At 34.9% G+C, this 144,179-nt stretch overlaps 1 protein-coding gene across 2 annotated transcripts; it reads left to right on the plus strand.

Moving 5' to 3' along the window:
* The first annotated feature begins 34,725 nt into the window (after window positions 1-34,725).
* On the plus strand, window positions 34,726-99,951 carry LOC149528777 (uncharacterized). 2 transcript variants are annotated; one of them, XM_089810252.1, is made up of 8 exons: window positions 34,741-35,210; window positions 51,430-51,543; window positions 51,766-51,907; window positions 97,842-97,916; window positions 98,027-98,150; window positions 98,959-99,061; window positions 99,168-99,304; window positions 99,566-99,951. In XM_089810252.1, exons 4-8 carry the CDS (start codon window positions 97,867-97,869, stop codon window positions 99,632-99,634), a joined length of 483 nt encoding a protein of 160 aa, XP_089666378.1. In that variant the 5' UTR covers window positions 34,741-35,210; window positions 51,430-51,543; window positions 51,766-51,907; window positions 97,842-97,866; the 3' UTR covers window positions 99,635-99,951. The 2 variants fall into 2 exon arrangements, with proteins under 2 accessions (XP_089666377.1, XP_089666378.1); XM_089810251.1 differs by lacking the exon at window positions 99,566-99,951 and having other exon boundaries at window positions 34,726-35,210; window positions 99,168-99,495.
* Window positions 99,952-144,179: the final 44,228 nt, after the last annotated feature.

Here is a 144,179-nt window from a genome sequence, read left to right on the forward strand (position 1 = left end):
CTCTTGAATAGTAGACACTTTGATTGCATAGATAGGAAGAAGGGTTTTGAGTACCTTGCTTATCACTTTTACATCTTCAATTGTCCCTCCAGAGGCTTTGATTACACTGACACTAGCTTTGATTGTCTTAACATATTTTGCAATGTTTTCATCCTCTCTCATCTTCATCTGATCAAACTAACCTATTGAGCTTTCTTCTTTGGCTCTTTTCACATTACCATCACCTCCATAGATATCCTTTAGTTTGGTCCACATGTCATTAGTAGTAGCACATCCTTTAACCTCATCCAATTCAACATAGTTAAGAGTTGATGCACTGATAAACATCATCATATTATGATTTTTCTTTTCTACAATCTCCTTCATAGTCAATGTTTCAGTAGGAGCCTTGTAAGCATTTTACAAATATTTCAAACCTGAATCATTGATGGTTGCCAAGTGCAAATTCATAAGTTTTTTTCCATGCCTCAAAGTTATCTCTATTCATCTTGGGAATCTCTCTTCTATAAGACATCCTGATCTTTAGATTAGGTCCTTGAAACCTTTTTTGCAATCACCAAAAACTCTGATACCAATTGTTGGAAATATAAGAGGAGTAACTGAGAGGGGAGGGGTGAATCAATTACCACTAAAATAAATCTCAGATCCCTTAGATGTTAGCACAAAACATAAACACTACTGAAAAATATTGTTTCTCGGTAAACACGCAAGCACTCAGTTAATATTGATAATATGATGTAACTCGATAACCACTGAAATAACAACTGTAACTCAGCAAATGCTTAACATGCAATCTTTAAGATATTATCTATGATTAACCTTAACTAACTTAGTTACATACACATGAAAGAAATAAAATGAACACAAGTGACATTAAGATTTAACGTGGAAACCTAATTTGGAAAAACCCACTAATTGCAACTAGTTACTGATTTTCACTCTTTTAAAGGTTAGGAGCCAACCCAGTTAAAGGTTACAAAACACACTGTTAGGTGTGACCCTATTAGAATATTTAATCACCTTGTTAGGAGTGGCCTTGTTAGACGTCTTTAGACATTTCAATCTCAAAATGCCACCTTGTTAGAGGATTTACAAATAGTTGTCAAGCCAACTATGTTAAGAGATTTAGATCACTGCTACAATGGTTAGAAACTAAAAATGAGATGACCTAATTTTTGATGCAACTAAATTATTGATTACATATCTCAATTCTAGATCAAATACTTGATTGAATGTATCTTTGCAGCTCCTCAAGGATATTTTGTTTATCCTTCTAATTTGCTTCCTCTTAGCATCTTTTATTCTTCTATACACTTGCTCATATTTAATCCTCAACTTGACCTTATACTTATATCATATCCATTGTCAAGTCAGCTTGAATACAACTTAGAATAATTAATATTCATCTCCTTAATTGGCTAGAACCAACAAACAAATCCATTGAACTTAATATGCCAAAACAAGAAAATCCTTTGTTAGTTGACCCTACTCGATAGACACTACTATAGAAATTATTTTTCATGTGTTAACCAAGTGAGCTCAATTAAGATTTACATCTTCACAACCTTTCTTTGGTAACTGAGTGAGCTCAGTTAACACTCAACTTTTGTGAACTTTTCTTTGATGCCTAAGTGAACTCGATATTCACTACCTTCTAAACTTGGCGAACACTGGAATGCTCAACAAACACTAGAAATTATCTTCATTTCCCAAGTGAGCTCAACATACATTGTCTGGTAAAGATATGACATTTTGTGTAACATCAAAGATAATACACAATTAACCAATTATTTTCAACAATCGTAACCCTCTACAAGTTGTAGGTCAAATCCTCATATCTGTTACCTACAACCAAATCAACTTAGGGTTTTACATGATCTAATCTCCACAAGGACAAACCTCAAGCTCTAATACCACCTAACATAGGGAGACCAAGGAAATTAGGGCCAAAGGCACACCTAGATACCAAAGCCACCTGCAAGAGTAAACACAGTGGAAACACAACACAAAGAACATCAACCAAAAGAGATAGAAGAGCCAAAACACTTTATTGATTCATCAAATTACCAAATACATGCTCAATTGTAAGGCCTTTCAGATTACGGCCAACGTTACAACTCAAACTTTTGATCTTCAATGTTGATCTTTGCATACTAACTGAATCAAAAGAAAATAGAAACCCTCTTTAGAACCTTAATTTCCAAAAGGAATGATCCAAATTGATTAAACATAAGAAAGTGTTCAATGCAGAAATGGATCAAGTGATGGAAAATAATGAGAAAGGAGGGTTATATGATCTTTCTATTGTGGGGGAGTATGTGCTTAAATCCTGAAATTGATAAAAGACAAATACTAACCTTGAATCTTGAAAATGTTGTTTTCTGATGTCTATATGCAGTTTCTAGAAAATCTACAATTTGTTCTTCACTCAAAATGTTCAGACAGAGAAAACCTAGAAATATTTTGTCTTTTTGAAGGGAGGTCAACCTTGACCCTATTGTCGAGGCACAATCTATTAGAGTAAATAATTAATTTATTAATTATTTATTCTTTTACTTAAGTTTAGACTTTAGTTGTCATCTAGGAGTTGTTGATGAGTTGTTGACAACACGGGAGTTTGTTCCTACCTAAGTCATACTTATCCTCTCACATTGATCAAGGACACTCCACCTTTTTTGGATGTATGCTTAGTTATCACACTTATCTCTTAGCATCTTCTAGCTTGTTCTACAAGATTCCTTGAGGCCTTTATATTCAAGCTCTCCTATTGTATTTGCATATCATATTGTATATCAATTCATTCTTTAAATCAATTTCTTTTTTTCTCATCAAAGATGTCTCATCTATGGATCTCGCAATTCTTGCCTCCATATTTTTTTGCCTCTCTCTTCAATGACAAGTATTTGCAGGCAGATGATTCTTGGGAGCTATGGGGTTGATCATTCATCAACTTCAAAACAATCTTACCCAAGGACACAATTTTACCCTAAAAATTTGACCTTGACCTACAATGCTCCAACAAAATTTTTGCTCATGGATCTCGCAAGTTCGACAAAAGGGTATCCTGAATTTGCTCTCCAATTCAATGTTCCACACCTATATCTATAAGAAAAATGGTTTGTTTGTTTGTATGGGGGGTTTTCCTTAGTCAAACCCCAATTTGGAATTAACCTTGAAATATAATTGAAATTATAATATGCATAAACAAAGTAAATCGAACTATTCACCTTTCTTGTGTGGAAATCACTATAGAGGATTTGAATCCTTGAATCCACAAGTATGGATGCTCCAAATGTATGTAGAAATGGATGTAGGATGTCTCAAATCAATATCATTAGATCTTCAACACCAATCTTGAGTGTATCTTTGCATAGAAGAAGGCTTGGATGAATGTGGATGAAATCTTCAACAAGAGAGCTCCATAGAGTTTGAATCCTTTAATGGCTAACAATGGATCTCCTTGATGACTTGGATGCTTGAACACTTGAATGCTTGAATACTTGATAGAACTTCACTTCATGTAGATGAATGCGCTCATAACAATCGAATATGCATGGATGTAAAGTAGATAGAAAGTAGATTTCAAAATGAGGGAAGAAGAGTTCCTTATATAGAGATCTAGGGCACTAACTCTTAGAGAAGGATGACATAGGAGCATTAAATCCCATTTAACATTAACCCCTAGGAATAGACCTAGATTAAATGTAATTTAAGATTCTACCATTCTGAAACCCAAAATAGCCAACCTAGAAGTGGGAAAAGAAACTTTAAGAAGCTTAAGATCCTAAAACTCTCAAAAATTGAAACTAGGACCTGGGCTCAAGGATGAGGTCGACCTTGCCCTAGGTCATGGTCAAGGTCATCCTTAACCTAGGTTAGGGTCAAGGTCAACCCTGACCCAGAGGCCAAAGTCCTCAGTTTCATAGAGAAGTTTGTCAAAAATAGGTTGGAAATAGAGATGGAGAAGAAGAATAGGAGAAAACAACCAAATCCATGCAAAGATCCATTCAAGGCATTTGACATGACCCTAGACCACTTGCTCGGAGGGCTAAATGATCTTAACATGGAAGTGCTTCCATTTTAAGATGATACATTAAACCCCACTTTAGCAAGAGTATGGACTCAATGCAAACTCTTGGTAAAGTAGATTGTAACGACAAGATAATCTTATTAAAATCAAAGGGACAAAGAAATCCTCAAGCTCCCAAAGACTCAAGTCTTCGTTAACTTCATGATCACAATAAGAGAGACATCTCTAGAAAAAGAGAAAAGAAAAAGAGTGATTCTCTCGCCCAATGAGAACTTATGTCCCATTGTGAACCACACAAGGAAACTGCACAATTGGAAAGATGAAATTGAACGACCTAGCGAATGTGGCTACTCACTAGTCAAACCATCAAGGATTCACCCTCAATAATATTCTATTCTATAAGAGTAAAACCAAAAGAGATCCAATCTTAAGGACACCTTCAACCTTAAGGGATCAAAAATATTTGAAACTAGAGGGATCAAGAGATCCTAAAATATAAATCCATGCTTTAAGGATTAGTCACTAATCCAAAAAGGGAGAAAAATTATCTTGAAAAATAATATATGTGTATTGAAATGTGTGTGTGTGTGTGTGTGTGTGTGTGTGTGTGTGCGCGCGCGCGTGTGCAATAAGTGAGCAGAGTGTATGCCCCCACATTGAAGTAATTGCTAACACTTTAACAGGAGTAATGGCTTTGATGAAAAACATAAACAACTTCACTAATTACGTTTCCACTACAAGATGCCCCTAGAAAAAGAAAAATCAAGGGAAATACCACATAAACATATAGAGAACATGAAAGAGATCTACCTACTATGGGGTTAGTATGATCATAAGATAATATATATATGATATTATTGCAAATGAATTGACATCATTCCCCAAAGAAACTAGAACTATGATCACAAAGGAGGAAAGATCACATAAGAAATAAAAAGAAGAATATATTCAGACCATGACCTAGAGACTAAAAAGAACCAGTGCTACCAAGTCATGAATCCAAGAAGATTACACAAGGAAACATGTACAAACAATAGCACAAGTACAACATAACATGAAAAAACATATGGAAGAATAGAGATACATATAGAGGGATAATACAACAAGTTCGATTCTTTTATCACCTTGCACCAACAAAGCAACAAATATCACTCAACAAATACTATTGTGAAGGACTAGCCAATCAAGTGTGTCACCTACTCTCCCCATCTCATTTTTTATCCAGTATGGAAGGTGGGTAACTCGCAAGAGGGACTATATCCAACATAGTAGGAATGATAGCAATTCCAAACAAGCATCCTCTTGATAATCACAATGTTCAATACTAGGTGTAAGTGTTAATTCTGAGGAAAGCATATTAGGTAAATTAACATCAATGTCAATAGTTTCATAGTCATCATTAACATCATCAATATCATCAAGAGTATCTTCATCATCTAGATTAATCAAAATAGGATCTAAGATACGAATAGAATCATTAGAATCAAGTAACTTAACATCATTATTAGTAAAAACATCTTCTAACACATCATTCATAGTTGTATCCAAAGAAGTTAAAGATTTTGAAGAATAAAACTACTAGCTTTAGCTTGAGCATGATGCTTTTTACGATGTTCGTTAAAAGATGAGTTGCATTTTGCTTTCCTTGAATTTTGTTGAGAACTAGGAGGAACAATTGTAGGATCCTTCACAGGTTCTATAGGAGGATTAATAGGATTACTATCAAACTAACAAGCAACAAGAGGAGCTTGATTAATAGATGTAGAAGCCATAGATAAAGGAGATATGGAAGGTGTAGGAAAAAGACCACAGTTAAGATCATTAGAAGGTAATCTTACCTCAAGAATATTTTTCTTCTTATAGACTTGATATGAACGAAAAAGATGATCAGGTTGAAAAGGACATGAATTAGGTAATGAAGGCCAAAAGAGGTCAATGGTAGACGAATCCCTGGGCCTAGAGGCATGATATAAACTATGATTAATTTTCTTCACTTCATCATCATAAACAAACTTAAGAAATTTATGAATAGGTGAAGCAAAAACATGGATGACATTTAACCATGGTAAACCAAGCTGAACTTGAAACTTATTAGAAGTAGGAACAAAAATAAAGGTGGTGTTCACAATATTTCCACAAAGTTGAACCTATAAATCAATAGAACCAAATGATGGATAAAGAAAACCATAACAAGAGTGAATCCACACATCCAATTTATTATAAAAATCATGTTACAAACTTTTCATAAAAAGATTTTCTTCTATAATAACATTGACTAAGGAGGTAGGATCAACAAGACAACCATGAGTAGGTATCTAAACAACCTTAGCATAAATATAAAGGGGACCATCAAGAGCTTTAATAGTCTTAGAATAATCAAAGGTAATCAAAAGTTTTTGAAGTCATTTTTTCTTAGGTTATTTTCAAGGTTTAGGTTGAGGTTTCAATTTAGGCTTAGGTTTCACTTGAGGTGGAACTGAAACTTGAGACTAAAGCGGAGGTTGAGATTGAGGTGGAGATATAGATTGAGCCACATGCTCCACTTGGTTAACCACATGATTAAGATCATCCATCTTCGAATCATACACAATATCCATAGAAGATGGCTGAGCAATAGATTTAGTATCATATGTAGGCAAAGGATTTGTATAGATTTGCAAATTTTAATTAGGATGAGAAACATATTTGTTTCCACTACCATCAAAACTATCAACAAATAAAGCATTAGAATCAATTGAATCTTGAACCTTATGTTTTAAAGAATAACATTTCTCAGTATCATGACCATTCTGGCGATGATATTGACAAAAAACTTTCAGATCAAAAGATTTAGTTGCCATTGTAGCAGGTAAAAGAGGAAAAATAGGAGGTAAAGTAATCATATTACCAGTTAACAACCTGTTCATAATAGAATGTAAAGATTTAGAGAGAGGAATAAATGTATGATTCAATTGAAAAGTAGTGGATGTAGAAGTGGCATTCTGAGATGCAACAACAACTTGATCAACAACTGCACTTGCTTGTTTATTTATCTTGACATTGTTATTAAAATTTTGAGCTTTATTTGGATTAGGAGTAGCATCACCTTTATCAACGGGAAAAGGAGCCATTGGAATGGTGCTCTCAAATTGACTCACTTGTAATTGATAATGATGAAGCACTGCACAAAGTTGTTGAAAAGAAGTGAATTTAGTAAGCAAAATCTCATCTCTAATATCCTTTTGCAAGTTTGAAATAAACATACATTGAATATCAATATCAAGAACAAGATAGGAAATCTGAGCATGCAAATACTTAAATATACCAATAAATTCAGTCAAAATTTTCTTAGAATTTTGTTTATAATGCATCAAATCAGTCAAAGACACTTGCAGGCCAATGTTGTTTTGAAATTGTTGAATAAAAGCATTAGCAAGTTGAGGAAATGAATGAATAGAATAAGGATTCAAAGAACAAAAACCATTGTAAGGCCTTGTCAAGAAAAGTTTGAGCAAACAATTTTGCTAAAATCCTATGATCATGAGCATAATCACTACAAACAATTTGAAATGTTTTAACATGATGAATAGGTTCTCCCTTACCATTATAATTCTCAAGATGAGGCACATCATCTTGCTGAGGAATGAGGGTACTAATAATATCTTGAGACGAAGCACTTCCCATGTCACAAGTAGGGATACTAAACTTGTTTTGAGTTAAGGATGCAAGTTGTTGTTGTAAAGATGACCCAGCTTGAGCCAAACTAATAATTGTAGAATCACGAGGAGAAATAAGAGAACGAGCAAGATTAGAAACACTGGGTAAAGTATATGAAGCTACAAGAATAGAAGACACAACTGGAGAAACACTAGGAACTACAGTTGGCACAGGAGTAGAATAAGTAAAAGGAACATTATGATAAGAAGGTTGTGAATTAGGAAGGGACACAGGAGGAACACTCATAGGGATAGAGGAAACCATCGCAATCACGAAAGAAGGAGTATAAGTAGGAACACTAGGAAGAGGAACAAAAGAAGGTTCAACACTAGTGATAGGAGGAAACAACCCTAAATCTTGAGCTTGTTGAGCTAAAGGTTTAACATTGGAATGCACAAGGTGAGTAATACCACACAAAAGATTAACACCTTGGTCACTGTGACAAATAACTTTCTTAAGAGCCTCAATAGTTTGATTAGAATCTTGATTATGGTTTTCTTTAAGAATTCAATTACCCTTTTTATCAAGTTCATTTGAAATTTTTTGGACTTGTTTATGTCATGCCCAAACTACGAGGGAAAAAACACACAAACTTTTTTTTTTTTTAAATAATTAATAATTAAACATGCTCTAAGTTGAAATGATTGATATAAGTTTTAGTACAGGTTCTCTACATTACATCTTAAGATTATAAACATGAGGACAATTACATTATTAAGATTTGAAACTTTTGTTATAAGATTGATATCGATAAACTTATGTTCTTACATTAACTTTCAACAATAAGAAACAATTATTTAAATGACAATGTAAATATATTCGAGTTTAGATTCATTGAAAGTATATAATCAAAAGCAACTATAAAACTCTTAGACAATTTTCAATTGACAAATTAATCAGTATTAAAATTTCACTTTAAGGAAAAACAATTTAACTAGAATTAAAACTGAATATATGTGCATCAAATTTATTAACTTTAAACATTTTAACTATTTTTAACATATTAATAAACCATAAAAATCTTACTAAATTTAAATTTAATGAAATAAAAACTAACTAAATATAAATAAAAAATACATTTAATCTAGTTAAAATCATATCAGTATAGCACTAACGTTACACTAATTTAAATGATGGTAGATCCTATAAATTAATATTAATTTAACATGATACTTAATTCATAACCAAACTACACTTATCATTCTAATTTTAATACAATCGCAAATCAAATACCAAATTCAATTGTCACAAAATTAAAACTATAATAGCAACTAAACTATATTCAATATATATATATATATATATATATATATATATATATATATATATATATATATATATATATATATATATATATATATATATATATATATATATATATATATATATATATATATATATATATATAAATTAAACAAACATAATTAAACAACTAAATAATTAATACTAAAACTAACTAAATCTAAACTTAATACTAATACTAACAAACATAACATAACTAAACACAATAAAACTAACAACTAATACTATGAACAAACTAAACTATAATAAAAAAAATTAATAATAAAACAAACCTACCTACTAACCTACTCTACACCTGACCACCCCACTTGGCCACTAGCCAAGTTGACTTGGCCTTCCCCAAAAGGATGCTTCCCAAGGGTTGGGTGTGTTGCCCGAGCTCACTGACCCTGCGTCAATGGTACCCCCATCTTCTCATGGGTGAGGATCAAGCAAGGGCCACCCAAATGAATCGCAAGCCCCAAAAACTTTTTTTAAAAAAACAACTATGCCAAAAGCAAAAATCAACATGAATTAACAAAAAAATAGTGAGCGCTCCAAATTAAGGAGAAATGGGTGGATGGGACATGGGGGCAGGGTGACATCACCCCCCCCATCATGTTCATCTTGACTTTGCCAAAAGTAACTTTTTTTAAAAACTAACGTGCAGATGGGTAAGCATTAAAAGATAAAGTTTTCTTGGTGAGAAAAGATATTAGGGTAGTTTAAAATGTTAAAAAAATTTATTTTTATTTTTATTTTATTTTTATAAATTTTTTATGGTTATATTATTATTGTTTTTAATTTTAATCTAATTTTCAATAAGCAAAAAGGATCTTTTAGAGAATCTTTTTATTCTCTGTTACCAAATGAATTAATTGAATCTCCCATACAAAAGGCAGAGAGTTTTACTCTCTTGCAACATTTATTTTTTGAAAATTTTCTAAGTCTAGATTTCAAACAATGCATGTATATTTATTTTTTGTCTATATTTTTTAATAGAATTAAAACATGGATACAATAGTTTGAAGCATATTAACACCATATTTAATATGACCTCTTATACAACTTTGAATTGCAATATATCAACCATAGACGTTATTTTCTTTCCTTAACATAATTATCATTTGAACATATAAGGAACTTGAAAATTTTCTCAATTAAACCATCATTAAATCATCTTATTCCTGATGTGCATCCATCTAATTTGAAAATTATGATCAAATCACAAGATGAACAATTTTACTCAAACACCAATTTTATTGGCAAACCTGATTCAAAGGCTCAGCCGGGAAAGAATCAGGAAGAAAACTCGGCTTCGTTGCCAATCTAACAAAGTTTGAAATACCAATTTACATAGGATATCAATCCCAAATTTCAACATTATAATTGAATTTTCTTCATGACCCTCATCAAGGGATTCATAACATTTTCTGCAACACATTTCTAGAACCATGGATGGAAACAGAATTCTGATCAGGTGACAACAAGCATGACCAAGAACAATTCAACCATGCATATTCACACAAGGTTATCACTAAATGATTCAAAATGAATCAACACTAGGGAAAGGTGGATTCTTCCAACCAGGAGAAGTCAAGCACAACACCAAATAGATGCCCAATCGGGGCTATAAACCAAGAACTTCTGTTCTTCCATTTCAACATACCATAATCATACAAGGTTTGTGCTAACAGGTAGGGGCCCATAACACCCTACCCTTTCTCCCTCTTCTCATCTTGAGAAGAGACTCTATACTAGTTGGAGTCCGACTAAACAGACCTTTCCCAAAATTGGTCACTTCTGCCCTATCCAAGGGTGAGTAATACCAAAAATCCCATGCAAGAAAAACTCAAAATTTCAACATAAACATAAAAAGAAATCATCCAAAATAATATGGTTTTCAAATCTTTCCAACATACCCACAACATAAAAACATTCAAACAACAACAAGGTAGCATAAGCATGAAACAAGAATGAAATCTGAACAAGGGAGATGAGAATTCCAACCTTCACAAAGAGGTAATGGAAATGAACAAGTTTGAGTAGAGATTTCCCCTTCCTTGCTTCAATCTTCAAGAACTCCTGTCTAAATGTAGAGATTGGGTAACAACCTCAACTAGTCCAAGAAAGGCCTCTAAATAAGCCTCAAACTCAACCACCCAAAAGGATCCATAACTTCTCCCACCCACTTACAATTCTAGAAACTCCTAACTCAACCCACACTATGGTTAAACACTAAGTGGAGGTGAGGTGAGGTGACTCAAGATAACCACTTGCAATTTTCGCACAAAGGAAAAATGAGACTTTTTGAGTGGCCTCAAAAGTCAATAAAAGGGGCTTAGGGGTTGAAAAAGACCCCTAACCCATACCCATACCCTTTGGGTATAATTATTCTATGTTTTAAAGCCTTAGGAATAGGTTTAGAGCCAAACAAAAGCTAAGAATTAATTAAGACCAACTAACAACTCTAAAATGCAGATTAAGCACTAATTTGGATTAGGGATGACTAAACTTGATTAAGAACCCAATTAGCAAACTGACACTAACTTAACCCAACTTGGGTCCAAAGGTTACACAACTAACCCTAATCAGCATACTGAAGAACATAACCAATTTACGAGTGTCAAGCGACACTAACAGAACATAATTACAAGACATTCACATTTACTGAACACGAAAAGATACATTCATACATCTCACAATTAATTTAGTTACGAACAACAAGGTTTCCACAAATGGCACATAGGGATCAATTCTGTTCCTCTGTCGGTTTCCTCGGCTAAAAATATCTGCACACTCATTGCACACATCAGTAGTCCTGAAAATCATATGTACATATATACGTATCAGAAATTCACATAAATTGAAACATACATCAATTAGGGTTTCTTGCATCCTAGTTATATCCTTCATCATAAAGATTCCAAAATTAATGTGTTAATCCTACATTTTACTTAATTCATCAACATACATATACATAAAGCATTAAATGACGGACATCAAATATTTGAAAATAACATCACACAACATGAAATAATACGATATGTTCAAGTATCTGATAATGTCTCGACATCTTGAATCGTGAGTATCAAAATGATAAGGTAAGATCTAAGGCTACGAAGGGTCAGGATGAGGCCTCATAGTTTAGGAGGAACTCTTAAAGCATCATCCTCATCATGAGATGAGTGAAAAGATTTTTGCTCCATAAGAGGATTAGAACAAAGTTTCTCAAGGATCCTAAGGAAAGGAGAAGAAGACTCAAGCTCAAAGGTACCCATAAGTCTATGACTGTGTCTAACCCTAAGATTAGAAGTAGGACTAGAAGTAATAAAGCTCATAAACCAATACAAGGAAAATAATCTAAACTATAAAACAACAATATCTTTGTATTTTGAAAGAGATTTTGTAAATTTTTTGTATTTTTGAATTTAAAATGCAAGAGCATAAACTAAATTTAATCTTGATGCAAGAAAATACCTAATGAAATGAAAGGAAATATAACACCACAAAGCACAATAGGGAATCTAATTCCACAAAATAAAAGAGGGCAAGTGTGTCGAGTTCACCAAAATGAATAGAAAAAAAATGGAAACCCTCTTCACAACCCTAATTTTTGAAAGGAATGATCCAAATTGATTAAATACGAGAAAGCATTCAATTTAGAAATGTATCAAGTGATGGAAAATAGGGAGAAAGGAGGGTTATATGATCTTTCTATTATGAGGGAGTATGTTCTTAAATCCTGAAATAGATAAAAGATAAATAGTAACCTTGAATCTAGAAAATCTTGTTTTTTGATGTCTCTATGTAGTTTTTGGAAAATCTGCAATCTATTCATGTTTTGGCCTAGTAATGTCGAGATAGAGAAAACTCATAAATCTTTTGTCTTTTTAAAGGGAGGTCAACCTTGACCCTATTGGCGAGGCACAATCTTATCCTGGGGCATAATTGTACCCCAAAAAGTTGGCCTTGACCTATATTGCTTCGATGAAATTTCTATTCGCAAACCTTGTAAGTTTGATGAAAAGGGTATCTGAATCTGTCTACAAGAAAATGGTTTTTTCTTTTGGATGGGGGGTTTGCCTCAGTAAAACCTGAGTTTGGAATTAACCTTGAAATATAATTGAAATTATAATGTGCATAAACAAAGTAAATGGAACAATTCACCTTGCTTATGTGGAAATCCTTATGGAGGATTCAAATTCTTGAATCCACAAGCATGGATGCTCCAAATACATGTAGAAATGGATGTAGGATGCCTCAAATCAATATCATTAGATCTTCAACACCAATATTTCCATAGAGATTGAATCCTTTAATGGCTAACAATGGATCTCCTTGGTGAATTGGATACTTGAATGCTTGAATGCTTAATAGAACTTCACTTCATGTATATGAATATGCTCATAACAATTGAATATGCATGGATGTAAAGTAGATAGAAAGTAGATGTCAAAATGAGGGAACAAGGCTTCCTTATATAGAGATCTAGGGCACTAACTCCTAGAGAAGGCTGACATAGGAGCATTAAATCCCATTTAACATTTACCCCTAGGAATAGACCCAGGTTAAATGTAATTTAAGAGTCTACCATTTTGAAACCCAAAATAACTAACCTAGAAGTGGGAAAAGAAACTCTCTAAAGCCCAAGATCTTGAAACTCCCAAAAATTGAAAATAGGACCTAGGGTCAGAGACAAGGTCAACCTTGCTGTAGGTTCGGGTCAAATTCATCCTTGATCTATGTCAGGGTCAAGGTTGACCTTGACCCAGAAGGTCATCCTTGACCTAGAGGCCAAAGTCCTTAGTCTCATAGAGTAGTTTGTTAGAAATAGGCTAAAAATAGAGATAGAGAAGAAGAACTGGGGGGAAAAAACTAGATCCATGCAAAGACCCATTCAAGGTGCTTGATATGACCCCAAACCACTTACTTGGAGGGCTAAATGCTCTTAACATGGAAGTACTTCCATTTTAAGATGATACAATAATCCTCCTTCTTACTCTTCCTCATCGAATGATAATGATCCCAAGACTCTACCCAAGACCCCCTTAAATACTTGCATAGCCACAAGTCAACCTGTTACAAATTACCAACTAAATTAACCCTTACATTAAATGCATGACCAAATCAAAAGTCAACTCTCAACAAATATTAAATACAAATACAAAATTAAATACTCACAAGGTCAGCCCAAAATGGAACCAGACATAGACAACTCAATCAAAGAAGGACCAAGGCAACACTAGCACTTGACAATGCTCGGCACATACATGAACTTGACACCAATAGACACCCGATATCAACCACAAACTCAGCATCAACCACACACTCAACATCAACTATGAGGTTGACCTTGACCCAGAAGGTCGTCCTTGACCCAAAGGCCAAATTCCTCAATTTGACAGAGTAATTTGTTAGAAATAAGCTGGAAATGGAGATAGAGAAGAATAACAAGGGGAACAACCATATCAATGCAAAGACCCATTCAAGGCACTTCACATGACCCTAGACCACTTACTCAGAGGGCTAAATGCTCTTAACATGGAAGTGCTTCCATTTTAAGATGATACACTAACCCTCCTTCTTACTCTTCCTCATCAAATGATAATGATCCCAAGACTCTACCCAAGACCCCCTTAAATACTTGCATAGCCACAAGTTGACCTATTACAAATTACCAACTAAATAAGCCCTTACATTAAATGCATGACCAAGTCACAAGTTGGCTCTCAACAAATATTAAATAAAAATATGAAATTAAATATGTGCAAGGTCAGCCCAAACTAGAACCAAACACAAACAACTCGATCAGAGGACCAAGGTAACACTAGCACTCAGCACATGCACAAACTCGACACCAACAGACACTCGGTATGAACTATGAACTCGGCATCAACCACGAACTCAACATCAACTACGAGGTTGACCTTGACCCAGAGGCCAAAGTCCTCAGTTTCATAGAGTAGTTTGTTAGAAATAGGTTCGAAATAGAGATAGAGAAGAAGAACAGGGGGAAAACAACTAGATCCATGCAAAGACCCATTCAAGGCACTTGACATGACCCCAAAACACTTACTCGGAGGGCTAAATGCTCTTAACATGGAAGTGCTTCCATTTTAAGATGATACACTAACCCTCTTTCTTACTCTTCCTCATCAAATGATAATGATCCCAAAACTCTAACTAGGACCTCCTTAAATACTTGCACAACCACAAGATGACCTGTTACAAATTACCAACTAGATAAACCCTTACATTAAATGCATGACCAAGCCACAAGTCGGCTCTCAACAAATATTAAATACAAATACAAAATTAAATATGTGCAAGGTTAGCCCAAACTAGAGCCATACATGGACAACTCGGTCAAAGAAGGACCAAGGAAACACTAGCACTCGACAATACTTAGCACATACACGAACTTGACACCAAGAGACACTTAGTATCAACCATGAACTCAACATCAATCATGAAGTCAATATCAACTACGAATTTGACAAGTGATATGCGAAGTTGGTAAATGTGTGTAAGTGATCCAAGGGATTATTTGGATGCAAAGTTCGAAGATTCGGTGTTGAGATCAGAAGAGGATTGGTCTGGTGAAGAGGACAAAGGAGTTTGATATCAACATACATGGATAAAAATCCCAAAAGGCCATAAAAATATATCAATAAATCACTATTCAAGGAATCCAAACATAATATTTTCAATGTAAAGACAAATATAGAAAATCATGATGGTAAATTTGATATTGATTTTCAAAATAGAGATAATTGCTCCTAATATCATTTTTATTTTATTTTCATCTTTCATATAAATAGATCTTCAATCATTTAAAAATAAAATAGTTCAACATGTAATTTATCCAAATCGTCGCTAGGCTTCTATTTACACTACATCTACTCCCTCTTATAGTAGATAAAAGGAAGCTATGTTATCTAAGTTTTCATAACAGGCCAAGAATGCAATAAGTTTAATCAGTCTGCATGTTTAACAGTTATTTAGGAAAAGAAGCTCACAAGCACATTTCAACACAGATCATACTCGCTAATTATAATGTAGAAAAACCATACATAAAACAAAAGTCATGATAAATATCTTGCTTTGCAAAAGTAAATGGTGAAAGATCATATACAAAGTAGAAATAGAAGAAGATTTTGAGGAGTCTTTTCAATAAGCTCCCTTCAAGCTCATTTAATGCTTTTGTTGATCTACAAGGCCCTTCACTATATCCCTCTCAGTCTTCTCCATTCTAGGAAGATTGCTAAAATCAAATTGCCCCACTAGTTTTGTTGTATTTTCTCTCATCATTGAATAAGTGGGTGAAACCTTTCAGGAAAAGTAGTAGTAGGCCAAATTTGGAATAATAGTGAACTTCGTAGCATGGAACCCATTGACCTTCCTTTCATAAGCAACAAACAACATTTTCATTATAGTTTCTTTCCCTTTTCATCTTTTTCAACAATAGTAGGGCAATGTTGATTTTTGTGGATCTCTGATAGATAAAACTATTATGACAAATATGGGAACAATGGATACTCTTACTTGTATCATAGTAGTGCAAAGTTGTTCTTCAAATAATGGTGATCTTCGAATTGCTTATGTGCAGAATATCCTTCTCTGTATATTGCTGATAATATAGATTTTATGTTGAATATAATAGTGGTCTCGTAGAGGAAAAGTACTGGAAAGTATTTGTAATGCTTGGTATGTAGATCGTTGGGTCTAAGATGTCGTGTATAGATATCATTCCCATCAATTTGCAATGGATATATAGGTATGCAATAGTTATGACCCATAGAGTCATGACACTACGTGGCCTTTGGCCATGTAAGGTCTTGCCTCTACGGAGGCATAACTAACTAATGGTTAGTTGGAGTGAACCAATATTGCATTAATATAAACAATCAGCAATGCCATAGGCAATAAGATAATGCCATTATAAAGTAGTCTGTCGAATATATAACCTATCGATAAGAATATCAATCACATGTTTATGGTAATAATTAACAAATCGTGTGTGTGTGTGTGTGTGTGTGTGTGTGAGAGAGAGAGAGAGAGAGAACATCAAAAATGATTATCAGATAAATATGATACAAGCTTGCATATTACTGATTACTTCTATAGATGCTATACATCAACACTCCCTCTTAGCAAGGGAGAAGTAATATACCTTAGATTTCATAATAGAATATCTGATTACTTTATCTAAACTTAATACTCTAAAACATTGACTAGTCAAAAAATAAAAATCACTAAGTTATGAACACTATCCTAACCCACATCATGATCTCTAATTTTCTGAAATAATATCTAGAGATGTCCATAGTAATAACATAAAAATTCATTACTCATGATCTCTAATTTTCTAAAACAATATCTAGAGATGTCCATGGTAACAAATGAGTTTGTAATCTATGATCTATAATTGCCCGAAGCAATATCTAGAGATGTCCATGATAACAGGCCTATCATTTTCAAGATTGTTACCTTACAAATAATTAGCTTCTTAATAAGTATGTCCATGAAAGATCATCACCTTTCATTACATATCTGATGCGACTAAACAACAATAGAAGCATAAAACTCACATGAATTAATTTTTTTTAATTCAATATTCAATATTACAAATTAATCATAGCATGTTTTTCTCTAAAGTATTTCAACTTCACTTTAGCAAGAGGCTTGGTTAAGATATTAGTTGTTTTTTCATTAGTACAAATGTACTACAGTTGAATGATTCCTCAATTCACTATGTCTCAAATGTAGTGGTAAGGAATTTCAATATGTTTGGAGTGATTGTGGAAAATTGGATTGGTTGAAAGCTTGATGCAACTTTGATTATCACAATGAATCACAATGGGCTTCAAAGGTCTTTTGAATAAATTTTCTAACAACTTCCATAGCCATACTACTTCTCTAGCTCCCGAAGAAGATGTAATGTATTCTGCTTTGATGGAACTTAATGCAACTAAAGTCTTTTTTTTGTTGAAGTAAGAAACCATACCAGATCCTACAAGAAAATAATATGCAGAAGTACTCTTACGTTAAGTAGGATTGCCTGCATAATCAGAATCAGAATATCCATTAAGTTCGATGTTCAATTTATCCCATTTGATTCTCATTCCAATAGTACCCTTTAGATATCTCAAAATTTATTTAGCTGCATGTAGATGTATCTTCTTTGGTGCACACATAAATTGACTCAAGGTGTTAGTAGCATAACATATTTTAGGACGAATATTCACCAAATACATTAAAGATCCAATAATCTACCTCTAGTAAATAGAACTTGTAAGTTCTAAATTGATCATATCATCCTTCAACTTTTGTAGATTTACTTCCATAGGAGGAGTAGTTGGTTTACATTCCATCATTTCAAATTTTGTTAAAATGTTGATTGTATATTTTCCTCGATTCAGAAGAATGTAGTTATCCTGTTGCCAGACTTTTAATCTAAGAAAGTAGTGAAGTAGACCTAAGTCTTTCATTTCAAACTCTGCTGAGTTCTTGGTTTCATTTGTTTATGAGATGTTCCTCACCTACTATCAACAAATCATCAACATATAACACAAGAATAATCATATCATCACTATCTATCTTGAATTATAACTTCGGATCGGCTTCATTTTAAGAATATCCTAACTTCATTAGATAGTTGTCTATCCTTTCATAACATGCTATGGGAGCCTGTTCGAGACCATAAAGAGTTTTCTTTAATTTATGAATGTGATTTATGCTTTCATGAGTGTTAAATCCTTCAGGTTGCTCGATATAAACTTCTTCTTCAATTTTGTCATTTAGGAATGTTGTTTTAACATCTATTTGATGAACCTTCCATCACTTGGATGCTGTAATAACCAAGATGGTTCTAACAGAAGTATATCTAGCAACTAGTGCAAATGTTTCTTCATAATCAATGCCTTCTTTCCATGAGAAACTTTTTGCTACAAATTTTGCTTTGTACTTTTCAATGCTTCCATCAGATGCATGCTTAATTTTAAACAACTATTTGGAAGAAACAACTGATTTTTTTTTAGGTCTTGGTACAACATCTCATACATCATTTTTTAGTATAAAGTTATATTCTTCAATCATTGCTTCTTTCCAAGACTAATTTGAAAGTGTTTCTTTAACATTAGAAGGTTCAATTTTTATAAGTTCAATTAATAATGCAACATAACATGATTGATTTCTTGTTCTTTTGCTTTCTCAAATCACTTCATTAGGTTCAACCTAATTTTCTTCTATCATTTTCCTAGCTCAAAGTGGCCTCTTTTTATTGTTGACATTTTTAGAATCTTCATGATTAGACATAGTGGAACAGGATGGTTCAATATCATTCTCCCTCTCAATTTCTACTTGTTGATTTTCATCTACTTCAAGATAGATTCAGTAATATATTCATCACTATTTCTAGAGATATTAAAGGCAATATCTTTTTCAAATTTCACATCTCTACTAATATCAATTATTCTTTGACCTAGAATGAAGACATTGTATCCTTTTGTAGTTTAACTATATCCAATAAGCATTCCCTTTTTTCTAAAAGGTTCTAGTTTTGTTCTTCTCTCTTTAGGAATGTGGATATAAACAGGACATCCAAATATTCTTAGATGGCTTAGATCAAGTTTAATGCCCATGAATACTTCTTTTGGAGTGGTGTTCTCCAATATTGAGTGTGGACATCTATTTTGAATATAGATTACATCATTGCTCTGGTAGATTCAATGATTGTTCTATTTTTACATTTAGCAACTCCATTATGTTGAGGATTATATGGTATAGAAAGATCCCTCTTAATCCCAATAGCAATGCAAAAATTCTTTAAAATATCAGAGATGTATTCACCTCCATTGTCTGACCTTAGAATTTTTATTTTCTATCCTAACTGATTTTCAACTAAGGCTTTGAACTCTTTGAATTTTGATAAAACTTCAGTTGATTCTTTTTGTTTCAGAAAATAGATCCAACTTCTTCTAGAGTAATTATCAATAAAAATTACATAGAAGAAGCACATGTTAAGAGAAGGTATAGACATAGGACCGCAAAGATCAGTGTGGATTAGTTCAAGAATGGATTTAGATTTGTGAACACTTTTAGAAAATGATTGTTTAGTATTTTTGTCTAAAGAACATCCTTTGAAAATACTTAAGTGGTCAGTTTTGAGACTAGGTAAACCTTTTACAATTTTTCCTATGGATGAAAATGCATGATAGTGAAGGTGACCTAGCCTCCTATGCCAAATTTCAATGGAATTTGAAGTTTTATGACTAAGAGCTAAGTTTTGATTATTACAAAGTTTATAAAGACTTCCATCTCTAAATTCAATGGAAATGAATTTCTTGATATTAGAGTTCTTGGGCCAAGATAGAACTTTGTCCTCTTGGAATGTGATTTTGAATCCTTGATCAGCAAGACCAAAAATAGAGACTAGGTTTCTCTTTATTCTTGGTACATATAAAACATTTTTGAGTTGTAATGTAATTCCTAAATTTAGGTAAAGTGAACAAGAACCAATTCCTTTAATATGATGAGTAGAGTTATCTCCAATGGTAATTTCTTCTTAGGCTTGTTCAGAGAAAGTTTCAAATTTTTCTTTAAAATCGGTGATGTGCTTGTTAGTATTTAACCATAGACAGAAATAAAAATTACATGCAAATATAACCAATAACAAAAAATAATATATCACACAGAAAAAAACACAAGACACCAAGATTTAATGTGGTTCAGCCAATCCCTGGGCTATGTCCACCAAACAACAAGTCCAATATTATTACAATTTAGCGATTACAACCTTATTAGAATCCATAATCCCTTATAGCTCAATACTCCACAAGAAACAATTTTTGCATCACACCTTATGAAAATGTCTAACCCTAAGCCCTTTTATACAAGTAACTTTATGTCGCTTTAGGGTTACAACATGTCAGCCACAATGTCAGCCACGGTCCAAAAAAAAATTACCTCAAAGAATTTATGAAGTATGTACAGTACTTCCCTAATCAGTCACCACAAACTAACAATCTCCCACTTGGAGACTGCTCAAACCCCACACTAGCCAACAATCTCCCACTTGGAGATTGATCCTGTAGCAATACCACTACCACATGAGGCTCCTGCTAGATCAAACCACCCTGGACATTGTTGTTTGTTTATTCCTGTTCAGTCTAGAAGACCAACCGAAGTTGAAGAAGAATTCAACTTCTCCCTTGTCACTACCTTTGTAAACATATCCACTGGATTGTCATCTGTATGTATCTTATCTAAATTTAACTATCCATCATCCAAAACTAATTGAATGAAATGGTACCACAACTAAATGTGTTTTGTCTTTGAATGTAGAGCTAAATTCTTGGCAAGATGAATGGCACTCTAGCTATCTATAAAAAAATAATTATCCCTTTGAGGGTGTCCCAGTTCTTCCAAGAAGAACTAAAGTCATATAATCTTTTTGGCTACTTCTGTAGCAGAAACATACTCTACCTCTATAGTGGATAAAGTAGTAACCTTCTGTAACCTAGAAACCTAGCTCACAGCTACCCCACCAATAGTAAATACATAACCTATGGTACTCCACCTAGTATCAATATCCCCTGCCAAATCTAAGTCAACACAGCCTTGTAAATTAGCAGTAGAGCCCCCAAAGTGTAAACACTTACTGGATGTTCCTCTCAAACATCTGAGAATCTATTTGACTGCATTCCAACGCTCAATTCCTGGATGACTCATATACCTACTAACAACTCCCATTGCATGTACAATAACTAACCTTGTACATACCATAACATACATCAAGCTTCCTAAAACTGAAACATAGGGTACCTTGGACATCTTATCCTCCTCTTCTTATGTCTTGGGACACATTTCCTTAGTCAACTTCAAATGACCAGGTAAAGTTGTGCTGACAACTTTAGCATTCTCCATAGAGAAACATCACAACACCTCAACATAATCAGCCTAAGATAGCATCAATTTCTTGTTCTTCCTATCTCTACAAATCTTCATACCAAGGATTTGTTTTGCTGCCCCCAAATCCTTCATAGAAAATGCATGTGCTAACTGGTGTTTTAGCCCCTTAATATGATCCATGTTAGACCCAACTACAAGCATATCATCAACATATAAATGTAAAATAATGTATCTATCATCATCCAACCTTTTAAAATAAACACAATGATCTGAATGACATCTACCATATCCATGCTCATGCATAAAACTGTCAAATTTTAGATACCATTGTCGAGGTTCTTGCTTCAAGCCCTATAAAACTTTTCTTCAATCTGCCACTAAATTATCCTTACCTTTGACCTCAAAACCCTATAGCTGAGTCATATATATCTCTTCATCCAAATCACCATGAAGAAAGGTTGTTTTAACATCAAGCTGCTCCAAATGCAAATCTTCACTAACCACAATACTCAAAACAATACGGATAGAAGTCATTTTAACAACAAGAGAGAATATCTCATCAAAATTGATACCTTTTTTTTGTGCAAATCCTTTTACAACTAACCTAGCTTTTAAATCTTTTCTTACCTCTATCCTCTTCTTTTAACCTATAAACCCATTTATTTTGTAAAGCCTTTTTACCTGCAAGCAATTTGCATAAATCCCAAGTCTTATTTTTTAGCAAAGAGTCCATTTCATCTTTCATTGTAGACTCCCACTGAATCTTAGTATCCACCTACACAACTTCATCATAATATTCAAGTTCACCAGTATTAGTAAGTAAAATAGAATAAAAGGAGAAAATATTTATGGAGGTCTACTTAGCCTTGTTGACTGTCTAACATTCACGAAGTTGTGTGGTATTTGCTATTGCGGTTGTTGCACATCATGAGGAATTACTAGAACATCAGCTTTTGGAGTATCATCCAGCACTACATAATCATTTTATTTCTTCTCATGTTGCTACAATAGATCTTTGTACAACACATTCTCATTGAATATGATATCCCTGCTTCTTACAATTTTACAATTTTCAAAATCTCAAAGCCTATAACCAAATTCATTAATGCCATATCCAACAAATAAACATTTCTTTGACTTAGCTTCTAGCTTGGTTCTATTTCAAGAATCTATATGACCAAATGCTTCACAACCGAAGGTCTTGAGAAAAGAATAACTCGCCTTCTTACCAATCCATGCTTCCTTTGGAATACCACAACCTAGAGGAGTAGAGATACCTCTATCAATCAAACATATAGCAGTATTGACAACCTCCACCCACATGTGTAAGGGAAACCCAACATGCAACCTCATGCTCCTTACACACTCCATTATAGTCCTGTTCATGCATTCAGCCACTCCATTTTCTCGTGGAGTCCTTGGAATAGTTTTCTGTCTATGAAGACCATTGGTGGAGCAATAATCTTCAAATTCATGGTTGTAATACTCACCACCATTATCAGATCTGAGACATTTTAATTTTTTGCCAATCTCATTTTCAACCAAGCATTTCCATTTCTTAAAAGTTTGAAATACATTAGATTTTTGTCTAAGGAAATAAACCCATACTTTTCTACTTGCATCGTCAATAAATGTAACATAATAATGAGATCCACCAAGGGAAGATACCTGAGCCGGTCTCCATACATTTGTATGCACAAGCTCTAATTTCTCCCTTTTATTTTCCTTCCTAGTCTTCACAAAATTCACTCTCTTTTGTTTTCTATACACACAACTTTCACATATATCCATATTAACACATTTCAGACTTGGTAAAACTTTCTTTGAATGAAGTACTTTCGTACCTTTCTCACTCATGTACCCAAGTCTGTAGTACCATAACATTGTATCAGAATCTACAACAACTATTTTTTCTCCCTGCTTAACTGCAGTAACTATTCCTAAACATTCATTTTTCTCAGAAAAAATTAAAGTAGAAGGAACAATATGACTTGTACAAAGATATAAGGTGCCTATTTTCACACCTTTTGCTACTATAAGGGAACCTTTTGAAACCTTCCAATTTTTATCATTAAAAGGAACTACACAACCCTCATCACCAAGTTGCCCTACTGAAATTAAATTCCTACTCAGCCTTGGAACATGTCTTACCTCATGTAGTAGCTAATGATTCCCTTTCTACAACTTAATCTTAACTTTTCTATTTCCAACAATCCAACAAAGTTCATTATCCCCCAAATAAACAGGCCCAAAACCCCCTTGGACATAATCAATGAAGTAACCTCTATGAGGTGTAGCATGAATGAAGCACCAGAATTTAAAACTCATGAATCATCAACACTTTCTAAAGATAGAAGCGAAATATCCTCTTTGGATTTGTTACTTACCACATTTGCCTCCTTGTCTCCATCAGGTTTATCTCCTTCATTTTTCTTTCCAGTCAAACAATCTTTCTTTTTATGCCCTGGTCTCTCATAGTACCAGTAGTCATTCGATCCTCTTAATTGAGACCTCCTCCTCTTTGACTTTCCTCTTGATTTCCCATGATTTCTAAAATTACTTCCTCTTTCAGTCATTCTGCCTCAACTTTGTGTGTTCAAAGCACTTCTAGATGTAGATCCGCCTGAGAATTTCCTATGAAATTCCTCACTCAAAATAACACCAACCACATCATCATATTTTAGGGTACTAGATCTAGGAACATAATTACTCACAACCATTACCAAGCCATTCCAACTTTTAGGCAAAGAACAAAAAATCAAGAAAGCCCTAATTTCTTCATCAAAATTGATACCTACAGAAGATAACTGACTAGTAATAGTATTAAACTCATTTAAATGATTTGCAAAAAATCCACCTTCTGTCATTTTCATATTAAATAAACACTTCATGAGAAATACCTTGTTTGAAGCGGAGGGCCTTTCATATAGTTTCATTAGGGTTTGCATCAATTCTTCTATCATCTTTGCTTTTGTAATATTAAATGCCACCAATGGTGCCAGGCATAATCGAATGCTTCCAAGTGCCTTTCTATCCAAAAGATCCTAGTTGTCATTTGACATAGATCCATGATTCTTGGTTTTTCCTTCTAATGGCTTCCATAAATCTTTTTGATAAAGATAGTCTTCCATTTGCATCTTCTATAACTAAAAGTTCTTCCCATTAAACTTGTCAACCCTCAACTTACCCTCGTCTGCCATCACTCCTACTCAACTGTGAGACTTTCTTGTAAAGAATAACTGAAAAACAACCTCACTTTGATACCACTTGTTAGGATTTAACCACAAACAGAAAAAACAATTACATGCAAATATAAGCAGCAACAGAAAATAATATATCACACAGAAAAGAAAACAAGACACAAAGATTTAACATGGTTCACCCAATCCCTGGGCTATGTCCACCAAACAACAAGTTCAATATTATTATGATTCAGTGATTACAATCTATAATCCCTTACAACTAAATACCATCGCAAGAACCAATGTTCGCATCACACCTTATGAAAATGCCTAACCCTAAGCCTTTTTATACATGTAGTTTTATGCCTCTTTACAGTTACAACATGTCGGCCATATGTCGGCCACAATGTTGGCCACAGTTTAGAAAAATGTCACCACAAGGAATTTATGAAGTATGTACAGTACTTCCCTAATCAGTCACCACAAACTAACAGTGCCGAGATGTTCCACTGTCTATGATCCATGTGTTGTGGTTTGAGTTTAATTCACTTGAGAGGGCTAAGTAAAAAAGCATAGTTTTCTCTTTCTTCTTTCTCTATACCCTCTCCTTTGATTTATGCTAAGGCTGCTTGAATTTTCTTCTTTTCAGTCCATAAGTTATGTGAGTGACCAATTTTATCACATTTAAAACATCTAACTTTGGACCAATCACGTTGCTTATATGATTTGTTAAATCTCTTTTGTTGTATTTGAATTTTGTTTTCTTGTTTGATTTCACATGAAGTGCTTGAATTTCTCCTTCTTGATTTGTACTTAGTCCTCTTGAGACTAATTTAGAGTCTTCTTGTGTGCATACATTTTTTTAAAAATCGAAATTAAGGAGTTCGGGTCGAGAGCTTAAACTTCGAATAAATTTTTTCCATGATAGAGGAAGACCTCTTAGTGCTATCATGTTGAGTTCTTTGTCATCAACTCGATTTTCCATTGTTGCAAGTTGATCTTTTAGTTTAGAAATCCTTAGAAAATATGAAGTAAAAGATTCTCCATTTTTCATCTTTATATATAGTAGATCTTGTTTTAGGGTTAATAATCTACTAGTATTGTTGATTTCAAATGTATCTTGAATAGTGGAGAACATCTCAAATGCAGTCTTGAGACTAGATATGGATGGAAGAATATGATCTTTTACAAAATCTATTATGATTTAATTGCGTTATTATCATGTCTTTTCCATGTTACTTTCTCTGGTTCATTTTCTGGCATTGATATATTTGTCTAAATATATTCCTCTGATTCTATTTCCCTTAATATTATCATTACTCTAATTTTCCATGGTGAGAAATTAGATGCGCCCTCAAGCCTATCTTCTAGTCTCACATGATTCACCATTTTAATAATATAATTTAGTTTTTGAAAAAATCTGAGATTTTAGAATTTAATTTTGAGTAATATCTTTTCTTGTTAGAATGGCTTAGATAACATGTTAATTTTTTGTGAATTTTTGATAGATAAAACTATTACAATAAATATGGGAACAATAGATACTCTTACTTGTATCACAATAGTGCAGAGTTGTTCTTCAAATAAGGGTGATCTTCAAATTGCTTATGTGCAGAATCTCCTTCACTGTATATTGCTGATAATATAGATTGTATTTTGAATATAACAATGTTCCTGCAAATTAAATTGCAGAGGAAAAGTACTGGAAAGTATTTGTAATGTTTGGCATGCATATCACTTGGTCTAAGATGTCGTATATAGATATCATCCCACTGATCTGCATTGGATATACATATACATACATACATACATATATATCTAGGTATGCAACAGTTATGACCCGTAGAGTCATGACTCTAGCCACATAGGGCCATACCTCTACGGAGGCATAACTAACTAATGGTTAGTTGAAGTAAACCAATACTGCATTAATATAAATAGTTGTCGATGCCATAGACAATAAGACAATGCCATTATAAAACAATCCGTCGAATATATAACCTGTCGATAAGAATATGAATCGCATGTTTATAGTAATCATTAACAACTCGTGTGTGTGTGTGTGTGTGTGTGTGTGTGTGTGTGTGTGTGTGTGTGAGAGAGAGAGAGAGAGAGAGAGAGAGAGAGAGAGAGAGAGAATAAATAATGATTATCAGATCAATATGATACAGGCTTGCATATGACTGATTACTTCTACAGACGCTATACATCAACAAGCAATACCGTCATTAAAGCTCCTTTTAAATACATTCTCTTCAGTTCTTATCTCCATTGCAAGTTGGAGTTTAGTCAATCACAGTCATAACTCATCCAACCTCTGAACAATCCATAAATCAAATTAAAGTATCCCAAAGCTATGCAAAGAAAACATGTAAATACTCTGGTCTCATTCATAAGTTTTGTGATCCCTCAATCCACTATCTCATATATGTTTGTGTATTTATATCTTACAATACAATATTGGACCTCAATCATGATTCTTTCAAAATATCTCCATATCTCTCTGCTCTTATTCCTAAAAGGACATGGGATAAATTTCTTTCCTCATACTGGCAAATCTAGATTATATTTCAACACAGATTAAAAATAAATAAATAAAAACTCCTAGACACAAAGGAAAGAAAGAATAATATAGATGGGATGAAATAACCCCTTTAAAGCTACAAGCACAACTCCTGTAACAATGCTAGATAAGAAACAAAAATGTGACAAATTGTACTCAAAAACTACAAAAAATTAACTTGAAACTAATATCTTTTTGATATTTATAGAGGCCCTTCATCTATATCGGTTACTAATTTTTTCCTAGCACTAATCCATTATTTGCATGTAACAATTTTGGTCTATCCAATCCCATTCATGACTGTGGGTTTAAAATAGTAATTTTAAATTAGCTTCCTTTTCGTAAAAGAAAATAATCATAGCAAACATTACAAATACATGTGGCAATAAAATATCCATTTTACTTGGATAAAGGTTGTTAACCGAGGTCACCGTGAACTTGAAGATGTAAAGAAGACTAGGGGAGAGCACCTAGTAATTGAGCACCCTAACTTCACGCTTCTCAAAATCTTATGTAGAAATTTCAAATCACTTCCATTTTTTTACCGAAGCTTACTTGACAAGTCCCCAGATTATAATTAAGATTTTAGAGCCACATCATCACATATGATGTCACATTAGCATGCTTTTTTCCAAGGTGTCCAAAATAGCCCAAAAAAAAAGTGATACCAATTGTAGTGCATTAGAGACCCCCATACTTGTGCAATTGATGTGGCATCACACTATTGGTTATTTTTTGGGAAAAGGGACACATTTCATTTAATTATGGGTAGTCTCATTAACAAGAACAAATTTAAAGTCACAACTATTGGTTTGTCAAAAATGTTGGATATTAAATCAATAAGTGTGGGTATTAAGTTGATAGTTTGTTGGATCATTGACGATTGGATGTGTTTTCGTTGAACGAAAGAAAGCAACTGGAACGAATGACTAGAATGGACGTTGCTGGAGCACTCTGTATACAAACCCTAGTTATTTTTGGCAAGCCTAACGCTGCAATGCACCTCAAGACTAAGGCAAGACTGATGGGGAGTAGTCAAAACACGACAATGGAGGAGGAAAATGCTAATACAGTATAAGAACAACAGAAACAACAACCAAAAAATGAAGGAGATACGATCTGTGTGGGAAAAGAAATGGAGATTTCAAAGGAACAAAGGGACCAAAACCCTGGAGCAGACAAGGATATGGAGTCTCCAAAGGAACAAATTGACCAAAGCCTCGGTAAAATTATAGAAATTCAACTTCCTGATGATGTTGTAGAAGTTATTGATGAATGCCAAAACATAACTATAATCTTGTTTTTTATTAAGGGCATTCCCTCTGAGGCAGACTTTTATAAATGGGCCCATTATAACTAGGAAAGTTGGGGATGGGCGATTGAGGCTTTAAGAGGTTAAGGAAAAGGTTATGTCTCTTATATGTTTAAATCAGTTGAACATGCCCAGGTTGTTTTATAGTATGGTACCTGGGTTATATGTGGACAAATCTACTAGTTGCAAGCTTGGACTTTTAATTTTCATCTTGAAGAGCCTTCTTGTTCCCACTATCCTATGTGGGTTGAATTGCCTTTTCTTAATTTAGCTTTCAGACCATTTTTGAAAGGCATTGTTTCTCACTTAGGTAGAGTCATTTGGTGCAAACATAACTCAGACAAGTTTTCAAGTCTAAGGGTTCATCCTAGAGCATGTGTGGAAGTTGATCTAAATAATCCTCTACTTAAAAACATTAAGTTATTTGGTCCTGGGTTTGAATTAGACCAGCCAATCGTTTATTTGAATAAGCCAAATGCATGTTTCTACTGTCAATAGGAAGGCCATTTGATTCATGATTGTCCCATCGGGAAAAACAAAATGGCTCAGATGCCTCAGACCTCACCACCTAGTAATCCTGCTCATCATCATGCTCTCGTTGCGACTAACCGTTCCCCATCCCCTCTACTCATTCTAATGTGTCTGATGACTCTGCCCCTTCTTATAAAGATATTGTCATGTCAGATGGTTGGAGGGTTGTGAGGAAGAGGAAAGAACATCCAGTCTCTTCTTGCACCCTTACCACTCGTCCCTCTCCATGACTCATATCCTCTCCCCATTCCTCACCTTCTCTGTCTTCTTCCAAACCATCTTCTTCCCCCTTGATTCATACTTCTCCCCAACCACTCTCTTCTGATTCCCCAACTCTTCAAATTCAATCCAAATCTAGATCCCCTTCTACCTCTAAGAGTCCATACCTCAAAGAACATGATTTGTCCCTTGACAATAGTTTCAGTGTGCTGGCTCAAGCTGATGTCTCTCCTATATATCATGAAACTTAAGTTACTTTCTTGGAATGTCAGAGGGATTTCTCTCCCTCATCACAAATATAAAGTTAAAGAGATGGTGATTAAGTGGAAACCCGATGTCATCTTTCTCCAAGAGGTCAAAATTAGTGACATTCGACTTAATGCTTCTTTACATAATATCTGGAAAGATGCCACCTTTCTTCATACGGCTCATTCAAATGGTAAAGGTGGTGCTATCATTGGGATGGCTCCTTGGGTTTCAAAATATATCATTGACAAAAGAGAAGATCCCTCCCACAGTTGTGCTTGGGTCCTTACTCTTATTAATGGACAGCTTATAGGATTTTGCTCTATTTATGCCTCCAATTTTATTAAAGAGAGAATTTTTTTTGGGATTGGTTGGTTAATAATTTACCCAATGCTGATTGGATTTTAGGAGGAGACTTTAACATGGTTAAATATTCTCATGATCGCAGCTAGAATAGTCTTTTAAAGCTTAGTAAGGATGAGTTTGATAGTTGGTTGTTCTGTCGTAACTCCATTGGTGTGACTGATCCCATTTATGACAAATTTGCTAGCCATTCGAAGAACTGGTATACCTGGTCCAACTACATAATGGGAAATAGTAGAAAATTGAGTAGGTTGGACAGGTTTTATATTTCCTCTAGTCTCCTGCTGATTTATGATCCATCGGGGATTTGTGTTCAAGTGGATCAATCTTCTACTCTTTATGATCATTTCCCCATTATGTGCAGCATTAGTTTTTCTCAAAACTTAACTTCAGAGAGTTCCCTTCCCTTCAAACTAAATGATTATCATTTAAAGAATCCTATTTGCCTTGCTGCCCTTGAGGAGATTTGGAATTCTCTTCCTAAACCCAAAGAAGGAGATTCTTGGATTGATTGGTGGTGTCTTGCCATTTCGCAATGCACTAATTTTCTTCGATCTTTTGGAAAAAAAAATGCCCTGGCAACAGAACCGTAAAGAAAAATCTCTTCAAGGTAAACTTATGCATGCAACAAAACTTCTTAGTGCTGATCCTAATAACATAAACCTTCAATCTGTTGTTGTTGCTACTGAAAACCAATTGTGCAAGATGGACAATTATAAAGGTCAAAGAGCCAAAATTAGATCTAGATCACATTGGGTAAAAGAAGGTAATAAGGATACACAATATTTCTTTAATTATTTCAATTATAAACACAAAAAGGAAAAGATTGGTGTCATTAAAGACAAATTTGGTTCTTTTCTTATTGATCCGGCTGAAATATGCAAAGCTTTTAAACATTTTTATGAACATCTATTCAAAGATGATCAATGGCCAGACATTAAAGAGGCTCGAGAAGATATTGTTAAAGTTCACATTCCTTAGCATATAGCTGCTAATTACAGTCGATGCCTTGATAGAAACCTCACGTTGGAAGAGCTAGAAAATGCTCTTTTTAATATGGCTCCTTATAAATGTCTAGGCAGCGATGAGCTTCTTATGGAATTTTACACAGCAATGTGGAAACACATCAAAGAGGATTTTTATTACTTATACTTAGAAGCCTTTGAGAGAGGATCCTTGGGTTTCGCTATTAATGGTGGTATAATCAAACTTTTGCCCAAAGGGAAAAATGAAGATTCTATTTCAGGTTGGCATCTCATTACACTTTTGAGTACTTCCTACAAAATTATTGCAAAAGCTCTTGCTAATAGGATTAAATCGATGGCGCAAGCAATTGTTCGACTTGAACAAACTGGTTTTATTGTTGGTAGATATATTCTTGATAATTTGATTTTAGCATGGGAAACATGCAAATGGGCCCAACAAATTTGTTAGAATGTTATTCTAGTCAAACTCGATTTTAATAAGGCTTATGATAGAATTCAGTGGAATTTTATTTTGAGCATGCTTAAATGGTTGGGTTTTAGTCCTAAACTTCAAGCTCATGTTCATATGTTATTTCAGGATGCTAACTCTCAAATCATTATCAATAATATGATGACTAATCGTTTTCCTCTTCAGTGATATATTTGTCAAGGATGCCCTCTTGCCCCTTATCTTTATGTACTAATTGTAGATGCATTAGGCTATATGTTACAAGGTGCATGGAAGTTGAAACTCATCTCAGGTGTTTCTATTCTCAAAGTTCTATTGTTATTAACTCACATTATGTTGATGACAGCTTATTATTTCTACAAAACTCTGAGCAAGAGATCTTTAATACTTTAGATGTTTTGGAAATATATTGTGATGTCTCTAGCTCTAAGCTAGCTCATGACAAAACATAAATTTGAGATGGGCATATTCCCTATTGGATTCCATGTGAATGGAAGCATATTAAACACAGTGAGATTATGAGATATCTCGAGATTCCCTTTGGCTTGGAAGTCACTCTCTTTGATATGTGGACTTGGTATCTTAATAGAGTCAAAGCCAAACTTTTTAATTGTGGTAGTAAATTTATTTCTCTTGCTGGGAAGATCCAAGTTGCTAATAAGATTTTTTTGGCCACTCATGTTTATTATTCATCCAGCTGGATGCCCTCCAACAAAGGTTATGAGGAATTAATTAAAATCATTAGACGTTTCTTATGGACTAAATGGGATGGCGGTAAGGGGTTTATATCTACATCTTGGTCTCATTCCATACAACCAAAACATAGAGGAGGCTTGGGATTAATTGACTCGAAAACCCAGGGGTCTTGCTTGGCAACAAAATGGATTGTTAGAGTTGCTAAAGGGGATGAACCTTGGAAAGTTCTTGTTCGAAATAAGATATTCCTTGCCACGGTTAGAGGCAAATGGCAAGGTGTGGGGTGGCTAGACAAGTTACTTCATGCTCCCTTCTTTTCTATTAAGGCCTCACCTTCTCTCCAATCAATTTGGAAAGCTTGGCAAAGGGTCAACCATCATTTAAAATGGCGATATGGTTCTCTCCAACATGGTTTTAGCTTTTCCACTTCTTCTATTTGGTGGAATAGACATATATTGTATCATGATCAACCTTTGGCCTTGAGTTTTCCTAAATTGCCTTATTTGGTGTCCCAAAAAGGCATTAACATGGTGGGAGATCTTTGGGACTTCAATAATTTAGATTGGCTGCCATGAGATGTCATTAGAGCCCAATTTAATTTGAAAAATAAATACAAATCATTTTTTATCTTTGTGGAATCTCTAGTGCCTCTAAAATTGTCTATGAAATTGTGTAGCCTAATTCAATGTAGTTTCTTCAAAGACTGGCTATGGCTTTCAACATTTCGTTTCTTGTCTTTTCCTTTGAAGAAAATATATTTACAGCTACTGCCTAATCTTCCCATGAAGTCTCGACTAAACAACAAATGGAACTGTAAATTTAGTGAAATGTTTTGGGCAAAACTCTTAGCTAAAATTTGGAAGTCAAAGATTAACATTGAGGCACAATTAATGGCTTGGAAGATATTACATTGCAAGTTACCAGTTGGTAGCCGGTTGAAATGTACCATGGTTAAACCCATTAATTGTCCTTTTTGCAAGAAATCTGAAGATATGCGTCACATCTTTTAGGGCTGTTCTTTTGCGAAGAAGTTATGGAACTCTGTTTTTCATTGTCTTCCTACTATATTTTGGCATTACCTTAATTGGAAGGAGGCTTTACTTGGAGTTGGGTTTCGAAACAATGTCATTGTTGAAAGTGTTCGACAAACCATCTTATTACACATCTGGAGAGTCCATTGTAAAGCAGTTTTTGATAACTCCTATGATCATTAAGAATTTGCAATTCTAAAACTTTATTCAGACATATTTTATTGTCTTGCTTCTACTTTCACTCAATTGTAGGGGGATTCTAGGAAGAGTACCACGACAACATATCAGGTCCAATGTATCCAGCATCAAGTAGTTCAGCTAATCAAGAATCAACAAATTGAGGTGCTTCATAGTCTTCAGCCTCTTATCCAGATAAATTGTATTTGAAAATGTGTACTCTTCTCTATGTACTTATGTGGATTGTTTTACCTCTTGTTTCTCTATTGTAATGTTTCCTTCATTCTTCCTTGCAATTTTCTCTGAATTGCTCTTCTTTCCTTTGTAAATCGTATTTTTTCAATTTTTTAAAATAAAGTGTAGGTATTAAGTTAACAACTCTTACAACAACCATTAGAGCATGGTGACTGAGTCCTCTCCCCTATTGATATTTTTGAATAAAAAACAATAATACTCCTTAAAACAGCTAATCACGAAAGAAGAAGTATTGATTAAAAAATTAAATTAAATATTAATCTATTCTTGAACTTTCACTAAGTCACAATTGGGAACATGAAGAAAATTTACACTTACATCAGCCTAATCGTACATCTTTCGAACGGCTCATTTACATTATCGAAAATCGGAATCGTACACGTCTCCGCTGCAGGTCATTCAGAGCATCTGACAAATTAAGCTCGACAGTACTGCGTCGGGAGGAATTTTTTAATTAATTAATTAATATAAATAAATTGTCAATTTTGGTCCCTCATAGACCTTCTAGGAAGGGGCGAGGGAGGCCGGAATCTATGGGTTAGATAGCGACTATTTTACCGCTGGGCAATGGCAGAAAACTGGCACCAGATGTGATAGTTTTTTTAAAGAGAAAATTGCAAACCAGATGTGACATTCTTTGGTCAAAATACACGAAAATGCACTTCCTTTACCTTTAGAAAATTGCCACCAGATGTGACATTCTTTGGTCAAAATACAGAAAATGCACTTCCTTTACCTTTGCTTTTTCTAACTTTTTAAAAATTTAACTAAGTCCTCTCCTTCGTATGGAAGTGCATTTTCGTGGCTGTATAGACGTTGCCAAAAAGACACTTTGCACGCATCTAATTCTCCAGTCGGTTGCCTGCGTCTCGTAAGGTCTAAGAGGCACAGATCACCCATCCCCTCGCAAGGCTGCAGAACATCGTGGTTGGCTTGACGCAGAGCACCGAGCTCCGTGGGCTTAACGAGCCCGTGCGTGGAGCGGGTCAGGGCTGTGTTTTTGTTCTTGCTGCAGGGGAAAGCCTTATTCAGTCGTACGTATTCTGTTAATTGAAGGTCATTGCATATATCGCCTTGGGCGGAAGGCATCCTGATACATACGATCAACTTCTGGGTGTCTACAAAAATTAGGACTAGGAAGGTTGGATGGGCGAAGAGCAAAACTGCTCGTGCGTGCTCAAAGAGACCGAGAATATCGAGTCTGGACGGCGTATGAGATCAGGGCCAACAGGGGCACCCTTTACCGCGCGTAGAGATGTGTGAAGCTCGGCGCAAAGAGGTCATGCTCTCGCCTCTTGCATATCCTTCATATAGCAATTTTTCCAAACAGGTATCTGCTGTTTGACAGAGCTGTCGTGTATTCTTAAAACTGATTGCCGCTTTGATATCCCATCCTTTTTAAGGCTACTGTCTGCGGACCGTTTAAAAATCACACGCTGAGCTTTAATTTCTTATCATTAAAAGTGTTTTAAGTGTTAATCTTTTATGTTTAAAGATGGCCGCTGCCCGATGCCTTCATCAACCACAGAGGTCCGGATCTCAGACAAACACTGGCTACTGATCTTTACGACTATCTTAAAGAACGAGACATAAGGGTATTTCTCGATTCCGAGGAGAGATAACTTGGAACTTCCTTTCCTCACACCGGTTGTGTGTGTTTTATCTTACATCGATTGCGTGTGTGTTGCCTTTAAAGCTGCTCTGTTTTATCATGTTAGGAGATCAGGGACCTTCTATCAAAGACGATATGATATTGTCTCTGCTATCCGCTTGGTTATCAAAAGGTTTGAGCTTGCATTGTTCTGTTAATGGAAATCCGGAATTCTACCTGCCTAATCTCCTGTGCATACTATGTATGTAGCGGCATCTAAAAACCACGTAACATTTGCTATTTAGGCGTTGCTGTCCGGCTATATTGTATGGTATGTATGAATGAAAGAAAGAAATGAAATTGAGATGAAATGGGCGTGAAATTGGAATACAGTTATTATTGAAGTACGGCTACGGCCCCGTCAGACTGCCACTTTCTTTACATTGCTTTTTCTAACTTTTGAAAAAATTAACCGAGTCCTCTCCTGCATTTTCGTGGCTGTATAGACGTTGTCCATGGGACCGTCGGATTTGACATTTTTGGCGGTAGTTGAGTTGTCACCATCGGGAAAAAGGTGGAAAGCAACATGACAGCTGTGGGGTTCGTGCACTTATTAAAAGTCTCCAATCGAATAAATAGTAGGACCATTAGGAGCAAGTGGCAGAATAGACATGCCCAAGAGTTTCCTGGATGATTCCTTTCGTTGGAATGACTTGCACAAGATTTTCCCGCTCCTAAGAATTGACTAGGAGTGGGGTCCAGTCGATAGGCAATAGTCATTGCGGTTCCACCTCAAAACTTGTGACTTTTTCTTTTCCACCTGCCATCTGAAACACGCCAGTGTAGGAGGGACCACTGAGTGCGTACATATTTGAATGCGCTTGAAACGCTGGAATTACAACCTCTAAAATACATTTTATACTTCATCAAATTAATTCTCCACGCCCTAGGCCCGACGCCTTAATAATGCCCTGACAATGACTTCTGCAACAGACTTTTGCTGAAATTACTTTTTACTTCACAGTAACAATAATTTCTCTCAAGTTTTACATGCCCTTCTATTGAAATATTTTCGCCTACTATCTACTGTAAGCATTCCATGTTGATTATTGATATGATCAGAATATGAATAACGTTGGAGTTGCATATTTTTATTGGCAGTTGGAAATGCTGTAATTAAAGTATAATTGAAATTGGAGAATTTTAGTAGACTTGCTTAATTTGGGTTATAAATTAAAATGTTTTCTGATGTGTTGAAATGTTTTTTTTTTTGGTAGTGTTGCTGTCAGGATTTAACTGTTTTTTTTACCTATAAATATAGAGTACAGAGCATTTTTCCGTTTAGTGTAAACTATGCAAATAATAGATACCTATAGAGAAATTGCTTATAAGTATTATTTGTACTAGTTTTTTTTTCTTATTTTAATTGATTTAAAATATACATAAGAAAGTAGAAACAACATTGGAGACAGTTGAAAGTAGTATTCATTATATAATATGTTTTTAAAATTATTTGTAAATTTTAAATTAGAATTGTATAAGTTTTTTATTATGTACTTTCTTATTATACAAACATTGATCATCATTATGTTCAATGGTAGCTACTATCACCATGATGATGAAATATAGTGTCCCAAAATGGGAAAAAAGAAGTGTTACAGTAGGATAATGCAAAAAATAACCAATATAAGGAAAATTAGTTTTGAAATATTTGGTATATACAAACATTTGCATCAAGAACAAGAGTTATGTATTAGTTCAATAAAACTAGCAAGATTAGTTTTCTTATTCCTACCTTCAAGGATATTTGTTTTTTGCAACTTGTTTTATCCTTGATTTATGGATAAACTTACACTTGCTTAGTTTGTAAGCTAATTAAGGACTTATTTTTTTTTTAACAGTTTTATTCCATTTTTCCTCCACTTTTTTCTTTGAGGAAGTCTATGTATTGTAATTCTATTCACATGTAAATCAATAAGAAAGAGTTTATTGTTCTTATTCTTGTTCTAATTTTTCTTCTTTTCTTTCTTTCTTAGCTAGATCTAATGTTTGAAAGTTAGCTAAAATTCTACATGCTAACAAAACACAAAATTTACACTATGTACAAGCTTGAGTCCTTGCCTTCCCAGGAAGTATGAAGTTGGGTTATTGTGTGTATGACAAACCTTAACTACGGTGATTGAAGATAGAGTCAACGGAAGCTTCTTCAAATCGATATAAGTTTTAGATTACGGTAAAAGCAGGTTTTGAAGGGACCCCGAAACCCTTTAACAAAAAGCAGAAAGATAAAGCATTACAACCCAACAGGAAAAAGAAACCTGCAACAAACTGTAGAACAGTATCAAAAACAGGTTTTACAGGGACCTGAAACCACTAGAAAAGTCCAAAAACAAACTAACCCAAGTTTTACAGGGACCTGGAACCACTAACAGTCTAAACGAGAAAAACCAAAAACCAGGACCAGAGACCCCAACCAGTAACCAGCACCAGACAGGAACAAAACCAGAGAACCCGACCCAGAGCCACTATTGCAGCTCTAAGATCATTTTAGCAGCTTCCTTACCAATTGCTGCAGTCTCTTGAATGGTATCAGCAATCGAAGCATCAACAACTTTCATTGCACTCTTCCTCGAGCTCTGCCTTGTTCTTTTGCTCCGACCCTCGGCCGAAGTGATTTCTTCATTAGCCCTTTTGTGCAGGCTTGCAGCGGCCGCACATATTCTCAAGGTGACTTGCTCCATCTTAGTGCCACTCTCCTTGATTAACATTTCTGAGGTTCTGCTCATAGTTGTTAAGTTTGTTAGGGATGTCTCCCATCTGCCCTTCTAGTTGGCTAAGTTTGGCATTGATAGTATCCTGGTTTTGTTGCAGAATTTCCACCTTTTTCTTCAAACCCATCATTTCATTGTAGATCCAGGAATCTACTTTGAGCATGGTGTCGGCTTTAACCTTTGCAGAATGCAGGAAGGTGAGCATGGTATCCCTCTGCATTGAATCGCTATCATCTTCAGCAGTCTCGTGTGGGGGGGAGCGGACATTGTCATTGTTATCCTCCATTTCCGTTTGATCCTCCTTTTGAGCCCCACAGAGTCCTTCCTTTTTTCTTCCTCTATCCCCTTGACAGGAGAAGCAGTTTTAGCCGTATGGTCCTCCTTTCTCTTCTCAACAGGGTTCTCGACAGTGTTATCTTCCGCTTTATCACCCCCACTAGATATAGCCTGGTTACCCTCATTAACAGATTTACTCTGTTCAGAATTACCTTCACTATTGGCTTCCTCTTTCCCTTTTTCATTGTTACCTTTAGTCTCCGGGTACCTGTCCAAATTAGAGCTTAAATCCCGAGTGTCAGTATCATCCTCATCCTCAGGGTTAATATTCTCACAACTTTCCGATTTCTCGGTCTCACACTCCTCATCCTCATGTTTTTGAGAAGCCGAGGGTTTCAAATTCAAGGCTTTATCTTTACCGTTTACAGAGTCACCCTTCTTACTCTTAATGGAGTCCTTCTTCTTGTCCTTAGAGGGAGTAGAGGCAATGTGTTTATTTTTACAATACCCCTCAATAAGAAGAATCAACCCTTCATGTAAAATGGGTCTGGACTCCTTCTTATGGGCTTCTAAACTATGAAGTAAAGAAAACCGCAAAAAGAAGGGGAAAGATATTCTATCTGTGTCTAAAGTGATTTAAAAAAACAAAGTGGCATTTATGAACTCTTTTACTTCTTCCATCAAGTATGAAATACTCACGGATGCAGCAAAGAACATCCCTCCAGAGCTCCTTTATCTGATGCACATCGAAGAAATCACCACTCTTTTCCAGTTGCTTCTCCTCGTCTTTCGTTTTCGAAAACTTTTTGTAGGCTGCATTTGAAATACTGGTTTGCTTGGTGAATTTTATGCCTGCCGTGGGGAGCCCCGTGATCTCTGCAATAAAATCCTCCGTAAGTTTCACAGTAACACCATGGAGAGTGACTTTGTCATTGGACTAGTTCTTAAAGAAAGCCGTACTGATGTGTGGCTTAAAACCATTGAGTCGCTCCAGATAACAAGTCGCATTTCCTTTCTGCAGAATTTTCCAAACATCCTCACGAGCCTTCCAAGCATCACAGTTTTTAGGTTCCTGCTTGCGCGGTTCGCCCCCCATCTGTAGAGAATAGAGAACGCACTCAAACCAGAGTAACTAGACGCAGAGAATGAAAGGGTTAAAATGAAAATTGTTTTTCGTCCCATCAAAAGAGACTCCCTTTTTCGGAGATACGTGCGAAAACCATATCGCATTCATTTGAGTGTACTTCCTTGGGGAAGAAAATTTGGCAATAATATGATCACTCCACGAAATCATTAACTTTCTAATCTTTACAAATCTTTCCCACTTGCGCATGGATGGCTTCATAATGAATAATTGCTTTGAGATCAACTTGGTTAGTTAATTCATCGGTCCACCTCACCATTTGCCCTGTTAGGATAGCATAGTTGGTTATCCAATCAGCAACACCGTTGGCCTCCCGAAAGGTATGGGATATGACAACTTTTTCAAATTTTTGAATAAGGTATTTGATCTCCTTGATTGTGGCCTCTATCGACCATGAGATAGAACTTTTATTATTTAGGATATTAACAATATTTAAAGAGTCGCCTTCCAACCATAAATTCGGACATCCCAAATCCACGACAATTTTCATAGTATAAAGGGCAGTCGTTGCTTCAACAATGTGACTATTAGTCTGGCCTATAGGAATTGCTATAGCATCTTTAACGTTTCCCATATGATCTCTCAACACACCTCCACAACCCACACTTCCCGGGTTGCCCTTAGCAGCACCATCAAAGTTTCCTTTAATCCAACCATTAGGGGGGGAACTCCAAGTGATGGTCAATCTTGGGTTATCAGTTTGAAGTTTAGGATTTTCAGAAAGCATTGGATTATCAATAGGAAAGGTTTGATCAGGGTTCTTCAGAGATCTGAAGTTCTCCTTAAAAGCTCTAATAATATTTTGACCAAGCACCCATCCTGGAACCTCTCTGTTTCTAAAAATTCTATTATTTCTTTCTTTCCAAATACCCCACCAGAGATGAGGAAGAGTAATTTTCCATAGGAATTGAACATCAAAATTCTTAGAAGGGCATTTCCAGCTTTTAAAAGAAGATTCCACATTGTTTTGATGAACCCAGGTCAAGTTCCAATACATTAGGATCTCAGTCTAGACTTGCTGGGTATAAGAGCAGTTCAGAAACAGGTGGTCTCTATCTTCAAATCCATTCTTGCATAAAATACACCTATTCACCAAATTTATACCTCTTTTCTGCAAGTTATCAAGGGTCAGAATTTTATTTTGAAGCAGGACCCAAAAGAAGATGTTAATTTTAGGAATGAGACCCTTAGTCCAAGCCTGAGACCAAAAGGGAAGATTTTCCTTCTCCTTAGAAACAAATAAAGAAGAAACTTTGAACTGCCCACTAGGATCAACATACCAAATAATCTTATCCTCAAAAGAAGGGTGGAGAGAAACAACATTGAGAGATAATTGGATGCGATTGAAGCTTTGATCAATGTCCTTCAAGTTCACCCAAGAGTCGTTCTGCTAGTAATGACTAACAAGAGTGCCATATCTCTGCTTGCATAAGTCAACTTGTGTCATATCTTGAACATCTTCAATCAGGGGGTGATCCTTAAGCCAGACATCTTCCCAAAATCTCACCCTAATCCCATTACCAATTTTCCAAGAGCACCCTTCTCCAAGAATTTTCTTTGTTCCCTGCACAACTCCCCATATGGAGGAAGGATGAATAACATCAGAAGAAGAGAAGAAATCAAAAAGAGAAACAGAATTAAGAAGGTACTTGTGTTTCCAAATGGTACTCCACTCTTTGTTTTCATGGAAAACACGCCATCCTTGTTTAGCTAGAAGAGCTTTATTCATGCTTCTGATTTTTTGAATGCCCAGTCCACCTTCCTTGACCGGTTTACAAACTTGGTCCCAAGCAATTAAAGGCATTCTCTTTTTTTCCTCTGAACTAGTCCATAAAAAATTCCTTTGAATTTTGTCAATAGCCTTAGCAAATTTAGTGGGGATTTTAAAAAGACTTAAAGCATAAGTTGGTATACTTTGGAGAGAAGCTTTAAGAAGAATTAATTTACCAGCTTGGCTTAAAAGGTTCCCTTTCCAACCAGCCAACTTCTTGCTGAATTTGTTAATAAGGTCTTCCCAGAAGGAATCCGGAGCCTTCAAGCCTAAAGGAAGACCCAGATAGGAAGAAGGGAAAGAACCTATAGAACATCCAAGGATTTTGACAATTTTATGTTGTCTAAGAATAGGGGTATTGAGAAAAAACACAACACTTTTATTCCAGTTAACCAGTTGGCCTGAGGCAGAAGAATAAAGATTTATTGCTTGCTTCAAATTTCTGGCTTCCCTGACTTCAGATTTCCCCATAAAGATGGTATCATCAACAAATTGGCCATGAGAACATATAAGAGGATGGGAAGAGGGTTGCAATCCCTTAATAACTCCTTTATGCACCAGATCTCTAATGTACCTCCCCAAACAATCAGCCATAATAACAAAGAGGATGGGGGATAAAGGGTCCCCTTGTCTCAATCCTCAAGAGGGATTAAAAAAATGAGAAGAGCTACCATTAACCAAGACAACAATAGAAGAAGTAGAGATCAACTGATGAATTAGTCCAACAACCTTATTGTCAAAGCCAAAGGCAATCAAAATGGTTGAGAGAAAAGACCAATCAACTTTGTCATAAGCCTTAGCAACGTCCACTTTCATTACAAATCCTTGATTGTTAGAACAAGATAAGGAATGAATATTCTCATGAGTAGAAATAACAGAGTTGAAGATTTGTCTACCTGGAATGAAGCCATTTTGTTGGTCAGCAATCATCAAAGGGGTCACCAGAAGCAATCTAGAAGTAAGAACTTTCGAGATAATTTTATAGAAAGAATTACAAAGACTGATCGGCCTGAACTGATCAGGCGAATCAGCTCCAATTTTCTTAGGAATCAGGCACAAGAAGGTGGAATTGACTTCCTTCAGCATTTGTTTTGCCCCAAAGAATTCCTTCACCGCATCACAAACATCTTTTCCAACAAGTTTCCAAAGTTTTTGAAAGAAAAACATGGGAAAGCCATCAGGACCACGAGCTTTATCTCCTCCTAGAGAACAAACAGCTTCGAAAATTTCATCATTGTTAGGAATTGAGCTTAACAATTTGTTCTGATCCTTTGAAACCAGAGTGGGGATCACTCTGAGGAACTCAACCTGGTGTTCCATATTGATGTTGGGGTCAGCTGTCATAAGACCAGAGAAAAAAGTCACCATTTCATCCATGATGTCCTTATCCTCCTCAATCTTCAAATCTCCCTTCATAAGATGTGAAATGTGAGATTTGGCTCTATGCTTCAGAGTGGATAGATGGAAAAATTTGGTATTTTTATCTCCTTCAGTCAGCCATATCAATCTTGATCTTTGCCTCCAGTAGATCTCTTCTTTAGTAATGATGTCATGGTATTGAGTCAGCTTTTCATTTTCTTCTAAAAGAAGGTCTGGGGTATATCCCTCCTCCTGAATTTTATCCTGGACTTTTTGGATATCCTCTTTCAATACAGATTTATCCTCAAAAATGTTCCCAAAGCAGTTTTTGTTCCAAATTTTGACTTTCTTTTTGACATTTTTAAGTTTAGAAGTCACTCTGAAGAGAGCAGTACCATCAATTTTGATGTTCCACCATTCTTCCATTTTTCTTTCAAACTGAGGGTGCTGCATCCACATCTTCTCAAATCTAAAAGGAAAATTCATCTTAGGACTAAGCTTATTAGCCGTGAAAATAAGAGGGAAATGATCAGAACCAATTTTCTGGTGGGCTTCCAACTTGCAGATGAAATCTTTTGTCCAATCAGGAGAGATAAGAGCACGGTCAAGCCTTGTCTGAATACAATCATTGCCAACTCTCTTATTACTCCAAGTAAACTGAATGCCGTGAAGATCCGTATCCATTAAGCCCTCTTTGTTTATAAACTCCCTTAGGTCCATTCTTCCTTCAAGCTGGGTAGCATTACCTCCCATTTTTTCATGGTCATAAAGATGGACATTGAAGTCTCCCATGATTATCCACCGTCCAGAGTAATCCATACTTTTAAAATTGGATATAGAGTCCCAAACCTTCTTCCTTTGGATTTTCATGTTGGGCGCATATATATTCACAATATACCAGTCCTCTTTTTGATCAGCACTAGTAATTTTAGCAATCATAAAGTATTTACTAGCACTCAAAATAGTCCCAACAAAGCAATTTTTTTTCCATAGCATTAGGGTTCCCCCTGAAGCACCTTCTGAACTACTAGCATTTATAGAGTAATTTTTAAAAGCTTTTATCTGCTCTGCTTTCTCTTTGTTCATCTTAGTTTCCTGTAGTAGAAGAAAATCAAGTTTCTGTTCTCTAACAAAATTCTTAACAACATCTAGTTTATGGTAACTGTTCAACCCCCTAATATTCCAGGTAATAATTTTCATTTCCATATTTTAGGGGTATAATCTATAATAGTTGCTTGACAACCATCAGCAATATTCTGCAGGCTTTCTAACTCCTTGGTTTTCTTAGAAGATTTCCTTCCACGTCCATCCGGAGACCCAACATCTGGTTTCACCTTGGACTGCTGGTCTATTTTTTTTCCATGTTTTACCAGGGTCGAAGCTTTGGGATTCACTTTAGTATGCAAATCTAATTTACTGCTTCGAGTCTCGACCCCCTTTATGTTATTCTTTTTTTCAGCCCTTTTCCTTGAATTTGGTTTAAGCTTTGAGATTACTCCATCTTCTTTGACAGCTTCTAGGATAGGAGGGTCCTTAATAAGGGTATCCTGGAAAAATAAAGCGTCAAAAACCTGCATCTCCCTAGGCTGAGTTTCATCTTCCTCACTATGAGCTCCAGATTCAACCAAGAATTCTCGTTCCTCAAGCTCAATCATCTCATCAAGATCACCCCATTTATCCTCCATCTTTTGATAAAGAACAATTTGCTTTGATAAATCCGGCAGGTCGTCTATACCTTGTTCAGGCAAGATGGGATCTAGTTGTAAGCCATTCACTTCTTTTTCAGAGTTCATATTCTCCGTCTCAGACACGAGCCTAGCCCCATCCTCGAGAAGAAGCTCAGAGACATTATCCACAACTACTGGTGGATTTTTTGAGTTCTCATTCTCTTTCTTCTCTTTGAGATGAACGTCTTTAGGCTTCCAAACCTTCTTTTGCTAAACCTTAGTCTTTTTCACTTCCTTCTCACTACTCAAGTGGTTTTTACTCTTGGAGGGGCAGTTTTTAACCAAATGACCTTGTTTCTTACAAGCATAACAAGCATTAGGAAGATCTTCAAAAATGATTTCTTGGGTTTTCTTACCAAGCTTAGAAATTAAATCCACCTTTTCTGGGAGATGATTCAGATCCGCCACCTTCACATACAGTCTAGCACTCTGGAGTTTGGATCTGGTCATAGTAGCATTATCCAGAGCCACCAGTTCACCAAAAGAACTGGCGATACCCTTAAAAATGTCATCATGCCAGAATTCAAGAGGGAGTCTAGGAAGTTTGGCCCAAATCGGGGTAGTTAGGAAAAAGGAATCTGATAAAACCATATTAGGCTCCCATTTTTTGATTGTAAGAGAACTTTTTCCAAAAGACCAGGGACCTCCACAGAGAACCAGATTCATATCTTCCTTATAGTTAAAAATAAACAGAAAGAAACCATTCAGCATGGGAGCTATGTCCACCTCCTTGCGTATAGCCCATTTCCTCTTAACCATTTTCCTTAGAGAATCTAGATCTAGTCTTGCCCCCAAAAATTTGCCCACCAACGTGAAATCCATGGAGGAAACAGAGAAATCCACTAAGGGGTCAGGGATAAAAACTTGGAATTCACCTTTCTCCCAACTAGTCTTAGAAGTCACCGGCGGGAAAGAAGATTTGCCAGTTGGTTTCCTGCCGAAAAGTGATGACCAGGTCTTCTGTTCTGAGGACCCTACCTTCTCTCCAACAGAGGAATTAACTTTATTAGATTCCACATTATCTTTCTTTTCCTCTTTGTCTTGACCCGACACACGAGAAGCAAAGGCCGAATCCAAGGGCGGGTCATGGACCCCACAAAATGTGTCTGAAACATGTACAGACTTACCATCATCCGAGGTCCCCCCATAGTTCCTCCAGGGTCTGTACCTCCTGCCAGGTTCTCCCCAACCAGTTTCCTGCTTGAATGCGAGCCCGCTAATTCAAAAACTGTTAGAGCGCCCAGCATGTTAAATCTCTCACTAACAAGATGGCCAAACTTGTTTGTTGCCAAGTGGCTTTGACATGGTGCTCAAATCGATATAAGTTGTTGGACGGCTTTGATGTAGCAAAAAAGTGGAAAACCAATTCAGCTAAGGCTACTTGCTGGACGATTTAAACCCCACTTAGAGGATTGAATGGGATTAGGCCTTTACACAGGATCAGGGTTAGTGCTTCTGGAACATGCATTAGGAAATGAAGGAAGCCAAATAACACATGACCATTTTACTAACTCCCATCATTCTATATGCGACAAACGAAAGGGAGGTAGGAGTCAAACACACAACCTCTGCACAATACCCATCAATGTATGTGTTGGTGAATGACATATATTAATATCTTGAAATGCAATTCATGTTTACACGCAAGACTATTTTGCACATTTCTTGCATGACGAAAACATGGCTTGTTTGTAGTTTCAAATTTTTTCGTAGATTTAAGGTAGGATGAATTCCACTTTAGGAAAATCATTGCTTGCAACAACATTTAAAAGACATTCTTATATTTTGGGTTGTCAAGTAATTTTAGGGAAAGAGCCCTAACACAACCATTCAGTTGTGGACAAGGGCACTCACCAAAAAAATTGAGAACTGAATAATATGTAAAAAGCACACCCTTTGTTTTCTCATTCTCGTTTTGTATTTTACACAATTACTGAGGATACCCTTAAGAAAAAATAGAAAAAAATTAGAACTTACATTTCTCTATCACTTCAATTTAGAGGTCCTTCTAAACTCGTTGCTATCGTGGTAAATGACCAACCTACAGTGCTGGACAGTGGTGGTTGTCACATTTCATACAACCTTGCTTCTGATGTTTTTACCATTTTCATCAAAATTGGAAAACAAAATTACCCTTGCAAAAATCAAGTTGACCATTATAAAATTAGAATTTAAATTGGAATTAAAACAAAATATTACATGTTCAAACAAGACAACTTGTCCCCCAAAAAAAAATTATGTGCCACCACTCCATGGCGAGAACTAATAACACATTTTAACAATTGATTTCTATGGCGAAACATTCATATCAACTTTTAGCCCTAAAAAGGGAGTTATATAAACAGTAAGGATTTAATGAATTTTATATTGAAGAATATTGAAAAACAAGCAATTAGAAAATTCCATATATAGTCATTGTTTTTCTTAAATTAGGAAAAAATATAACATTTATTCTCTATTTGGTAGCTCTATTTGTAAAGAATTGTGAAATCATTTGATTGGAACAATAATGTCTTGATCCATGTTATGTCCAGACATTAAGTACGCTATACGATCAATGTTACAGTTTTTTGGGTTTAACAAAGACTTCCACATTTTACGTCATAATTCATGTTACAACTTTTGAGTTCAATAGTTCGAACCATTTTTGTGATTAACGTTACATTTTCATAGGTTTTGGTTTCGTTAGTCCTTGCATATCTAATAGGCAGGGAACTAATGTTTACAGTAGACTCCTTCAATTAATTTGTTCAGTTTCAAAAAATCAGATTCTAAGTTTTGAGAAGGCTTTTATTTTTAAATTAGTTTATATTGATTTATTCTTATTTTCTTATTGGCTCCTCAAAATTTTGGTAGGGTTTATATTATTTTTCCAGTTCAAAAAAATCAAAAAAATATGAACCAACAACATTAATTATAATAATTATAATAACTATGTCAGAATGCACTTCAAATTTAGGGTTTCATTTAATGATCGACAACTAATCGCCGATGCCACTGAAACGAGGAACTTCCAGAATTCTCCCCACGATTTAGACCATTGTTTTAGCTCTAACAATGGCGGCAGGGTCTTTGGCTTTTGTTATTATGTGCCTTAGCTTTGGAGTCCAATGACCTGTGATTTTTTTGCCTTTATTTCTATTTAAAAATTTGGGCTTATTTTCTCCTCGTGCAGGTATCTATTACTGACCAATATTGGAAATCATGGTAATTGTATGTCACAACCTTTACTAAAAAAATTCATTTCATTTCCTCGAATCTTTGCCAGAAAGATTACTTTCACCGGCAGCGGTTACCAACAAATTCGTTGGAGAACAATTTATTTCCTTTGGTTGTCTAATATTTTTTGCTCGCTTTATCCGATATGTGGTCAGAATGCTTATCTGCAACCTTGTCCAGCTCGCTAGTTTGATGTTGATCCGTGTTTCATAAACGTGGCTTTTATAATTTTCGTTAATATCTACTGCATTTTAGTTCATCATCAATATACTTTATTTCTATTGTCCAAAAATTGATACTTGCGAATCTTTTTCCTTCATAATTTCCACTTCATTTGGAGAGTATTTTTTTTTAAAATAAAATATTTTTAATTTTAATGTGGTTTTAAGATATGGAATTAAATAATGTTAATGTGAACCTGTGTGCTATATATCTCTTTCTTTTATGTGTGCTAGTAGCTATCACAATATAAGTAATTATTATTAGTCCTCTTAGCTACGATCACCATTCTTTGTGGTTTCATTGAAATCCTTCATTCATTCATAAGCTTAGATTTGAAAAATCTATAATAAGATGTCAATTCATTTTTTTTGATTGGTCTGTGCATAATTTCTGAATTTATATTTTTTTTAATGAAAAATTAGAGAAATAAATGAAAGACGTGCTTCTTGTGACAAAAAACTAATGTACTGACCTTATTGTTACCATATCTTTTTTTAATTTAATTACATCTATCATATTTGTTTTTGGATTAATTATTGATAGTAGATTTAAAATATTTCTATTATCATTTGTGCTATTCTATTATTGATTTTAATATCTTATTATTTTAATTGACTAAATAATTTTTTTTCAATTACTTTGATTTGTAGAGGTTATGAATTAAGATTTTAAAGTCTAACAATATTTATATAAATACTTTTAATTTTAAAATCAAATAAGATATAAATTTAAAAAATAGTAATGGTTTGACTTAATTAGAAAGAAAAATTGTAATACAATTTTAAATAAATATATATTGTATATATCTTCATGGATCTATTATAATATTTTTTTCCTTACACAATCAAAAATATTATTACTAGAAACATGATTTAACATAAATAGAATCTATAAAAAATAAATTCGCATGCTTTCAAATTTATTATAAAAATTTAACATGACTTTTAAATTCCAAAGAAAAGAGACAAGTGTAATTTTGTCAACAAACATTTGGAGGACTTAACACAATATTATATATTATGAGTTCTATCAATATTTCTCATAGAAAAATAATAATGATTTCACAAATGCTACGAAGTTTGATATAATAACTTTTGTTTAATAGCATTAATTCTAACATAGATATTTGTACGTGGAGTTGTAATATTATTTTTCATTTTTTTAATATTTTAAACCAAAAAGCAGGGACTGGAGCTCTATTAGAACTCTTGTTATTACTGTAAAAATCTTTAAAGTATAGGACTCCAAACATTTCATCATTACAATTGATGTATAGGACTCCAAACGGTTCGACATTTCAATGGTCTTTGCGACGAACATTAACGTTTTCTAGATTTAACAATACTGTTTAGATTTAAGGTTGCTGTTTTATAGAATTTATTAACTTTCATCTCTCCTATATGTCTAGCGTCTTAGAATTTCAAATAATTCATCATGTTTACGTTTAAATTGGTTTGGAATGTGGTGACAAATATTTTAATGGGAAATGCGATGGATTGATGTAGTAATAGGGATAGATGGAATAAGAGAGGACGATTAAAACCCTTTCTGAATTTTTGTTTTTTAATAAAATCATAAAAACTAGATTGAACACAGTAACAGCCATACTCATATCTACAAAATTCTTGCTTGGGTGTTTTGTATTATTTATGATTCATTTTCAAGAATATATTTCAACACAGTAGGCACGTAAATTCAGAAAAAACAGAACGGTTGTGTGAATGTCTACGTGCTGAAATCTTATTCAAAGTTTGATGTAAATTTATAAAGAAAATTAAAACAACTCATAAAAACAATTTAAAATATCTAATTTGCATGATATTACAGTATCTATATCTCCCCTTCGCTGTCTTTTAATTTCCTGTTACAGTCTGTTTGTACAAAGATATAAAAATGAGTAAAAATTTCCAATTTCCATCTTGGCAGGAGTTATTTATTTTCCGTGGAATTTGTTGGGGCAATTTCTAGTGCCACCTACGTTTTTTTTTTAATTGAATCAATGCGATAATGCAAATAAGACCAGCTACCTTTGGTAACTGGAGAGAATATCACAGCACGATACAATCTGCCATCAAAGGACAGATATAACAATAATCACATCAAAATTCCAAAAGCCACAGATCTCAATATAGGAGCCTCAGTTATCCAGCAAAAGATTCTCAATAAGCACCCTCATGAAACACTTCCCTTAGTCAGATTTTAAGGACATTCGTGGCCTGATTCCTTCAAATTTGCGTAGCAGTCACAATCAGGGTAATATCCAGTCCTGCCAGAAGACACACAGTTACATTCGTTGCAACATTCCATACAGTTTTTTTGGCATATGTCCACCCGCTCTTCAAAGTCACATCTTTCCTTGCATTTATTTGGGCAATCCACTGTACCTGGATCAGTTCAAATATTGTCAGACAACATGAATTTTAATCTTAATTCCACGTTTGGGACGAGACTGAGGAAAAATAGGTGATGTATAATTTTTTAATAAAATATTATATAATTTCTTAATCTTATAGAAGTTGAAAAAAAATACACTAAATTGAATTGACAGGCGGATTACAGAAGCATGGAGCCATAGCAAAAGATAGTTTTAAGGTTCCAGTATCAATTCATTGGAATTGGCAAGAAGATTGCAGTCGCGTGAAACCATCTTAAAAGGAGAAACTAAACAGTAATTTAGAACTGTTACACTATCGAAAGAACGCTGTCCATGGAGTGAGATATAGGGATAAAACGCCACTTAAGCATGTACAAGTACTATATCTAAGTTCAGACTATATATATTTATGAAAACAACCACTACATGTCAAAGGCCAACAATAAGACATGGTTGCCCAAACTCCATAACCAGAAGGATCAAGAATGCCAACAATATGAGTTTATAGGTTCGTATTGAGATTGTTTTAAATTTGTAAGGCAGAAAACCTATTGATCGAACACTGTCAATGGAATGAGATGTAGTGATAAAACACCACTTAATCATATACAATCTATTAAATTCTATATCTAAGTTCAGACTACTACATGTATGTTTGAAACAAAACACCGATACAGGGGCAAAGGCCAACAAATAGGCATGATCACCCAACCTCACGTAACCAGAAGAATCAAGAGTGCCAAGAATATGAGTTTATAGATTAATATCGAGATTGTTTTAAAATTTATTAGTCCCTGTGCTATAGGCAGGGCACTAATGTTTTTGGTTGATCTCTTGCCTATTAATTTGTGCCATGGAGAAGTTTTTGCAACTTTTTGCTATAATTTGTAATGTCCATTTTTTATATATTTTTCCTGGGGGTTTTATTCATTTTTATCATAAACATTAGGGAAAAAGAAAGTGTCTCATATATTGTCTTCAGACTTCGTAATACATTACAACTGCAGGTACAAGTAGTAATTCTTTTTTAATGTAAGCCTGTAGGTAATATGCATGCCAGAATAAAAAAGATTTGCAAGTAATATGCATGCCAGAATTAAAAAGATTTGCAGCTAATACGCATGCTAGAAAGGGCTCAGAAAGAGATGAGCAAAAGAGGTAGGGTTTTCTGGTATGCTCTTGTTTTTTTTTTGTTTAATTCTTAAAAAGTCTGTACAGGTTTTGAGTTTGGCATGCACTTGCTCCCGCTGGCCTGGGTATACAGGCTTTTTAATGCATCTTTCCATATTACAATCCATGAAGGTTATTTGTTGAAGATTTGTACTGTGATTTCCCAAAAAAAAAACAGAAATAAGTGTGTTTTAGTTATTCTGTTTGCAGCAAAGAGCAGGCAAGAAGTGGAGCAAGATGATTAATTTTTTGAAGTACTACAAAGTTCTTATACAAAAACTTTGATCATAGAACTACTGGATGGCCTTATGATGATTGCCTTGTTGCAGGCATTTTAAAATACCCCAATAAGGTAGGTAAATAAAATTTCAAACCTAATTACATTATATTACGAAAATCTGTTAATTTCTGATTTTTCAATTGGTTTTGTAGTGTTTTTTAATCCATTTGTCAGTACTTGCTTTATACATGTTTACCGTTCAATTAGTTTTAATGTTGCTGTGAAAGAATCTGCTGTGGAGTGAGGGCTATACACACCTCCTCCAATAAATATGGGTGAAGTTCAAAAGTGGAGAAACTCTAGCAGAAGCATTTTTAGAAATAAGAATTTCTGTCCATTAGAAGATTTGAGGAATGCGAAGATGTTAAATCTCTCGTATTCTTCAAGGCCTTCTGAGAATATGGTTAGGGTTTTTAGTTTCTTTTCATTAGGAAAAGTTAAAAAATGTAAATTTGGACAAGGTCCTTGAGATGGTGATGCAGAGGCTTGGGGCATCAAGATAACTTGGTCAAATAGGCTTTTAAAATGCTTGCACTCACTGTATCTAACTAATTGTTTTCAATGCACCTTAAGGCTCCAATAAGGCAAATCTTGATCTCAATCTCCACTATGACTTCCAAAATCTCCAATCCCTTTTTCCAACCTAATTAGATGTAAATCAGCAGATTCCAAAGTTTCACTCACTCATTATGCACTCAAACCCAACTTGTACCCTTCAACTAGACCTACTAGCCAATTAGTCCTCCAATAACCATTTTCTCCCACACTTCTGAAAACACCAACCAAACAAATCAAGGATTCAAATACCCTTTTTAGAGTGCTATAACATATCCCAAAACCAAATAGGGTTACTTTGGACCAACTTTACAATAATGGCACTTTTGATAGTGTTTAAGGGCAAATTAGACCACTTTTATAGAGGAAGTATGTGAAATACTTGGTCCCAAACCCCACGACTCTCAAGAGTCTTGTGTGTTAATGCCAATCAAAGGATTTTCAAGGTTATTTGGTCCTATGCACTCATTTGATAGGAAAGCCCCAACACCTTCACTAACACAAGCCTAAAACTATGGCTTCCTAATTAAGGCTCTTCCCTTCACTTTTGAGACTAATTCAAAGCGCCAACACCTTCACACTGATCAAATTAAACAACAACAATAATAAAAAGACCACCTTGTTTGAGCAGATTCCATACTACTGTAGCCTTGCCACACTTTTCATTCCCATTCCCTTATGTTACTCATGGTTTACACCCTTACTTCCACTTTTCTTGCACATTTGTGGTTAGTATAATATATTACAAGTTATCTGGAGTCCATTCCTTGAGAAAAAGATGGTATATTCATTAAATAGACCCTTCGCTCATTGAGATTATCAAACAAGTTCAAAACAATGTAATTTCCTTAAGTTCTGTCAGCACTATTAGGGAAACTTGTTTGCACAGGATTAGAAAGTCATTCAAATGATTTGGAGAACTCTTCAACTTCAAATCTTATTCATCCACAACATAAATCCAATGAAACCAATCGACAAAACATATAAACTGACAAAGGAGATGCAAGAAACTTGTATTTTATTAATGTTTTAGCAATAGTCAGTACAACTATGCCTTCAAATCACCATTCTTGCAGATTTCATGCCTTGATCATGCTTTATACACCTTGATTCGACTTCCCAAACCGATTTCAATTGGTTTGGGTGTTATCAAACCCTTTGAACATGCTTAAACTCTTAATGTTTTTACCCAAAAAAATGAAAAAAAACAACAATATGAACATTAGAAAATGGCACAAGAAGACACAACAACTTATCTTGGAAAAACCCTTCCACTTGAAGGGAAAAACCCAGCCACACATCTCTTTTATTGATAATAAAAAATGGTTCTAGTACAATGTTTTTTGCTCGATGCGATATATATAAAGAATAGAGACTCCTCATTACACAACTGAAGACTCTTAATTTTTCAAATAAAAAACTCTTAATATTTCCATATGCATGCCTCTTTGCATGATGCATGACTCGTGTCTATATAATATTTCAAATATTATTATAAATATCTTCTTTAGTTGAAGATGATCATTATGGTCATAATGCTATTTCTTAAGTCAGGGATAACGATCTCTATTGCAACTACAATCTTCAACACTCTCTCTTACTAAGAGAGAGATCTTTAGTATGGCATGCTTACACAACTACAACAAAAGATGGTCAATATCACATATATTGTCATAAACACATGTTATCTTAGCATAACATAATTCATTGTAATTACTTCTTAAGCGCATAAAATTAAAGTGATGGAGTCACACACATGACTTCCACCATGCCTACTCGCAGAGGGTGCAGTGAGGGCTTTCATCTCAAACTTCTCTTAGAGAAGAATACATTTCCACCATGCCTTCTCGTAGAGGGTGTCCACCATATCTTCTCATAGAGGGTGGAATGAGGGCTTTCACCTTAGTCTTTTCCCAGAGAAGAAAGCATTTCCACTATGCCTACTTGCAAAAGGTGGATCAAGGGCTTTCACCTCTAACTTCTCCCAAAGAAGAATGCATTAACATGAAAAAGAATAGCTGAGATTCTCTCTCAACAAAGACTCCCTATCAGCGAATCACCACGTCAAGATAATAAGCTTGTAGAGAGTTAGACATCTCCCTCTGTCACGTAACCTCCCTTTGAAACTAAAAATATATCATTTTTGTATCATCAATTCAGTTCCAAGACTGTAAACAATTGCTCCTATGTTCATGACTTCTCTCATGATCTTAGTACTTCTTGATGTGTCATGTATATTGTACTTCAACATCAATGTGAATATAACATAGATAATAAGCTCTAGCTTCAATTTCTTTAGTGTCTTGGATCATCACAAAAATATCTTTCATAATCTTAGTACTTCTTGATGTGTCATGTATATCGTACTTCAACATCAATGTGAATATATCACAGAGAATAAGGTCTAGCTTCTATTTCTTCAGTGCCTTGGATCATCACAACAATATATGACTATCTTCTTGTGCATAATTGCCTGCCATTCATGTGCCTTATGGCTCCAACTATAGACCTCGTTATTAATATTAATTGACTGGTGCTACAATTTTTCGCCACAACAGAATGACTTCTCTCCAATCATCAACTACACAGATTAGATGTTTGCACTGCATGTCCCCAACATAGTAGACAATCTCAATAGTCAATTCAATCACTTCGCCAACAAATTGCAACTTGATGCATCTAGGGAATGACTCTAGATGTTGTTGATGCCAAAATGTGACTACCCATATTCCACAGATGCATAGACGAGGGAAAAAACACAAGTTTGCAATTCACCGGAGCCATGTTGCTGAAGGAAAACTCAAATGCAGTGAACCATTGCAGCATCCAAAGAGCACATAAATTAGAATCTGTTGGTTTTTGAAACAAATGACACAGTTAGTATTGTGATTCATGGAACTTGCAAGTTTAGCCCACAACAAGAAAAATTATCTTGACCCTCGGTGTGAACACAACATTGCTAAACAATCAGCCTTCGAAGATTCATTGCATCTTTGAATATATTCATCCATGCAAAAGCAAAAGTATGGGATTCATAATGCATTTATTTCCCTGCAAAAAAGCTTCTTCCACCTTTTCTGGTTTCAAAATTATTGCTTCCCAGGATATGTGCTAGGCAAATATTATTTCAAGGGCAAGTTGTAATTTTTTATGAAGACTCCGTTCATTCAAATGAATCGCCTTCAATCATAAAGGGAGCTGCAAGAACTATGACAAATCGTGCATATGAATATGGAATTCTACTGTCCCAATATTTTTTATTACTCCAGTCGTTTCATACAGTAAACACACAAACTTCATGTGAAAGCATAGGAATAATATTACGTATAATCTTATTATTTAAAACTAAAATTATTCTTTGAAGCATTAAAAAAAACATGAATCATCGTCACAGATCGAGTAAACTGACGTTGAAAACTGATGAGGTTGAGGTTGAGGTTGAGATTGAGATTTGGGTCCTGGATTGGTTGTCAAGGCTTGCCTTCCCACATTGAGCATTTAGCCGATCAATTGATGGAGAATTTCCTAATGAGGTATGCATGCAAGAGGGCATCTACAATCTACAAAGAGATGGAGACGTGCATAAACCTTTGAATATGGGTACGATCATGTAGAAGCAATAGCACGAGGATCATCGGGTTTCTTATTGAGAAGCTAGACAAGCGCTCGTACTTCCATACTTGACCTTCGCTAGAGTTTCGATCTTTCTAAGCCAGATGACAATACTGAAATTTTGTAAAGATCCCCTACATTTTCCTTCCAGCCTCAAATTGTTAAGGTGTGAGAGGCTTTCCAATAACTTTCTCCATTTGTATATGAAGCTCTATGAGTACACACATACTGTGTTAGAAAGTAAAGTCCACCAAGATAATTGGTCATCCAATTATTAAAACATTTATCAAACCATGTAAACAATATAATCAACAACCATAAGAAGATAATCATACACAATAAGATTAGATATGTTAACTAGGGAAACCCTTGAGCAGAGGGAAAACCTCGGTGGGGATAGTACCTACAAAATGATGTACTAATATAGAAGTTCCTTTCAAGGGAAATGAGAGCATCCCAGAAATTCATCTGAGATCAGTATGCACATCCTGTATACAAAAGTTGCTTGTACAACTTCTAATCAGCAAATACAAGTGCATACTACTATGCCATAAAAGCGGAAACAAACATAGTTGATTTCCCACAATTAAAACCTTAAAGGAAAGTGATTGCAATTTACCGATCTAAATAAAATTCAGCAGCATTACGACATACAGATTATTACTCTACAATCATAGAACTAGAAGAATTAGACAGAATAGAGAACACAGATATACGTGGGGAAAACCTTTCTAGGTAAAAAACCCCACCCTCCAAACCATCAAGCTAATGTATTATTCAGTAACAAGTTACAATACATTTTCAGCCTTCACATGAAGATTTACATCTTGCTCCATTCTAGAGAAAATCCGGCAGCATAACCCTGTGCAAATATCTTCTCATCTCTCTCTTTCACTCTCTTGCATTATATCATGCAATACTACTTTTATGAACATCTTAAGACCCAACAAAATGCCCACAAAAGAGTTGGGCGTTTTTCATGGCTCAACCACCAAGAACCATGCACAATGCCACATGTACATCCAATAACAAGAAAAGGGCATCCATCCCTTGAATAGGCAATGACAACTTGTCATAGAATCCGCCAAAAATAGCGGTCACAAGAGAAGTGTAAGGGAATCCGTCATACCAACCTATTTTTGGCATATTCTCTTACACACACCAACCACTCATTCTTGGGCGCCCAAATAGGCCTCATGTCATAAGATGATCTTACACCTGTCATAGCTCATTCCTTAAATAGCTCTTACGCGTCATAGGAATCTGTCATAACCATTTCAGCCATGATCTCCTTCACACACTTCAAGATGCTGACACAGGTAAGTGATCAACATGCCAACTAGACATGTACACTCACATTTACATATTATTTGCAAAAATACATTTTACAAAACAAATAATAATAAGAATAGGAATTATACAAGGTTGAGACACCTTATTCCTAACATCCTTGTAAGAGGGTGGACTTTGTTAGGAGCCAACGAAATACATTTTGTATATATCAGTCCCTGTTAGAAGACTTTGAATCTCTGTTAGGGGTTCAAACCCTCTTAGGAGTTGTGCCAACCGTGTTAGGAATTGTAGATGGAAGAAGGATCCACTGTCCAAACAGCTTCAGGGGCAAGACCAACGAACTCACCGTTCAACTGGTCTCTGTATTATTCCTTCCAGAATAATAGAAGTGAATAATCCTGAACTCCTCTATCCTCTTCAACGGACTAATCCTCTTTTGATCTCAATACTAGATCACCAACTTCACATCCAATAATCCCTTGAATCACTTACTCGCATTTACCAAATACTTTGCATATCACACTCGAATCCACACTTTCATGTCACATTTCATCACAAGGAAAATAACCTTCATTTATACCATATCCTCAAAATAATTCCTTGAGTCGACCTTGAGGCTTACCCAATTAATTATAATAGGACATCATTAAGATATTATAATCATTTTACAATTACACAATATTGTAGGATCATAGTCTTTACAACTTTTCACACGTGCAACCTCTGACCTTGTGCACTCGTTGACGTCATTATCAAGCTGTCTACTGTCACTGTCTAGCTTCGCTCATCACAATCCTATCCCTATTAAGAGATACAATCCAAACATCATAAATCACTTCTTAGGTACTATGGCTGCACACTGCCTTTTGTACTTCCTAAATAACTCTTGCATGTCTTCGACTCTTTGTATGCGCACTTGTCCACTTCATTAGGACAATGTATAATATGTTCTCAACTGCGCATGCCCTGATCATCAATATGCAATCCGTACGACCGCGGTCTCTGTTTGCTACTCTGTGAGTATTCACAAAAACAATACTATGTTGACATCAATGACAAACACAGTCATGAATGCAACATGTCAATCATGCTATCTATCTATCTAATGCTTAGGATACTCCCCCAAAGAAATACCATTAGCATTCATGCTAACAATGCCCCCCTTTGGCATTGATGGCAACATAGATGAAAAACATTTAAGTTGCAAGAATACTAAAACTCTACTACTGATGTTGTTGCTCTCTTCTTTTCAAATCATCTTCGTCAATCAAATTTGAAACTCACAAGAACATTGTCATGTTTGTGCTTCTTCATTCTTAGGATATACATCAGTTGTTCACACTTTAACTCTCGGGAACAACTCTCCATTCTTGCATGGATGGAAATCAATTGTTCACAACTTCTCCCTTATGGATATAATTCAATGTTTCTTCCCATTGACATCAATCACTCTGAATATTGCATCTCCCTCATTTACACATCTGCCTCATACAAATTCCTCCCCCATAATGTCAGAGGATATTTTAACTCATTCTCCATCTACAACACTTCTCCCCCATACATAGGAGATGTTTTTCATGCAATCTCTCCCCCATTGACATCAATGACAAAGGGTTCACTATGTCAACCATTTTCTCTAGTCTTCAACCAACTCAAGTTTCCAAAGACACTGTTCTATACCATCTATCAAGAGTCCTTGATGACTCTGCTCATCACAGATCCTCCCCCACATAGGAAGCATCAACATTCAATCTAGATAAACAATAGTGTGTTGTACCACTAAATCGATGTACTTTCTACATCATCTACTTAGAAGTAGGCAGGGGCATAACCCCAATCATGCCTCGCAAATAATCAAATGTATCCATAGGCAAAGGCTTCGTAAAGATATCTACTATCTTCTCTTTTGTACTCACATATTCTATTCTAATATATTTTTCTGCAACTTTCTCTCTCAAAACATTATACTTAAAGGATATATGCTTAGTCTTAAAATGCAACACATGATTCTTAGAGATACTTATTGTCCTTGTGTTATCACAATAACACAATGTATGATAACAAGCAATGTATGATAACAAGCTTTGAAAACCTACCCCAATTTTCTTCAGTAACTACTTCATCCACATAATTTGATTACAATTGTTTGGTGCTGCTACATACTTTACTTCAGTTGTACTCTGTGAGATACAGTCTTGTTTCTTACTTAGCCAAGAAACCAATCTTCCTCCAAGAAAAAATGCTCCACCACTGGTGCTCTTTCTGTCATCCACACTGCTTGCCCAATCCGCATAAGTATATGCACATAGAGTAAAATCACTAGATGTGCCACACGACAAACCAAAATCAGGTGTATCCTTCAAATATTTGAATATTCTCTTTACTGCTACATAATTTGCTTCTCTAGGATCTGCTTGAAATCTTGCTACTATACCAACTGCATTTGCTATATCCAGTCTGGTTTAAGTCAGATATTGCACACCTCCAATCATAGATATGTACTACTTCTGTTCAATTGTAGGCGTCTCATCTTTGCTAGATAACTTGTTTTTAGTTATCATAGGTGTACCAATAGACTTACAACTTTCCAAGCCAAATCTTTTCAACAAAGGCTTTTAAATACTTAAGTCTGTAATAGGAAGATACCATTACTGTTCTGCACAATTTGTAGAACCAAGAAAAATTTCATGTCACCAATCATACTCATCTCAAATTCATTCTTCATTTCATCAACAAATTTGTGACTTGCTTCATCATTTCCTCCAAAAAGATTGTGTCTTCCACAAATATCACAATAATCAACAATCCATTCTCAATTTCTTTTAAATACAAATTACTATCTGTCATACCTTTGGCAAATCCCAACTTTGCCAAATACTTGTCTAATCTTGCATACTAGATTCTAGGTGCTTGCTTTAGACCATACAATGCTTTCTTCAATCTGCATACTAATCTTTTTCTTCTTTCAACTTTTAGGTTGCTCAAGGTAGACTTCTTCAAGTTCTCCATTCAGAAACACTGACTTTACATAGATCTAATACACTTTGAATTTCTTACTTGCTGCATAAGCCAAAAACATCCTTACTGCTTCAATTGTGGCAACATGGGCAAATATCTCGTCATAATCTATACCTTCTTGCTGTGAATATCCTTTGCATACCAATCGTGTCTTATTTCTCACAACCTCACATTTTTCATTCATCTTATTTTTTAAAAACCCATTTAGCTCCTATAACATTCTTGTCTTTAGGTCTAGGAACCAATTCTCATGTCTCATTCTTCACAATCTGATCTAGTTCTTCCTATATTGCTTGAATCCAATGATCATCCTTGCATGCCTCATCTGCACTCTTTGGTTCAACTTGAGAGATTAAACACAATTCTTCATGTACTTTGTTTCATGTGATAACTCCTTTTTCTTTGCTTCAAATGATCTAATTAGTAGGGGTATTCTTTGTCAAATTCTTGTTTGGTGTAGGCATTGTTCCAACTCTTACTTTTCTAGGTTCAAATCTTGGTTCTTCTCTCTGTTCAACAATTTGAACATCATTCTACAAATCATTGTTAGTTTCAAAGAAAACTTCAACATTCTCATGGTTAACCTTCCGATCAACAATAGTCACTAAAATTATCTCTTCTATTACTTCCTCTTCCTTAACCAATCCAAGTTCATCATCTTCATTATTGTTATCATTCAAGAATCTTTCCATGCTTAAAATTCTTCATCATCAACATAAAGCAAATCCTTTCTAGTTTTCCTTAATCTTTTAAGTACATCTAGATGAAAAATGACCAAATTCTTTACATGTCCAACAAACAAAATATTTCATACCTTCTAACTCTCTTTTCATAAGTAGAGCAATTCCTTCTTCGATCTTCTTGTCTTCTTCGGATCTAGATCTATCTTCATTTGAGCTTCTTTTCTTTTGTGTGCAACAAAAAGATTCTGGATCTAGAAACTCAATGTTCTGTTCTATACATAATTCTGATATCTCACCAAGGAACTCCATCTTCTGAATATTAAAATTAGCTCCATCACACTTAGGATTATTCTTTCCAAAATGACCTGTCATTGATCTCCTTAAGTTGTTAAGTTTTTTCTTCAAGGACCTGATGCTCTGATACCAATTGTTAGAAAGCAAAGTCCACCAAGATAACCGAGGGGGTGAGGGGGGGGTGAATTCGTTATTTGTTATCCATTATCCTTAACCATGTGAACAATATAATCAGCAACCATAAGAAGATACTCATGCACAATATGTTAGAGTGGGGTTGCCGTTGCACCAAAAGATCGATCTATCAATGCCCAATACAACCACTCAACTTATAGTACACAAGAGATGGTTAAGCCCTTGTCACGAATCTTGAGGGGGGCGCTAAATAAATTTTTAACAATCTCCCCCTCAGCATTACCCAAGGGTCTGAGGATTCGAACCTATGAATGAGCTCTGATACCACTTATTAGAGTGGGGTTGTCGTTGCACCAAAAGACTAATCTATTAATACTTGATACCACTCAACTTATACTACACAGGAGGCGGTTAAACCCTTGTCCCGAATCCCAAGGGGAGCGCTGAACAATTTTCTAACACAATAACACCAAATATGTTAACTAGGTAAACCCTTGATCAGAGGGAAAACCTCGGTGTGGATGGTACCCACAAATTGATGTATTAATATAAAAGTTTCTTGTAAGAGGGTGGACTTTGTTAGGAGCCACTGAAATACATTAGTACATATCAGTCCCTGTAAGGAGATTCCAACCCTGTTAGGAGTTATAGAAGGCAAAGGGACCCATTGTTCAAATAGCTTCAAGGGAAAGACCATCAAACTCACTGTCCAAGTGGTCTCTGTATTATTCCTTGTAGAATAATAGAAATCAATAATCTCAAACTCCTCTAACCTCTTGACCGGACCATTCCTCTTTTGATCACATTACTAGGTCACCAACTTCGCATCCAATAACCCCTTGGATCGCTTACTCGCATTTACCAAATACTTCGCATATCACCCTTGAATCCACACATTTTAAAATCACATTTCGTCACAAGGATAATAACCTTCCTTTATACCATATCCTCAAAATAATTCCTTGAGTTGGCCTTGAGGCTTTCACAATTAATTATAATAGGACCTTAGTAAGATATTATAATCATTTTACAATTACACAACATTGTTGGCTCACAGTCTTTGCAACTTCTCACACGTGTGACCTTTGACCTTGCACACTCGTTGACATCATCATCAGGATGTCTACTGTCACTGTCTAACTTCGCTCATCACGATTCTATACATGTTAAGAGATACAACCCAAACATCATAAATCGCTTCTCAAGTACTCTGTCTGCAAACTCTCCTTTGTAATTCCTATATAACTCTCACATGTCTTCGACTCTTTGCACGTGCACTTGTCTACTTCATCAGGAAACAATATAGAATATGTTCTCAACTACACATGACTTGATCATCAATATGCAATTTGTATGACCTTGTTCTCTATCTGCTACTTTGCCAATCTTCATAGAAACAATGCTATATGTTGACATCAATGATAAACAATCATGAATGCAACATGTCAATTGTGCTATCCATCTATCCAATACTTCAGACACTGCCCCAAAGGAATACCATGAGTATTCATGCTAACATACTAGAAGTGCAAACATGAAAGTTGATTTTCTTCCTATCCATTTTTCCTTCCTTCACACTTAGATTGCAAGTCACAGTCAATAATGGTAAGAGAAGACTAAAGAGTCAAACAGGCAACCTATTAATAATGATAAGGGGAGGATATCAAGTGTAAAAAAAAACATCTATTATAATACATTTACAACACTTTAGAAAATATAAAATTAACACCATAAAGGAGGAGCATCATATTGAAGAAGATACAGGGAGCTAATCAACGGTGACATGACAAATATTATACCAAGAAAGTCTAATTCATGAAATAGTAGTCATGATTCCTCCTATGCAGGATTGAGCAAAGGTAAGCTAAGGATGAGGAAATAAAGAGGAACAAAGAACATGTAGAAAGGAGCAGTCAAGACGTAAGCTTGGGCAAGATGGAGGAGGAGAACCCACAGAAGTTTGAACAATAGGAACTATCACATGATCAATAGGAAACAAATTTACCACACAACTATCAAAATCCAATACTTATAGATAGCCTAAAGCACTTAAGAGATTCGAGCTGATACACAAGCAAAAAAAAATATTCCAAAAATGCATTATCTAATAAGGTTCAGATACCATATTAATGTTTTGGCCTAGAAAAATAAAGATGAACAACAATATGAACTTTAGAAAATGGCACAAGAAGACAACTATTTTTCCTAGGAAACTCTTTCCACTTGAAGGGAAAAACCCAACCACACAAGCAAAACACTTCTTTTCTTGATAATAAAAAATGGTTCTAGTACAATGCTTTTTGCTTGATGCGATATATAGAAATAATAGACTCTTCATTACACAACTAACGATCTCTTCATTTTCAAAATAAAAAACTTCATATTTCCATATGCCTGCTTCTTCGCATGATGGATGACACATCTCTTTACATAATATTATTTCAAATATTATTACAAATGTTTTCTGTAGATGAAGGTGACCTTAATAGTCATAATGCTATTTCAGAAACTCAGAGATAAAGATTCCTATCGCAGCTACAATCTTCAACATAAACAAGTTAGCCACCCAAAAACCAATTAGACATTTGTTTTCAGATATTTGAATTTTAAATCATGAAAGCTAATCATCCTTAATGGATGATAAAACATCGTTTAAACCTTTCCTGAACCATTCTAGGTGTATTACATAGTTTAACCTCATTACACGTATTTTTAGGTCCTATGGTCCTTATTAGAACTATTAGGACATTAGACATTTACATTATAAATTTCATCTTGAAATGCCATTATTGGCTTCAATACATTATAATTAACCAGTACAACTTCTTGAATCTCATCCTTGGCCTGAGGCGTCTCCATTCCTCCACTTGACCTTCTAGGTGCTCTTGCACCAGATGGCAAATGTTGAATATTTTTGATAAGACTTGTAAAATATATTTGTATGGTTGCCTTCCCAAACAAGCAGCGTTCGACACTAAGACGAAGTTGCGGATTCAATTGAAGAATGTTAATTCTATTTCTGAAATTTTCAGCCTTTTCAAGGCTATTCCGAATCTTTTTCTTGACCCCAAATACAATTTTTCATTTTTATTCCCAAATACACTTTATATAAATGCAATTCTATGTAATGTCGTGTCTATTTTTAGGATATCAACTTCCTTGTGTTCTGGATTGTCCAAGATCAAAGTTTGTTTCCTTTTTCTTTCCAGTTTTTTTATCCTTTATCAACCCATCCCTTTTTTTTTCCCTATTTTAACATTTGAGTTGGGCAAATGCATGTGGATATGTGATGAGGGCATAACTCAAGTCAAAATGAACACCATAAGAAAGGAGACTTTTATTATAAGAAATGATATGCTATTACATTCATTACAACAAAAACAGACTCAATTACATGCCCTATGGGCTTACAATATTATCAATTTTTGGAGAGAAACCCTTTTCACAGTACCTTTTCTCGAACTCCATGAAAATTGTCTTTATATCACTAGAGTTGACCTTAAGTAACCTGAATTAGGTTTAGGGTTAGGAATACATTTTAGATTAGGCCATTTGGCATCCACCGCCAAAAAAAAAGTTCTAGAAGTCGCATTAAAAGTTGGTGCAAAATTAGAAGATTCTGGAAATGGTAGTTCAACTTTCAAGAGGCATAATTTTTGATTTAGGACTTTGATTGACGAACCATTTACATTTTCGGAAAGCTCTCTCAGCACTCTATATGCCAATTGACTAGTTTCATTTGTCCCCCATTTTTCGGGCTCGTACGAGGCCATTTAGTGCCTCAAATCGGACTTTGAAGCATTCTTAGGAGGTCTCTAAGCAACCTAAAACTACAATAACTTTGAAACCATGAAACCTTGTGACCTGATTCATTTTTTGGAGTGCTTGAAATTACAATTACAACCTTCCCTCAAACTTACACCCTCATCATTATTATGGTTCTATTATAAAATAACCCATTTTTTGCACTGGCACGTATCCTAAGGTGCACAAACACACTAACCAAGAAAAGTAACAGTTAAACTACGAGAGTTGGAATCTTTATTTGGCCCAACTAGGTATCCAAAAATACAAACACATAAAACAAAAACTAACACTAACCATATTTTTGGGTGATACAGGATTACCCTTACACTATAATGCAGAGGTAAAGTGTGATGGGGGTCAAATCAAGGTTGTTCCCACTTAAACCTATAAGGGAAATACAAGGTTCCTCAAACCCTCCAAAAGAGCAAAAAGTTCACAAACAACTCCAACACCCCCCCCCAATGACCAAGGTGGGTGTCTTAGGCCAATACAAGGTGGACTCAAAGGGTTTCAACCAATTTTGGGTTCTCAAACAACACCCAAGTCCCAAATCCCCCAAATTGTCCAATAGGCCTAATTGCTTTCCTAGTAGATCTCCACTGACACCAATGTGAAGTTTACTCCCAAAGTTTCCAAAACACTTCCTAAACAAATGGTGGATTCAAATACCCATTTCATCATTCTTTAACATATCCCAACCCCAACATAGGTTGTTTTGACTCAATATACAGATCTTCAGACTGTGCACCTATTTTAGGCATAAAATAGGGTCATTTTACAAAGCATGTGTAAGCCCCACTTACTCCCAAACTCCAAGACTTTCAATAGTCTCTTGAAATGGTTCCAATACAATAAAATCAATTCAATTTGGTCTTTGGAGCCCTGTAACTAAAAAACCCCCAAATTGGTCTCCTACAAACCCTCAAAGGTAGGGCTTTCTCAATGTACACCTTCCCAATCAAATCTCAAATTTCTGAGAGTTGATACACCTTCTCCATACCATAACAAATCCCTTCCAGTCATAAAACCCAGACCTCCAATGGCTAGAACTCTTGCTGCTGCTCCATAGCCATGTATTTAGTGCCCTTCACACTCACAAACATCATTAGTGATCACCAAACCTAGAACTTCCTGTCAAAACATTGTTAGGATTGCTTTGTACATACAATTACATGATTATTCTATGAGGATCAGGTTCCTACACTCATGGAATGATCAACATTTCATGTGAACACTCAAAACTATAAAGGAAAACAATGAAACCCTTAAAGTAGCGACAACAAACTTAAAAGGAAGAAACTTTACAAATCTCAGTACACTAGAAATTGATCAAACAATGCATAATATGCTTATAAGATCATAAGATTTCAAGAAACCATACACAAAATGCTTGCAAAGTGAACTAACCGGTCCGTACAAGTGCTAATCAAATCAGTACCACCCTCTCCCTGCATGCCTTTACCATATAGGTTTGTATGACAACTTTACCAATTTCATTCGGTTGGAACTTGTTACAAACATTTTTAAGGCCCTAAAACTAGTTTCCCTCCTAAATGCACCTAACCGTTGGATTTCAAATAATTAAATTTCATATTTTGTTTTATTGCATATTTTAGCAAATTAACTCCTCTAATTGCATGGATTCAATCCATAATTACTCCAAGGAACTAATTGACCCTCCTTAACAACTTATATCCTTTGTTGGCACTATTGGCCACCCTTGCATCAAATTTGGTCCCAAGTCCTTTATCAGGACTTCAAGGACTTTTTATGCTCACATCAAATTGTCCATTACAAAGTGTCATTATTGGCTTCAAGATCTCCCAATTAGTGTTCAAGGATGCTTTTGGTCCTTTGATTCCATTTGGTTCCAAGGTGGGTTGAGGTGTTTGGCTAGGTACTACTCATACTGCCTATTTCGAGTACTCCTCACACGACTATCCAAGATTTTTTCAACCTCCTATCATAGAAGTAGGAATATGACATGGCTTGAGTATCAACTCCTCTACACCATCTTCATGATATTTTGTTAAGTCTGCAATATTAAAAGTAGGGGAAATATGGATTCCATCTGGCAACTCTACCACATATGCATTCCCTAAATTATTTTTATGTTGGTAAACAAATTGTTCTTCTATCTTACTCTTTGAATGCCCAATATTCTTGAAAAATATCTAGTTACAACAATTGGTAAATCATAACTCAATGATTGACTTCCCTCTGAATTCTATGTACAACTCCCTTGGATTTTGTGAATTTCAATTAATCATGTTTATTCGTAAATTTTAATGTGGTTTGTTCTTGACCAGAGAACAAGAGAGGTAAACCAAGTTAGGCCTAAAAAGGAACTAACTCAGGCAAAGTTTTGAGTCTTAAAACTAAGTCTGTGAACTCACACATCTTTTGAACTTGCAGAGATTGACGAAACGTTAATGGATTCTATCTACGAATCAAATACTTAACTGAAAGCTTCTAACTTTAACCAAAAAGAGGACTAACTTGAAGGAAAACACAAAACATAATCTCTTCAAACTTTCAATAACACTTACTATTATCCATAGCTTATTGCATTGAACAAGGGAACAAAACTTTGTTTATTCCTTAACTCAAGGAAAACATAAAACATAATCTCTTTAAACTTTCAATAACACTTACTATTGTCTATAGCTTATTGCATTGAACAGGGAAACAAAACTCTATTTTATTCCTTAACTCAATTCAACTGAAAGAGATATCCTAAGTTATCACCAAAACAATGGAACAGTAAATAATCGACACAAAATACATTCAACTTGTCTCTGCAATATGAAGTATCTCACGCCAAAAATTAGCCGACCTTTCATTAATCTTTCAATTAGGTACATATAAGATTCCGAGATGACCGTTACAAAAATGAGACTCAAATCGGTTCATCTTCTCAAAATTAACAAATGGCAAGGAGCCAATTGTCAATTACAATCATTACATCAAAATATGAAAAGGCGGGATAAGAATCACTTCACCTTCTTTCCTTTTTTTGAATTTTCCTTATAGGCTTTGGCGGCAACAATGATTGGGATCAACTCTTTATGTCTATGAACATGAACGTTAGTGTATCTTAAGAGCCACTTGGAATGCTCTCTGGCTAGATCTTTGATGGCATTCAACTGCTCATGGATTTCCTCCATAGCCACGTGTATACACTTGCCAAGCTTTTGGAGATCTAACACTCTGTTCTGGTGATAAGAAGACTTCTCTGTCAGACTATCCAGATAATTAGAGAAATTCTTTTGCATGATGGTAACTCCAACTATCCCTTTCCTTTTTCCACTAGATTGGGAATCCGTATACAAGCCTCTCAGTAATTCATAGTCTCTGTCCTAATCCTTATTAACTTTGACTTCCGTTTCCTTTAATCCTTCTTTTGCTACTAGGATCATTTCAGATTTGAATTGCATGCTCTGTAGTCATTCAAATAAGGGCTCATCTCCCTTAGGTAGAATATTTGCCTCTATAGCTTCTTTAGCTTTTATGTGGATGATCATTTTCAATAAGGAAATGCAATCTTCGCTCTTAGCTTTCTTTGCTGCTAGGGTAGCTCGGTTAGCTGAGATATTATCTCTTTGTTTCGAGTCTCAACATTGCATTACTGAGTTGCTCTAAGATTGCGAGGCCTTTAGACTTGAGTTTTCCGCCCCAGTCCCTACTAATTTGCCCAAAGTGCCTATCTTCTTGTAGTTGGGAAATGATAGCCTCAATGTTCGTGGCCGTAGGGTCGCTGGTGGTTGACACTCCTGAGATGCTTGCTAGCGGGGTGGCTAGTTGCCCAATGAAGCAATTAAGTTCATGAATTTCTGCCTTCATTCTGACTCTAGCCAGCTTGAGGCTTTCTAGTTGTCGTTCTATCACATCATTTGTTGATTTCCATAGACCCACCTTCGTGTCATGTCTAGCTTCTCTAAGGTCTATAGAATGCAATGTGAAGTCCCCTGCAGACATGTCTTCAATTCTTCCTTCCTTAGTGGGTTTAGCAATCTCCATAGTCAAATGTCCTATGTCAAGATCTTGGCCAAGGATCAACAGGGTCTTCTGCTTCTTAATTTTACTCAAAGCCAATCTAGAATGGATAGCTAGATATAAAGTTTCTTTATTCAGGGCTCCCTCTTCTTTCCTCTTCCTCTTTCTCTCCAAGGTGTCTTCCAACCATGATTCTGTGCCAATCACCTTAGATGCAGTCCCGAGCGTGTCTACATTGAACATTTTCCTTTTGACTAGAGTTAATGTCTTCACAACTGAAGAAAAAGGGTTCTTTGGGATTTGGGAAGTAAGTTTTGAAGCTTCAAGTCCTTTCTCTGTTTATGTAGTTTTCTTTGCAACTTCGTCAGGCTCGGTAGACTCGCTTCCACCATCCCCAAGGCTCACCACTTGTATTTGGGGATTACTTGGTAGGAGTAGTGCGACATTCACATATGGGGTAGGACTGCTATGGAGTGAGAGGGCCACCGTAATTGTGTTATCTTTCAATTCCTCTGCCTTCTTCTCAGCGTCCGTTTTAGTTCTGATCATTGGTATTGAACCATCCTGACAAGTTTTATCAAGGGGGATATTCATGTCAAGAGGTTGGTCGCCTCCACCAGCCGGTTGAGCAGGCCCTTGAGTGATAGGCAAGATTGTGCCCAAGGCACCACTTTGGGAAGAGGAGGCTGCAACTACATTTGGAGATGTTTGGGCGGTCGCATCTTTGCTCCTGCTTCGCTATGCCATGGTCCACTCGACCCATTTTCTAGTTCTCTTGTAGATTCTGGCCATCATCATGTCTAGGTCTTCCACAGCTTCTTCGTAAGGCTCCGAACTTATTGGAGTACTCCTTAGCGTAGTCAAGTAAGCGTTGCTATACATGTTCTGACCGTTGTCTTCAATTCCTTCCACATCAATGTTTATCTTATACATTTTCACTTGGTCGACTATCAGTCTGGCAAAGGCTCGATCACAGCTCTCGAAATCGTCTTTGCAGTTGGCCCAATAGTCCTCAATGGGAGTGATGTGCTTTATCACGCTCCCTGTTTACAAGACATCTTTGGCATACCCATTTGGGTCAAACATGGGCCTTAGGACTTCATGCATATCCAGCTTATATTTCTTTTCGAACACTTTAATCATGTTTTTGGCATCAGACCCCATGTCACAATTGAAGGCTCTGACTTTCATGGGGAATTCGTATCCTTCTTCAGGCTCCCACTCAGTATATTCACTTGTAGGGCTTGCCTTATGATCTTGATTAACATGATCATGTCGCTTGGATACCTTGGTAGCTTTAAGTGGAACTCGTCAAATGCTGCAAAACGCAAATATGAAAATGATGAGAATTGAATGAAGAAACGTTCAAATTGACTAATGGCGGTCATGGCTTTTGGGCTGAATCTCCTCTTTGGGCATCCCTATAGCTCCTTGCAAATCCTCTTAGTAAATGCATCACTCACCTTAACATAGTCTGAATAACTATTTTGTAACTGTAGACATGGATAGAATTCATAAGATTTAACATTATTAGGGAAAGTTTCTAATCTTGGGAGGCCAGGCCATAATTGCAATGAGCTCAACATGTAAATCAAGAAGGAAGACATGTAGAATGTATTATAGAACTTGGCTGCCTGTAGAGCATTGGACAAAATTTCGCTTACCTCTTGAGCCCAGTCAATGTATTGGGTATCTAAGCAAATGACTTAAACTAAAATGAAATACTACTCTATGAAATTCAAAGCCTTTACCTCACCTCTCAACCTATGCAAGAGGACCAAAATATCAATGATTTCTGGCTTAAGGTTTGTTCCAAAAGGTTTTGGGAACTTTACTCTCATCACTCCGTGGTTTCTAGAACCATGTCCTCATGATTTCTTTCCTCTAGATCATCTTTTTAGCTGAGAATTCTGAGACAACTCCACTAAAGCCTAAATTGGAGAACTCCTCCCACTTTGGCACCTGAAGGCAATTCACCACTGTTTGCCTATCTATTGAGATTAGCACTGTATCATTAGGTAGCACAATTTGTCGGGTTTCTGGGTTGTAGCGATGAATGCATTCATAAATCAACTCAGGGGCTTGGATCGCAATCGGGAAACCAATTGCCTCAACTGAACCGCATCCTCGGAGCTTGTCGGTGATGGGATGAATTCGTTCAGCTCTCAACCTTTTCTAGAAGTTTGCCATGTCAAAGAAGCGAAGAGAAGTATCTGTGAAGTTCTACAATGCGGATTTGATCCTAGTTAACCCATCAAAACCCGCGAACTTGGTTGCCATGAGTTCGTGAACAAGATTTTGAATTGAGAAAGCGAATGAGACAAAGAATGCAACAGTCACAGGTTTTTCAAAAGTTATATGTATGGATAGAAAGAAACATCAAAGAAAAGCGGTAACTTATTCAATTGCTTTCTATCTATATATAAGAGCCTCAATTCATTCATTGATCTTCACAATTCGCGCCATACGAATGAATTTAAGGAAATATCGGTTGAATAGTAAATGCGAGAGTTAAATGGATATATAGGGGTCTTTTAATTGTTCCATTGAACTCAACGGTAACTTTCTATATTTCCACTACTTTTCCGTTTTCCTTTAATTTTCAGAAAGTTACCATTAGGGTACCCTTTTGAGGAAAATTTGCCACATGAAATCCTTGCTATGTTTCTTTGTCTTTAATGATTTGATACATTCTAATATCATCCTAACATGCTCAGTATCCAATACGGGCATTGGATTTAATCATTAACTTGATTTCCTTGAAAAATCAGAAAACTATCTTCATGGATTGAAAACCTGTCGAGGAGAAGACATTTTCCAATTTGCCACTGCTGCTTCTTTTTAAATCAAATCTTTGACAACAACATTTCTGGAAGCTTGGAATGCTTGGCTGAGGTGTGAGGACCTGTTTAAGAGTCATAGAACATTTTGTTTTTTGCCTCAAGCCGTCTTGCGGAAAACTGTCTTCATGGGTTGAAAACCCGCTAAGAAGATAACTTTAGATTTTCTGCCGAAGCTTAAATATTTGAGTATTAACAAATTTGAACAATGCTTGGAGATCTTAACTTAGATTCGAATGTTTACTTAGCTTAGAACCCTTCAACTTTGCATGCTTCTAACACATCATGTCTTTAAGTGGTTATTACGAGAAATCACCTTCATGGGTATGAACTCTGTCAAGGAGAAGATGTTTTTCAAATTTCTACCAACACATTTATATCATCAGAGTGGTATGCCGTGAGCGAATATGAGATATGATCGATCATCAAATGAGCAAATTCGATCTCTATCGAACTAGGTACTAACTTACCCAACTAGTACACAGTAAAATAAACACCCAGTGGACAAGAGGAAAAGAGAAGGTAAAAAGGGAAATTCTGATAGAGATCACCTACTTTAGGGACTTCGACATAGACTCAAATACGACCGAAGATTGCAATCACTTTTCTTACCAAACAATACTCACTTTTGCTAATTGGTTGGAAAACAAAAATTGGGGCAACACTTTATTCAAAATCTTGCAGGGACCAAATTTCTTCATCTTTAGCTTGTTGTAGGCACCCATTGGAAATTGTTTCTTTCTCAAGTAACTTGGAATTCCGTATATCTCCTCTTTTGATTTGCTCTAGACTTATACTACATGTTAATCTTGGGGGTATGCTCACGCACTTCTTCATGTAGGTTCTTGACATATTCAACAAAGTCTTCTGACTCAGCACTAGTCCTCCCTCCTTGCTCCATCTTTCTCAACTCCGGTGCAGTCCTTGGACTACTCCCATACACAATTTGGAAGGGTTTTCTACCAGTATTTGTTCACAGAATTATTGTAAGTGAATTCTGCTTGTGGGAGAATCAAGTCCCATCCCTTGGGCTTATCCCATACTAAACATCTCAACAAATTACTAGGCTTCTATTCACCACTTCAGTTTGTCCATCAGTCTACAAGTGATGTGCAAGATTGAGCCTCAACTCTCTTCAACTTCTTCCACAAAGTCCTCCAAAAATACCCAACAAACTTTGTATCTCTTTCTAAAACAATACTCTATGGGAAACCCTGTAGCCTCAACACCTCTCTGAAAAAAAAAATCCTCAATATGAATTACATCATGGGTTTTGTGGCAAGGAATGAAATGACACCATCTTGGAGAACCTATCAATCACCAAAAATATTGAGTCATTACCCCTTTGTGTCCTTGGCAACCCAAGAACATCCATACTTATGTCTTCCTCAGGCCTTGATGGAATGGGCAATGGCTGATGGAGTCCAATATTTTGACTAACCCCTTAACAGTCTGACACACTCGACAACTCTACACAAATTTCTTCACATATTGTGACAATAGGGGCCAAAAATAATGTTCACTAATAATAGCAATGGTCTTATCTCAACCAAAGTGTCATCTCATCCCTCCATTATGTTTCTCATTGATCAAGTTCACCCTCATGGAACTCCTTGGTATACACAGTTGACTGCCCTTGAATGACATATCATCCTTGATCATGTAATCCAACCACCTGGTCCTGACTAGAGTAATAGGTTCCTTACAAGCCTTTAAAGCCTCTGCAAAGTTAGGATCCTCACGGTACAAAGTCTTGAGTTCATTAAATCCAACCACTTCAACTTGCATTTTTGTCAGTGATGTAAGAGCATCTTGGGTTGACGTGTTATCCTGCTCATTTGTGTTCATTCTACCAGTTGTTGCCGAGTTGCAACAATTGTCGAGTGCTAGTTTCAGTATTAGCCGAGTTGTAAATCCCACGTCGTGTTAACCTTTTGGTTAGCATGTTATGCCTTTTTATTCTGCAGTGTGTGCTAAGCTATCTAGTGTATCTCGAGCTATCCAGTGCGTCTCGAGCAATCCAGTGTGTGCCGAGTTATCCAGTATTGGCCGAGCGTTCCTTCATGTGTTGAGTGAGCCTATTTTTGTGGATGCTTGGTTACTTCTATAGCCGAGTTTTATGTGTTTTGGTTCTTAGTCGGAGCTGACTTGTGTGTTTAATTTCAATCACGGATTTAATGATCAGATCTTGTCTTGGGATCTGTGCAGACCGTTTTAAGGTCAGCCTTTCTATTATGTAATGTTCTAGAATCTTCTGCATGCCGTTTTGGCAAGCATCAATAGGATGCTTAGGCTTAGGTTAGAGGTAGAGCGAAGTAGAGTCTTAGAGAGTTTGGTAGAGAAGTTGGGGGAGTAGAAGTTAGAGAGGAGATGTGCGTGGGAGTGTGAGTTCAAGTTGGATGGTAGATCTGGAAGCTATATTTTGTATATGCCTGTAACCCAGAAGGCCTTACAGCTGGGCATGTATGCTGAAACTTGATAAATCAATAAAGTGTTTTGTTCTCTCTCTCATTGGTGTTGTTCTCTTTGTGTTGTGTTTCTGCTCTGTTTACTCTTGCAGGTGGTTTGGATAGTTGGGTGTGCCTTTGGCCCTAGCAGTTCAAATCTTGCCCTGTGTTAGGTGGTATCAGAGCTTGAGGTTTGCCCTTGTGAAGATTGGATTGCGTAAAACCCTAATTCAAATTTGGTTGTAGGGTCGCAGATCTGTGGATTTGACGTATAATTTGTAGAGGATTACGATCTTGCAGGAACCTAATTATAACGATGGTTCGAGGTAGAGGAAATGCTAATAATGCAATATTAGATACATTGAGACAGATTGCAGCCAAATTAGTTGTTGTGGAGACAACCTAGAGGAGAGGAGCACATCTTGATGATGTGAGTGATGATGAAGCAGTTGCACCAAACCTTAATCCAGAACCTGAGGAAGATCAAGATGAAGCAAGGTTGTTGAGAGTATTGTCTAGGGCACATTCAAAGCCCGCTATAGAAGTTGTTCCTTATGATGGAAAACTAGATAGCAATGTTGTGTTGGATTGGATCTCTGATATGGAGAAGTTCTTTGAGTATGAAAGTACTCCTGATAACAGAAAAGTGAAAATTGCAATTACAAGGTTGAAAGGTCATGCCTCATTGTGGTGGGAGCACTTGCAAACTGATAGACAAAGGAGAGGAAAGGAGAAGATCAAGACTTGACCGAAGATGGCGAACAAGGTGAAGAACAAATTCCTTCTTGTTAATTACCAAGTTAGCTTGTTGAGAAAGATGCAAAATTTGGGACAAAGAGACATGAGTGTGAAGGAGTATACTAAGGAATTCTAGAGATTGGACATCAGATCTGGACATGTGGATGATGATGTTGAGAAAGTTGCAAGTTATCTAAATGGATTGAGATCTGGAATACAAGATGGGATAAGTTTTGTGAAATTGGAAAGTGTGAAAGAAGCATACCGATATGCATTGAAAGCTGAGGAGATCTTGACAAAGAAACATTAACAAAGACAAAGAGGTAGAGGTGGTAGATTCCAGAGAGGTAGAGGTAGATCTTATGGAGAAGGTGGCAGATTTGATAATTCTGTACAAGATAAGGGCAAATTTGAATGGAAAAATGATGATAAAAACAAGATTGAATGGAAAAATGATGATAAAAACAATATTGAATGGAAAGCCAATAATTCTTACTGAGGAGGTACTAGTTCTTACCAAGGAAAAGGTAATTCTTATTCTAGAGGTGGTTTTTGTGGTAATTGTTTCAAATGTGGAAAAGAAGGACATAGATCCTTTGAGTGTAGATCCTCTAGTGATGATGAACAAGGTAACAAAAATGCTATGATTCAAGGAGACACTAAGGGATCATCAAGTGGACTTGAGGTTGGAGAAAATTTGATGGTGAGAAGAACCTTATGTAATAAGCAGTGTAAGTTGGGTGCGCACACTTGGGTCAAAAACTCGAAGCACCCGGTGTGGGTACGTTTTGCACCTGAGCACCCTCGTCGGCCAAAAAAGTGCTGCGGCACCTCAGCCACACCGGTTGAGCACACAGGTGGGACGCGAGATTCAGGTGCTCGGGTGCAGAGGTGCGAGCATGGGTGCGTGCAGGGTGCTCCCAAGGTGCCAGCAGGGTGTGGCTGGCTGAATGGCCCAAAAAGTTATGAAAAAAATACTTTTTGCATTTCTTTTTTAATTTGTTTTTTAAGTAATCTAACCCTTGGGATGATTAGGACTTTGGTATAGGGGATGATTAGAGAGCACTTGGGATGATTCCATTCTCATTATTGACATTTTGTCATTTTGTTGATTGTACTCACTTTGATATGGCTATCATACAGTATTTCATTTCACTGTTTCATGCTACTCGACTTATTGTCATCATGAGCATCTTTATGATATATGATATTCATATTTGAACAATGAATTTTGAATCTTGCATCTTGAACTAAGTTAATTTGTTAAATGGTCATTGGTAATTGTTATGAAGTTTCAAGTTTGAACTTATGGTTTGTGAATCGCATTTCAATTTTCTCTATTCAACTATATTTGTAATGTTATATAATGCACTGAAGTATCATTTCATAGTTAGCATTTTCAGTCATATATATACTATGCAACCCACTCCCTCGCCCACCACACACCTGCCGCCGCACTCCAGCCATCCCCTGCCATCCCCAAATTGAGGCCCTTTTTTTTTGCACCTGAAACTCGTTCTGACCCCCCCCCCACACTGCTGCACTCCCACGCCACTGTAACACTGGTAATAAGGGAATTGATGAAGAACCTGTCCTGAGAAGTCTTTTCAAAACCAAATGTAAGATGGCTGGAAAATGCAAGGTGATCATCGACAGTGGAAGTTCTACAAATTTGGCATCAGAAGAGCTAGTTACAAAGTTGTAGTTACAGAGGCTAAAGCATCCTAAACCTTTATCATATTTCATGTATCAAGGATGAGCACAAGATATTGGTAAGTGAGTAATGTATTGTGAAGTTCAAGATTGGACGTTACTTCGATGAAGTTCTGTGTGATATTATGCGTATGGATTATTGTCATATTTTGTTGGGTAGAGCTTGGCAATATGATAGATATGCTATATATGATGGAAGATTGAATTAATATACTCTTTGGGTGAATGGGAGAAAACAAATAATTTTACCTTCCATTGAAAGTCTAGATGAGGTTAATTGTATTGCAATAAAAGTTTGCATGGTTAATGGGAAACAATTTGAAAAAGAAGTGAAGAAGAATCAAGTTTGTTTTGCTATAATTTCTAGCGGACCGCGTTTTGGTAGGAATGACCAAGCAATAGAAGCTGATAATGACCAAGTGCCAAAAGAAATTGAAAGATTGTTGAATGTGTATAAAGAAATTGTCATATAAGATATACCTGATGGTTTACCGCCAGTAAGAAGTATCAGTCATTGTATGGATATGGATTTGATTACTGGAGTTAGTTTGCTGAACAAAGCACCATATAGATTCACACCTATAGAGAGTGAAGAACTTAACAGAAAAGTGTGAGTTGTTGCAAAAATGTTTGATCAGAAAAAGTTTGAGTCCATGTGCTGTACCTACTGTAAGCGCATCTAAGAAGAATGGAGAATGGAGAATGTGTATTGATTCTAGAGCTATTAACAAAATCACAGTGAAATATAGGTTTCCTATGCCGATGATGGATGACATAATGGATTGTTTGAGTGGAGCAAAGTATTTTACCAAGATTGATTTGAAGAGTGGTTATCATCAGGTCAAAATCAGAGAAGGTGTTGAATGGAAGACTACTTTCAAGACAAAAGATGGTTTGTATGAATGGTTGGTAATGCCTTTTGTTTTGACTAATGCACCTAGTACTTTCATGAGGTTAATGAATGAAGTTCTGAAAAGATTCTTGGGTAAGTTTGTGATTGTTTATTTGGATGATATTCAGATATTCAGTAAAACTAAGGAAGAACATCCTGAGCATGTTAGACAAGTATTGCAGAGATTGAAAAAGGAGAAGTTGATGATTAACTTGAAAAATTATTCTTTTATGCAAGAGGAGATTGTGTATTTGGGATTTGTGATTTTAGCTTGGACCTTGTAAGATCTTTAGAAAGTTTAACAATGGTAATGCTTATGAAGCTGAGTTACCTAATGACATGGATATAGGAGCTGAGTTACCTAATAACATGGATATATCTTCTATATTTAATGTTGCTGATTTGTATAAGTATCATGAGTCAGATGATGAAGTTGTTGTACTTGATGATTATCGTAAGAAGCAGATTGAAGAGGTTGAATAGATATTGGATCGGAAAGTTGGTAAGAGCACAAGAGGAAAAGACTACTATGAATATTTGGTAAAGTGGAAGAACAAACCAATTGAAGATGCTACATGGATTTCTCAATCTAAGTTGGATTTAGCATAGGTTGTGACACAGGTATGATTCAGGAGAATCATTTCTTTCTACCCTAGTTGTCTGATGCAGGAGCATCCTGGGTTGAAGTGTTATCCTGCTCATTGTGTTCATTCTGCGAGTTGTTGCCGAGTTGCAGCAATTGTCGAGTGCCAATAATTTTTCAGTATCATCCGAGCTCCAGTTATCCCACATCGTGTTAATCTTTTGGTTAGCGTGTTATCCCATTTTATTCTGCAGTGCGTGCCGAGCTATCCAGTGTGTGTCGAGTTATCCAATATTGACCGAGTGTTCCTTCATGTGTCGAATGAGCCTGTTTTTGCTGATGCTCGGTTCCTTGTTTAGCTCTGCAAGAACTCAGCCCGTTTTGAATGTCTCTAATTCAATTTACCTTGGCTATTTAGGTATTGTAAAACTTGATGCTCTGTATACAAAACAAATTCTTTTGGCAACAGATAATGCCTCCATTTCTTTAAATCCTGAACGATTACATAGAACTCCATCATAAACATAATAGTTTGTCTTTGCCTCATTCAATTTCTCATTAAATTATGCAGCAGGCTTACCTTCTTGGCTCAATACAACTCCAATGATAGTACTACTAGCATCACAATCCACTTCAAACACCCTGTTAAAATTAGGGAGTGCTAATATAGGTTTGTTTTGTCACCTTCTTCTTCAGCAACTCAAAACTCCTTGCAACTCCTGGAGTCGAGTTGAAATTTTTTCTATCCTCTCATTGTTACAATTAAGGATGCACAAGTAGTACTAAACTTCCTAATGAACTTCATGTCAAAACTAGCCAAACCATGGAATGACCTCACCTTAGTGGCAGACCTGGGGTTAGGCCATTCCACGATGACCTTCACTTTCTCAAGGTCCATTTTGAGATCATCAAATGATACAACAAACCCTAGGTAGACTAACTCTTTTTGTACAAAGCTACACTTCTTCGAATTAATCAACAGTTTTTCTACCTTTAACCTCTCAAGGACACTACGAACGTGCAACAAATATTCATCTTGAGACTTACTGTAAATCAAAATATCATCCAAATTAACAAAATAACAAACTTTCCCAGAAATTTCTCAAGTACCTCATTCATAAGCTACATGAAGGTGCTCGACGCATTGGTCAATCCAAAGGGCATGACTAACCACTCATATAGACCCTCCTTGGTCTTGAATGTAGTCTTCCATTCATCTCCCTCTCTTATCCATATCTGGTGATAGCCACTCTTGAGGTCTATCTTTGTGAAGTATTGAGCTCCACTCAAGCAGTCCATAAGATCATCCATCCTTGGGAGGGGAAACCAATACTTTATGGTTATCTTGTTTATAGCCCTAGACTCTGTACACATCCTCCATTCTCCATCCTTCTTTGGTGCTAGTATTGCAAATACTACACATGAACTCGGGCTCTCTCGAATCGAACCCTTCCTCAATAGCTCCTAAACTTGTATATTGAACTCCTCAGTCTAAGTAAGAGTCATCCTATAAGCAACCTTGTTAGACGAATTGGCTGTATTGACTAAATCTTTTTGATGACTAATTTGCCTTACTAGTGGCAACCCTTCTGGGACATTATTAGATATGATATCCCCATAATCACTCAACGGACCTAAGACTTCTACTAGAACTTCTCTGCCACCTTCCTTATCCACTCTAGGAATTAAAGCATAACACACATGCTGATGCTTTGCGCCATCCAGAAAATTTCTTTCATCAACAGACATACCCTAGCACTGTTGCATACCTTTTCATCTTCCTTTATTAAGGGCTTCAACTTGTGATGAACTCCATGTTTTGTTAGAGAATAGGTGTTGGGAAGACCATCATGTACTACATTTCGGTCATGCTGCCATGGCCTTCCCAACAAAAAATGACATACGTCCATTGGTATGATGTCATAGAGTATCTCATCATGATAACTTCCAATCTTGAACTTCACCAAACACTGTTCACTAACTAGGACCTTATGATCATCTTGTGACCAAGCAATTCGATATGGATGGGTGTGTTTCTCTCTCTTGAGCTTTAGCTTCGTGACCATCTCCTTTGACACTAAGTTGTCAATGCTCCCACAATCAATGAATTGCTGTCATCATCCACATCAGCAACCCTTGCTTGACCTTTATCTCTCCTATCTTCCCTTGGCATTAAGGGCACTCATAGACTCGATGGCCTTCTTCACTGTAGTGAAAACAAGTACCACAAAAGCCTCCTCTTCCTAACACTTGTCCTCTTCCTTTGCCTCTTCTTCTTTGGTCTCCAAAATTTTGATCATGGGAGCAATTGAAACCCTTGTCACTCTAGTTTCAGCCAATACCCACATCTTCATTTTTCTTCTAGTCCTCATTTCATCCTCCAAAAGACTTGTCACAGCCCCTTCCTCCAATCTCTGCAACTAAGAAACCCCCAAAATGGTCTCCTCCAAATCCTCAAACCTAGGGCTTCCTCAATGCGTGCCTTCCCAGCCCAATCTTAATCAACTGAGAGTTGATTCACCCCCTCCATGACATATGTAGACATGATCCACCATAAAATACCACCCTCCAATGGCTAGAACTCTTATTGTTGCTCCTTAGGCATGCATTTCATGCACTTACAACCACATAGCCTCCATTAGTTATCACCATCTTTGTGATCTTCATTCCAAACATTGTTAGAATTCTTATTCACATATATTTACAAGATCGTTCCATGAGAATCAGATTCCTACATCCATGGAATGATCAAATTCTTCTTAAACACTCAAACCTCACAAAACAATGAAATCTTCAAAGTTGTAATCAACACTTTTGGAAAAAGGAACTAGTATTTGACTTAATGCATATGAAACAGGTTGGAAGACATTCAAATATGTTTATATTGTCATCCAAATACAGAGAAAGTAACCCAATCAAAAGATTATACACCAAAAGTTTGCAAAAATGGAGTTTTTATTGCTTCTTCATTACTAGACCGTACAAATGCTGATAGATCTGTACTATTGGTCCTCCTTGATCCTATGCGTTGACCTAGCTTTATAGGATGGATTACAACTCCCTCAACTGATTTCCATCGGTTGGAACTCTTTACAATATGTTTAAACATCTAAAAACTAGTTTCCCTCCTAAATGGGATTTGACCGTTGGAATTCAAAAATTTGAAATCCCAACCTTATTTTATTGCTTATTCTTGCAACTTAGTACTTTCTTCCTCTATAGATTTACTCGATGACCCTTCTAGGACCTAATTGACCTTCCTAATCAACCTAGATCCCTTGTTGGCACTATTGGCCACACTTACATCATTTTTGCTCCTAAGTCCGTTATCTGGACTTTTAGGACTTTTCAAGTTTATATTAATTTGATCATTACATATTGCCATTATTGGCTTCAAGGCATTCCAATTCACTTTCCAAGATGCCCTTAATTCCTTGCCTTCACTTGAACCTAAGGTGGACCTAGGTGTTTGCCCAGGTGCTCCTGCACCAGAAAGTCTGACAACTTGAAAGTAAATCTGGGAATATGGAGAGGTATAAGAAAGAAAGGCAGCTGGAAGAATCATTAGACAAAGCTATAGCCCAAAACGAAGAATTGACAGAAAAGTTGAAAGTCTTATTTGCAAAATGAAAAGAACTATCATAACAATTACAAACAAGTCTTGTAGTTCTTGAAGAACTTTCACAAAACAGTACAAGTTCAGAGGAAGCTAATGTTGCAGTGGCATATCTATTGGGTCATAGAATCCTTCATTAGTAAGAGAACTCAAAAGTCAAGCCTTAAGAATGACTGAAATACTGGAAAGGATGAAAATTGAGAAAGATGAAAAAAGAAAACTTGAAATAGATAAGAGAGATCTAGGAAAATTGATTAAAGATAAAGATAACATCATTCTTCAAGTACAACATGAAAACAATACGATGAATGGATATATGAGTGATACGAAGGAAGAAAATAGACAACTTGTTGTAAATGAAAACCTACGAAAAGAAGTGGAAGAATTGACAAACAAACTAAAGGTAGTACAAGAAGTCAACGAAAAACTTACTAAGAAAGTTCAACATAAGCATGAAGAAGATTGATGAACAACTAAAAGGGAAAACAAGATTTGGCAATACAATTGGACTTGGCTATACTGATATGAGTCAACAACATGAACGAGTTGAAGCAAATCACTGAGACCACGTTAGACAAGAGGGCAATAGTAATTGATGAAGTCAAGCACAAGGGTACTTGATTTGCAGTGATGATCATTGGATACAAAGTGTATTAATCGAGCTGCCCAAACGATATGTCTAGTACAACCATCTAGACCACCCAGGAGATAGCCACTCAAGGCAAATCATATGATTTATCAGGTATGGTTGTAAACCAACTAAATGTTAATATGGAACGATTGAAGAGAGACTGACAACAAGATATCAAGTATGGTTTAGGTATGGTTGTAAACCAACTAAATGTTAATATGGAACGATTGAAGAGAGACTGACAACAAGATATCAAGTATGGTTCTCTACTTGTGTATTTATTTATATGTCAAGAAAGATTTCCCTGAGATAGGAGAGGTTGTATAGAATAAGAAAAGGCCAATTATTTATCAGGTTGACGAGTATGTTAAGCAACAAGGAGTAGAATTCAAGAAGATAATGTGGGGATACTTCAATGAGTTTCAAATTAGAATGCAAGAGCATTATTGGATTCCCGCATCTTTTGTGGAAAAGTATAGAGGTTTTATAGATAACACTGATCATTGCAAGATACAACCAGTTGAGCCCAAAACATCTTAGGTTACATTAGTGGATTATGAGGTTACGTAACAAGAAATTATTATAGGTATGTTGACCACATATTGAGTTTTCCAAAGGATACCTTAGCCACTCGTTTTGGTACATATGAAAAAGTTTTGAGTAGCAAAGCACTAAGGTCCAAGCACCAAAAAAGGAGAAAAAGATGAAGAAAGCCTTAGAGAAATAACATAGAATACATATCCTTGAGGGCACTACTACCCATACTCTATAGTTGAACTTGTTGTACAATCATTACCCTCCCGCTTTGGGCATATGCCACTTTATTAGCTTGTTCTTTCTTGTGTTTGATGGTAAATGTGTAGGCTTGGATGAATCCTACCCATTTCATGTGCTTATTACTTGGTTTATCTTGACTATTCAAGTAGCCCAAAGCTTTATTATTAGTGAAAACCACAAATTCTTTTGGTAATAAGTAGTATCTCCATATCTTAAGTGCTTGGACCAATGCATATAACTATAGATCATAAAAGGAGTAGTTCCTCTTTGCCTCTTTCAAATTTTCACGGTAATTTTTTTGTAGAAACCAGGGAATGCAAATATAGGTTATTCTGCTACCTTTTTCTTCAGTAACTCACATGATTCAGCTATTGTAGAAGTCCTTGCAAATCTACACTTCTGTCCTCCTTTGATTGTCTCTAAGATGAGGTCGCATATGTGGCTAAAGTTTTTGATAAACCTCCTATAGAATGTTGTTAGTACATGAAAGCTTCTAATATCTCCCACTATTTTAGGTGTTGGCCAACTTAGGATAGCTCTTATCTGGTCTGAATCCATCCTTACATTTCCCTTTGAGATCACAAACCCAAGATACACTAGTTCTTCTTGCAAGAATACACACTTCTCCAAATTGATCATTAACTATTTTCATGTAGCCTTTTCAAAACTTGGTCTTAATGCATCAAATGTTCTTCTCTAATTTTCCTAGACACTAGTATATCATCCAAATAAACTACTACAAATCTGCCAATGAGGGGCTTCAAGACTTCGTCCATAAGTCTTGTAAGGGTAGTAGAGGCATTGGAGAGCCCAAAAGGCATAACTATTCATCATAAAATCCTTCATTAGCCTTAAAAAGTTGTTTTCCAATCATCTCATGCCTAATCCTTATTTGATGATAACCGCTTTTAAGGTCTATCTTGGAATACTACCTTGTTGCACCCAAACAATCTAACAAGTCTTCAATTCTAGGCACAGGGAACCAATACCTCATTGTAATCCTATTAATGGTTCTTGAATCTTTGCATAACCTCCATGTACCCTCTCCTTTATAGGAGCTTATTGGGACAACACAAGCGCTAAGGCTCTTCCTTATTAGTACTCTACCAAGCAAATCTTGAATCTATTTAGCCACTTCTTCATTTTGCATAGGAGTTAGCTTGTAGCCAACCTTATCTGGTAGAGTAGAACTAGGAATTTGATGACTGATCTCCCTAGTAGGGGGGTAAAGTAGTAGGCACATCCGTGACAGTAATCCCCTTAAACTATTCCAACAAATCTGTGACTTCATTGGGTCCTAGTTCCTTGTTATCTTTTGTCTCTTCCTTTAACTTCTTCTCCTCGTGTTTGGGATTGATAACTAAAGCATAGCATGGTGTGTCTTTCTAGTAGGGGGGTAAAGTAGTAGGCACATCCGTGACAGTAATCCCCTTAAACTATTCCAACAAATCTGTGACTTCATTGGGTCCTAGTTCCTTGTTATCTTTTGTCTCTTCCTTTTAACTTCTTCTCCTCGTGTTTGGGATTGATAACTAAAGCATAGCATGGTGTGTCTTTCTCTTTAACAATTTGCAAAAGTTATTTTCCTGCCACACACAAAAATGGCTTCACTTGGTTTTTCTAACTTATTATTCGGTAGTGGCATCATGGGGTATCGTGTCCCATCCTTAACTATGGTATAGGTGTTCTTCGTACCATCATATTGAGCATCTATGTCATATTGCCATGGACGTCATCTACATCATATTGCCATGGACGTCCTGAAAGTAAATGACAAGCATCCATATCAACTATATCACATTAGACCTTGTCATTTTATTCTCCCTCTTGGAACTCTATACACAATTGCTCATTCAAGACTTTTTTGGCTTTTAGTTAACCATGACACTCGAGAAGGAAAAGGATGTGGTAACTTTTCTAATTTTAATTTCTGAACTGTTTCCAAAGATACCAGATTTTAAGTTGATTCTGAGTCAATCGTAAGCTTACATACCTTTCCTTGGCTCCTGCAATTTGTTTTGAAGATGATACTCTTTTGTGGGGGTTCTTGTACATTTGGTACCTTCAATAATGTTCTTCTCATCATTAGACATTCTCCTTCTTCAGGGTCTAGTAGTTTAGAAGGCGAGTTGACACCTTGTGTATCTTCTTGTATTAACTATATTCTCCTTTGACCTTGAATCTTTGTATTATTTTTCTCAAGGCATCTATTAGTTGGGTGTCCTTCCTGATTGTAGTTGTAACATCTGAATGGGTCATTTGTCCTCCCACCAAATCTTCCCCTTCCACTAGGTCTTCTCCCTTTAGAATAATCTTCGTTATTTACTACCTCCTTGAGATTCATGACTTGGTAGAATGGACTTTCTAGAAAATTACCCTTTGCCACTTGATCCACCTCTACTCCTGAAATTTTTGCCTCATCTACCTCTGCTACCCTGGTCTTGTTTCCTCTAAGTTTTTTTCCACTCTCAATGCTAACTGAAAGTAGTTATGAATAGTATCAGATGCTAATAAACTTAACTAATCTTGAATATTGAATTTCAACCCATTGAAGTACCTTGCTACCTTCTCTCTTTTTGCTTAATGATAGCTTGATCTCAAAATACTCGCGCGGAGTAATGCACTTTCTCGCGCACAGTGATGCAAAGTGTCACACGAGACTAGCGAACAGTGCAAGTCCTCATGCTTGAAACAGTGGGCATTTAGGCTTGGCCGAGTGAAGTTTGTTAGTTGGTTTTGGACAGCCTACTAAGTAAGTATGTGAAATTCCTCGATATAACCTATTGGGTAAGTATGTGAAATTGCTCTATATATGTATTGACATCCATATCATTTTGCCTTTTTTTTGTCTTTTTCTATGTAATTGCTCCTCATAATCTTCAGATGCACATACTTGTTTGATTTTGGAGACCATCATTTACCATGATGAGATTGTATTCTCTCCTTCCCTCATTTTTTTTCTTGGGAGATAATTCCACCAAGTTACTGCAGACACCACCATCTTGGACATTGGCTGTTCTTACCTTTTGGTTCTCAAACACTTCTTGACATTCAAAATGATTTTCCAATACCTTAATTCAGTGCATTACTTTGTCAAGATTCATCTTACCACATAACACAGGGATTTCATTCTTAATGTTTGTGACTAGCTTTTCAGCTGATTTAAGGGCATCAATGAAATAGTTCTGATCTGTAGGCATCTCTGGTTCTTGCTTAGGGCGTTTCTGCTCTTGCACTTCTTCCTCATCATCAAACCATGCTTCAACCTTCTTTACCTTCTTACTTAGTTTCTAAATCTCCTCAACTAACCTTTGGTTTCGTTCCTCCATCTCTTGGAACCTTCTAGCCACATTGACACTCATCCCTTTGGGAGGTACATTGTCAGAAATCTCCTCTTCATCACCTGACATACACTTCACTTTGCCAATTCCCCTTACTCTGGTAGCAATCTGATGCAAAGTTGTTGGAGGCTAATGGACTCAATCCCACAATTCACTAGGGTTGCAAAACTTCATCACTCTTACAAGTGCATTTAGCATTAGATCACATTTGAGACACAATGTTCATGCATTTACTCTCCATGAGACTACCCTCTTAGCTTGTTTAGGTCAACATTGTAATGGTTACCCTATAGGCGTAGAACAATCTACCAAAGACCTTAGGGGTACTCAACAACACAATTATGGTTCCAAATATCCTTTTCAGACTTCTAATAAATTCCCAACTTTTAGAACCCGACTCACATATTTGATCAAAAAATCCTGTATTAGGTGTCTAGGGTGTTTCTCCTTTGATTCCCATGGCACAAAACCTATTCCAAGATGCAATGCATATTTAGATGTACTTCTATTTTGAATATTCCTTGCAAAATAACTATCTATATATCAAACTAATCAAAAAATATCTTATGTATAATACAATATGCCATCATTCATAGTTCATTTAATGTACTTCAATATTCTTTTTCTTGCCTACCACATCATTGATGACAACATTCTTCAAATCCAAAATATAGCTGAAGAGTTGGCTCATACTTTGGATACCATGGAATTTTTTTGTACCATTTTCGATCAAGATTAACTTTGCATAAAAATAAAAATTATTATGTCTTATCGCAACTCCAACCTATCTTGGATTGGTACTAAGTGGAAGGAAATTAAGCATGGGAGAATTGTCAAATGTCTCATAATCCCCTTTGGAGTTTTGGTGCAGGAGCACCTCGAGCTCAAACAAAGGATTTGAGGAAACGAGGACTCGAACAAGTAGATAAAATATAAGAAGGCCATATAGGTCATGTGAGCCAATTATGTAAGAAGAAAGAAATAATGTAAGCCAAAGTTGGCATAAAATTGTAACTTAGGACTAATTTGGGAGAAATGGCAATGTTAGGGCAAGGGGGGTCAAATATTAAAGGCAACCCTTAGACCATGCTAGGAAAGTCGTTTTATGATGTATGAGGTAGGGTTGATGTACTAGAGGTCCTAGGATGAGTTTAAGGGCGAAATACTTAAACATTGTCAAATTGCACAAATGTTGTTGTCAACATTTTGGCAAAATGTGCAATTAGTTGCCAATAATCACATACATTTTAAATCTGGTTAAGAACCAGTTGGGAAACATTGAAATTGCTTTGTAATGGCCTGATTAAGGGTGATGTATATTGGCAAGTTGTTCTCGAGGGAATAAACAAGGATTTCACAATAATTTCTATGTAATTGGGTGTACATTTGTGTGCATCTAGATAGATAAAATAGATTATGTTATTGATCTAGATAGTTCTTTCAAATAGATTTTTAAAATACATTTGCTTTGAAAGTTTTAAGTGATCATACAAGGTTTTAGCAATCAAATTTCTACCAATCTCTTGAAAACCTTTCATACGTAGGGTTGTCACGGGTTTTGGGTCTGCATCGTTTAGTCAACAATTCTTAAAATATGGGGTTTGCAAGGTCCATCATTTACATTATAATTCTTAAATCCTTGCACCTGTACAAGAAAATGATCATTTTTGGAAGGAAGACCTAGGCTTGGCATTCCTTATGTGACATGCCAGTGTGGTGTGAGGAGGATGGTTTTGGAAGGCATAAATTTGTGTAAGAGGGGTTTGAACACTTTCAAGATGTTGAGTGAGATGAGTACCATTTGTTAGAAGTGGTAGACTAGTTGGATTTCAAGAAGGAAGTCATCAAATACCTTTGCAATCACTATTATGTGCTATTTGGCCTATAATCCTAATAAGGATGATAGTGAAGCAACCCTAGTCAAATGATCTTAACCAAACTCGAAACATTGGAATTAGATTAAAGTCCGAAAAGTGTATTTGAAATTGGAGTTTGTTTTGAGAGATCACCTATTGTTCAAAGTTGGCAGTCCAAATACCGATTAGGGTGACCTTATTGGGCTACTAGGCCTAATTGAGGCTTGTGGTGAAAATTTGGTGTTCGAAACTTTATTGATCCTTCGGCAGAAAGAGATTGTGTCTAAAGTGTGGTTTATAGGAGTGAAGGCTATCTAATCTCAAGTCCCTATAGTGTTGGTATGTCTAACCCATGGGAATCAAGATATTGTTAGTGTGGGACTTGGATTTGTTGTATCCAAGGTCTTCTATGGGTATTTAGACCCTTTTTGACTTGTTGGAAATGTATTGATTAAAGTGTGAGTGTTTCCAAGTGTGGAGAAGATTGGATTATTGTCTTGGGTGAGAAAGGGCTTTAATTAAGGACTTGGCTATAGGGCCTTATAAGGTGAAAGATTGTACATTGCCCCATGGCCTCCTCATCAAATTGGTATTGGAGAACGAATACAAACCTTGGGGTAGGAAGATATTGGTGTATATCTACAGGAGAAGAGGAAGATTTTCCTGAGGGTCTTACTTCTTCAAAATTGACTTAAAAGTGGATATCAGCAGGATCAGAATAAGAGGACATGAGTGAAGATGACATTTAAAACCTTACACATATATCGATGGTTGTGAAAAGATTGCATGAACAGAAGTTTTAGATAAACCTTGAGAAGAGTGAGTTCATGAAACAAGAGTTCATTTACTTGGGATTTGTGATCTCCAAGGAGTATTTGAAGATGTATCCTTCAAAGGCGGAGGCCATATTTGTTGGCCTACTCCTAGGAGTACAAGTGAAGTTAGAAGTTATTATGGCATGGCTACATTCTATAGGAAATTTATCAAAAACTGCAGTCATATATGTGCCCCTATACTAGAGAACATTAGAGGAAGAAAAATGACGTTTGCATGGACCAAGGAAGCAGATCAAAGTATTGAACTTGTCAAGTAGAGAGTGGCCAAGTATCCAATCCTAGTGTTATCTGATTTCAGTAAGGTGATCACAATTGAATGTGATGCAAGCGGGCTAGAAATTGGTGTAGAATTAAGGCAAGAGGGAAGACATGTTTCAAGAGAGTATTGATTGAAGGAGTATGAAACATGATTCAACAAAGTGCACATCTACAAGGAAAAAATTAAAGCCAAAAACTACAAAAAATTAATAGCACCATTCATCTATAATTGATACAGAGCTTCAACATCATTCACAAAACCAATGTAAACGTATAGTAGAGGTGAACTAGACATATTTTGATATGTTTATTGATCAACCAAATACATAGCTAAGGTCTCAGAGTAAATTGTAACGATTTCTAAGTGTTCTCTTTAAAAAGCAGTGGACAAAAACAATTTAGAAACTCCCCCCAAAAAGTTCTCTACAAACAACCATCCCTCGTCACAAAGTCCCTATAGGTTTATCTAGGAAAAAATTCCCTCTACAATAAAAGACTAATGGAACTGAAAAGGCGGTTGCATGTTTTGCCTCCTGAAGATCTCATGATGACCTTCTCTCATGCATGTGACTTGAATGCTGGTTGCAATTTTTCCAAACTCTTTGTGTTATGAGAAAGTGACTTTCCACTTGCAACAATTAGTCCTTTTCTGGCATGTGGTCCTGGTTGCGTTTTGAATTGACTGTTCCTCAAGATATGTGGTTGGATGAAAGAACAATATTGTGCCTTTGGAGGATGTGGGCCTTGTAGGTTCATTTGATTGACGCACTTACGATCTAGATGTATGTTGCGTTGGTGAAAACCCTTAGAGGTTCTCCCTTCAAAATTGGACGAAGGATTCATAGTGTTGACACGTGGCAAGTCGGTGGCCTTGCTTGGATATTGATTCCTAGTGCCTTTTGGATTTAGTGCTACATTATTGCATCTCCTTTTGTGACAAAGGATGAAGAGGAGGTCGTGGGCTTGTTGGACATTGCACTAATTTGGCACTTGGAAATCCCAACTTTGTAGAAGCATAGCTTCTTGCTCGGTGCTGGAACTTCAAACACTGTTATACTTTTGGAAAGTTCTTCATTAGAAATTACAGTCCCTTAATAAGATGCCTTGGGAAAATCGAGTTAAGGGACCAACAAAAATTTTGACCCCAAATCTTGCTTCACGGGCCTCTGAAAATATAAATTACTAGAACATAGAAAAATAATGGGAAAATTTGGTTTTTTTACTCATCTCTTCTCTATTGCCTTAGGTCTCTTTCAAATTGCTTTGGACGAAGGCCACATTGATATGAGTTCTATGCATCTACAACATGTGGAATCAAATACATAGTATTCCATGCGAAATACCAAATCTCAAACTTTGTCTTGAAGAAGGATTATCATATGCTAAATAATGTATACAAATTGTGGGATCAAAGGAGACAACCCCAAGGTTCCTTCGTATTGCGGACTTTCACTCAGTTTTAATGATGTGATATGTTGGATTCCAAAGAGAAAGGGTTTAGAAAACTATGCTACATAGTGTTACATCGACGGTGTGGAGGGATGTTGCGGATGAGTTTGTGGTGCAGGAAAAACAAGAGCCTTAATTTGAGGACGGTGGAGGAACGATGGGGGTGCGGCAACATGAGTCTGGGGGGGAAGGTTACATAGTATACATATATGACTTGAAGTGTTAATTATGAATGATACTTCAATATAGCATACCAAATATAGTTGAACAATGAATGTAGAAAATTGAAATGTGATTCACAAACCATAAGTTCAAACTTGAAACTTCATAACCAATGACCATTGAACTTAGTAACATAGTAAGTTGTAACATTAATAACATTAGACATAATGATAAATAAAAAATATAAATCATTCATAGTACCATGTAAGTCAACCATTGATTATCAAATGACAAAGATGAAAGATTCAAAATTCATTGTTCAAATTATAACTATTATGATATATTATAAAGATCAAGATGCTCATGATTACAATGAGCAGAGTATAATGAAACAATGAAATTAAGTAATGTATGATGACCATTTAAAAATGAGTACAATCTACAAAAATGTCAATAATGAGAATGTAAGGGTGGGAGCTCTCTAATCATCCTCCAAACTGAAGTCCTCATCACTAGAACTAGTAGACTCCTCACGAGTAAGATAATATAAAAAAAACTTATTTAAAAATTACTTTTCAACATGGGTGCCAAACGCACTTGACATGTCCCCTAAGAAGCACCCAATGCATACCCAAGACGCACCTGTTGGGTGCGCGGATCAGTGAGGTCATGGTGTGGCATTGCTTCAGCAATGGTGGTAGAGCATGGCTGCGTGATATACCTGCACTCGAGGCGTACACACAACCGGTGTGCCAGGGTTTTACACTGGGTGCACGCACCCGGGGAAACTTGGATAACATTGATGCTACCCTTAGAATGTGAGAAATGATGAATGCCTTTGTGACTTTACTAGATTTAGTTTAGCCATTGACATCAACCAAGCTAGTGCAATCTCCAAAGGTAGATGTAAGATGTCCAAACTATGACCATTCTATTAACACCATTCATTGATGCATATCAATATGCAATCAATAATCGAAGTAAAGCTCATAAATATTTCATTCAACCATGGAAGCAAATTCACAATCAACAAGCAACAAGTGGTTTGGTCTCAAAAAGTTTAACAAAGATGCATCCCAAATATTTTCCATTCAACCAAACATTATTACTAGTCAATATGAAATGAAATTCTAATTTAAGTAAGGAAATGTGGAACCTATGCAATACCCCAAAGCAACACATGTAATCCACCATGAATTATGGCAACAATTTCTCCAAGTCTTTCTCCTAGCTGATCTAATCTAATCTAATTCTAATCTAATGAGAAACAAATGAGAAGGCCTTGGCTTTTTATAGTTGTTCATTACAATGAAGGACAAAGATCAAGGGCGAACATTACTCCAAGACTTAAAAAATGCTCTAATTAGGGTTTCCAACTACAAACATTTAATGTTGGCCTATTACAATAAAACACCATCTTGCGGTCCAATGAGAAAACTATAGAGCTTTTATCGACCAATCAAAAAATAGGTTAGGTGAAGGCACTAGATACCTTACACGTACTCTTGGCATAATATGATTGGACAATTTTGGATACATGCCACAAGAATTTTTTGATTGGTTCGAAATGGATAGACACCACATCAACAGTTTTATCCTGCAATCTTTGTTTTAATTCCACATGGAATCTTGATGTCTTTTCAATGCCTTGACCTTGGTTTTGCATTTGTATCTTCACTTTCATCTTGCTTGAAAACTCCTAAAACTTACATGTTGGCTTGAAGATAATTGCTCTAATACCACTCTAATGAAGGGGAAACTCAGCCTGTAGGCAATCTCAACCTGGAGGCAACTTCAATCTGAAGGGAATCTTTGTCCAGAGGCAATCTTGATCCGAAGGCAATCTTGACCCGAAGGCAGTGACTTCCCAAAGGCAATTTCGACCCGAAGGCAATGACTTCTCGAAGTCGATCTCAACCCGAAGGTAATTGCTTTGATACTACTATAATGTTCCCAATTTGCCGGGCATCAAGTACGTCTGAAGGTGAGGATTTGGAGGGGAGGTTTTCAATTGCCAAAGTGGCCAATTGTGTGTTGTCTGGTGGAGGATGTGCAGGAGTGACCATATGTAGAGGAGATAAAGAGTGTTTCGTTGACGATGGTAACAGGTCATATGACAGGTGTGAAGTTAGTCCATAAGGTGATCACTAGATGATCATACAGTAGCCAAGTCTGGCTATGGGGAGACGGTCATACGGTTTGAGAGTCTATGGAGTTGATAGTGTACGGTAATGCTAGAAGGCATACAGTGAGAGTGGATTGACGTATGGTAGCAAGGTGGAGGGTCGTACAGAGCAATGTGTTGGAAGACAAAAGTGGTTGTACGGTATATGTGGTTGTACGGTATATGGAGAAGGAAGTAATGGCGTACAACTAGCAAATGGAGGGACACGACTAATGTGGAGCCCAATGCAAATGGAGTTAATAGTATTAATAAGATATTCTCTAATCGCACAAATAAACGACAAATACAAATAATTGCAATGAAGTTATGAAATGTATATTTGAAGACAAAGATGGTGCTCCAGATGTGCCAATCTCGAAGCAAAGTAATACAGTGAATCAGAATAGGCTGAGGGTTTAATCCTAGCAAAACCAAACAAGCCAAGTAGGGAAGATCTTGCACTTCCAAAATGGCGAACAATACAGAACTCCACCAGGAATTCGCAGTAAAAAGAAATAATCCAAAACGCATGCCAACTACTACCTACGTGTCGTGCCTAAATATCCTTCAGAGGAACTCATGCAGGGTTACAAAGATAGCTGACAGCAACACCTATGGAAATAATTAAAATAAAAATAGGTCCGAGATATACTAAATCAATTGGAACCACAAATACAAATATTATTAACTTAGGGCCCATATTAATTAATTAAAGTAACTAATTAAAGATCCTCTTATTATATTATTTAAATTCTGGGACCAATTAATTAATTAATTAAATTAAATTATTACATTAAAATTTGGAGACATGACATGGAGTCCCAAGAGAAGTTAGATTCCGCTCTCCTTTTGAACTTTGGACGCCCAAGAGAGGTTGGATTCTTACCACCTCCTGGACTCGTCCAAGTGGCCTCAAAAATTCACACAATGTTAAACATTTTTGAATCTGTGCAGTCTTCAATTCATTAGCATTCTATTTGCAAGTTGATTTGCTTTTTCTATTTCTTAATCATCTATAAATGCATTTGCCTTTCTTAAATTCTGATTTTCTTCAACTTGCACTCGCATTTCCTCCATCATTCTCATCATGTCACCTCTTGGACTCGCCCAAGAGGCCTCAAAAAATTCACCCAATGTTTTAACATTTTCAAATCTGTCCTTTCTTCATTTCATTAGCATTCTATTTGCAGCTTGATCTCATTTCTCAATTTCTTCGTCATTTATAAATCCGTTTTCCTTCTTCAATTCTGATTTTCAACAACTTGAACTCTCATTTCCTCCATCATCCTCATCATGTCATTGAGCAACCCTCATCAACTCCTCAAATGGCGAAGTGCAAGTATTAATCGCAGCCAAACGCACATGGTTTCCATGCAAAGCTAGAGCATGGAGTCCCACAGCAGGTCAGATTCTGACTTTTTATTGGTCTTGTGAGCCTCAAGAGTGGTCGCATGGGTTCAACCGAAAGGTTGAATTTTTTGGAAGTGTCAACTCACTGCTTGGTGGGCAATTTTAAATATATACAATATAACATTTAAGGGATCTTATACTTAGTTATATTTTAAATAAAAACTGTCAAGATGTTTGAGAGTGGTTTTAGATTTGTAGGAGTTATAATTGAGATTCTAGATCTTGGGAGATCCTAAAACTTTTCAGACTCTGTCAAATTTCTGTGATAAGGACACTCCCTTTAGTGTTCCCTTACATAGCTTTTCCTGACTTTCCAAGAAAAAATTGATGCTGGAACACAGTTTTTCCAAGGATTCTTATTCATTTCATAACAAAATCTTTGTACTTCAATTCCACATCCTTGACTAGTTTGGCTCAGCTCTCACAGATATCCTTGATTGACTTGACTCCCTAGCGAGTCCAAATTGCTCAAACTCGCATGTTAGACTCGGAGAGTTGAAAATTGGCACTAAACTAAGATTACCTAGGACAACTGTCCCACTGCCAAGTGAAAAAAAGGTGTCCCCATTTGCAATGGGCAAATGGTGTGAAAACCTCGCAACAGACTGCAGTAGATAAAATCTACACTTAGTATTATAGTGATATGGAGAAATCTGAAAACAATATTTCACTGACTTAGAAATACCTTCAAATAGTTTGAAGGCTTTTTATGAAACAATGGGGAGTTTGCAACCTACATTCTAATATGGTTATTTAAATAACTCTTGGATAGGAGATGATAATTTTACATGTGTTCATAACTTCATTATTTGTGCTTGTAGATTAATAGGTGAGTTTGAGTTTGATTTTGAGCTGGTAAGGCTTAGGACTCAAAGGCTTATCCACCTTTCTTATGAGGATGAAGTGTTAAATTTAGGCTGGAGAGAGATATGCTACCATTACTGGGTTACACACCACGGATGCTGAATAGATACAAACGACATTTTGATTGCTGCTGAATGCCTACCGCTTTTCTTTAAGTGCAGAGTTGTTCAACAAGATATCAATAATGAGACTGATTCTGAGGATTTAGTGAGATGAGCTCAGAGAGTGTAGAGTATGCACACTTCATCTAAGAGAGTGTTTCTCTAATTACGTGTCGGATATGTGTTGCATACTTTTCGTTTAATAGTCGAGATGGGATCAATATTCATGATGGGATATCCTATCAACCCAGCTAGTTGATCTCGGGCACTTATTTGTTGTTGTTAGGTATTTTCTATTTTCACCCCTATTTTCAATCACTAGTGTTTATCTTTTGCATGAGTTCATGCAATGTGTAAAACAGCTTTTGAGTTGCCATTTTATATCTAGATTCTAAACATGCTTAAGGGTAAAGTAAGAGAGATTCATTATTGTTTTGGAGAATGGCTGACTTATTGCAGGGGTGAATCTTTTTACTGTTGTTGGGTTCCTAATTGAAGGAGTTTTCCTAGATGAAAATGTTGTATACTTTCTTTGCCTCCATTGTTCTGTTTATTATTTAAATTTTTCATATATCTATTTTCAAATTGCATATGCTATACTCCTAATTTCCTAATAGGAAGAGTTTTCTTAGGTGAAAATGTTGTATACTGTCTTTGCCTCCATTGTTCTGTTTATTTGTCAGGTTTCTATTTTCAGGTTTCATATGCTATACTCCTAATTTGTAGTTTTATTGGGTTTCTTTTTCTCTACATCCTGAAGATGGAAGGGAGAGATGTAGATGCAGTTTAAGGGATGTCAAAAATTAATAAAGTTTTTTTAATTAAAAATTGGGAAGATTTACGTCACATCTTAAAAATATCAAATTACGTAGTATTTGGCATGCGTGGAAAATCAATTTTGTTTAGGCAAGCATGGATACAATATTCAACGTGTATCCGGACACTATCGGATATGTTTCCAAATGGGATACGGGGATATGTGTGCCCAAGAAAGGACAGGGGAGTTTCCGGCAACTCTGCTTTGTCCAGCAAGAGGATTTGCTCTTACATTTTTCATGACAAGGTCACAAGAAAGGGTAGCGTCACACATTCAAGCAACTTATTTATTAGGAATTTGTAAACCTTCTGATTGTGACAGCCGCATAGCAAGGTGATTGTTTTCATTTGACAGAAGTACTTTAGAATAAGCTGATTGAGGGATGGACAAGGTTGCATGGGTACTCGTACTGACACCCTTGGTACTCGTACCCACATACCCAAGTACTGGGTATATGTATCCCAAGAACCAGGTAATCGGTGGAGAGCATCATAGCTAAGGACCTTGATTAAGATTTCTGATTTTTTTTTTCGGTTTTTTGTTTGTGTATCAGCTTGTTGTTTTCCAAGCTTAATTCAATACCTAATCAGTTTGAAACTTTGATTCAGTATTGATTAACAATAAACTTTATCACTGTTCAAGTTAGAAGTTTATCATTAGCAATATGTCATTTTCATATGATTTATGATCTTCTTGTTCATGTTTAAAGTCTGCCTTCTCTGTCATGACTCATAATTTCAGATTTTCTATAAATGTAAAAGTATAATTAAAAATAAAGTTTGACATACCTAAGTACCCCCGTCCCCTACTATGAAAAATAGTCGTACCCGTACCAGTACCGTTACCCACCCCAAGTACCCACATCCCCGTGCAACCTTGGTGATGGATGGTATAACATTAAAATGTAAAATGTTTACAGTTTTAAGTAGAAATGCGTAAATTTTATTTCAACTTTGCTGTTATTTTGTTGGTGTCAAATCATAACATGCTAATTAATTTGATATGTTGTAGATTTTGATTTCTACAAATGCATGATATGGAGCATTTGGTAGGCAATATTTAATATTTCTATATTTGTTGTGTTTTCACTAATAATAAATTAAATGTATATTTATTAGGCTGGAGCTCTGATGCTGGCTGACAATGGAATTTGCTGCGTACACGAATTTGATAAAATGGATGTGCAAGATCAGGTAAATTTTAGCGTTTGTTGTGGATCCATCTTGTGCTTTTGTTCTCAAGCAGACCTGAATTAATTTGGCTTGCTACTAATCCACATGTTCAATATTTGCAATTCATGAAGCCATGGAACAACAGACAATAAGTATAACCAAAGAACGCATTCAAGCAACATTAGATGTTCGCACCTCAATTTTAGCAGCTGCAATCCTACTGGTGGACATTATGACAAATCAAAGCCACTAAAGGTAATGTGGAAAATCACATAAGGCCCCTCTGTCAGTATTTATCTTTAAACTCGAAGCTGTAGCATGTTAAATGGATCAGGTTCTTATTGTGTTATTTGATATTGCAATACAATGTAGCACTTCCTACACCCATTCTATCCAGGTTTGACCTGATATATGTTATGATAGATGAGTCTGATGATCAAATAGTTCACCATATCCCTGACCATATTGTTAGAGTTCACCAAAAGCATGAGGAGGCCTTGTCTCCATCTTTTATTACTGTACAAATTCAGTGCTACATTGCTTATGCAAAGACAGTAAAACCTACTGCATGTCTTTCTGCCCTAGTTTCCCAGGATTATCTTAACTTTTTTGACAATACCTCTAGCAGTTCTTTGCATTCTGTTTTTGTACTTAAATTTCTGTTCAGAGGTTGGATATAGTTAGGTCCTGAAGCCAGAAACGTCCTCGTGGATGCATATGTATCCTTAAGACAAGATGCAATCGGGCTGCATACAGAATTACAGTAAGGCAATGGAAGCATTGATAAGATTATCTTAGGCTGTTGCTCATGTCCACCTAGAGTCTGAGGTATAACGAATATTGAAGTCCTGAAAAGTTAGCAGTTGGTATGGCTTTGGCTCTTTGAAATGATAACAGGTGCAACCAGCCCACGTTCATATGGCAACAAGACTTATAAATATGTCCATTATCAGGTTGCTTTGAATTACAAGCATTTATTTTTTCGTATTTTTAAACTTTAAAGCAAGCCATGGTTGAGTTGTGAATTTTAACATGTCCTTGTTACATTGTTGATTCAAACAAGATTTATCTGGCTGATTTTCAAGCTGATGACAATAATAATGAGCAACAACCAGGTTCTGTAGCCCAGGAAGACTGCGAAGAAACAAGGAATAATCAAGCTGCAGGTAATTGGTTAGATTTCTGCAAATGTTAAAACCATGGTTTATTTAATTTGAGATCAAATGCTTGGTTTTGTTGAGTCGCTTATACCAAGTTGTTTCCTCTGAGAAGGGGCAGCAACACCAGCAGCAGAAGGTGGTGACCAACCAAAGCAGAAAATAACAGTAACGTATGACCACTTCCAGAAGGTTACTCATGCGTTTGTCACGAGACTACGACAACATGAAGAATCTGTTAAAGATGCTATTGTGATTGCTTTTATCTGTTTTCCATATGTTAATGTTGATAAACTGCAAACAGTCTTCTTTCTTATAGTCAGGATGAAATGTATGGAATTGTTCATTAGTTTTCTATTCAGAGGTCATGATAGCATTTTCATGGCTTAAGGTTGCCTTTTTTTTCAAGTTCTGTGTATAGTTCAATCTCATTCTGCGGATTCTGTTATTGGTTCCATTCATACTATTAATGCTTTGTACGAAGAGGTGAAATGCGTGAAATCTATTATACAGGTACAGGTACAGGAGATGTTCAATGCAAATGTGGATGTTTACTCCATACTTTCCATAGATCATGCCTAACATTAACTGAACTGCAAGATTATATGGTCGGCAGCATCTGATGAATAGGGAGGGAGTCCACTTGGTTCTGGATGATGTACCAGAGGCTCCACCAACAACTGGGGCAGAAGCTTCCACCCAGTCAAAGTGCAATGATGAGAGCATATTAGCGGTTAAATCACAAGGTCTGAGTTCAAATTTGAGTTCGTTGATCGTCAAATCGGATGAAATTTGGAAAAATTCGGTAAGGGTAAAAATTTGGAAAAAAAATTGACATTTAATTGAACTTGTATAAATTTATCTAGTTTTAAATATTAGTAATATATCCATAAATTTGTCAAAATAGTTTGACATTGCTAAATAATTAAACTAAATAGCTTAATATTATTTTAAAATAAAATAATCTTATGATAAATAGCAATATTATATTAAATATTATAAAATTCAGATAAAGTTCTGAAGGGGTTAAAATTCACTCTAATTTGAACATGGATGACGTTCGGCGAATCATATGACTTAGATTAGCAGTAAATCCTCACTATGTCTTGGAATAGATACCTGCACCCTATATCATGTGCAGAATGATTTGTCCAGGTGAAGCAAATATTTAAACAGAGCTTTTTGCCTTGATGGAGTTTTATTTACGATGCAAGCAACGATGAACGCTTAGAAACAGTTTTCTTCTGTTTCAAATTATGATTTTAGATCAAACCTCAAGTTTGAACATTCTCTTATGGAAGGGATTGTGTAGCACAAGGTCTCCTGTTCGAATTCTTCACGTAGTGGAGAATTTCGAGCAAAATTGAACTATAAAATGTTTTATAGGCCTTCAGAAATTTTCATTCCTACGGAAAAGTACCTGGGTGACATCATGTGGTAGAGAGAGAGGCAGATTCAAAGCATCCACTCCCACAAATTTCAACAGGTTTTGATGCAATTTGAAATGTAGCTATTTTATTTAGTTCTAATTCTAATTTGTATTTTAAATAAAACACCTTCCCAACAAGCGTTCTTTTCCCCCATATATTAAGATGAGGAAGTTTTCCCAGCCTGTACGTATGCATATTGGGAGTTGGAGTTTAGGCTGCATGAATGATCAATTTCCTCCTGCTTAGAGTTAAAGATTGATCTATATAGATATAACAGATCCATGCCTTAAAAAATTTCTTCCTACGGTGGATTTGAACTTTGGTAGAAAGCTAAAAAGGCAAACATACTATCAACTAACTAAAACTCTTTGTTTTGTGCTCATTTCAGATATAAGTGAACTCAAATGTTCAGAATGATAACCACGTATGTTGCATGATTGTCATGTTTGAAAATAAGATCTAATTATGTAAGACAATTGGAAATGTTTTTTGGGATAAATCTTTTGCGATTTCAAAAGTAAAGAACATACATGAAAAACCAATTACGGAAAACATCGACTGTTCAAATCTATATCGCCAACAGTGGTAAAGCAAGCTACACTTTAGTCGAGGAACATGAATAAGCATTATTCGTCTTTCTGCACTTAGTCTTTCTACACTTTTCTTTCATGTAAAGATTTAGCTCGGAATTAATTTGGGATTGAAGATTATTCGTTGTTTAAAAGTGTTGAAATTTCGAATAAAAAAGTTCAGATCACCTTCGCGGATGTGAGGAATCGACGACGATAAAACTGTAGACAAAAATTTCAGAAAACTCCAACAATGAAAAAATAATTGTAAATTTGTAATACGCTTTGAGCATAAAGTTCCTATTTATTCAGCCCCGCTACTCGAAACTCAATTGTTTAAGCTATTTTTCTAAGCATTAGTCCTTAAGTTGTTGGAATATAAACGAAGTTCCAGAGCAGTCATCAGGATCCAACAACTATTTCTCCTGTTTTAACCTTTTCTCTAAGTTTTTCGTCTGGTTTGTATTCCACTTCGTCGGTTCCCAACTTGTCCTTTGGCATCAAGTTTTGTTGAATCAAGATTAAGCAAAGGAAGGATAAGTTCAAAGTGTATTGTCGGAGTTCGATGGGAGATAATGAACTTTCTAATTGAGCATTTGGGTCTGATGTTTTCAGGATCCTTTTTCAAAACTCGATGCTTGGAGTGAAATTGTGATATAAGCGAAGAGTCAAGCCCTAAGTAAAGAACATTGCCCTAAGTAAAGAACATTGGATTTCAAAAAGCATTAGTGCAACTCTATGGGAATTTCTGTACTTATAAGGTATTTCAGGTCTGCTAGTCAGTTCTAGAAACAATTGGATTCTACGACATCATAAAAAGAATATTTAGTAAGCCACTATAGTAGTAAAGGCATGAATTAAAAGAGCAGTTCTAGATCAAAAGTGAAGTCCAACAAATTAAAAGGCAAAGTTTTTATATCTCCACCTCCACCTCCACCTCCACCAGATGCCCTAACATCGATGGCCGACGTGCCATTTTGCAGAGACCTTCGCGTAATCGCTATATCCCCACTTCCACCACAAGCCTGAACCTGCAAAAGGCAACGGATTTTAGGCAAGCACACATTAAAACTGACTTTATTATGCAGTCTGTCTGTAGGAAGCTTGCCTTCTGGAATATCATGCAGAAAACCATCAAAAACTTTAGTATTTTTGGGGGGGTTGCCTCCATTGTCTACTAAAATATCTCGGTTCAAATTACTTGGTTGCAAAATCAAGGATATCAAATCGAGAAGGGCGTTGAGGAGGCCCTTGTGCAGCTATTATTAAAAAGAGCCTTTGGACAGTTGTGAAGGACAACATCTAAAATATGCTTACCAAGGGGATGCCACCGACTGTTTGTGTGCTGTTTTGTTCGACTGTGATTAGGAATCGCTTGAATCTAGAAGGATCGGGGAACATAGTTGGTTATTTTTAGGAAGCGCTTGATTCTAGGAGGAACGTGTCACATGATTAGTTTCAGTCAGTCAAATACTATATCAGTTGAGAAGGGAGGAATGGAACTCGCTATCTTCTAATAAATAAGAGCTCATGACGTTTGCAGGGACCCATTGAAATATTTAAACATTGTTTCTGTCGAACGTCTGTAATTGTCTTTTCTTTTTCCTTTATTAGTAGGCGACACATTTTTGGAATTATCATGTCACAGAAGTGGAATGTAAATTCTTCTTTGTTGTTTTTCATATTCGACTTCTTTCTTTTCATATTCGACTCTGTTGGGTGGAAAGAAGCTGTTTTGACCACTAGATTCTTTTTGGAATAATGTTGTTGATTCAATAAGACAATCTATATTGTCTTTTTGGAATAATGTTGTTGATTCAATAAGACAATCTATCTTGTTGAATAGTTAGAAAAGTACGTGTTCACATTTTTTTTCCTTCTATTACATTGATTGTTTGATACTTAATATTAGTTTTTAAAGAAAAGTTGTCTATTTCTGTGTTATCATTTACTAAACAAGAGTTATGTTTGAGCATGAGTCCTTGTCTATTGTAAGAAAGGGAAAAAATATTAAAATATGTTGTGAAGGAGAAGATCCTAAGACTTACCTGTTTTAAGTTTATGACAAACTATTAGTTAAGGTGTACAATTTTAATAAGGTACATAAATTATTTTAGCCCATATATAATTAAGTGGAAGCTGATTTGGGAGACTTTTGTTGGACATTTAACATATATTAGAAACATTAGAATTGAAATATAAATAGAACTTGTTTGGGAGATGTCTGTGGCACATTTAACATCTAACATATATTAGAAACATTAGAATTAAAATTTAAATAGAACTTATTTGGCAGATGTTTGTTCTACATTTAACATATATTAGAAACATTAGAACTGATATTTAAATAGAACTTATTTGGGAGATCTTTGTTATACATTTAAAGATATATTGAGAAAAATTGAATATATCAAGGAGGAAAATGATATCATTGTATTTTAAAATAATTTGATTTGATTGTTTAGTAATAATTTGTTCAAATTTAAAATTAACTAAACAAGATAAAAATGTAAAGTAAAAGTAACTAAAGTTAATTTTGAAATCATTGTTGAAGCTATTTTTTTCCTTAGTTTAAGATTAAATTTTCTTTAATCTTTGATTAGCATAAGCTAAATTATTTTGCATAAGTTTATTTTTTAATATTATTATCTTATTTTTCAATATTATTATCATTTGTTTGATTGAATAATAGTAACAAAAATGATAATGTAACAATGAATTAGAAGAGTATAATTACTTTCAGATTGTAAATTAGAATACATGATTGAGAAAACTTAAAACAACAATCATGAAAATGCAATGAACAGTATTTATTTCTATGTAAATATATGAATTTAATTTTAATCTGAAGAGAAATAGAGAAAATGAGAAGTACTGCTTTCAGTTGTAGGCGATATTTGTATTATTTATCATACTATTATTGTTATCTTATTATTTTATTGTATGTTCACTTATATGAAGTCTAGTATTATTTTTTAAAGGAGAAATCCATTAATTGAGTTATGAAAGCTCCTTTGATTGGTAAGCCAAATATTCACAATGACAGATGTAATGTATTAACAATTGGAGTTAAAGCAAAATGTCTTTCATTTTCAAAACATATTTGATACAGTACCCATTTTATATTTCATCAAAAGGCAGATACATCTAGTATGTTGTATTTTTCAAAACTAAAACTAATTACATCCTCAGTGATAAAGGTATCCAATACCTTCACCGATTGAGGTCAACCTAGCTACAACATCCTCTGAAAAAAGCTTGGCGTTGATTTGACAAAATGACAGAAACGTTTGCAAGTTATTGTCTTCAACAATATGACTTTAGAAGATTTTTCAAGCTTTTTCCATGACTATTTATTTATTTATTTTCATTTTTATTTTAATATGGTGCAAACATTGCTTTTAGTATCCCACTGGAGAGTTTGGCGCCCATTAGGTCTAGGGCCACAATCACTTGTTCAAAGAGACTATCTATGAGCATTCTTCTTACCATGCCATTAACAAGTGTTGGGTGTCCTATGACTTGAATGATGGGTAGGAAGAGGTCGTGAATGAGATCACCATCGTGGACATGGTGGGCAGACCAATAATTTGCCCCCAAGAATTGTATCATAGTCGTGTTCTCCCTTACATTGGCCTTGCTGAAGATGCATTGCAATTGCTCTCTTGACGATTCTTCCAATTCTGTTTCCTGTAGACACTTGCATTTGATACCCATCATTTGTGCCATTTCCTCTCGACTCTGTAAACTGCAAGTCCTGCAATAAAAACTATTCTATTTCTAATTATTATGTAGAGCGATTCAATAGGTAAAAGCTCCTAAATCAAATGGGTGAAATAAAAATTGATATATCGAGTATAAAAAAGGTTATCATCGAGTGTATGATGATAAACGTTGTTGGTAAGAAAAATTGTTTATTCAAAGATTAATTTATAGAGAACTCATTTAAAAGTCTGAATTATAGGATTAGAATATATTAACAAGATAAGGATTGTGAGGCTTTTGTTGCAAATCCATATTATAAAGATCGATGTGATTTACCATTTTTCATTTCTTGAAGTAATCTGAAATATAGGAAGAAACAAATTTAAGTAAAACCCATTTCAAAAACTTGTGTTTGATATTTAACAATGTTGGTTGTATTGATCTAGGGGACATAGAGTTGGAACATAAAAGCAAATTTAGGTTATTTAGTGGGATCCATTCATCATTGTCACTATGAGAGCCATAAAATTATTGTAACAAATGGCTGACCCAGTAGAAGCATCGGTTGACTCAATCATCCTCACAACATCTTTAGCATTCATATTCAGATTATTGTCTATGTCTACGATACATGCCATGGATTGAATCTCCTCTATGTTGAGATAGATGTGATTGTGTTTTAGGGTAAACCACGTTGCTATTGAACAATGACAGGGCATGGAGGACAAAGGCAAGATGAAATGGGAACAGAGAGTTTAGGAATGTTATGGTTTAAGTGGCTGCAAGAATTGTCCCTCAAAGAGGATGATCAACATCTACAGATATGTGTATTAATTTATATCATCGATGCAATTTTATTTTGTATGTTATGAAGTACACAATGTAATTAATGATTAGTTTTAACTATAAAAAAGAAAATTGTTTAAAATTGAATTGTGAAGAAGAGAGATTTTAGTCTATTATAGGCTAGCACTAAAGAGTGGGATGTCACAGACAAACTAGCGGGCATTCGATAACTTGATCCGAAACCTATAAGATTTTAAACAAAAATCTAGATGATGAAAATGCTAAAGCCATGTGCTTCCACTTGCTCCAACCTGGTCCGCAACCTACAAAATCTTTAACCAAAATCTAGAGGACGAAATGCTAAAACCATGTGCTTCCACCTATGCATTGAGTAGACAAAATTGAAGTGTGCATGATGCAGAAGAGGGAAACTACTTATAAAAAATGAGGGCATGTTAAAGCATGGATAGTCACAATGACTTTATTGATCTAAAGGACATATGGGTGGAACATAAAAGCAAAATTTTGGTCATTCAGTGGGATCCATTCATCATTGTCACCATGAGAGCCATAAAATCATTATAGCAGATGCATCACCCAGCAGAAGCATCAACTGACTCAATCATCTCCATAGCATCTTCATCATTCATATTCAGATTATGGTCTGTGTTTATGACAGATACCTTGGATTGGACCTCCTATCTGTCGAGATAAAAGTGGTTGTGTGTTAAGGTAAACAATGTCACTGCTAAAGAATGACAAGGGACAAAGCATACAGACAAAGATGGTATAGGAACAAAGAGTTTAGGAATGTTATAGTTTAAGTGTCTGCAAGAATTATTTCTGAAAGAGGATGATCAACATTTATAGATATACCTATTAATCTATATTATTGATCCAATTTTATTCTGTAAATTATGGAGTGCACAATGTAATTAATGATTAGATTTAACTACAAAAAGAGAATCGTTTAAAATTGAATTGTGAAGAAGAGATAGATTTTAGTCTATTATAGGCTAGTGCTGAAGAGCGAGATGTCATAGAGAAACTGTCGGGCATTCAAAAACTTGGTCTGTAACCTATAAAATATTTAACCAAAATCTAGATGATGAGATGCTTAGACCATGTGCTTCTACCTGTGCATTCAACAAAGAGAATATAAGTGTGCATGATGCAAAAGAGGGAAGCCACTTATAAAAAATGAGGGCATTCTTTTAGTTGTGAAAATGAATCAATATTTGTCGTAATAAACATTATATAGAACTTGTTTTTGAGACAGGAAACTGAAAATGCAAATGTAGTGCTATAGTACCGTAATGGGAATCTATATGTTAAAATCCAATATGTGGTTTCAACACCCAAACACAGACTATTCGTCTATAGATATTATCAAAACAGACTACTAACAACAAACTTTTTTTACAAGTGTCAATTTCTAGTGTAATAGATTATAAGTGCTGCAAATAGATGCAAGGACAGTGAAATAAAATAAAGCAATATGCAAGCAAAGAAAATTTGAGTTAAAATAGTTCTTTTCTATAGATAGGAAAATATTAGACTTCATGTTTTAGATCGTATGTTTATTGTTTCTGGCTAAACACAAGATACAAATTTCTTGTCGTGCGACATAATTCTATCTAAAATATGTATGTAAAATCTGTGTATGAATCGAGCATATTATTGCTGGTTAAAGCCTGTCTATATATACCAAAATTTTAGAATATAAGTGATTCCTATGGAAAACATTGTTGCCAACACATCTGCAAGGTCTTCAGAGGATTCAATGTGACGGTGTGGATTGAAGCCTTCCAATGACACAAAACATGAACTCCAGTGTAGGAGCCTTAATTGATCTACAATACACCCAAAAATGGCTTTGTTAAGTGCAAAGACCTAGAAGGAAAATAAATATCTAATAAAGCAAAAGGAAAAGAAAGATGAATCAGTTTTATCTTACGTTGCTGGTTTCTCCTATAATGGAGATTGTCATTCATTGCAACGGAGAAAGTCCCTTGTATTTCAAATGTTCGAAGAAGGTACATGACTGTTGACATATTCTTTTTGTAGGTGTCAAATGGTATGTTTGTAAGTTGTGGCAAGTGTTGTTCAAGCATTTTCCTAGTCATTATACAGTCAATTTTATTATCAGTTTCTATAGTGCACTACAAGAAAGGTCCATAAGCGAAGTTCGTGACTTTCCCACATGCAAAACATTGGCCATTTGTGGTGGTTGAGGATGGTGCCAATGAAGTTGGCCGGTTGCATTTTGTGCATAGTAGTTGGTTGCAGATAAGGATTCTTTGGTCGGAGGGTGTCGTTGACCTAGGATATAAAAGAAGATTTAGTTATGATTTCGAGATGTCTATTATCTAGAATATGATTGCAGTTTTATTTGAGAGGTGGTATGTTTTTGTTGGTTACCTGGATACTACATGAGAGTATGTTTTGTAGAGCATTGATTGTACTTTCATCATTGAGGCTGTCAACATATGTTGATGGTGTTGTTTTAATGCTATTTGTTCCTCTAGGCCCACTATGCACAACATTCTTGAGAAGCAGAAGTGTTGTTGTGGTGGAATGCAGGATTTATTGGAGAGTTGTGTAAGCTTGAGCATGAAATTCAGGAACGATTACCTGCAAAGAAAATGAATGTGTCAGTCAACACAAAAGGTAGTATTATGACAAAAAACATCAAGTGTGGACATAGATATGGAATGAGAAGATTACAATAGATGTGTCTGATATAGATTCTCCATCCTTGACGTGGAGCTCAGACTCCTTTGGGGTTTGTTTGTGAGGTGCTACTATAACACTCAATGTGCCAAGTTAATAGTTGCTAGGTAATTGAATAAGTTGATATATTCTTATGTTAGGCATCCGTTTTTTTGGTTGCAAACTTGGTCAATCATTTCAATCTATGTTTGTGCAGTGAACTAGTTTACATCGCCTCTTTCATACTATGTTTTTTTCTTCAGAGAGAAATCTTTTATGTGGACACTTGCGCTAGGCAAAAGCTTTGTCATAAATCTGTCAATTAATTTTTTGGCTATGTTTGTTGTTATGGTCATGTGACCATCACTATCAATGAAATTAGCATGAACTATAGGAGCTTTTGCTAGGCTTTTCGAATTTTTGGCATAAGCAGGACCATAAGTGACGAGGACATCACCTTCAAAAATAGTTGTTGATTGCGTTCTACAAATATTTGTAATGTTGGATACATTGTTTTCTTCTGTGTTAAGTCTGTAAAGAGAAGACATTATTATTTTAGATTTTGCAATGATATGGAAATGAATTAAAATAGTTTAAGAAGTCTACAATCATTTATACCTTTTTGGTAGGTGTATATCATGAAAGTTGTTGCTATCTTCTGCAAGGTTTTGCTGTTCAGATGAGGATATGAACAAAGTTCTAGAAAATGTATAAAAAAAGTCAGTAAAATAATTATGTATAAAAATTAAATGGATGAATGGAAAGGTATGGAATGTTGCATATATTATTGCAATACCTTTTTGTGAGAGTTGAACTTTTCTTTTGCAGCTCATTCGTATCAAGGCTGATCTCAGCTTCATGTTTGTTTATTTTAGATGGCTCCATCGAATATTTAATCATGAATAAAACTATGCCATTGTTCGGATGTAAAATGAATGCATAAGTGAGTTTGACAAAGGTCATGTGAATGAACCAGGTCAATATTCCTATGGAACAAAAATGTAGAAAACTTATATGCATTTGTGTAATGATATGATATGAGGTAGGCTTCTAAAGCAAATCAGAAAGCTGTGTAAAATAATAGTTTTGTAATGCATAAGTAAAGAATCTAAGCTGTTGGTTTGTTGTCATTTTCTAAGACGAAAACTGTGTAATCTACAAGTGGAGTTGTAGAGATACTGCAAAATGATCTGACCAATATGTATCTAGGAGAATGAATTTTGTTGATTGTTGATTAATATTATGTATCCAAAAGTGATCTAATAAAGTGCCTGCAAATGTTATTGCTTTGTCAACTATTAAAGAGAATTTTTATTGTTTCATGAGTTCTACAAACTTTTTTTGTTTTTTACTAGGATGTAGCATGTCAATGTTGAAGTCTCCAGTAATTATTACTTTCGAATTTGTTGGAAACAAGGTAAAGATGCTTAGTATTAGATTTGATATGTCATTGATAGGTGCACCTGGTCTAATATAAACATTAGTAATTCGTATGGTATGATCGATATGTAATATATCAATGGTGATTGATTCTAGACAGTCTATTGTGAAAGAATTCATATTTAGTATTATAGTTGTTTTAGTACAACAAGTCAATATACCATGAATAGCAAGTGAAGAATAGCAATTGTATATTTCGTTTAGCAATGGGAGGTGTGCATGTGTCTTATGTCTTGTTTCTTGGAGGCATAGTACAGTTGCTTTGAGCAAATCATGGTCGTGGACAATCTCCTTTGCATGCAATGGAAGGCTTCGAGTATTCAGAGAGCATATGATAAGATGGACCATTGATAGGAAAGGAAGGCTATATTGAAGTTTTCATTGTATTTGATTTTGAAGTTGATCCATTTCCTTGCCCACTTTTTCTGATACTTAGAAATTTTGATGTTGTAGTTTGTGCATCAAATATAATGTTTCAATTGTTTTTACACGAGATAGAGCTGTGTAGGTAAGACCATGCTGGTACACTTAATGAGGATCAAACTCGAGTCCATCCATTGTCAAACCTTGTGCCCTATGGATTGTTCTTGCAGATGTTAGTTGAATAGGGAATTGTCTTTGTGTGATAAATTTACTAGGAGTTTTCATTTTTATGGCTATTTTCATTATTGGGGTCCAAGAAGGTGAAATAGAACTGATGTACAAGCTTTGCATTTTCTTGTGTTGCGATATGCCAATTGCAGTGTCATTGAATTGAATCCATAGAATGTCTTCATGATCTGTTGTATGTAGTTGGAAGACTCCATCAACACCATTGACTAGTCCATCTTGTATGTGAAGGTTGTCAGCTATTAGCTCAACTATAATTCCTGGCTTTAGATAGATTAAAACAAGCAATGATGATTTTTGAGCTTGGTAGTGGAAATTGTCAGTCTGCGAGTTTGTTTCATCGATAGCTTCAAATACATGAACCTTACTAGGGAATATGTCCAACATTTGTTTATTATGGTCAGCAACAATTGAATTTCTGTAAAATAGGTACGAGAATTTTGGATCGTTAGGAGGTGTCCTGTAACATGTTCTATTCAAGTAGCTTACGTCTTCATCATTCTGTTGACCAGTTCATGCACGGTTTAGAATGGAAATGAAGTGTTTGTTTGTTTGTCTAATGACATTGTGTAATTCAAAGCATAAAACATTTTCTAGCCAAAATGTGTGTGGATTTTTCTCACTATTTATTGTTGGCTCTTCAAATATCCAATTATTGCATACAGGTTGTGCTTGGTATAAATCACCACAAAATATGATGTCAACATTGACAAATGGTCTTGTTGGTGTATGTTTGATTTGGTGAAGTCTTCTGTCAATATAATATAACATTCTTGAACCAACTAATGACACTTCATTAATGAGAAAGACCTGTAGTTGATCCAATTTCTTGCTTAGGTTGTCAAGAGTGTTTGAGTCCAATGGCAACATCTTTGAAGAGTTACATGGTAGCTGGAAAATGGAATGTGTAGTTATGCCACCTGCATTGAATGCAACTTTTCTTGTGGAAGCGACAATAATGCCTTTAGGCTTGTATGGGTCACTTTCTAGTTGCTTATCATAGATTCAGATCATTGCTTGAAAGAGGACTTTTTTTGTAAACATTTTGCCAATGCTAGCACCTCCTGTCAAGAACAAGTATTGCGATTTTTCAAATGCAAGTCTCTTTTTCATTAGAATATCTTTCACTATTGATTGTTGCTCTTCATTTAGCTGCCTTGACAAGTTGAAGTATTCTTCATTTGGAAGAAGGAATGGGTGAGGAATTTCTAAGAATAGCGAGGATCTAGTAGCTTGCGTGTTTTGTAAGGCTTTTATATGTTTCATGTCAGGCATAATGTCGTATTTCTCATTTTCATTTTGTTCTTCTTTTTGTGCATGGTTAATGTCAAGGTCTATTGTCGAGTGATTGTTGTCACTGACTTCTATTGTAGCTTCATCGATGTCACCCCATTTACTGTCTACTGTTGAAGTAAACATTTTTTCATTTCTAGTGATTTGTACTTTATGTGTTTCAAATGCTGCATTCCATGTTTTATGCCCTGCCGATAACGAGTTTTTGCTATTTCTGAAAAAGGACATAAAGCATGAGTTTTTCTCTACAAAAAATTTCATGGTCAATATGTGGATTATATCTTACATAATGTATGATGCGTGATCTTATTCTTTTGTGAGGCTTCAATAGGTTGTTTGAGTAGAACGTTGTATATTTTGCAAGTGACAGTTGGTCAAAGAGTTTTGGCCTTTGTATATACTTGTCTATTGTAGATGCATACATGATATTTTTGAAGTTGTCTTTTTCTTTTGCTTATAGCTTAGGACATTTTAACATAACAACTCTACTTTTCGGTGGTGAGGTATTGATGGAGATGGTACTTCTTGAGCTTCTTTGTAATGGTAAAGACAAGGCAAGATGAACTGCTTGACGACTAGATATTTGTTGGTAATTAAGCAATGCATTTCCTAATTTTCATATGAAATGTGCCTTTTCGTTGTAAGCATAAGTGCATTGTTTTCGTATTTGGTTGAATGCTTGTGACAATGTTCTATCTTGTTTTGTCATGTATGAAATACAATATGATGCAACAACATATGCATCCAAGATAAATTGTGTGTCTGTATTTGCATACCATAGTGCAGAAACTTTTCTAGCAAATGAATTAATCCATATATTAGTTGGTTGCCTTTTTAGCAAGATAATTTTTTGGGACAATGATGCTTGCAACATGACAATGTAATCAGCTTCTTCAAGTCAAAATTCATTGAGGAAATTGTCAAATGTAACTTCTTTTGTGTAATGTTTGCTTTCTAATTGTTTGAAATTTTTTTTTGCTCTATCTTTAATTGTAGGATCAGCATTTAACAAGGGCTCTAATATTGTTGTTTGTCTCATTGGAGGTAAGGGAAAGTTAAATCTACAACTAGATTGTCTATACTTTTTGCATATTTTTGTGTGGTGGTGAGTTTGCATTTTGACAAGATTTGGATCTAATAGTGTAGAGTCACCTGAAATATACTTGTCAATGAAGTCCTTTATGTTACTATTTTTGCAATGTCTGAAGATAGGTGCATCTATGATCCATAACACAAAGTGTACATGTTCATTGCCTCGATTTTGGAATTCTATAACAAAAAAATAATCAGACACTTTTCCAAATAAGACATCATTTTTTAGCATAATTTTCTTAAATGCATTGATCCTATTATTAAAATAGCGGCTACAAAGGATCGGGTTTTTCCTTATTTCAAAGTCCAAGTCTTGATCCTCTAAAGATTGATTTTGTCTCCCTTGTTCAGTATTAGAAATATGTTGCAATGCATTGCATAATGGCTGCTCAAACTGTTCGACAATTGTTAGTGTAACGATAAAAGTTGACAGATCATTGCGAAAATATTTTTCCTTTTATTTTGTAAATAATAAGGAGATGTGTGAATACTCTTTAGCGACCTAAAAGCTATTGGAGATTTCAATATGTTTTCTAGGTTTGTAGGGCTTTGCACATCCTTTGCATATAGTTTTTTACCTTTTAATTCAACCTTCCTTATATAGATTCATGCTATTGACGATAGTTGTTGGATAATTATTTTTATAGCCTTAAAAAACATATATTTTATATGCGTTGAAAAATTACGCATGAGCTCCCACTTAACAATTTTTTGGTAGGTGAATTTTTTGGTGATTTCTTCTGCTCGTGGGAATCCAAAAAACAATATTGGGAAGTTCATTTCTTTTGAGTAAGTATCTTCGAAAATGCCAAAGAGGTTTGAAGCCTTCTGCTGGTGCGATTTCAACAATAGTTGTACCAAGATCATTGATTGAATGTGATTCATTAAACCAATGTATAAGTGATTCAGCTCTAGGTTCCTCTTCATTTTCAAGTATAATATCATGTGTGTCTATGTCGCCATCTATGTCATTATTTGTTTGTTGTTACATTTCTTTATTTGCAAATAGAAGTTGTCAATCTTTATTTATTGAGATTTTTTCCTTTCTATACAATGGTGTCTTAGACAAGATTGTTAAAGCATTCATGCCATGGGCAGGTCTTACATTTCCTTGTGGATATGCATTTTCATTTTGTAACTTGCATTTTAGTCTAACTACAATATTGTTTGTCTCATCAATGTCTCTAGGCAATGCATGTTGCACTTTATCAAAATCGATAGGGACATTGATTATTGTGCCATTCAAGCCTTATTGTGCTCTTTTGTATCCCAATTGTCTTATCTACACAAAAACAATATGTAAGGAGACAAGTCTTTCTTCTAGGCTAGTAAAGGTTTGCACGACATGGATTCATTTATTTCGGCTTATGTTCCATGGAGCAGGATAATTAGGGATACGACCATCCACAATGGCATCTACACAACGTTTCTAGATCAATTTGCCTGTTGCAATTATCTTTGTAGTTGGTTGAAGAGGGAGCAAAGAGAAAGCATTGACAAATGCATCAATGACTTTGTGGATGTGTCTGTTGAAGTACAACATTTCGCAGATTGTGCATGCTTGAGTTGGTATATCGTTGATTTCTTGTAGATATTGTCTAATTAATTTATGATGTGTTTTTTTTATTGTAGTTTGGTATGGATAACTTGTAGCTTGGTGTGTTGTATGTGGCTTGTGGAGTACATATTTTTTCTTAACAGTTGTAGATGTCCCTTCTTCTTTCATGATATTGTTAGTGTTAATTGATTGATTATTGCCCATGTTTGTTGACGTTTGTTCTCTATTGCAGATTGTTTCTTTCAAATGTCTAAGTGAACAATGAGTCTTTAAGTTGTTTCTAGACATAGTTGTAATAGCTGTAGTGACTGAGCTTCTCATAAGAGACAGTCTTCTTTTCGTCGTTTTTGTTGCAAATGCTTTATCTTGCAAAAAACTGTTTTCTTTTGTTTTAATTTGATTCAATATTTGTTCCTTTCATTGCAGTGGTTCATAATGGCAATGACTTATGCCATTTTTGAAACAAATCAAGTCAATGCTTGTTCTTGGTTCAACACAATTGCAATAGACGTGAACTTTAGATAATGGATCTGGTTGCCATATGTTTATAGCTATATTGAACATGTATGAAAGCCATAACAAGCATGATGCACAACCTTCCAAGTTGCTTTCAGAATATTGCATGCCAACCTTGTTGATTAGTGTATGTTCTTGCAAGAGGAGTTCATTATCTAACATGGCATATTGCATGTACATATGGAAGCAGTGCAATGCAAATTTTTTATTTACTTTTAATGCATTGGCCAATGAATGGGCCATGAACAATTGCAAGGAAATTGCATCAAACCTATTGTCAACCAAGAAGGCAACAAATGTGAACATGCTTTCACCATATAGAGAAGTAAATGCAACATATTGTTTTAGACCAATGCGAGCTAATTCTTCTTCAGTCATGTCAACAATATTTGTTATTGAGGATGATAAAATTAGCATTTGTTGTTGTATAGTTTGTATTGTATTGTATGTACTTATTCTTGAGAAGATAGCTTCATAGTGCCTGACCAATAGATTAACATCATGGAAAAGAATTGATATTGTAGGATGAGGTGTACCTTTTCTGAAATGGAGATATGTTTTTTTTTGTGTCAATGACCAAATACATATGAGTATGTCCAGCTAAAGAGACAACCAATGAATAAAAAATGTGTCACCCCAAAGGCCTGATTCGCCTAGCGGGTTGATTTCAGTTGCTGAGAGTCGCATTCTTCGCAATAATGTGGCCTTGTTAGTTACTTTAGGCAAATCATAAAGCAATGAAGGGTGAAGCTCATGTTGAAAAGAGGTTGAAGCTACATCATAACCATGGTGGAGTGAGTGCAAGAAATGGTCGAAAAGTCCATTGTGAAGTTCATTAGATGTATACTGAGAATGAAGCAACGCTTGTATTGTATCAAACAAACAATCACCAATGTTGAAGTTAAATGAGTTGATTCAAAAGCAATGAACATCATCAAAAGCATTGTCAATTGATTTATTCTAAAATATGTCATTTGATTTGTATGTGTTTGTTATTATTGGATTTTTTGATGATTGGTCTGATGTAGTTGGTACAACTAAAAATTTGTTCATCATTTGATGAATGAGACAAAGATGGAGCAGTAGTAGGTTCAAGATAAGTAAATGATACGTTAATCCTACTACACCAGCCCTTGCAAGATAGTGGGAAAAACATGTTGTCAACTCTAACAATGGAAATACAACATGCTAAGTAATGAATCAAAAATATTGATTAAGGTTAAATGCTGAATATTATCAACATCTTTTGAAGAAGATTGCTTTTGTGTTATTTTTTGACAGTTCTTAGTCGGTTTTATTATCAACAAAAAAGTATAGAAATATCAATATTAGACTTTTTTTTTGTTAGATTAGCTATTTTTAAAACTAGAAAGGAATATATTCCTAGGAAAAAGTCGTAAGGACACTTTAAGGGTGACTTGAATCAATAACGTTGGCTATAAATTGAATATGGCCATTTCTTATAAATTCAAGGTTTGTCTTCGTTATATATTATACAACAGGTCATAGTTAGAGGAATATGATTCATGGGAAAATAATTCTTTACAGCTACAAGCCATTTATTGCAGACTATGTCTACAAAGAAAAGAATGAATGGAATACTCAACACAAGACACATATTGATTGTTGAAAGGTATTAATAGCAAGATATAGTTTCAAGATTTTCACTTCAATAGAGGAAGATTTGTGAATAATATGTATTGCGAATGAAATGTTAAAGGCTGTAAAATATACTGCCTTCAGAGCCATATTTGATAAGCGGTGATGGAAATGAAAATATATCTACTTTTATAAACATTTCTGAAGTAGACATATATTCAGGTTATATAGTCAAATTGTAGTTTATATGACTAGGTTATGGTCATGTGTCAATATATCGATCATATGTCACATAGGTTTTATTACATGTTATGATAGGAACATCCTAATTTCAACCCTTTGGTTAACTTTGATAATTTTGAATTATTTGGCAGCCAAACATTTAGAGGGTCACAAAAGCATCGAAGTCCAAGCAACATATCAGCTACCACATTTTATGTAATTTTGAATTCATTAATTGATACTATTACAGGTGGTAGAATAATGACTAGTTAATAGGGAAAACTAGAAAACCAAATAACATTTGAAGACAAAAGTATTTCAATTGGCTTTGTCATAAATGCAACCTTCTTTTGTTGGGTATTAAAGAAATGGGAGAGAACTGACAGATGTTCCCTGTGAGTTTGTTTCAAGTTGTTTCCCTTGTGGATGCATTTTACATCAATATGGGCCACTAAAGCAATTATCATTTTATATACCAAGCATTGGAAAAGGTGGGTGAAAGATAGTTGGGAGACTATGGAATGATTTCTCTAGTGATACCTAATCTTCTAGAAACCCTTTTTCATTGCATTGACATCATTTTTTTACATAGTTTTGTTGACAAACTAATAATTTTGAAACCCTTTCCTATCTTATCAACAATATTTTCTAACAAAAAATTGTTGAAAAAGTAACAACTGAAATAGGTATTTAGATGGGACCTATCACATTGATGCCATTTTCTAGCAAATTGCAGTGAGAAATTAACAATTAAAATGGGTCTAAAATTGGTAATATTAATCAATATTTAAAATATTTTTAATAACGTCCAAAAAAGAAATGGGACATATTTGTTTGAATGTAAAATGGATATATAATTTTACAGCCGACTAGTTAGCTAGAATTGAAAATATCTGAATAATGGAAGGACTACAAAGATGGAGAAGATGGAATACCTTCAATTCAAATTTGAAGTTTTTCACTTAAGTGGGCCCGTCCTCTGTTTTGTTATTAGATATAGTCTTCTGATTTGTTCAACATAGAGAATTACATAATAAATTAAAGTAAGAATAAATCTAATGCAATATCTATGACAAGTTTTTTTATAGATTGGTTTATCTAATAAGGTGCATGCATATAAGCATATGTGAATTAAGCTCTTTTGAAATTAAAGGGCTTCAATAGAAATAGACCCAACTTTTCTTCTGCCCACTGAAATCTAGTATTGGTCTTTGTAAAAAGCAAGGACTCGAGCTTGGCACAAGCGTTGTTTGCATTTATTTCATCACTAAATTTGAAATTGCAATTTTAAAAAAAGCTTGGTGCTATGGAAAAAAATTTGATTTCTCTTATTTCTATGGAGAGCATCTATAGGAAAATGTCAATGTATGATAATCTAGTAATATATCTGCTTATATTCTTCAGTTGTCTTTGACTTACCAAGCTTATTCCTACCTCAGAGCGGTCCATTTCACAGCTAGCCAAAACATATTAGAAGCAATATCTGATCAAAGACAAAAGGTGCACAATATTTTCGGTCTTAACATCAAAGGCCTTAGATGGGAGATGAAGATGATGGTGACATGGATAATAATGGAAATGGTCATTTATTTTTGCCCAAATAGATAGAAAGAGGATTGTGTGAGCATGCAAGCTCAATTAGCATTCCATTTTCATTTCAAGAAACTCAATTGGAGAATATGAAGAAAATGACCAATTGGGAAGAGGATGAGATAGTGAGTGCCAATCAACATGTATATTTTCTAATAAAGGAAATTGGGGACTATGCAATAGGCCACTTTGATAAATTTTGCATAGTCATTGCAAGAATGGAGAGGCCCTCTAGAGTCTCCATTAAGATGTATGTTCTCTAATAGCTAAAGTTTATGTTCTCTAATAGCTAAAGTTTACCTTTATGTAATAGGTTATTTTGATGGACTTTCAAGTCATAGGAAGTACATTTGCATGGGAAGAGAATTTACGATCTACATCAATATGTCTGTTCTCTAGCATAGGAGTTTTGGCTTTGGCACCAAACAAAAGGAATAAATTGTACTACTTCAGGAAGAATTGAAGCCTAGATAGTAGCACCACCCTTAAGTCTGAAACTATAATGATGATATATATCTCTTGTAGGGAATGTGAAATATACTCCACCATTGATAAGAGGTTAGCAGTGCCATGTTTTTATAATAGAACAAATCTTCCCTTGCAATCTGTTGCTTCTTTTATTTCTGCTGTAGCTATCGATTAGACAACTAATTACTAATGACAACATACATAACTATGAAAAAAATATAAATAAGTAAATTTAGTCACCACATAAAATTGATATAAATCTACCATCACCAGTCTGAGCCATACAAACATGGGATGAAAATTGATACCTATTTTAAAAGATAATAGAATTTAAAGGTCTAATGTTCAAGCATGGCAAGATAAGACCTTACCTGTAACAGTCAGACAACTAATTATGTATTGAAGTTCTTTTAGTCCAGTAAATGAAAAGTTAGAGAAATGTATAAGGTCATATAATATTATTTTTTGTGTATATTTATTGCTTAGAAATTTTCTAATCGAGAAGTCAACAAAGACAAACTCAATTTTAATAATCCAAGTATATGAAGGGAAAAATAGATATATGCCTGGTCATATAAAGTATGAAAACAAAACTCACTATGATTCTACAAAGAAAATATGTGAAAAAATGGTATGCATACCCCTTGCATATGAAAGAGGTTGAAGAAAATGAGCACAGCCCTGTGATCCCATGTTTATAATTTTTTCTAGTATATCTATATTATACATGTACAATTTTACATGGTGTGCAAGCTTGATATGAAGAAGGCTTATCAACACAGAGGTAGTTGCAGAGGCTTTCTAAAAACTATGATTCTTCTCAACTAAGGTCCAAACAACAAAAGGAGATTTGTCAGGGAATGAAATATTTATACAACCTTACAAAGGAAAAGATGAGTGCTGACATGTGTAAGTCAAACTTCTAACACAGTAGGATGAGGAAGACCTATTTTGAAATTTGTACAAATATTAATTTTAGACCAAAATTTCAAATGTAGTAGATAGAATAATATTCAATAGCCATTTACAAATTATTGCCATTACAGTCGGTAGGTTGTAACCTAGCCTGAATAAATTCATCGTTTACATGACTGAGGAATTACTTCATTTCATGCTCTTTGAATCAATATGAACAATGGCACACAATAATGCAGTAAAGCCCTTTTTAATTTTGTGGTGGACCAGCTACCCAGGTCTAACTTAATGATGTAATTATCATTAAATGCATAGGGAAGAGAAGGAAGTTAAAACTAATTAGTAAGGTATTGACTTCTAAGATCATCTAAAAATTAAGACTAGGGACTATGAGGAAGAACATGAAGACAATTATGAACAAGCCATTTTTAGCATTTTTTGCAGAGATCCATCAAAGCATGGATTAAATGTAGACTACAACGTTGTACAAATTTTAGTCCCCACAGCTTAGACATTGGACTAAATTGAGCTTAAATATTTTAAGTTCATCTATATTCTGCATTCCTGAAAACAAAAAAGACTAACAAAGAAATGGCTACAAAAGCTACTAAATTCAATATTTTATAGAAAAAGATGGTACACATATGATTAGTTAAGAAGCTTCTATGAGTAGTCATTGTAGGGGAAAATGAGAAAGAATAGACATCAATAAAAAGTGCATTGAAAAGTCTTGTCAACTTGGCAAGAAGAAAAAAAATCTTCAATAATTACGTATGATTCATCACTTTACATTGCATGGGTAGATGAAAATAATTTATTGTCGATTTCTTAGATGCTGATGCTTAAATAAGAGTAGTCAGAAAGTTCAACAAGACTGAGACTTTGTGCATTCTATTGAGATGACCTTTGGGATTTTACAAATCGACTCATGATATTTGATAGGGGAATGGGAGAAGAACCATTGACAAACAAACTAAGCTAAGCGAGGTGATTTTTTGATACAAAACCTTTGTGCTCAACCTTCTTGACCATAAATTTGAACTCTTATTTGGTAGACAGAGTTTACCACATACCCTTTATCGTTGAGTTAGAGAGGAAAACATATGAAGTTACAAACACACAAACTCTAATATTTTGATTCTACCTATGGGAAGCATTTGTAGGATTATGAATAAATAGAGAAACCTCCCAAGGGTTGCAATACCATCCATATGTAGCGTACAATACAAGGAGGCTATCTTTGAATGAAATCCAAAGAAAAGACACCTAGAGCTGTCTCTCTAGGCCAACCACAAATAGCTCCTATAAGGATTAGATGAGAACACAATTACCCCTATGGTTTATCCTTGTGAGAAGTAGGCTATAAAATGATACAACTCATGGCCAATGTCATAGACAGTTAGATGATACTGGAAAATAAGAGAAACACAATAAGATCAATTTTTGAAAGTATAATCTAGTTGACTCATTAAAGATCTTGTAACCTTGGTTTTAAAGAAGATATTAAAAGTTAGAGAAATATATAAGCCCATAGAATATTATTTTATGCGTATATTTATTGCTTTGAAATTTTCTCATCGACAAGCCAACAAAGATGAACTCAATTTTAATAATCCAAATATATGAAGGGGAAAAATAGATATATGCTTGGTCATATAAAGTAGAAAAACAAAACTCACTATGATTCTAGATATAGTATAGAAAGAAAATATGTGAAAAAATGGTATGCATACCTCTTTGCATATGAAAGAGGTTGAAGAAAATGAGAAGAGGTGTGTGATCCCATGTATATAAATTTTTCAACTATATCTATATTGAGACATTGGACTAAATCCAGCTTAGATATTTTAACTTCATCTATATTCTACATTCTTGAAAGTGGAAAAGACTAACAAAGAAATGATGACAAAAGCCACTGAATGCAATTTTAATAGAAAAGATGGTACACATACAATTAGTTTAGGAGCTTCTATGAGTAGTCATTGCAGGGGAAAATGAGAAAAAATAGACATCAATAAAATGTACATTGAAAAGGCCTACCAACTTGGCAACAACAACAAAACTCTTGAATAGCCAAGTATGATTAATCAGTTTACATTGCATGGGTAGATGAGAATAATTTACTCTTGGTTTTTTAAATATTGATACCTAAATAAGAGCAGTCAAAAAGCTCAACAAGAGTGGGACTTTGTGCATGCTATGGAATGATATTTGGGATTTTACAGACCGACTCTTGATATTTGATGGGGGAATGCGAGAAGAACCATTGACAAACAAACTAAGCTAAGGGAGGTGATTTTTCAATAGAAAACCTTTGTGTTGAACCTTCTTGACCAAAAATTTGAACTCTTATTTGGTAGACACAGTGTACCACATACCCTTTATCGTTGACTTAGAGAGGGAAACATATGAAGCTACAAGCACATAAACTGTAATATTTTGATTCTAGCTATGGGAAGTAGTTGCAAGGTTATGAATAAACACAAAAATAGTGAAGCCCTTTTTAATTTTGCGATGGACCAACTACCCAGCTCTAGCTTCACGATGTAATTATCATTAAATGAATAGGGAAGAGAAGGAAGTAAAAACTAATTAGTAAGGTATTGACTTGGAAGATCATATGGAATTTGAGACTAGGGATTGTGAAGAAGAACATGAACATAATTATGAACAAGCCATTTCTGATTATTTTTTGAAGAGACCCATCAAATCATGGATTAAAGGTAAACTACACCACTATATAACATCTTATTCCCACAACCTAGACATTGGACTAAATCCGGCCTAAATATTTAAACTTCATCTATATTCTACATTCATGAAAGTGGAAAAGGGTAACAAAGAAATGGCGACAAAAGGTACTGAATGCAATTTCAACATAAAAGATGGTACACATACAATTAGTTTAGAAGCTTTTGTGAGTAGTCATTGTAGGGGAAAATGAAAAAGAATAGACATCAATAAAATGTACATTGAAAAGCCCGATCAACCCCAAATATTTGACCCTGATCTTGAATACTATACTTGAAATATCTACAATAATTTAGATTCTTAGAGCTTTGCTTAATATTTTAAAACAACTTAGATGACACCTTTCACAACAATCAGATTAAACAAAATATCACATCACAATATGACATAGCATCTTTGGTGCATTCAAAATGCTATCAGAATACATCCTTCAAATAAGTTAGAATTCCCTTGGATACTAGCCCTTTGTAGAAAATTTGTTAAACTTAAAAGGTGTTTTTATAGTCTACAATACAAGCCATCTATTTTGTGTTGGGGTCTACTTTGGTTAAAGTACTATGACTACCCCATACTCCTTGTGAGAGAGACCTAACTAGGCTATAAATGAGACATACACACTTTATTTTCCAATAGATTTTGAACTTATGACCACTCTTCCAAGAGAAAAATGATAGGATATATTTTTTAGTACATCTATCATGATAATTTTCATACAGACTTTGCTATCGAAAATCTAGAGCTAAAAATAACTTCCTTTCCCTAAAAAAAACCTTCTAGCTTCTAGTTCCACTCCATTCTAGTTAAATATTATATGATAGTACTACATTGTTTTCATAGGTGAAGAAACACCATTAAACTAGTAGGGATATCTTATATTTGAAAGGAGTTATGCAACATAATTTTCATAAGGAACAAATACTCACAGACAAGGGTGATATGTACAAGCACACATTTGAGCAAGAGTTCGCTTGGATATCATGCCCTTGTAAGAACTCAAGACTATGACATCGCATGTGAAAAAAGATCAAATATTGCTAGCAAAAACTATCAAAACCCTTATAACTCTACTTCAATTTGGCTAACTTTTGTTTGCTTTTGAAGAAGCAAATCTACCTCAAGGCTTTTAAATTTCCCTCCTCGATTTTACATAATATCTTGATTATTCTTCAAGGAAACTTCAAAAGTTCAAGTCCTACCACGTGCCCTATTATTATTTCACAGGGATTTGTATATCTATGAATGAGAATATACCTAAAGCAAGATTGGTTCATGTATGCAAGAACTCTGTCCTATAAATTGATATACCCTATTCTTTCCATAAAAAAATAATTCAAGATCTAAAATGAGAACAAACTAAATGCATAAGACGAAAAAAATGACATGAGAAAATAGCGGCCACTGACGACTTTTTTCTTTTTTTTTCCCTTTTTTGTTTTAGACACTAACTGGGTAACTTTGATCAATTTTAAAATATAATTCATCATTAAGAAGAAGAAACATATGGAAGTTGTAGCCAAAGTAAAACCCTAAAATATATTGTAGGAATGAATGAATTGCAGACATGAGAAAATAAATTACCTTCAATTCAATGTCCGTACATGGCAGCCCATTTGAAAAGCTTTAGGCATATATTTTTACTGTCCAACACTCCCTTTTCCTTGCTACCAAAGTTTGCAACTTGAGGCTTTGAACAAAAGAAAACACAACCTAGTTATCCATACGAGAAGGAAATTTGTAGGTAAAAAAAACTAAAAAGGACAACGGGAGTTAGAAAATCTATACCAAACCAATGTCCTAGCTTCTAACTCCTAGAAATGTAAATGCCTTAGTTTTCAGACAAGACGACAATGAAAGCTTGGAAACTCCAAAGATCTCCACCCTCTACTCTCAAAACTATGATGACAAATTAAACTTAGTTACATCATTTCATTCTTGCCTTAAGATCGCATTTACCTGTAGGTTTCACTGCAACATTCATTAATAATAATAATAACAAGAGTTAATATGGAAGCGTGTAAATTGCCAACTGGTTCCTCAAAATGTGCTTGCTCATGTTCTTTTCTTGATTTATTAGTCCCTTATTTTGAACAATAAAACCACTAGGAAAATGACACCAACAAATAGGAAAGAAGGAAATTTTTAAAAAAGAAGAAATTAAAGTCATTAAAATACTATAAACCATATCATATCTTTATTTTCTCTATGGTCAAAGAAATGTGAAAGTAGGATTAATAGTTTTTCTTTCACATGAAAACAATAGTCTCTACCTTTTAAAAGATAGGGACTAAAAATTGGCTACATAGCCACTACCCTTTCTTGGTACTGGATTGAAAAAGGACATTCATAAGTTTTTGGAATAGAATTTAGAAAAAGGACATTGCAATTATTATTTTTAATCATATTACTTGTCAGTGAGTATAAATACTTAGGTCTTACTGTATGTTAGAATTTGGTTCTTTGTATTCTCAACTGAAAAACAAGGGCATCCAATAAGCTTTTGTAATAGATTAAATATAAGTTTGTCCAAATGCATGCTACACACATTTTAATGCTCTAAATAGCTTCATAATCTCTTTAAATATGAAATGTAAGGAATTTTACTCCAACTTATTGTATGAATTGCAAAAGGCTTCTAGTTTGGACTTTTGTTGAAGGCTTTTTGTTATTCATGAGTGCATGTGTAATTTTTATTCACCTAATGTATTTCACTAGGATTTTTGTATGACACTTCTATCTTAGAATTCTTTATTATTACTACCACTTACACCTAAAAGAGGTGCAATGATTATGTTGATAGAAAGTATACCATGTTCTTTGAGTTCTACTTCATCTTCTTCTTCTTCCGTTGCTTATAATTATTATTAGTTGTCCTTACCTTCTTCTCCTTTTTTTCTTGGTCTTCTCCTACTTTGTTTTTTCCTCCTCCCCATCCTCTTCTTTTTGTTCTCCTTTTCCTTTTCCCTCTCCCCCTTATTTTTCCACTTCCTTTTCCTCGTCTTCCTTTACTTTTTGATCTTTTTCACCTTTGTCTCCTTTTTTCTTCCTCTCCTTTTCCATCTTCTCATCGTTCATTTTTTTTCCTCTTTTTTTCTTTTTCACCTTTCTCTTATACTACTCTTGCTTCTCTTCTTCTTCTTCTACTTCTCCTTCTTTTCCTTGTCTTTCTTGTCCTTCATCTTCTTTAGGCTTCACTTTTTCTCATCCCAATCCTTCTTTTCTTCTTAGTCTTCTTGTCCTGCTACTTCATCTTCTTTTTTAACATTTAAATAGAAGCTTGCAACATCTCATGTCTTCATATTGAGCATTATCTTGTGGGGTGAATATCTATCCACTATATCACAAATGCATTCTACAACTTTAGACTTACTTTGAAAATTACATATTATGATATATAAATTTCACATTTGTCATCTATATATAAATTATATATTATTATAGTAAAAATCTCTATTTTTAATACATTTCATATAAGTTGTAAAGATTGTTTTTAAATTTTCTCTCATATTAAATAATTAAAACTATTTTTAATTATTGAAAATTAATTAAATAAGTATTAAAAATTAATAAAACACCACATTAGTTGTTATTAAAACTTTGAGATGTCATTGAAAGTCGCTTTCAAATATGCAATCTCTATGTCATCAAATCTTTTGTATAGAATGTTATTATGATATGTTTAGATATATGTTTGTGCATACAATTTTATTTTCTTAAACCTTTCCCCATAGACCCTTAAATATTTAAAGATGACATTGGCATTGTTGAAATTAATTATTGATGTAGGAGCATCTAGTGGTGTAAGGGCAATCCTGTATCACTCAAAAATATGCTTAGTGCTAGTTTCTATTTAATGTGTTTTTATTTCTAGACACTCATTTGTGTCGAATAGAGAATCCAACTCTCATAGTTCCACTATTGATTTTCTAGGTTAGTGTTTTTGAGCACATTGGGATATGTGCCAATGTAGAAAATATATTATTTTGTAATTAAGCCATAATTATGATGATTTAAAGGGTGTAAGTTGGCAAGATGTTATACTTGTAATTCAAAGTACTCTAGAAAAAGAATCAGGTCAAAAGGCTTTACGGTTTGAAAGTTATTGTAGCTTTAAGATGCATGGAGATCCCCTAAGAGTGTTTCAAAGTCAAATTTGAGACACTAAATGGCCTCACATAGGCCCAAAAAATGGGAGACGAGTGAAGCTGGTCCATAGGGCTATAGAGCACTTGGAGAGCTTTCCAAAAATGTAAATAGGTCATCAATTAGAGTCCTAGATCATAAGTTATGCCTCCTGGAAGTTGGACTACCATTTTTGGATTCTTCTAATTGTACACCGACTTCTGATATGTTTTCTAGAACCTTCTATTTTGGCAGTAGATGCCAAATGACATATTCTAAAATTTATTCCTAACCCTAAACCTAATTCGTGTTATTTAAGGTTATTTCTTGCATTGTAAATGCAATTTTGGGGGAGTTTGGGAGAAGATATTGTGAGAAGAGTTTTTCTCCAAAATCAGATAACATTGTAAGCCCATAGGGAATGTCATTGAGCCTATTTTTGTTGTACTGAATGTAATAGCATATCACTTCTGATAATAATATTCTCCTTTTCCTATTGTGTTCATTTTGTCTTGGGTTGTGCCCTCATCAATTATCATAAATTCAAATAATTGAAGATTTTTTTTCTCTTTAGAAATTAAAGATTCCAATTAAATTTATATATATGAACAAAAGCTATTGGAACTAAATCTTGAGACAATAAGCTAGTTACTAAACTACATAGATATTTATTTATATTTGTATTCTTTTGTCTTTAATATAATTATTTTAAAAATTACATTTTTACCATATTTTTTTTCACTTGTATGCTTATATAATCGATTTTTTTGATTGGTATAAGGCTGAAGCCAACACTTTGTATTATTAATTAATAAAGTTTATAATTGTTTCCTTTGTTCTAATAGGTATTGAAAGTGTTAAATATATGGTAGCATCGGTTAGAATTCAAGGATTGATCTAATAATTTGTATACATATGTGCATGTATGTATGCCAATTCATTATATGAATTAGTATACATGCATACACATACATAATCAGAACTATTATTGTCATCAGTGAAATAGCTCTTGAAATTGACCAAACTATCATCATCAAATTAAGTATAAATTATGAAGCATTTATTCTCTTGGATCATGTTAAATTAAGCAAACAAAATATGGCTATAATTTTTTATTCTAGATCGAAGTTTGTAGATGATTAGTTTAACCTTATCTCACCCGATTAGGATAAAGTTCCTTAATAAATTCTCTTTAATAACTAATTGTGTCTCTTCATGAAGAGACTTGATGAATAGACTTGATGTCTATGATTGTGTCCCTTGGAGCAAATATAAAGATCCAAACAAGAGATATGACCATCAAAATCAATAATTGGTTCTATCTCTCTATGTTAATACATCATGTCGAACATTAGAGATAAATCACATAAATATTCATCTCTTAATTGATAGTTGTATAACTTATACCTATAATGACTAATTATTATTACCTGCACAATCAAGGAATATATTAGTATTAACACAGTTTGATACATTTAAAATAATATTAGCTCTATCTGATATCACAGCTTGATTATAACTTTGATATTCTTTTACATGGTATCAAAGCCAAGTTCCTTTTGTAAAGCCTAATTACTTGAAGGAAGATCTTATGAGTACAAATAGGGGATGAATACTTTTGACACTCACATTACTAGTCTGGCTACAACACTTATTTTATCAGGCGCAAGCCTTAAAATTGAAGTATTGGGAAATATATTGTGTGAACACCATACTTAATTGCAAATGTCAAATAAGACTTCATAGTCATCACTAATTGAAAGGAATAAGTTAAATGAAAGGGAGTATTGCAAAAAATGGAGACACCTATTGATGGAAGGTGAACACCTGAAACTCGCATACAATTATTAATAACACCCACTTTAGATTTCAATACGTGAATGAGGGATTCTATTGGTTGTTGTCAAACCTTATATTGATGAAGGGTTCTTCTTTGTCATCTATAATATATTCACCACAGTATGGAAATAATAATTTGAAGTGGAATTTAGCATTAGGTATGATTATTGACACCATGAACAAATAATTGAGTCTAAGATTCAAATACTGTTGACATGGTCTTGAGAAGTGGTATTCATATTGAGCAAATGATTGTGCTTGTTTTAGTGTTGTGAATAGTCCCATAAACTATGTCACATAGATGACTAGGGAATAATCTTATCAAGCTTTGTGGACTGCTAAAATATATTTACACATTGATAAAACTTATCAAACATATATATATTTTAAAATTATTAATATTTATGAGAACTTATTACCTTCAATGGTAATGAACACCATACTTGGACATGGACTGGCAATCTAGAGAAGAGATGGTGATTAAATAATTCATTTGTGATTCACAGTAGCCCTATTCTTAATGACAATATTGTAGGATAGAAAAAATAAAAATAAAATCACAAGGATTTCATAAGAATGCACCAAACAAATTGGGAATATGTAATGAAAGGAACCTGTTATGTAAAATTCGCGAATAAAAGGAACACAAAAGAATTTCACCACCTTTCCTTTAGTCGTAGCTACTGTTGAAAATAAAACATTGATTTCTCTTCAAACAATTGGAGATATGTGTATGTGGCATAATGGTAGTATTTCATTGATAGGGCCAAAATCATTAGATTAGTATTTGTGTCTTGATGCATTCACAATACAAGAATTATGCCATGAATGTGACAAAAACTATTGGGTAATTAAAATTTGTCTAGATATGATGTCTGCTAATGATGACATAGCCAATTCTTTTACAATCATGGTAATAATTAGTGGCAATAGTGATGGGGACACAACCCAAGCACAAAATGGACACAACAGGAAAGAGAAATTTTATTAACTTTGTAAATAAGCTAATACATTCAGTACAGAGAAAATAGACTTCAAAACATGCCCTATGGGCTTACAATAGCATAAATCTAGAGATAATTTCTCCTTTTAGTACCTCCTCTCAAACTTCACTCCGAACTGCCTTTTACAATGCCAAAAATGTCCTTAAATAGACCTCGGAGGATTAAGGATTAGGAATACATTCTAGAAAGTGCTAGTAGGCATCCACCGACCAAGTAGAAGTCTCTAGAAGCCACGTTAGAAGTTGGTGCAATTCTAGAAGAATCCAAACACGGTAATCAAACTTCTGGGAGGCATAACTTTTGAACCGTAGCTCCGATTGACGAACCGTTTACATTTTCGAAAAGCTCTTGAAGCGCTCTATAGCCCTATGGATCAGCTTTGCTCGTCCCCCATTTTTTGGCCCTATTAGAGGTCATTTAATGCCCCTAACCTAATTTTGAAGCATTCTTAAGAGGTCTCTAAAAATTGAAAAACTGCAATAATTTTCAAACCGTGGGGCCTTTTGACCTGATTCTTTTTTTGGAATGCTCTAAATTACAATTACATTCATCCAACCAATTTACACCTTCTAGTTCACCAAAATGATGGCTCAATTACATACTCCTATTTTTCTAGCATTTACACGTATCCCAAGGTGTTCAAATACTCTATCCTAGAACACTGATAGTGGAACTATGAGAGTTGGAACCTTTATTTGACCCAAATGGGTATCCAGAAATGAAAACACATGAAACAGAAACTAAGTCTAAGTACATTTTTTTGGTTGACATAGGATTGCCCTTATACCTCGGGATGCTCCTGCATCAAATAGCCAAAGGGATCAAGATTCTAAAATATGTCAATCCTTCTTGCTACACAAATATAATATCAAGAATGATTTTAAGTGGTCAAGGAGTACCATGTTTATTCTGGATATTATTCATTTATTTCTACCAGAGAACTTAATCTTTTTCACTAGGAGCTTTTGTTATTTTGAGTTGTAAACTACATATGCTCTTGATTCCAAACATGAATGGTGTTCAACCTCAAACCATCTGGGATTACTCTGATGAGAATAAGTGTTCATCTTGGTTGATGTTTGATGTATCAGGTTGACGCCCATCTATCTTGGGAATAATATTAGTTGAATACTTTGCATATGTTTATTAGATTGGGTTGGAATGATGTGACCCAAAAAATTTACGTAGATTAGGAGGTAGAGGTCCTATGACTCATCAGTTTAGGAAATAATGTTGAAAGTAGGTTGACTACAGTTACACAGATTGAGGAAGGAATGTTGGGATAAAATATCATCTTGATAATAGAAGATTCTTGAATACAATTTGAGAAGACATGATGCAAAAATATTTTTTAATGAGGAAAGAATATTAGTTATGAAGCCAATGATAACCAATGAGATAATTATAATTTTTTAAATATAATAGTTAATCATCAATTAATGAAGGACAGGAGTGTTAGAAAGTAAAGTCCACCAATATAATTGAGACAGGGTGGGGGAGGGTGAGTCAGTTATATAACTATTATAATAATGATCAACCTTATTAATCCTTAGCCATATGAGCAATATAATCAAGAACCAAAACAAGATACTCATAAACAATAATACCATATATGTTAACTATGGAAACCCTTGATTAGAGGGAAAAACCCAGTGGGGATGGTACCCACAAAATGATGTACTAATATAAATGTTCCTTGTTAGAGGATGAACCCTATTAGAAGTCAATAAATACATTTAGCAATATCAATCCCTGTTAGGAGACTTTGAATCACTCTTAAAAGATTCAGATCCTGTTAGGAGCTGTGCCAACCTTATTAGGAGTTGTAGAAGGTAGATGGACCTACTGTCCAAAAAACTTTAGGGGTAAGATCACTGAGCTTGCTATCCAACTGATCTCTGTATTATCTCTTGTAGAATAATAGAAATGAATTGTACTTGTACTTCCTCTTCATCTATCTTGTCGACCAGACTACTTCTTCTTTTGATCTTGATATCAAATCACCAACTTCACATCCAATAATCCCTTGGATCGCTTACTCACATTTACCAAATACTCTACTCTTTCTTGCTTGATCTTTATCACAATTGCATACTTACAATCAAGTAAAATATGTTCCTTTATACCATTTCCTCAAAATAATTCCTTGAGTCAGCCTTGACACTTTCCCAATTAATTACACCACATTAAGATAATAAGTTATTTTATAATTACACAACATTTTCGGCTCACAATATTTATAATTTCTCACACGTGCAACCTCAGACCTTGCGTAGTCACCAATATCTTCATTAGACTATCTACTATTACTGTATAACTTTGCATATCATGATTCTATCTCATTAAAGAGATACAAACCATTCACCATAAATCACTTCTTAGATACTTTATCTATATAATGCTTTATGTAAATCAAACACATCTTCAACTTATTTCATGTGCACTTAACCTTGTCATTAGAACACAATGTAGAACATGTCCTTAACCACACTTGATCTAATCATCAATTTTTTGTCCATACAATCTTGATCTCTGTCTACTACTCTACCAGTCTTCACAGAAACACTACTATGTTGACATCAATGACAAACACAATCATTAATGCAACATGTCAATCACGCTAACAATATCCCACATGCTCTGGCAATGCTTAGGATACCCCCCAAAGGAATACCATAAGAATTCATGCTCACAATCTCCCCCTTTGGCATTGATGGAAACATAGATGAAAAAACATCTAAGTGCCAAGAATACCAAAACAAAACTCTGCTACAATTGCTACTACTTTTTTTTTCAAATCCTCTTCATCAATCAAATCTAAAACTCACTAGAACATTGCTATGTTCTGCATTTCTTTCTTAGATTGACATCATGAGTTGTTCGCTAAACAACTCTCAACTTCTCCTCTATTAAATATATCTCCCCATTAACATCAATTATACTTTCTTATTGATACATAAGAGATCTCAATCTCTCCCCCATTGAGGGATATTTTACCCATACATGGTACTAATCTATGCAATCTCTCCCCCATTGACATCAATGACAAAGGCTTCACTATATCAATCATTTGCTCAAAGTCTTCAATCAGTTTGAGTGTCCAAAGACAAACCAACTACCAAGAGTCCTAGGTGACTTTGCTCATCTCAGATACTCCCCCATATAGGAGGCATTAGCATTCAGTCCAGTCAAACAATAATGCACAATACCATTGGACTGATGCAATTTTTGCATCATCTACTCAAAAGTAGGCAGGGGCATAACCCTAAGGATACCTTGAAAATACTCAAATGTATCTTTAGGAAAAGGCTTTGCAAATATATTTGTAATTTGATCTTTTGTACTAACATTCTCCAATATGATTTCTTTCTTTGCCACTTTCTCTCTCAAAACATGATACTTAATAGATATATGTTTAGTCTTAGAATGCAATACATGATTCTTAGACATACTCATCGTACTTGTGTTATCACAATGTATGATAACAAGTTCTTAAAACTCTATCCCAATATCTGTCAACATCTGCTTCATCCACATGATCTGATTACAATTGTTTGTTGTTGTCACATACTCTACCTCTGATGTGCTTTGTGAAATACAATCTTGTTTCTTGCTTATCCAAGAAACCAATCTTCTTCCAAGAAAAAATGCTCCACCATGTCATCCATACTACCTACCCAATCCACATTAGTATAAGTACATAAAGTGAAATTGCTTGATCTATCATACCATAATCCATAATTAGGTGTACCCTTCAAATATCTGAAAATTCTCTTTACTATTGCATAATGAGATTCTTTAGGATCAACTTGAAATCTTGCTACTATCCCAACTGTATTTGCTATATCTAGTCTAGTGAGTCAGATATTGCAAACCTCCAATCATTAATCTATACTTTTTTTTGCTTAATTGTAGGTGTCTCATCTTTTCTAGATAACTTGTGACCAATTACCATCACTATTTTACACAATTTGTAAACTCAAGAAAAACTTCATCTCACCAATCATACTCATCTCAAATTCATTCTTGATCTCTTCAACATACTTATCACTTGCTTCATCATTACCTCCAAATATTATGTCATCAACAAATATCACAATGATCAACAAACCATTTTCAATTTCTTTCAAATTAGATTACTACCTATCGTACCTTTAGCAAATCCAAGTTTTGTCAAATACTTATCCAACCTTGCATACCAAGCTTTGGGTGCTTGCTTTAGACCATATCTTCTATCAAAGCAAATTCTTTAGGGTTCTCAATGTAAACCTCTTCTTCAAGTTCTATATTAAAAAATGATAACTTGACATCCATCTGATATAGTTTAAACTTTTTATTTGCTGCATAAACCAAGAACATTCTTAATGCTTCCATTCTAGATATTGGGGCATAAATTTCTTCATAACCTATACCTTCTTGCTACAAATATCCTTTGCATACTAATCTCGCTTTGTTGCTCACAACTTCACCTTGTTCATTCATCTTGTTTCTGAATACCCATTTTTTTCCTATAACATTCTTGTCTTTAGGTCTAAAAACCAATTCCCATGTTTGTTCTTCACAATTTGATGCATCATCTTAAATCCAATGATCATCTTGATGCATCATCTGTGTCCTTAGGTTCAATTTGAGAAATCAAACATAATTCCTCATGTACTCTATTTCTTTCCATCACTCATTTGTCTTTACTTCCAATAATATGTTCTACATGGTGATTCTTTTCAAAATTCCTACTTGGTGTAGGAGTTGTTATCTCAACTCTTATCTCCTCTCTTGGTTAAACTATTTTTTCTCCTTTTTACTCAACAATTTGTACACCATTCTACAAGTCAATATCAGTGTCAAATAAAACCTCAACATTGTCTCTAACATATCTAGGATTATATTCTTCCTCATCATAATTATAATCCATCATCCTTTCTTTAACTACAAAATTTTCATCCACTTTCACATTTGCACACTCAACAATTGTCTTAGTTATATGATTAAAACATATGTAAGCTTTTCTTTTTAGTGAATAACCAAGGAACATACCCTCATCACTTCTTGGATCAAACTTACCAATATCCCCATCTCTCTTTATGTAACACTTCCAAATTTTTTGAAATACTTCATTGAGGGTGTATGACCAAACCATAATCCATAAGGGGACTTTTTTGTACCTTTTTTGATTTGCACTTTATTCATGGTGTATACTATTGTATTGACTGATTACCTCCAAAATGTCTTGGATACATGATTCTCAAACATCATTTCTTTTGTTGCCTCTTACAATGATCTATTTCTTCTATCTGTTATCCCACTTTTCTCAAGAATTTTGGGTGAAGATAACAATCTCTTAATTCCATTTTCTTTACAAAGAATGTTAAACTCTCCACCTCTATGTGATCTCAAACATTTGATCTTTATACTAGATTCATTCTCAACTCTATTCTTAAATATCTTAAACTTTTCAAATTCCCCAAACTTTTCTTTAAGAAATGCTACCCACATAATTCTAGTAAAATCATCAACACAAATCATAAAACACCTTTCTCCATAGAATCCTCTAGTTTTTGGTAGGGCCTCTCAAGTTTGTATGAAAAATCTCCAGCTTCTCTATAGTAGTAAACTTCTTGTTGGGAAATGAAACCTTCTTCTACTTAGCCATGATACATTCCTTGCAAACAAGATTAGTAGGCTTCATAATTCTAGGCAAATCTCTGACTACAAATGTACCCGTTCCAATTAGCTTACCATCCTTATCTTCGATAATGAAAGTCTTCTCTGTGAACTACAACTGATAACCTTTAGCAATGAATAGTCTAACTCTTAGCAAGTTATGCTTCAAACCATCAACAAAATAAACATCATTAGTGTCAATCTTTCCATCAAGAGCAATAGACCCCATCCCTGTGATGTGACAAGATGCATTGTTACCAACTCTAACAATTCTTCCATCACGATTTCTGAATTTAACAAACTTGTTCATATCACTGGTCATATGATGTAAACAACCACTATCTGTAATCTAGTCAGATTCATTTTCAACTTAAGAAACTAGGGTTTTTTTTCTTTTTTGAGTTCAATTTCAGAATTCTCTTCTTTTATAGCCACAAAACCTAACTCATTATCACTTTCACTTTGAACTCTTTCCTTATATTCTTCATCTTCATTTGCATACAAACAATCTCTAGGTCTTCTAGGCTTAAAATTTCTCTTAAATTTTTTATCTCTTTTATGACACTTAGAGGTGTAATGACCAAATTCATCACAAGTCCAACATTTAAATTTTTTCTTATAATTTCATTCTCTTCTCACAAGTAAGGCTATTCCTTCTTCAATCTTCCTATCTTCTTTAGATCTAGATCTACTGCTACTATCATAGTCTCCATGGGTTCTTGCACTTTTGGATAGATAAGGATGAACAATTAATGCACTAAAAGTTGTCTCCACTCTTGTCAATTTTATAGACTACCTCAAACTTGATTCTGTAGCTTCCAATGTTCCAAGCAAAGTTTCCCTAGTGAACTTATTAGTGTAGGGTATTAAAAGTTCAATCATCTGTGTTGCTTTCTTGAATGGTGGTGTCAATGTTTTCAAAGTATTCCATAAAATCTTATCCTCCTCTTTAGATCCTTTACAATACTTAATTTCTATAACAATCTTAGATATTCTACCAATATAGCTTCTCACATATTCATCTTCCATCATTTTAGCATCTTGAAACAAACATATCAAATTATCTAATCTCATTCTTTTAGCATTCTTATCTCCTTCAAAAGTAGATTCTAACACTTTCCAAATTTTAAAAAATTTCTCTAAAGATCTTACTTGACTCTATTCATTTTCAGGAAGAGCTATTAGTAATTCTTCTTTGGCTCACATATTGCACATAAATAGATCTATTTCCGCTTCACTACATTCCTCAAGCTTGTTTTCTTCCACAGTTTCTTTGTCATTCTTTGTCAAAAGCTAATATCCTAGACGCATACATAAAAAATGAGTCTTCATATTTTCTTTCCATTTGTCATTGTTAACTCTATCAAACTTAGGACTTTCTTTTCTAAAATGATTCACCATTCATCTCCCAAACTTCTTCAAGGATTTGATGCTCTGATACCAATTGTTAGAAAGTAAAGTCCACTACTATAACTGAGATGGGGTTGGGGGGGGGGGGTGGGGGTGAATAAGTTATACAAATGTTATAACAATTATCAACCTTATTAATCCTTAACCATATGATCAATATAATCAACAACCAAAACAAGATACTCATACACAATTAACACAAGATATGTTAAGTATGGAAACCTTTGATCAAAGAGAAAACCCCAGTCCATAAAATGATGTACTAATATAAATGTTCCTTCTGAGAGGATGGTGTTGAATATAGTTGGTTAATTGTGTATTCTCTTTGATGTTACACAAATGTAATGTCTTTGCCAGCCAGTGTATGTTGAGCTCACTTAGGTGATGAAGACAATTTCTTGTGTTTTTTGAGCATTCCAGTGTTTGCCAAGTTTAGAAGTTAGTGTCTACCAAGTTCACTTAGGTGACAAAGAGAAGTTCACAGAAAGTTGAGTGTTAACCTAGCTCACTTGGTTAATGAAGGAAAAGTTGGATGGAACCAGTGTTAACTGAGTTCACTCAGTTACTAAAGGAACTTTGTAAAGATATAGTGTTAACTGAGTTCTCTTGGTTAACACATGAAAAATGCTTCTGAGTTAGTGTTTGCTGAGCATGGTCGACTAACGAAGGATTTTCTTGTTTTGAAATATTGAATGTAATAGATTTATTTGTTGGTTCTAGCCAAATGAGGAGATGAATATTAATTATTCTAAATTGTATTCAAGCTGACTTGACAATATGTATGATATAAATATAATGTCAAGTTGAGGATTGAATGTGTGCAAATGAATAAAAGATTTGAATATGTCAAGAGGAAGAGAATTAGAAGGATAAGAAAAATATCATTGTGGAGCTGAAAAGATACATTCCATTAGAAAGGATCAAGTATACAAGCTAGAATTGAGATCTGTAATCAACAATTCAACTGCATTAGAAATCAGGTCATGTCATTGTTACTCTCTGACAATTGGTATCAAAGATTTTGATTCTTGCAATTTTTTTTGTAAGGACCTAAGCTAAAGATCATGATGTCTTATAGAAGAGAGATTCCCAAGCTAAACAAAGACAACTTCAAAGCATGGTAGGAACTCATGAGGTTGCATTTGGAAACTATTGGAGATTCAGGGCTAAAGTACCTAGACACCAAATATGTGACAATTATTGGAACTACGATTGTTGAAGAAATTGTAGAAAAGAAGAGTCATAACATTATGATGATTGATATTGCTTCATCTCTTAACTATGCCGAATTTGATGAAGTCAAAGATTGTGGAACTGGTTATAGAAATGTGTATCAAGCTAAAAGCCATCTATGGAGGAGATGATAATGTAAGAAGATGAAAGTCTTAGAGGAAAATTTGATCAAATAAAGATGAGAACATTGTAAAGTATAGTGATAGAATCAAAGCGAGTGTTTGTGCAATCAAAGCTTCAGGAGGAAAGATTGAAGATGACACAATGGTAAGTAAGTTTCTCAGAACACTTCCTATATATGCAATCAAATTATCATCAATTCAAGAAATGAGATGCAATCCAAAGAATGATATAACATTGGATTTAGTAATTGGAAGATTAAAAACATTTGAGCCAGATAACTATTATAATTATGTTTCTAGTTCTAGCAATCTTGAGTTTGTATTTGAAGCCAAGTTGTCACTCAAGAAGAAAGCTAAAAAGTCAAAAGCCAAACAATCTGAAAGTGAAAACAACTTTGATAGTGATCTTGAAACTATTGAGGTATTACTTGCAAGAAGGTATCCCAAAGGTAAAGGAAAGTACAAAGGTAAAATTCCTTTGATCTATTTTTCTTGTGAAGAAGTTGAACACATTGCTGCAAGATATCCAAATAGAGAAGACAAAGATGAAAAGAAGCACAACAAGTACAAGGGCAAGAAGGATTTCAAGAACTTCAAGGACTACAAGGACAAAGGTAAGAAATCTTATTTTATGGCTAAAGGTTCAGATAATAGTGATGATGAAATGGTCTATATTGTTGTAAAAGATGAATCTAATGATGAAGGAGATAAAATGACACTTATCTCTAATGTTAGCAAAAATGATACATGGATTATTGATAGTGGTTACTCACATCCTATGACTAGTGAAAAAACAAAGTTTGAACATATGGAACATTATGATGGTGGAAATGTGAGATTTGGAAACAATGAACCATGTTGCATAAAAGGAAAAAGTTGTATCTCACTAGCCAATGAACTTAGATGTGATAATGCTTATTGGGTTGAAGGACTAAAACATAATCTACTAATTGTGGCACAATTGAATAACATTGGATTCACGAATGGGAAGGCCAAGCTACTAGATGGAAAAAGAAATCTAGTTGGGTCTAGTAACCAAACAAAAGGTAACCTATTCTACCTAGATCTCAGTGAAAGTTCATGTTTCATTGCTCAAGCAAAAGAAAGTTGGTTATGGCATAAAAGGCTATGTCATGTGAAGTTTGATAATATGATCAAGAAAAGCAAAAACAAAAGAGTGAGAGGTATTCCTAGTCTAAGGAAACCTGATATGAGCCTATGCAAAAATTGTCAAATTGGTAAGATGGGCAAGACAAGTTTCAAAAGAAAAAACTATCATTCTGAAGAAATCTTGGAGTTGGTTCATACAAACTTATGTGGACCTATTGGAATTGAGAGTTACAGTGGAGATAAGTATTTTATTCTTTTTGTTGATGATTACTCTAGAATGATGACTATAATGTATCTAAAAGATAAGTCTGAAGCATTTCAAAATTTTAAAGTATCTAAAAGATAAGTCTGAAGCATTTCAAAAGTTTAAGTGTTATTTGGAAAGAGTGGAAAAAGAAATTGAAAAGAAGCTGAAATGTTTGAGGTCAAATAGAGGTGGTGAATTCATTTTTCAATGAATTCAATGAATTTTACACTGAAAGAGGAAATAAAAGACAAGTATCAGCCCTTGGTACACCACAACAGAATGGTATAACTAAAAGAAGGAACATATCCATCATGGATTGTGTAAGAACCTTGATGATAGAAAAGAATTCTGTAATCAAATACTGTAAGTAAGCAATGAGTACTACAATGCATACCTTGAATAGAGTATAGTTGAAGAAAGACTCAAATGAAACTCCTTATGAACTATGGTATGGCTACAAACCCAATGTAAGTTACTTGAAAGTATTTGGTAGAAAATGTTATATCTTGAAGGAATCTAGGAAAGGTAAATTTGATGTCAAAGGTGATGAAGGCATATTCCTAGGATATTCATGCATAAGTGAAGCATATAAATGTTTGAATTTATCAAATCATAAATCATAGAAAGCGCACATGTGAGAATTGATGAGTTTGTAGAAAAGAGTAAGGAAGAGAGCAACAAAGAACTTGAGGATTACAAAAGATTTATCTACTATGAACATGACACATTGCCAAATCCAATTGGAAGTCAAAAAACTTTACCTCCCAAGTACCCAAAATCTCCAGAGACTATCGAGTTGCAACTAGTGCAACCTAAGTCATAGTCTAAAGGACCCAAGTCCCAATCAGAAGCTATCGAGTTGTTGCCAAAGCAAACTATGTCTGATGGATCTAAGTCATAGGCAATGGGACTTGAGCTTAATACATAAGACCATGATGAAGCTGGTGGAACAAGTTCTAAATCCAAAGTACCTATGTTAGAGAGATATGTCAGAAGGCACCATGCACCTAATCAAATCATTGGAGACAAGTCAAATGGAACAATGACAAGAAATAATTTGAAAGGTACATGTTTGCTTGTTGAATTTAAACCTAGATTAGTTAAAGATGCTTTGGATAATTAAAGTTGGATTGAAGCTATGGATGAAGAAATAAAACAAATAGAGAGGAATAAGACCTCGAATCTTGTTCCTAGACCCAAGAATAAGAATGTAATTAACACAAAGTGGGTTTTCAAAAATAAGTTGAATGAAGATGGACAAGTTTCAAGAAATAAAGCAAGATTAGTATGCAAAGGCTATTCTCAAGAAGAAGGTATTGATTATGGTGAAACTTTTTCTCCTATTACAAGATTAGAAGGTGTTAGAACCTTACTTACTTATGCTCCACATAAAGGATTTAAAGTTTATCAAATGGATGTAAAATCTACATTCTTGAATGGATTTCTTGAAGAAAAAATTTACATAGACCAACCATAAGGTTTTGTAGATGCTAGCAAAAGGGATATGGTTTGTAAACTGCATAAAGCATTATATGGACTCAAGAAAGCTCCCATAGCTTGGTATGAAAGAATTCATAACTACCTGATAAAGATTGGTTTTCAAAGAACAAATGATAACAACAACCTATATATCAAAAAAAGACCAGACAAGAAAATTGTATTGGGTGAAATCTTTGTTGATGACACATTGTTCACAAGAAAAGATGACTTACGCAAAGCATTTTCAAAAGAGATGAGTAAAGAATATGAGATTTTCGTGTTTGGAGAGATAAAATTCTTTGGTTGATTGTAGATCCAATAGAAGAAATATGGTATCCATATTACCCAATCCAAATATATCAAGGAGATACTAAAGAAATTTGGAATGGAAGAATCAAGCCTAGTTGGAACACCTATGTCTACTAGACATAAGATTTCCAAAGATGATGATTCCAAAAAGGTAGATCAAACAACATATAGATCAATGATTGGAAAATTGTAATATGTAATGCATACAAGGCCTGATATTGCATTAACAATTGGTATGGTGGAAAGATTCTCAGAAAATTCTAAGGAAAATCACATGATGGCAATCAAGAGAATCATGAGGTATCTGAAGGGTATTGAAGACTATGGATTATGGTACAAGAAAGGAGGCAATCTGGATTTGAAAGCCTTCACAGATGCTAAATGAGTAGGAAGTGTTGATGATAGGAAGAAAACTAGTGGTGGAGCATTCCCTCTTGGTAAAATACTAGTGTCTTGGACAAGCAAGATGTAGAATTGCATTTCTCAGTCTACAATAGAGGCAGAGTATGTGGAAGTAATAGTTAATTGTTCAAATGTTGTTTGGTTCAAGCAACTGTTGATAGGTATGAAGATAGAAATCAAGGATCCAGTGGTTATCTTCTATGATAAAACCTATGAAATTAATATATCAAAGAATCTTGTGATGCATACCAAAACCAAGCACATTGCTATAAAATATCATTTTCTGAGAGAATTGGTGCAAGATAAAGAGGTAAGATTGAAATATGTGAATACTAAAGAACAAATTGTAGACATATTCACTAAACCATTACCAAAGGATGCATTTATTTATCTAAGAGGTAAGTTAGGGGTCATTCCCCTATCTAAAGCTCATTAAAATGAAGTTTAGTGATGCATCAACCAAAGCATCTTGAAGATCAGTGAGTTGATGCAGTATTGAAAAGGGCATAATGTACATGAATCAATACATAAGGTATACTAATGTTTACTAAATATTTTCTTTGGCATAAGATGTCAAAGAGGGAGAGATTGATGTCATATCACACAAATTTTCTAGAGAGGGAGAGTATAAATTTCACAAAAAATTTGTTTGAAGATGAACATGGTTTGATATAAAAAAGGCAGAGTTTGCTATCAGAAGAAGATGTTGAAGACAAATTTTGTTGACTAAGGGAGAAACTAAAGATAGAGGGAGTTTAGAATGAAAGTAAGGATATTTTCCTTTATTTTTTCTCTAAAATTTCATTGTATTATGACATGTTGAGTTGTCATCAATGTCAAAGAGGAAGATTGTTGAATACAAATTGTTAATTGTGTATTGTCTTTGATGTTACACTAATGTCATGTCTTTGCTAGTCAGTGTATTCTGAGATCACTCGAAAGAAGAAGATAATTTTTGGTGTTTGTCGAGCTTTCCAAATTTTGTCAAGTTCAAAAGTCAGTGTCTACCAAGTTCACTTAGGTGACAAAGAGAAGTTCATAGAAAGTTGAGTATTAACTGAGCTCACTTGGTTAATGAAGGAAAAGTTGGATGGAACCAATATTAGCTGAGTTCACTTGGTTACTAAAAGAACTTTGTGAAGATGTAGTGTTAACTGAGTTCACTTGGTTAATAGAGGAAAATCACTTCTGATGTAATGCCTACCCCAATTGAATTTTCATATTATATTGTTAAACTCTTTTAGGCTAGCTTTATGTTTACGTTTGATGATCAGTGACCTTGTTTTCTAGATTGTTGGATATTATTTCATACTTAGTTGATTATATGATGAGTTACCTTGGTACTAATTTCTTTGATGATAATACTTGTATAAATTGATTTCAATTATTTCATGATGATAGTTAGATGAATTATTTATGTGTTATCTATGGATACTTACTCATACTTGCATGTGTATGGTGTACATGTATGTTTAATTTCATGTATGATGTTTCTGATATGGTTGAGGGAGGGATTCGTAGTCACCATCTAGTCGAGATCTACATGATGCACCACTTCTAGCTATTGCCTATTGAGCTTAGAATATATGTGTATGTACATGCATGGATTTATGCAGATTGCAAGTACCAAGTATCAACTTTCCTAAATCACAAAGATGAGTGTACCCTATCGCAATATCTCAATGGTAAGAGAAGGGAGATGACTCTGGAGTCCAAATCCTATCCTTAAACCAATTGTCCTAGAAAGTAGGACAAGTACCTAAGTTGTTTACCCTTCCAAATTTGTCAAGTGACATAAATTTGTGATTATAACTCTTGGGTTTGACCTAGTTTTCTATACTTTATTATGAGTTTTTATATTTAGTCTCATGGATCTGTGAAGATTTTCATTTATAATTAAATCAATTTAAAAGAATAATTAATGACTTACTTCAATAGAAATTTTATGAAAGAAATTTGATATTTAATTATATTTAATTAATTAAATAAAATAATTAAATTTAAAGATTTAGTTAAAGTCTAATTTTGGGCATAACAATATTTATTTAATTTAATAATAATAAATTTAGGAGTTCATTTTTAAATAAATGCTAAATATTATTACTTGAGTTAATAAATATTTTTATCAAAAAGATCTCAAAAATTAATTAAAGAGAGAGAAAATTATTTAATAAAGATATTTTAATTAAATGGCAAAAAGGTTACGCATGAATATTAAAATATAATAAAATAACAAAAGATAAAGGACAACGAGTTTTTGTGTGATTGCACAATTGAAGCCCTAAAATTAGGGGAAAACTCTTTATCAGAGATTTAGAGTTCATTTTTTAGGATCCGGGTTTTGGAGGAGCAATTTCAGAGAAGGGGGTTTTAAGAAAGAAAGGGAAATACTTGCATGCTCCGTGCGTTATTGAATTAGCATCAAATTCAGGTAGAATCTTGTGGTTAATTTATGCAGTAGATTTCAATTCGTAAATTTCCTATCTTCTTCATGTCTGGATAAATCCATTGTCAAAATTTTAGATTTAGTTGATATCATTCTGTTGTATTTACTAGTTTTTGTTCTTGATTTGTCTATGAACGAATTAATCAAATTGGGACCCTTATTGTATATTTTCATTGTTCTTCATTTCAAAATTGTCTATATTTGAGAAATTGAGAATTGGAACCCTTGTTCTATGAATTTAATAGATGGGTATTATAATCGGGTAGGGTTTTGGGATGAAATCGAAAAATTTGATTGCTTATTTAGGTTTTCCCTATCAAATCTAATTTCACATTTCTTATATATATGAAAGGTGGGGGGGGGGGGAGTTTTATTTATTGTTGATTTTATTAAAATTAAAATTATTATTATTATAAAATAATAAGGAAATTTAGTGGGTGGGACCACCAACCCCCCACCCACCATCCTCCTCCCATACAACCAACATACCA

The sequence above is a fragment of the Cupressus sempervirens genome, chromosome 11, assembly GCF_028749045.1.
Source record: "Cupressus sempervirens isolate cs-2001-9-10 chromosome 11, ASM2874904v1, whole genome shotgun sequence".
In the NCBI taxonomy this organism is placed as follows: domain Eukaryota; kingdom Viridiplantae; phylum Streptophyta; class Pinopsida; order Cupressales; family Cupressaceae; genus Cupressus; species Cupressus sempervirens.

Excerpts from the sequence above, each read along its gene's own strand:
- LOC149528777 (XM_089810251.1), top strand. The coding sequence starts at position 97,867 with ATGGAATTTGCTGCGTACACGAATTTGATAAAATGGATGTGCAAGATC. Across the intron at positions 97,917-98,026 it reads AAATGGATGTGCAAGATCAG|CCATGGAACAACAGACAATA; the intron begins GTAAATTTTAGC and ends CAATTCATGAAG. Across the intron at positions 98,151-98,958 it reads ACAAATCAAAGCCACTAAAG|ATTTATCTGGCTGATTTTCA; the intron begins GTAATGTGGAAA and ends GATTCAAACAAG.